Genomic DNA, 128,974 nt, shown 5'->3' on the forward strand with positions numbered 1-128,974 from the left:
TGCAGGGGAGGCTCAGGCTGGGATGTGTTGCAGGGGAGGCTCAGGCTTGAATGTGTTGCAGGGGAGGCTCAGGCTGGGATGTGTTGCAGTGGAGGGTCAGGCTGGGATGTGTTGCAGGGGAGGCTCAGGCTTGAATGTGTTGCAGGGGAGGCTCAGGCTGGGATGTGTTGCAGGGGAGGCTCAGGCTGGGATGTGTTGCAGGGGAGGCTCAGGCTGGGATGTGTTGCAGGGGAGGCTCAGGCTGGGATGTGTTGCAGGGGAGGCTCAGGCTGGGATGTGTTGCAGGGGAGGCTCAGGCTGGGATGTGTTGCAGGGGAGGCTCAGGCTGGGATGTGTTGCAGGGGAGGCTCAGGCTGGGATGTGTTGCAGGGGAGGCTTGAATGCCTGTTCCGTTTAGGGAATGTAGTATTTTATATTGATGTATGTGTTTGTATTGTGCAGGGCTCATTTGAAAAAGAGACTTGAGCTGTGTTTGAATTCCCATACAAACCGCACTAAGCGTACTATTTGTGACGTAAATTGAGTGTATAGTACGCTTATTGGTCATAGTATGGATATAGTATGGATGGACATAGTATAGTATGGATATAGTATGGATATAGTATGGATATAGTATGGATATAGTATGGATGGACATGCCAAAAGATCACAGATGTTGTACTACACGTACATTTGCCAAAATACGAAGTATAAAAGCAGTGGACACTATTTCTGTACTTTTAGGGCCCATAAAGCAAATCTTCAGGAAATGGTCATAGCTTCACAACGCATTGATATTTTTTAAAATATTTGTTTTATTTTATTTCACCTTTATTTAACCAGGTAGGCTAGTTGAGAACACCTTTATTTAACCAGGTAGGCTAGTTGAGAACAAGTTCTCATTTACAACTGCGACCTGGCCAAGATAAAGCATAGCAGTGTGAACAGACAACACAGAGTTACACATGGAGTAAACAATTAACAAGTCAATAACACAGTAGGAAAAAAATGGGCAGTCTATATACAATGTGTGCAAAAGGCATGAGGAGGTAGGCGAATACCATTTTGCAGATTAACACTGGAGTGATAAATGATCAGATGGTCATGTACAGGTAGAGATATTGGTGTGCAAAAGAGCAGAAAAGTAAATAAATAAAAGACAGTATAAAAACACTAGACTACCCTGCCGCCCCGTTATGTTGGCTGACAAATTGTTAGCTTAGCTTTCCTTATGAACCACATAGCGTATCATTACAGCAATATGTACCGGTATGTTAGCTAGCTAACGTTAGTTGGCTACTTATACATCAAACTTGCCAGTATATTAACTATAGGCTAACTAACTACCCAAGGTTTAATGACTTGATTATTCCTGTCATTCTTAGCTCAGGTAAATGGTATAGGCGTTGTGCGTACTCAATGGACAATCGAGTGCTTTCGTAAATTTGCTCTGGCTATCTACTCCGAGTTACCAGAGCACAGAATGGGGCGGCAGGGTAGCCTAGTAGTTAGAGCGTTGAACTAGTAACCGAAAGGTTGCAAGTTCGAATCCCCGAGCTGACAAGGTACAAATTTGTCGTTCTGCCCCTGAACACGCAGTTAACCCACTGTTCCTAGGCCGTCATTGAAAATAAGAATTTGTTCTTAACTGACTTGTCTAGTAAAATAAAATAAAAAAATTAAAAGAATAACTGATGAATTTACAAGCGTTGAACATGGCTGGTGTCAGCGAACTTTGCAAAAAAGTGTAATTAAATTGTTGCCAACAGCACAGTTACAGTCACCACCACTCTTGATAACATTAAAACTGCCTAACCAGCTCTGCTAGGGCGAGTAAAATGGTCAGAGTGGTCTCATTTGTGTGTGGAAGTAGCTAGCAAACTAGCCAATGTTATCTTGGGTCCTTGACTGCCGTTGTAAGGCCAGAACGCTCAAATCAACCCTACTCCTGTCCAGAGTCTGAATTTACTAACGGACAATCTGACAACACTTTGAACGAGTGCATTCTGGCACTCCAGATTGAATTTAAGAACACGCCCGAAGTTGTAAAATGTATAACTACTGATTTGTTTTGCTAACTACCTAGCAAGAGGATGCATAACAACAGTATCAACTTCCGGTAGACAGGCGAAGAGCTATATGCTCAAATGAAACAATACCATTTGTTTCCAGTATGCTAAAATGAACTAGAAGTATATAGTATGTAGTATACAGTATGTTAGTATGGGTATTGGAACACAGCTCTAGTCTCTAGACCTATAGACTAATAGTATATAGTATATAGTATGTAGTATACAGTGTGTTAGTATGGGTATTGGAACACAGCTCTAGTCTCTAGACCTATAGACTAATAGTATATAGTATATAGTATACAGTATGTTAGTATGGGTATTGGAACACAGCTCTAGACCTATAGACTAATAGTATATAGTATATAGTATGTAGCATACAGTATGTAGTATGGGTATTGGAACACAGCTCTAGTCTCTAGACCTATAGACTAATAGTATATAGTATATAGTATGTAGTACACAGTGTGTTAGTATGGGTATTGGAACACAGCTCTAGACCTATAGACTAATAGTATATAGTATGTAGTATATAGTATGTAGTACACAGTGTGTTAGTATAGGTATTGGAACACAGACTAGACCTATAGACTAATAGTATATAGTATGTAGTATATAGTATACAGTATGTTAGTATGGGTATTGGAACACAGACTAGACCTATAGACTAATAGTATATAGTATGTAGTATATAGTATACAGTATGTTAGTATAGGTATTGGAACACAGCTCTAGTCTCTAGACCTACAGACCAGTGGTTCTTAACCTTGTTGGAGGTACTGAACCCCACCAGTTTCATATGCCCATTCACCGAACACTACTTAATTGGAAAAATAAAATATACATATGTATATATTTTACTGGTGCACAACATGAACCGTTTATCAACATCACTGTGTTCAAAGAACAAAATCATCAAAACATGATTTTCACTCAAAAACAAAAACATAATAATGAATATTTACTGCAAATCGGTGTAACTTCTGCTGTTTCCTTTCAGAGACCAGTTCAGAAATGCGCGGCTTCACCTTGGCAAGTGCCACTCTCATGTCATTTTCATAAACAAAGTCTGTTCCTTTTCTTCATTTTTATGTCCAGCATCCTCGAAAAGGATTGCTCGCAAAGATATGTTGTAACAAACGGTATGAAAATCTCCAGAGCTTTCTTAGCAATAACAGTACGTTACCATTTGTTGACACAAAAACGTTGAAAGCGTTGTTGTTCTGAAGAGTTGTATATAGTATATAGTATATAGTATACATTATGTTGGTATGGGTATTGGAACACAGCTCTAGTCTCTAGACCTATAGACTAATAGTATATAGTATATAGTATATAGTATGTAGTATACAGTGTGTTAGTATGGGTATTGGAACACAGCTCTAGTCTCTAGACCTATAGACTAATAGTATATAGTATATAGTATGTAGTATACAGTATGTTAGTATGGGTATTGGAACACAGCTCTAGTCTCTAGACCTATAGACTAATAGTATATAGTATATAGTATATAGTATGTAGTATACAGTGTGTTAGTATGGGTATTGGAACACAGCTCTAGTCTCTAGACCTATAGACTAATAGTATATAGTATGTAGTATATAGTATACAGTATGTTAGTATGGGTATTGGAACACAGCTCTAGACCTATAGACTAATAGTATATAGTATATAGTATGTAGTATACAGTCTGTTAGTATGGGTATTGGAACACAGCTCTAGACCTACAGACTAATAGTATATAGTATACAGTATGTAGTATACAGTCTGTTAGTATGGGTATTGGAACACAGCTCTAGACCTATAGACTAATAGTATATAGTATATAGTATGTAGTATACAGTCTGTTAGTATGGGTATTGGAACACAGCTCTAGACCTACAGACTAATAGTATATAGTATACAGTATGTAGTATACAGTCTGTTAGTATGGGTATTCGAATGCAGCTTTGGTTTCAATATGACACCTTGTTAAAATAAAGGTTAATAACATCAACAGTTTATGTGAGTGTTAAATAATGACCATCTTTATCAGTGGTAAAGCACAGCAAATACAGACATACTGTATCTCTCATAGTCAAGGTGGGTCTGTTGATATGAATTTGATGCAGCCTCCATTACATACAACGTACACTAGATGGGGCCCTTACACTGCATGTCATTTTGCAGTGGTGTTTTTGTTGTTGTTGTCCTGTGTAGTCCGGAAGTACAGAGTACCTCGCCCCGGTTGCAGTTGCAAGGCGCCCGCCAGTATCCCAAGATTCCGCTGTTTCTGCAATGACCTCGCCGATAACGGAGTCGGTAGTGTAAGCAGTGTTGTGTGCTCTCCTTGCATGGTGGATGATGGCCGCTTCAAAGCCCGTTGAGCCGCAGTCCGGGAGCAGTCTCCCTCGCTGGCAGCTGGCCCTCCTGATCGGAACCCCCATAGTGCTGGGTGTAGGAGCTGTTTACCTGTGGAACCGCAGCAAGACGAAGGACTCACCGGGGAAACGGAATGGGGAACGGACAACTCCAGAAGGCAGCGCGAGCCCCGTCCAGGGCCAAGACGGCGCAGCTAACCGAACCAGTCGCGAGCTGGAGGACATGGTATGAATCTCAGGCTCTCCTAGATATAACTCTGCTTTACTTCATTTTTCCTGCCCAGCCCGGTACTAGCTATAACACTAAATCCGTGTTCCTTGAGCAGAATTTGTTCAGTACCGAAATACATTCAAGGACAGACTGTCAATGAATCCCACCTACATGTAGCAGATGGCCGCTAACGAGCTAGGTAGCTAGTTAGAATGGTTAAAAAAAAGCACGCTAAATAACGTTAACTAGGCGCCTAAATAACCATTTCAATGAAGGAAACTAATGTAGTTACACTATGTCATATTTAGCGTGGTATGAGCGAAACATGTCGCTAACTAGCTAGTTGAACTGAGAGCCAAGCACATGTTTGACTAATTCTATAGAGCCATCAAGACGGATTCATACCCCTTGACTTTTTCAATTGAACCTTAACCGGGAGGCAAGTCAGTTAAGAACAAATTCGTATTTACAATGACGGCCTAGGAACAGTGGGTTAACTGTCTGTTCAGGGGCAGAACGACAGATTTTTACCCTGTCAGCTCGGGGGTTTGATCTAACAACCTCCCGGTCCTACTCTCTAACCACTAGGTTACCTGTCTCCCGGTCCAACTCTCTAACCACTAGGTTACCTGCCTCCCGGTCCAACACTCTGACCACTAGGCTTCCTGCCTCCCGGTCCAACTCTCTAACCACTAGGCTACCTGCCTCCCGGTCCAACTGGTCCTACTCTCTAACCACTAGGCTACCTGCCTCCCGGTCCAACTCTCTAACCACTAGGCTTCCTGCCTCCCGGTCCAACTGGTCCTACTCTCTAACCACTAGGCTACCTGCCTCCCGGTCCAACTCTCTAACCACTAGGCTTCCTGCCTCCCGGTCCAACTCTCTAACCACTAGGCTACCTGCCTCCCGGTCCAACTCTCTAACCACTAGGCTTCCTGCCTCCCGGTCCAAATCTCTAACCACTAGGCTACCTGCCTCCCGGTCCAAATCTCTGACCACTAGGCTACCTGCCTCCCGGTCCAACTCTCTAACCACTAGGCTTCCTGCCTCCCGGTCCAAATCTTTAACCACTAGGCTACCTGTCTCCCGGTCCAACTCTCTGACCACTAGGCTACCTGCCTCCCGGTCCTACTCTCTAACCACTAGGCTTCCTGCCTCCCGGTCCTACTGTCTAACCACTAGGCTACCTGCCTCCCGGTCCAACTCTCTAACCACTAGGCTACCTGTCTCCCGGTCCAACTCTCTAACCACTAAGCTACCTGCCTCCCGGTCCAACTCTCTGACCACTAGGCTACCTGTCTCCCGGTCCAACTCTCTAACCACTAAGCTACCTGCCTCCCGGTCCTACTCTCTAACCACTAGGCTACCTGTCTCCCGGTCCAACTCTCTAACCACTAGGCTACCTGCCTCCCGGTCCAACTCTCTAACCACTAGGCTACCTGCCTCCCGGTCCAACTCTCTAACCACTAGGCTACCTGCCGCCCCAAAATAGATCTTGTCCAGTACGGGTATCAAACCGGCAACCTTTGCGTGAGCTGAAGCTAACCAGACTTTTTTTGTTTTTTATTTTTTTATTTAACCAGGTAGGCCATTTGAGAACACCTTTATTTAACCAGGTAGGCCATTTGAGAACACCTTTATTTAACCAGGTAGGCCAGTTGAGAACACCTTTATTTAACCAGGTGGGCCATTTGAGAACACCATTATTTAACCAGGTAGGCCAGTTGAGAACACCTTTATTTAACCAGGTGGGCCAGTTGAGAACACCATTATTTAACCAGGTAGGCCAGTTGAGAACACCTTTATTTAACCATGTCGGCCAGTTGAGAACAAGTTCTCATTTTACAACTTCAAAAAGTGTATTACTTTGCCAAGTCTTTTACAGTATTACTTTAGTCCCTTGTTGCAAACAGGGTACATGTTTTGGAGTATTAGTATTCTGTACAGGCTTCCTTCTTTTCACTCTCAATTAGTTTAGTATTGTGGAGTAACTACAATGTTGTTGATCCATCCTCAGTTCTCTCCTATCACAGCCATTAAACTATGTAACTGTTTTAAAGTCACCATTGGCCTCATGGTGAGCAGTTTCCTTCTTCTCCGGCAACTGAGTTAGGAAGGACGCCTGTATCTTTGTAGTGATTGGGTGTATTGATACACCATCCAAACTGTAATAACTTCACCATGATCAAAGGGATATTCAAGGTGTGCTTTTTTAAACATTTTACCCATCAGGCTTTGGAAAACATCCCTGGTCTTTGGTTGAATCTGTTTTGAAGTTCAGTGCTGGACTGAGGGACCTTACAGATGTAGTCATTCAAAATCATGTTAAACAACTTATTTAGCGGTTGAATACTTATTGACTCAAGACATACACATTTTTCATTTATTTATTAATTTGTAACCATTTCAATAAACATAATTCCACTTTGACATTATGGGGTATTGTGTGTGTTTTGGCCAGTGACCAAAACAATCTCAATTGTATCCCTTTTATAAATTCAGGCTGTGTAACAACAAAATGTGGAAAAAGGGGTGTGAATATTTTCTGACGGCATTGAGTCACCTTGCTTTTCCTTTCATTTACTCGTTAGCTAACAAGTCACCAAATACTACGGATGGTCAGAACTCCTGCTCATTGGTTGGTCTCTGTGATTAGTAGTTGGTAAGGGGGGACAGATCTTAATTGGTTCAGACAGGGAAGGGCTTGCCAGTCGAACAAAAAGTCTGATCCTGAATCTGCATTTTAAAGGTAGCTACATAGTTCTGACATCTTGTTGTGTTACTTGCTTGTACACATTCACACAACCCAATCAATGTGACAAGTCCACAGTCAGTGTTGTATAGAAACCTTCCACTGCACTGCCTCACTCCATTCTGAGTTCAGTTGTAACCTGCTAGCTACACCCAACATGAGTCCACAGTTCAAAGTCTCTCCTCATTTGAATGAATTCACCCACAGAAGTGATCTGTCTGTGATGAGCCTAACGTCGAGCTATGCAGGTGAGCTGCCAATGAGTAAGGCATACCATTATTGTGGACTGTCAGATTAATATAATAGTTTGAATAAAACATTTGCAAGAACGATTTCCCTAATAATCCTGTTTACATGGACTGAAATCAGGCTACCTGTTGGGACGTCAATCAATATAAACGTTCTAATACAGCGACCATGTTCTTTTTGGGAAGTGTATTTGATTTGATAAAATGTGTATGTTTACTAAAATGCATATTCCCCTCACTCGCCCTAAAGAGGGAGGCCCACTCGCCCTAAAGAGGGAGGCCCACTCGCCCTAAAGAGGGAGGCCCACTCGCCCTAAAGAGGGAGGCCCACTCGCCCTAAAGAGGGAGGCCCACTCGCCCCAAAGAGGGAGGCCCACTCGCCCCAAAGAGGGAGGCCCACTCGCCCCAAAGAGGGAGGCCCACTCGCCCCAAAGAGGAGGCCCACTCGCCCCAAAGAGGCAGGCCCACTCGCCCCAAAGAGGGAGGCCCACTCGCCCCAAAGAGGGAGGCCCACTCGCCCCAAAGAGGGAGGCCCACTCGCCCCAAAGAGGGAGGCCCACTCGCCCCAAAGAGGGAGGCCCACTCGCCCCAAAGAGGAGGCCCACTCGCCCCAAAGAGGGAGGCCCACTCGCCCCAAAGAGGGAGGCCCACTCGCCCCAAAGAGGGAGGCCCACTCGCCCCAAAGAGGGAGGCCCACTTGGCTGGTGCTGGCACGTGCGTGGATCAAATGCACCACTGGAACGCCCATTAAGGTGTCTACTTGTCCGAATCATTCAAAACAGAAAACCAGGTGTTTTAATCAGCGTATGTTTACTTGTATTATTAACTTATGCTGATTTTAAGAGAAGGTGTTTCAATTACTACTGCCATAATGTTTAATATTCAATTATTAGTGTGCATGTAAACTTACTCAATGTCAGGGCTGCAGGTTTGCAGGGGCCTCCGTTTGCACAAGTCGGCACCATGAAGCCCACTCCTCCCAAGTGTCTTTAGGCGCCAACAAGAACCACTCAGCCTGTCTGTCCAGCCCCTCCCTTTCTTGGACATGGTCGATTACACCATCTGAGTGGGATCCCTTCTCACTCCCTGGCGTAGGGGGACAGTCAGGATGGATGGATGGTTAGGATGGAGTAGGGGGACAGTCAGGATGGATGGATGGTTAGGATGGAGTAGGGGGACAGTCAGGCTGGATGGATGGTTAGGATGGAGTAGGGGGACAGTCAGGATGGATGGATGGTTAGGATGGAGTAGTGGGACAGTCAGGATGGATGGATGGTTAGGATGGAGTAGGGGGACAGTCAGGATGGATGGATGGTTAGGGATGGAGTAGGGGGACAGTCAGGATGGATGGATGGTTAGGGATGGAGTAGGGGGACAGTCAGGCTGGATGGATGGTTAGGGATGGAGTAGGGGGACAGTCAGGCTGGATGGATGGAGTGGGGGACAGTCAGGCTGGATGGATGGAGTAGGGGGACAGTCAGGCTGGATGGATGGAGTAGGGGGACAGTCAGGCTGGATGGATGGAGTAGGGGGAAAGTCAGGCTGGATGGATGGTTAGGATGGAGTAGGGGGACAGTCAGGATGGATGGATGGTTAGGATGGAGTAGGGGGACAGTCAGGATGGATGGATGGTTAGGATGGAGTAGGGGGACAGTGAGGATGGATGGATGGTTAGGATGGAGTAGGGGGACAGTCAGGATGGATGGATGGTTAGGGATGGAGTAGGGGGACAGTCAGGATGGATGGATGGTTAGGGATGGAGTAGGGGGACAGTCAGGATGGATGGATGGTTAGGGATGGAGTAGGGGGACAGTCAGGCTGGATGGATGGAGTGGGGGGACAGTCAGGCTGGATGGATGGAGTGGGGGACAGTCAGGCTGGATGGATGGAGTAGGGGGACAGTCAGGCTGGATGGATGGTTAGGATGGAGTAGGGGGACAGTCGGGCTGGATGGATGGAGAAGGGGGACAGTCAGGCTGGATGGATGGAGAAGGGGGACAGTCAGGCTGGATGGATGGTTAGGATGGAGTAGGGGGACAGCCAGGATGGATGGTTAGGATGGAGTAGGGGGACAGTCAGGCTGGATGGCTGGAATAGGGGGACAGTCAGGCTGGATGGATGGTTAGGATGTAGTAGGGGGACAGCCAGGATGGATGGTTAGGATGGAGTAGGGGGACAGTCAGGCTGGATGGTTAGGATGGAGTAGGGGGACAGTCAGGATGGATGGATGGTTAGGATGGAGTAGGGGGACAGTCAGGATGGATGGATGGTTAGGGATGGAGTAGGGGGACAGTCTGGCTGGATGGATGGTTAGGGATGGAGTAGGGGGACAGTCAGGCTGGATGGTTAGGATGGAGTAGGGGGACAGTCAGGCTGGATGGAGTAGGGGGACAGCCAGGATGGATGGTTAGGATGGAGTAGGGGGACAGTCAGGCTGGATGGTTAGGATGGAGTAGGGGGACAGTCTGGCTGGATGGATGGTTAGGGATGGAGTAGGGGGACAGTCAGGGTGGATGGATGGTTAGGATGTAGTAGGGGGACAGTCAGGCTGGATGGATGGTTAGGATGGAGTAGGGTGACAGTCTGGCTGGACGGATGGTTAGGGATGGAGTAGGGGGACAGTCAGGCTGGATGGTTAGGATGTAGTAGGGGGACAGTCAGGCTGGATGGTTAGGATGGAGTAGGGGGACAGTCTGGCTGGATGGATGGTTAGGGATGGAGTAGGGGGACAGTCAGGCTGGATGGAGTAGGGGGACAGTCTGGCTGGATGGATGGTTAGGATGGAGTAGGGGGACAGTCAGGCTGGATGGAGTAGGGGGACAGTCTGGCTGGATGGATGGTTAGGATGGAGTAGGGGGACAGTCAGGATGGATGGATGGTTAGGATGGAGTAGGGGACAGTCAGGATGGATGGATGGAGTAGGGGGATAGTCTGGCTGGATGGATGGTTAGGATGGAGTAGGGGGACAGTCAGGCTGGATGGATGGTTAGGATGGAGTAGGGGGACAGTCTGGCTGGATGGATGGTTAGGATGGAGTAGGGGGACAGTCAGGATGGATGGATGGTTAGGATGGAGTAGGGGGACAGTCAGGATGGATGGATGGAGTAGGGGGACAGTCAGGATGGATGAATGGAGTAGGGGGACAGTCTGGCTGGATGGATGGTTAGGATGGAGTAAGGGGACAGTCTGGCTGGATGGATGGTTAGGATGGAGTAGGGGGACAGTCGGGATGGATGGATGGTAAGGATGGAGTAGGGGGACAGTCTGGCTGGATGGATGGTTAGGATGGAGTAGGGGGACAGTCTGGCTGGATGGATGGTTAGGATGGATGGTTAGGATGGAGTAGGGGGACAGTCTGGCTGGATGGATGGTTAGGATGGAGTAGGGGGACAGTCTGGCTGGATGGATGTGTCATGACGTTGGCCTGGGGGATAGGTTTATGACAGTCATAAATACCTCTTTCCCCCTTTTTCCTCTCTCTACCCAACTGAGGTTACATTTGCAAACCCCTTGGTTAACATAGAGATTCTGGGAACAGAAGGTGGGGGGGAAATGAACTATATTCTTGTAATCCGACCAATGGAACATATGCGGTGGTACTTAATGAATATGATGTCAGTTCGGTTGTCATCTGAGACATTCTCATCAATGACAAGATGACATAAACTCTACAGTGGAAAGTCTACACATCAGAGTTATCGGATTCACGTGGAATTGTTGTTCAATTTAAATGTAAAATTATTTGTGATGGGATGAAATGTGATTTTAGCTTCTAAAAAGTGAGATTTGGGTTTTCATAAGAGAGGGCTCTGCTCAATCAGTGGCCTGCCACTGTGAAGGGACAAGGGCTATACACCCTCCTCTCCCTTCCTATATTAGCCCTTGACGACAATATAACTTCCTGTTCCGAGGATGTAGGACGACGGTCCGATGTCAGAATGGTTCAGATAATAACTACAGAACGAAGCCAACATCAGCGTGAGCTTTGGTTGCGAATGGTATAAACTTTGAACTCTTATTCACTACAGAAGTGATACCTCCTAGCCGTTGAGTTAGCAACAGCAGATGCAACGAGGGTTAGGAAGGAACAGACAGAGTATTCCGTCTATCACACAATGACGTTACTACATCGCATCCAATTGACAACCAGAGACATTCTTCAAAGGACTCCGTTAGGCAACATGGCCTTCCATCTACCATCAACCTACCGAAGTGCAACTCAGAGTAAATATTTATTCCATTTTCCTTTTCCAAATGGGCGGTAATTTAGAATGCAGCAGATACTGTATTTACGATAACACAGCTTCTCCCTGTGTCCCTCAGTCTTCCCGCTCTTTCACTCAAACCCAGCCCTTTTCCTTTGTGTAACAAGCTGTCATATCTGTTCCGCCCACAAGGGACGTTTTCCTTTATGATATAATTTGTAATCAAGTTATGATTTAATTATGTGTATGTGTAATTCTGTGTGATTAGTTAGGTATTTAGTAAATCAATAATTAAACCCAATTTTGTATTGCTGATTTCAAATTGTTAGCCAGGGTTCGTGCAGATAACCAAGAATTTACAACTTTCAGATGAGCCTGAATTAAGATGACGATTGATATTGACTGCTATTGATGTAAAATATTACTAGGTCTTTAAGAGTTTATTCGGAAGATAACAGCTCTAAATATTCTTTTGTGGTGCCCGACTCTCTAGTTAATTACATTTACATGATTAGCTCAATCAGGTGATATTAATTACGGATAAATTATTTTATAGAATAGCATGTCATATCACTTATCACCGGCATAGCCAAAGACACAACATAATTGGAGCCCCCTGATAGGAATCTAAAATAGAATGACGCTTTCATTTTGATTCAGCCTGTATAAAATTGAATGGCAGATTACATAATATACCACGTTTATCGTACACATTTTTGGAGTGGTAGACGAGCATTATTGTGTGTGTGCGCTGAGGATTCCCCACCTCCGTGTTGTTCTCTGATGTAGTCAGTGGGTAATGTAAGCGAATACATTTCTGTATGAGGGCCGAGAAAGCTAATTATAGAAATCTGAGAAATAGAGCGTTTGGCCAAACGTGTTTCAGACGCGGGTAGGCTCGGTAATTATTCATTTCTCAAGCGAGGACAAAGAGCCAGCCGATCGGGAGATGTAAGCTTGACCAGCGATATATATATCCCGGCGAGCTCTCTCGTGAGTAGACCAAGGCGCATTTCGTTGTTGCCGCGTTTTCCGGTTAAAACATTGTCAAAAAACGCAGAAAAGGGTTTGAACATAATACGTTATAAGTAAAACCTTTCCGTTGCCAAGGGAATCGTATGTGCTGCATTTTCAGGCACAAAGGAGGGTTTAGCTTGCATGCTAAGGCTAACAAGGGAATCCTATGTGCTGCATTTTCAGGCACAAAGGAGGGTTTAGCTTGCATGCTAAGGCTAACAAGGGAATCCTATGTGCTGCATTTTCAGGCACAAAGGAGGGTTTAGCTTGCATGCTAAGGCTAACAAGGGAATCCTATGTGCTGCTTTTTCAGGCACAAAGGAGGGTTTAGCTTGCATGCTAAGGCTAACAAGGGAATCCTATGTGCTGCATTTTCAGGCACAAAGGAGGGTTTAGCTTGCATGCTAAGGCTAACAAGGGAATCCTATGTGCTGCATTTTCAGGCACAAAGGAGGGTTTAGCTTGCATGCTAAGGCTAACAAGGGAATCCTATGTGCTGCATTTTCAGGCACAAAGGAGGGTTTAGCTTGCATGCTAAGGCTAACAAGGGAATCCTATGTGCTGCTTTTTCAGGCACAAAGGAGGGTTTAGCTTGCATGCTAAGGCTAACAAGGGAATCCTATGTGCTGCATTTTCAGGCACAAAGGAGGGTTTAGCTTGCATGCTAAGGCTAACAAGGGAATCCTATGTGCTGCTTTTTCAGGCACAAAGGAGGGTTTAGCTTGCATGCTAAGGCTAACAAGGGAATCCTATGTGCTGCATTTTCAGGCACAAAGGAGGGTTTAGCTTGCATGCTAAGGCTAACAAGGGAATCCTATGTGCTGCATTTTCAGGCACAAAGGAGGGTTTAGCTTGCATGCTAAGGCTAACAAGGGAATCCTATGTGCTGCTTTTTCAGGCACAAAGGAGGGTTTAGCTTGCATGCTAAGGCTAACAAGGGAATCCTATGTGCTGCATTTTCAGGCACAAAGGAGGGTTTAGCTTGCATGCTAAGGCTAACAAGGGAATCCTATGTGCTGCATTTTCAGGCACAAAGGAGGGTTTAGCTTGCATGCTAAGGCTAACAAGGGAATCCTATGTGCTGCATTTTCAGGCACAAAGGAGGGTTTAGCTTGCATGCTAAGGCTAACAAGGGAATCCTATGTGCTGCTTTTTCAGGCACAAAGGAGGGTTTAGCTTGCATGCTAAGGCTAACAAGGGAATCCTATGTGCTGCATTTTCAGGCACAAAGGAGGGTTTAGCTTGCATGCTAAGGCTAACAAGGGAATCCTATGTGCTGCTTTTTCAGGCACAAAGGAGGGTTTAGCTTGCATGCTAAGGCTAACAAGGGAATCCTATGTGCTGCATTTTCAGGCACAAAGGAGGGTTTAGCTTGCATGCTAAGGCTAACAAGGGAATCCTATGTGCTGCATTTTCAGGCACAAAGGAGGGTTTAGCTTGCATGCTAAGGCTAACAAGGGAATCCTATGTGCTGCATTTTCAGGCACAAAGGAGGGTTTAGCTTGCATGCTAAGGCTAACAAGGGAATCCTATGTGCTGCATTTTCAGGCACAAAGGAGGGTTTAGCTTGCATGCTAAGGCTAACAAGGGAATCCTATGTGCTGCTTTTTCAGGCACAAAGGAGGGTTTAGCTTGCATGCTAAAGCTAACAAGGGAAAATGCCATTTGGTTTTCTTGTGCTACGTTGAAACTCCTCCGCCTTGCGGAACGGAAGTTCCGCCCCAGGTAGTTCCGCCCCGGGTAGTTCCGCCCCGGGTAGTTCCGCCCCGGGTAGTTCCGCCCCGGGTAGTTCCGCCCCATGTAGTTCCGCCCCATGTAGTTCAATCACCACCTTCCGGAGACACCTGAAACCCCACCTCTTTAAGGAATACCTAGGATAGGATAAGTAATCCTCCTCACCCCCCCCTTTAAGATTTAGATGCACTATTGTAAAGTGACTATTCTACTGGATGCCATAAGGTGAATGCACCAATTTGTAAGTCGCTCTGGATAAGAGCGTCTGCTAAATGACTTAAATGTAAAATGTAATGTAATGTTCCGCCCCGGGTAGTTCCGCCCCGGGTAGTTCCGCCCCGGGTAGTTTCGCCCCGGGTAGTTTCGCCCCGGGTAGTTTCGCCCCGGGTAGTTTCGCCCCGGGTAGTTTCGCCCCGGGTAGTTTCGCCCCGGGTAGTTGCGTGTGAAATCATTGACCGCTGACTGGTGCCTACTATATTCGTTCATGAAGAGTTATTCAGGTCACACTCAAGTCATTACTTATGATATCCAGACGGATATCAATGTCTTATCCAATTGAACTAATAACTGTAAACCTGGCAATTTACATTCTGAAATAGATATTTTAAATAATATCCAAATTGATGAGTTTTCTAAATAAGACACTTTTTCCAAACTAACCTAGATGAAGCAACTCCTCAGGTTAATTCAAGTTTAATTCCCAAATAGCCTATACAGGTCTGATTTATCATTAAATTGATCAATCGGTAAAATGTGTTTTTTTGCAAAACCATTCAGTAATCCAGTACTGCCAGAAGCCCCGCCCCAACGGGAATCCCACGTGGCTTCGGCCTTAGGGAGAAGTGCATCGCAGTGTTGAATGGTCCCAACATTTGATCTACAGTTTAAACGTATGATATCCAATCAATGGAGATGGTATGGATTATCGTCTCATTCAATTTAATAAGTTAAATAACTTAATGTTCTTCCAATCAAATGAGACACTTTTAAACTTCTCATATTAACCTGGATGAAGCAACTTCTCAGGTTAATTAAAGTTTAATACCCAGATAGCCTACCCAGGTAGGATTCATCATTGGCAATGATTAACTAAGTCAATTTGCTTTTGCAAATTCATTCACGTCCAACTTCCACATTACTGGTACGGTACTGATAGTTCGTCAACATCTATAAATAGATTAAACGTGTCTTTGCAGCTTCCAATGAATTCCAAACCCAAACTTTGAAAGAAAATAGGCAAAAATGTTCCTCTAAATGTTTCTAATAATGTGCAAGCCATCAAAGGTGGTCACCACTCCTCCGCTAATTAGTGAACCTCCACCCATAAAAGGATTGATCTCTGACCTCAGCAGTGATACCAACCCTAATTATGCCATTAGCGAAAAAACAGCAGAAATTGCGAACGCTCTCCAAAATCAACCATCAAACACAGGCTTTGTGACGGTTCTCCCCACTTTTGCACTGATGTATCGCCATAAAAATGTGGCATCGGCCACTTCTCTACAATTCTCACCACAGTTGATCACTACCCAACTGACAGTTCCATTCCCCCCAATATAAAACAAAACCTGGAGGGGTACTCCCTGTCCTATCTCACCAGAGTTATAGCTGGGTTGGTTCAAACATAGGTTAAGGACCCTCTTTGTTTTCGTTAGGCACACAAATGCATTCCTCTCTTCCCCCACTCCAACCTAGTTGGAGCTGTGTTTATTATTTTTAGTTACTCCTTGTTCACCTTTGACCCAGGGTGCCACTAACTCTGTCTCCCTCCCTTCCATCCTGTAGAGTCCCCTGGACCGGGCCCAGGGTGCTACTAACTCTCCCTTCCATCCTGTAGAGTCCTCTGGACCGGGCCCAGGGTGCTACTAACTCTGTCTCCCTCCCTTCCATCCTGTAGAGTCCTCTGGACCGGGCCCAGGGTGCTACTAACTCTCCCTTCCATCCTGTAGAGTCCTCTGGACCGGGCCCAGGGTGCTACTAACTCTGTCTCCCTCCCTTCCATCCTGTAGAGTCCTCTGGACCGGGCCCAGGGTGCTACTAACTCTCCCTTCCATCCTGTAGAGTCCTCTGGACCGGGCCCAGGGTGCTACTAACTCTGTCTCCCTCCCTTCCATCCTGTAGAGTCCTCTGGACCGGGCCCAGGGTGCTACTACATTTACATTACATTTAAGTCATTTAGCAGACGCTCTTATCCAGAGCGACTTACAAATTGGTGCATTCACCTTATGACATCCAGTGGAACAGCCACTTTACAATAGTGCATCTAAATCTTTTAGGGGGGGTGAGAAGGATTACTTATCCTATCCTGGGTATTCCTTAAAGAGGTGGGGTTTCAGGTGTCTCCGGAAGGTGGTGATTGACTCCGCTATCCTGGCGTCGTGAGGGAGTTTGTTCCACCATTGGGGGGCCAGAGCAGCGAACAGTTTTTACTAACTCTGTCTCCCTCCCTTCCATCCTGCAGAGTCCTCTGGACCGGGCCCAGGGTGCTACTAACTCTGTCTCTCTCCCTTCCATCCTGTAGAATCCTCTGGACCGGGCCCAGGGTGCTACTAACTCTGTCTCCCTCCCTTCCATCCTGTAGAGTCCACTGGACCGGGCCCAGGGTGCTACTAACTCTCGCTTCCATCCTGTAAAGTCCTCTGGACCGGGCCCAGGGTGCTACTAACTCTGTCTCCCTCCCTTCCATCCTGTAGAGTCCTCTGGACCGGGCCCAGGGTGCTACTAACTCTGTCTCTCTCCCTTCCATCCTGTAGAGTCCTCTGGACCGGGCCCAGGGTGCTACTAACTCTGTCTCCCTCCCTTCCATCCTGTAGAGTCCTCTGGACCGGGCCCAGGGTGCTACTAACTCTGTCTCCCTCCCTTCCATCCTGTAGAGTCCTCTGGACCGGGCCCAGGGTGCTACTAACTCTGTCTCCCTCCCTTCCATCCTGTAGAGTCCTCTGGACCGGGCCCAGGGTGCTACTAACTCTGTCTCCCTCCCTTCCATCCTGTAGAGTCCTCTGGACCGGGCCCAGGGTGCTACTAACTCTGTCTCTCTCCCTTCCATCCTGTAGAGTCCTCTGGACCGGGCCCAGGGTGCTAAGAACAAGGGCAACAAGTACTTCAAGGCTGGGAAGTATGAGCAGGCCATCCAGTGTTACACAGAGGCCATCGGCCTGTGTCCTAGAGACAACCAGACAGACCTGTCCACCTTCTACCAGAATAGAGCTGCTGCCTACGAACAGCAGGTTAGTGACAACTATCACCATGGAAACCATTATGTTGCTCTGTATGTTTTCATGTGGGTTTATAGCAGTGGAGGCTGGTGAGGGGAGGACAGCTCATAATACTAGCTGGAATGGAATGCTGTTTCATTAATTCCATACCAGCCATTACAATGAGCCCATCTTCTGGACAACTAGTGTATCCTCGTGTTAACATTAACAACATTGGTTGTCACCTCTAGGTGAAGTGGACAGAGGTGGTGCCGGACTACCCAGGGTTTGGATTTCATGTTTTGCTGTACCCAGGATTTGGGTTTCATGTTGTGCTGTACCCAGGGTTTGGGTTTCATGTTGTGCTGTACCCAGGGTTTGGGTTTCATGTTGTGCTGTACCCAGGGTTCGGGTTTCATGTTGTGCTGTACCCAGGGTTTGGGTTTCATGTGGTGCTGTACCCAGGGTTTGGGTTTCATGTGGTGCTGTACCCAGGGTTTGGGTTTCATGTTGTGCTGACATAAACTGTCTGTGTTTGCAGATGATGTGGACAGAGGTGGTGCAGGACTGTACCCAGGCTGTAGAGATGAACCCACGCTACATCAAGGCCCTGTTCAGGAGGGCCAAGGCCCTGGAGAGACTGGACAACAAGAAGGAGTGCCTGGAAGGTACGCACACGCACACACACACACACACACACACACACACACACACACACACACACACACACACACACACACACACACACACACTGGATAACAAGAACTACATGGAAGGTACACACACACACTGGATAACGAGATCTACATGGTAGACATACAGACACAAACAGACAGACACACACACACTAGGCAACAAGAACTACATGGTAGACATACAGACACAAACAGACACACACACACACACACAATGGACAACAAGAACTACATTGAAGGTAGACTCACACACACACTGGACAACAAGGAGGAAGGCCTGGAGGATAGGTATATCCTATACCCCCCCTCCTGTTCCTGTAGATAACAAGGGAACCCCCATATATCCCCCCCTCCTGTTCCTGTAGATAACAAGGGAGCCCCCATATATCCCCCCCCTCCTGTTCCTGTAGATAACAAGGGAACCCCCATATACCTCCCCCTCCTGTTCCTGTAGATAACAAGGGAACCCCCATATACCCCCCTCCTGTTCCTGTAGATGTGACGGCGGTGTGTATCCTGGAGGCCTTCCAGAACCAGCAGAGTATGCTGCTAGCAGACAAAGTCCTCAAACTGCTGGGGAAGGAGAAGGCCAAAGACAAATACAAGGTGAGAGGATGTCCCAGCTCTCCTGCTTCTCCTTACTGAACTTGGATGCTGTTTGATTACAACTAAACTCAGCAAAAAAAAGAAACCTCCTCTCACTGTCAACTGTGTTTATTTTCAGCAAACTTAACATATGTAAATATTTGTATGAACATAACAACATTCAACAACTGAGACATAAACTGAACAAGTTCCACAGACATGTGACTAACAGAAATTGAATAATGTGTCCCTGAACAAAGGGGGGTCAAAATCAAAAGTAACAGTCAGTATCTGGTGTGGCCACCAGCTGCATTAAGTACTGCAGTGCATCTCCTCCTGCACCATATTTGCCAGTTCGTTCTGTGAGATGTTACCCCACTCTTCCACCAAGGTACCTGCAAGTTCCTGGACATTTCTGCGTGGAACGACCCTAGCCCTCAACCTCCGATCCAACAGGTCCTAGACATACTAAATGGGATTGAGATCCGGGCTCAACGCTAGCCATGGCAGAACACTGACATTCCTGTCTTGCAGGAAATCACGCTCAGAACGAGCAGTATGGCTGGTGACATTGTCATGCTGGAGGGTCATGTCAGGATGAGCCTGCAGGAAGGGTACCACATGAGGGAGGAGGTTGTCTTCCCTGTAAAGCACAGCGTTGAGATTGCCTGCAATGACAACAAGCTCAGTCCGATGATGCTGTGACACACCGCCCCAGACCATGACGGACCCTCCACCTCCAAATCTATCCTGCTCCAGAGTACAGGCCTCGGTGTAACGCTCATTCCCTCGATGATAAATGCAAATCTGACCATCACCCCATGTGAGACAACCGCAACTCGTCAGTGAAGAGCACTTTTTGCCAGTCCTGTACCTGTCCCGCTGGTGTGATGTTCGGATGTACCGATCCTGTGCAGGAGTTGTTACACATGGTCTGCCACTGAGGACGATCAGCTGTCCGTCCTGTCTCCCTGTAGCGCTGTCTTAGGCGTCTCACAGTACGGACATTGGCCACATCTGCAGTCCTCATGCCTCCATGCAGCATGCCTAAGGCACGTTCGCGCAGATGAGCAGGGACCCTGGGCGAGAGAAAGGCCTCTTTAGTGTACTAAGTTTTCATTACTGTGACCTTAATTGCCTACCGTCTGTAAGCTGTTAGTGCCTTAGCGACCGTTCCACAGGTGCATGTTCATTAATTGTTATGGTTCATTGAACAAGCATGGGAAACAGTGTTTAAACCCTTCACAATGAAGGTCTGTGAAGTTTTTTGGATTTTTACAAATTATGGGTCCTGGAAAAGGGTCCTGGAAAAGGGACATTTCTTTTTTTTGCGGAGTTTAATTGAATTTTGGTGCATTATCACTGTCAGGCTTAGTGTTTGGTATGGTGCATTACCACTGTCAGGCTAAGTGGTAATGCACCAATACCAAACACTAAGCCTGGCAGTGATAATGCACCATACCAAACACTAAGCCTGACAGTGATAATGCACCATACCAAACACTAAGCCTGACAGTGATAATGCACCATACCAAACACTAAGCCTGGCAGTGATAATGCACCATACCAAACACAAAGCCTGGCAGTGATAATGCACCATACCAAACACAAAGCCTGGCAGTGATAATGCACCATACCAAACACTAAGCCTGGCAGTGATAATGCACCATACCAAACACTAAGCCTGGCAGTGATAATGCACCATACCAAACACTAAGCCTGGCAGTGGTAATGCACAGATGAATCACAGGTTCAACTGTACTGAGTAGATCTACTCCCTACCGGTCACTTAGTAGCCTAGACCTACTCCCTACCGGTCACTTAGTAGCCTAGACCTACTCCCTACCGGTCACTTAGTAGCCTAGACCTACTCCCTACCGGTCACTTAGTAGCCTAGACCTACTCCCTACCGGTCACTTAGTAGCCTAGACCTACTCCCTACCGGTCACTTAGTAGCCTAGACCTACTCCCTACCGGTCACTTAGTAGCCCAGGCCTACTCCCTACCGGTCACTTAGTAGCCCAGGCCTACTCCCTACCGGTCACTTAGTAGCCTAGACCTACTCCCTACCGGTCACTTAGTAGCCTAGACCTACTCCCTACCGGTCACTTAGTAGCCTAGACCTACTCCCTACCGGTCACTTAGTAGCCTAGACCTACTCCCTACCGGTCCTTAGTAGCCTAGGTCACTTAGTAGCCTAGACCTACTCCCTACCGGTCACTTAGTAGCCTAGACCTACTCCCTACCGGTCACTTAGTAGCCTAGACCTACTCCCTACCGGTCACTTAGTAGCCTAGATCTACTCCCTAGCCCGGTCACGGTTAGTAGCCCAGGCCTACTCCCCCCTACCGGTCACTTAGTAGCCTAGACCTACTCCCTACCGGTCACTAGTAGTAGTCACTTAGTAGCCTAGGTCCTACTCCCCCTACCGGTCACTTAGTAGCCTAGACCTACTCCCTACCGGTCACTTAGTAGCCTAGACCTACTCCCTACCGGTCACTTAGTAGCCTAGTAGCCTAGTAGCCTACTCCCTACCGGTCACTTAGTAGCCTAGACCTACTCCCTACCGGTCACTTAGTAGCCTAGACCTACTCCCTACCGGTCACTTAGTAGCCTAGACCTACTCCCTACCGGTCACTTAGTAGCCTAGACCTACTCCCTACCGGTCACTTAGTAGCCTAGACCTACTCCCTACCGGTCACTTAGTAGCCCAGCCTACTCCCTAGCCTAGACCTACTCCCTACCGGTCACTTAGTAGCCTAGACCTACTCCCTACCGGTCCTAGCCTAGACCTACTCCCTACCGGTCACTTAGTAGCCTAGACCTCACTTAGTAGCCTAGACCTACCGGTCACTTAGTAGCCTAGACCTACTCCCTACCGGTCACTTAGTAGCCTAGTAGCCTAGACCCTACCGGTCACTTAGTAGCCCAGACCTACTCCCTACCGGTCACTTAGTAGCCCAGGCCTACTCCCTACCGGTCACTTAGTAGCCCAGGCCTACTCCCTACCGGTCACTTAGTAGCCCAGGCCTACTCCCTACCGGTCACTTAGTAGCCTAGACCTACTCCCTACCGGTCACTTAGTAGCCTAGACCTACTCCCTACCGGTCACTTAGTAGCCTAGACCTACTCCCTACCGGTCACTTAGTAGCCTAGACCTACTCCCTACCGGTCACTTAGTAGCCTAGACCTACTCCCTACCGGTCACTTAGTAGCCTAGACCTACTCCCTACCGGTCACTTAGTAGCCTAGACCTACTCCCTACCGGTCACTTAGTAGCCTAGACCTACTCCCTACCACAAGCCTCTGACTTTTTTGGATTTTGCTTCACTGAATCTCTGTCTGTATAGGCCATTTGGTTAATTGGTTTCTGTCTGGGCAAATAAGAGACAATGTTGCCCAAATAAGTGTAGGTGGAATAGCTAATCTAGTACTGATCAGAAACAATGTTGCCCAAATCAAGTGTAGATGGAATAGCTAATCTAGTACTGATCAGAGACAATGTTGCCCAAATCAAGTGTAGATGGAATAGCTAATCTAGTACTGATCAGAGACAATGTTGCCCAAATCAAGTGTAGATGGAATAGCTAATCTAGTACTGATCAGAAACAATGTTGCCCAAATCAAGTGTAGGTGGAATAGCTAATCTAGTACTGATCAGAAACAATGTTGCCCAAATAAGTGTAGGTGGAATAGCTAATCTAGTACTGATCAGAAACAATGTTGCCCAAATAAGTGTAGGTGGAATAGCTAATCTAGTACTGATCAGAAACAATGTTGCCCAAATAAGTGTAGGTGGAATAGCTAATCTAGTACTGATCAGAAACAATGTTGCCCAAATCAAGTGTAGGTGGAATAGCTAATCTAGTACTGATCAGAAACAATGTTGCCCAAATAAGTGTAGGGCCATTATTATTATACGACTATTCTGCTAGATCCTGTAAAGGCAACTCCAAAAGCCCACGGAGGTTTGAAATATGAACGAGACATGCTTTTGAAAATAGGATTAATATTTTCTATTTGTATCATGAAGGTAAGGCCTGTTCCCTAACACCGCAGAGTGGGGGTAGGAAAGATGTGGAACGCGGATAACACCACAGAGTGGGGGTAGGAAAGAGGTGTAACGTGGATAACGAAGCAGAGTGGGGGTAGGAAAGAGGTGTAACGCGGATAACGAAGCAGAGTGGAGGTAGGAAAGAGGTGGAACATGGATAACACCGCAGAGTGGGGGTAGGAAAGAGGTGTAACGCGGATAACGAAGCAGAGTGGGGGTAGGAAAGAGGTGTAACGCGGATAACGAAGCAGAGTGGGGGTAGGAAAGAGGTGTAACGCGGATAACGAAGCAGAGTGGGGGTAGGAAAGAGGTGGAACGCGGATAACACCGCAGAGTGGGGGTAGGAAAGAGGTGGAACGTGGATAACGAAGCAGAGTGGGGGTAGGAAAGAGGTGGAACGTGGATAACACCGCAGAGTGGGGGTAGGAAAGAGATGGAACGCGGGTAACGAAGCAGAGTGGGGGTAGGAAAGAGATGGAACGCGGATAACGAAGCAGTGTGGGGGTAGGAAAGGGGTGTAACGCGGATAACGAAGCAGAGTGGGGGTAGGAAAGAGATGGAACGCGGATAACGAAGCAGAGTGGGGGTAGGAAAGAGGTGGAACGCGGATAACACCGCAGAGTGGGGGTAGGAAAGAGATGGAACATGGATAACACCGCAGAGTGGGGGTAGGAAAGAGATGGAACGCGGATAACACCGCAGAGTGGGGGTAGGAAAGAGATGGAACGCGGATAACGAAGCAGAGTTGGGGTAGGAAAGAGATGGAACGCGGATAACACCGCAGAGTGGGGGTAGGAAAGAGATGGAACGCGGATAACGAAGCAGAGTGGGGGTAGGAAAGAGATGGAACGCGGATAACGAAGCAGAGTGGGGGTAGGAAAGAGGTGGAACGCGGATAACGAAGCAGAGTGGGGGTAGGAAAGAGATGGAACGCGGATAACGAAGCAGAGTTGGGGTAGGAAAGAGATGGAACGCGGATAACACCGCAGAGTGGGGGTAGGAAAGAGATGGAACGCGGATAACGAAGCAGAGTGGGGGTAGGAAAGAGATGGAACGCGGATAACGAAGCAGAGTGGGGGTAGGAAAGAGGTGGAACGCGGATAACACCGCAGAGTGGGGGTAGGAAAGAGATGGAACATGGATAACACCGCAGAGTGGGGGTAGGAAAGAGATGGAACGCGGATAACACCGCAGAGTGGGGGTAGGAAAGAGATGGAACGCGGGTAACGAAGCAGAGTGGGGGTAGGAAAGAGATGGAACGCGGATAACGAAGCAGTGTGGGGGTAGGAAAGGGGTGTAACGCGGATAACACCGCAGAGTGGGGGTAGGAAAGAGGTGGAACGCGGATAACACCGCAGAGTGGGGGTAGGAAAGAGATGGAACGCGGATAACGAAGCAGAGTGGGGGTAGGAAAGAGATGGAACGCGGATAACGAAGCAGTGTGGGGGTAGGAAAGGGGTGTAACGCGGATAACGAAGCAGAGTGGGGGTAGGAAATAGATGGAACGCGGATAACGAAGCAGAGTGGGGGTAGGAAAGAGATGGAACGCGGATAACGAAGCAGAGTGGGGGTAGGAAAGAGATGGAACGCGGGTAACGAAGCAGAGTGGGGGTAGGAAAGAGATGGAACGCGGGTAACGAAGCAGAGTGGGGGTAGGAAAGAGATGGAACGCGGATAACGAAGCAGAGTGGGGGTAGGAAAGAGATGGAACGCGGATAACGAAGCAGAGTGGGGGTAGGAAAGAGATGGAACGCGGATAACGAAGCAGAGTGGGGGTAGGAAAGAGATGGAACGCGGATAACGAAGCAGAGTGGGGGTAGGAAAGAGATGGAACGCGGATAACGAAGCAGAGTGGGGGTAGGAAAGAGATGGAACGCGGATAACGAAGCAGAGTGGGGGTAGGAAAGAGGTGGAACGCAGATAACACCGCAGAGTGGGGGTAGGAAAGAGATGGAACGCGGATAACGAAGCAGAGTGGGGGTAGGAAAGAGATGGAACGCGGATAACGAAGCAGAGTGGGGGTAGGAAAGAGATGGAACGCGGATAACGAAGCAGAGTGGGGGTAGGAAAGAGGTGGAACGCGGATAACGAAGCAGAGTGGGGGTAGGAAAGAGGTGAAACGCGGATAACGAAGCAGAGTGGGGGTAGGAAAGAGATGGAACGCGGATAACGAAGCAGAGTGGGGGTAGGAAAGAGGTGTAACGCGGATAACGAAGCAGAGTGGGGGTAGGAAAGAGATGGAACGCGGATAACGAAGCAGAGTGGGGGTAGGAAAGAGGTGGAACGCGGATAACGAAGCAGAGTGGGGGTAGGAAAGAGATGGAACGCGGATAACGAAGCAGAGTGGGGGTAGGAAAGAGATGGAACGCGGATAACGAAGCAGAGTGGGGGTAGGAGCAGAGTGGGGGTAGGAAAGAGATGGAACGCGGATAACGAAGCAGAGTGGGGGTAGGAAAGAGGTGGAACGCGGATAACGAAGCAGAGTGGGGGTAGGAAAGAGGTGTAACGCGGATAACGAAGCAGAGTGGAGGTAGGAAAGAGGTGGAACGCGGATAACGAAGCAGAGTGGGGGTAGGAAAGAGGTGGAACGCGGATAACGAAGCAGAGTGGGGTAGGAAAGAGATGGAACGCGGATAACGAAGCTTGGGCTTGGGCTCTGTTTCTAAATATCACTTTTTTATATGACAGCGGCTCCATACGTTCCCGTGACACAAGTTGTGTGGAAAGAATATTTGATGTATTTGATTCTGTTATGTTCCATTATATTCTTACTATACAATATATGCACGTTGACTGTGATCGGGTTGGTGTGTCGTGTCCGTTTCATGAACCAGGTAACTAACTATTGATTTCATTTGGATGGCGTAGCGGTGGCCGCACAGACCCGTAACATCGGCCCAATTCAACAAAAAATATTCTGTTCTGGTCTTTTGAATATACAGCAAAAAAAAATATCATTCTTGCCTAAATGAATTAATAATGGATTCATTTTTGATGGTGTATTTTCTCAATGGATTTATTAAAATAAGACAGCCAACCACATCCACATCCACACACCACTACTACCACTCATCCCCGGCATGCGCACCAGATGGAAAAAGATGGGCCTGTTCGTAAGGGGGTCATATAAACAATGGCCTCTATATATATATATATATATGTTTTTCAAGCAAAATACCGTAAATACTTTGAAAGCAGTACAAGTCTCTCCCTCTTTCCATCTCTCTCTCCAGAACCGTGACCCCCTGATGCCTTCTCCTCAGTTCATCAAGTCCTACTTCAGCTCCTTCACCGATGACATTATCTCCCAACCGCTCCAGAAGGGCGAGAAGAAGGACGAGGACAAGGACAACGAGGGCGAGGCCGCAGAGGTCACAGAAAGGTCAGAAGTCACTGTGTGATGTCACTTTCCGTATGTTGGCTCTGGATGAAAAGGCCTGCCTAACTACTAGTCCCTCCCCTCAGGCCTTGTTGTCCAATGGGTTTTGAGAAGGTGAGGACCGAGGATTGATAGGAATTGAGGAAAGATACATTTTGAAAGATCCTAATATGTCAACCCTGTCCTTAACCTCTGACCTCTGACCTGTCCATAGTTCTGGTTACCTGAAGTCCAACCAGTACATTAACCCTGTCCTTAACCTCTGACCTCTGTCCTGTCCATAGGTCTGGTTACCTGAAGTCCAACCAGTACATTAACCCTGTCCTTAACCTCTGACCTCTGTCCTGTCATAGATCTGGTTACCTGAAGTCCAACCAGTACATTAACCCTGTCCTTAACCTCTGACCTCTAACCTGTCCATAGATCTGGTTACCTGAAGGCCAAGCAGTACATTAACCCTGTCCTTAACCTCTGACCTCTTTCCTGTCCATAGTTCTGGTTATCTGAAGGCCAAGCAGTACATGGAGGAGGAGAACTATGATAAGATCATCAGTGAGTGCACTAAGGAGGTGGAGTCTGGTGGCCGGTACACTGCTGAGGCCCTGTTGCTACGGGCAACATTCTACCTCCTGATTGGCAACGCCACCGGCGCCCAGCCCGACCTGGACCGGGTCATCAACATGGAGGACGCCAACATCAAGGTAGGGTTTTTCAGGTTTTAATGACTCACAGTTCATAGAAGGAAATCAGTCAAATGAAATGCATTCATTAGGTCCTAATCTATGGAGGTCACATGACTGGGAATACATTCATTAGGTCCTAATCTATGGAGGTCACATGACTGGGAATACATTCATTAGGTCCTAATCTATGGAGGTCACATGACTGGGAATACATTCATTAGGTCCTAATCTATGGATGTCACATGACTGGGAATACATTCATTAGGTCCTAATCTATGGAGGTCACATGACTGGGAATACATTCATTAGGCCCTAATCTATGGATGTCACATGACTGGGAATACATTCATTAGGTCCTAATCTATGGAGGTCACATGACTGGGAATACATTCATTAGGCCCTAATCTATGGATGTCACATGACTGGGAATACATTCATTAGGTCCTAATCTATGGAGGTCACATGACTGGGAATCCAGATAAAAACAAAGGTGGGGGGGTGGATCAGAAAACCAGTCAGTATCTGACCAGCATTCACATCATGCAGCAGATACATCTCCTTCACATAGAGTTGATCAGGCTGTTGATTGTGGCTTGTGGAATGTTGTCCCACTCCTCTTCAATGGCTGTACGAAGTTGCTGGATATTGGCGAGAACTGGAACACGCTATGCAGGGTAACACTTTAAACACAAAAACAAATTTGTTGGAGCATGTTAACGCTTTTCGATACAGATGGCAACGCACCTGTGAGTTTGAGGCTCAAACTAAAATCTATGTTTGTTACAAACGAAAAGCCCAATCGGTACGAACGGAAAGCCCAATCGGTACGAAGGGAAAGCCCAATCGGTACGAAGGGAAAGCCCAATCGCTACGAAGGGAAAGCCCAATCGCTACGAAGGGAAAGCCCAATCGCTACGAAGGGAAAGCCCAATCGCTACGAAGGGAAAGCCCAATCGCTACGAAGGGAAAGCCCAATCGCTACGAAGGGAAAGCCCAATCGCTACGAAGGGAAAGCCCAATCGCTACGAAGGGAAAGCCCAATCGCTACGAAGGGAAAGCCCAATCGCTACGAAGGGAAAGCCCAATCGGTACGAAGGGAAAGCCCAATCGGTACGAAGGGAAAGCCCAATCGGTACGAAGGGAAAGCCCAATCGGTACGAAGGGAAAGCCCAATCGGTACGAAGGGAAAGCCCAATCGGTACTTTTGATGTGGGTGACCAAGTTTTTGTTTTGTTGCCTGTTCTGAGCTCACTGTTGCAAGGATTACATTATCGCCACACCGGAGCGCAGGAAGAAAACGGCATGTCAACATGTTGAAACCGTACTTCACCCGCTACGATCGGGGTGGCGAAGTCGGTGGAAACTGGCAGTGACGTTCTGCCTGTGGCCACTACTGTCACCGTTGACTATAGTCTTCCTCGACAGCACGACAAAGGTCCAATACACCCTGTGTTTGTCCTGTCTCTGTCCTGGTACTGCAGCTGAGGGCCAATGCTCTGACAGAAACCCTGTGTTTGTCCTGTCTCTGTTCTGGTACTGCAGCTCAGGGTCAATGCTCTAACTGAAACCCTGTGTTTGTCCTGTCTCTGTCCTGGTACTGCAGCTGAGGGCCAATGCTCTGACAGAAACCCTGTCTCTGTCCTGGTACTGCAGCTGAGGGCCAATGCTCTAACTGAAACCCTGTGTGTTTGTCCTGGTACTGCAGCTGAGGGCCAATGCTCTGACAGAAACCCTGTCTCTGTTCTGGTACTGCAGCTCAGGGCCAATGCTCACCCTGAAACCCTGTGTTTGTCCTGTCTCTGTCCTGGTACTGCAGCTGAGGGCCAATGCTCACCCTGAAACCCTGTGTTTGTCCTGTCTCTGTCCTGGTACTGCAGCTGAGGGCCAATGCTCACCCTGAAACCCTGTGTTTGTCCTGTCTCTGTCCTGGTACTGCAGCTCAGGGCCAATGCTCACCCTGAAACCCTGTGTTTGTCCTGTCTCTGTTCTGGTACTGCAGCTCAGGGCCAATGCTCTGACAGAAACCCTGTGTTTGTCCTGTCTCTGTTCTGGTACTGCAGCTGAGGGCCAATGCTCTGACAGAAACCCTGTGTTTGTCCTGTCTCTGTCCTGGTACTGCAGCTCAGGGTCAATGCTCTAACTGAAACCCTGTGTTTGTCCTGTCTCTGTCCTGGTACTGCAGCTGAGGGCCAATGCTCTGACAGAAACCCTGTCTCTGTCCTGGTACTGCAGCTGAGGGCCAATGCTCTAACTGAAACCCTGTGTTTGTCCTGTCTCTGTCCTGGTACTGCAGCTGAGGGCCAATGCTCTGACAGAAACCCTGTCTCTGTCCTGGTACTGCAGCTGAGGGCCAATGCTCTAACTGAAACCCTGTGTGTTTGTCCTGGTACTGCAGCTGAGGGCCAATGCTCTGACAGAAACCCTGTCTCTGTTCTGGTACTGCAGCTCAGGGCCAATGCTCACCCTGAAACCCTGTGTTTGTCCTGTCTCTGTCCTGGTACTGCAGCTGAGGGCCAATGCTCACCCTGAAACCCTGTGTTTGTCCTGTCTCTGTCCTGGTACTGCAGCTCAGGGCCAATGCTCACCCTGAAACCCTGTGTTTGTCCTGTCTCTGTTCTGGTACTGCAGCTCAGGGCCAATGCTCTGACAGAAACCCTGTGTTTGTCCTGTCTCTGTTCTGGTACTGCAGCTGAGGGCCAATGCTCTGACAGAAACCCTGTGTTTGTCCTGTCTCTGTCCTGGTACTGCAGCTCAGGGTCAATGCTCTAACTGAAACCCTGTGTTTGTCCTGTCTCTGTCCTGGTACTGCAGCTGAGGGCCAATGCTCTGACAGAAACCCTGTCTCTGTCCTGGTACTGCAGCTGAGGGCCAATGCTCTAACTGAAACCCTGTGTGTTTGTCCTGGTACTGCAGCTGAGGGCCAATGCTCTGACAGAAACCCTGTCTCTGTTCTGGTACTGCAGCTCAGGGCCAATGCTCACCCTGAAACCCTGTGTTTGTCCTGTCTCTGTCCTGGTACTGCAGCTGAGGGCCAATGCTCACCCTGAAACCCTGTGTTTGTCCTGTCTCTGTCCTGGTACTGCAGCTCAGGGCCAATGCTCACCCTGAAACCCTGTGTTTGTCCTGTCTCTGTTCTGGTACTGCAGCTCAGGGCCAATGCTCTGACAGAAACCCTGTGTTTGTCCTGTCTCTGTTCTGGTACTGCAGCTGAGGGCCAATGCTCTGACTGAAACCCTGTGTTTGTCCTGTCTCTGTCCTGGTACTGCAGCTGAGGGCCAATGCTCTGACTGAAACCCTGTGTTTGTCCTGTCTCTGTCCTGGTACTGCAGCTGAGGGCCAATGCTCTGACAGAAACCCTGTGTTTGTCCTGTCTCTGTCCTGGTACTGCAGTTCAGGGCCAATGCTCTGACAGAAACCCTGTGTTTGTCCTGTCTCTGTCCTGGTACTGCAGCTCAGGGCCAATGCTCTAACTGAAACCCTGTGTTTGTCCTGGTACTGCAGCTGAGGGCCAATGCTCTAACTGAAACCCTGTCTCTGTCCTGGTACTGCAGCTGAGGGCCAATGCTCTAACTGAAACCCTGTGTTTGTCCTGTCTCTGTCCTGGTACTGCAGCTCAGGGCCAATGCTCTAACTGAAACCCTGTCTCTGTCCTGGTACTGCAGCTGAGGGCCAATGCTCTAACTGAAACCCTGTGTGTTTGTCCTGGTACTGCAGCTGAGGGCCAATGCTCTGACTGAAACCCTGTGTTTGTCCTGTCTCTGTTCTGGTACTGCAGCTCAGGGCCAATGCTCACCCTGAAACCCTGTGTTTGTCCTGTCTCTGTCCTGGTACTGCAGCTGAGGGCCAATGCTCTGACAGAAACCCTGTGTTTGTCCTGTCTCTGTTCTGGTACTGCAGCTGAGGGCCAATGCTCTGACAGAAACCCTGTGTTTGTCCTGTCTCTGTTCTGGTACTGCAGCTGAGGGCCAATGCTCTGACAGAAACCCTGTGTTTGTCCTGTCTCTGTTCTGGTACTGCAGCTCAGGGCCAATGCTCTGACAGAAACCCTGTGTTTGTCCTGTCTCTGTTCTGGTACTGCAGCTGAGGGCCAATGCTCTGACAGAAACCCTGTGTTTGTCCTGTCTCTGTCCTGGTACTGCAGTTCAGGGCCAATGCTCACCCTGAACCCCTGTGCTTGTCCTGTCTCTGTCCTGGTACTGCAGCTCAGGGCCAATGCTCTAACTGAAACCCTGTCTCTGTCCTGGTACTGCAGCTGAGGGCCAATGCTCTAACTGAAACCCTGTGTTTGTCCTGGTACTGCAGCTGAGGGCCAATGCTCTGACTGAAACCCTGTGTTTGTCCTGTCTCTGTTCTGGTACTGCAGCTCAGGGCCAATGCTCACCCTGAAACCCTGTGTTTGTCCTGTCTCTGTCCTGGTACTGCAGCTGAGGGCCAATGCTCACCCTGAAACCCTGTGTTTGTCCTGGTACTGCAGCTGAGGGCCAATGCTCACCCTGAAACCCTGTGTTTGTCCTGTCTCTGTCCTGGTACTGCAGCTGAGGGCCAATGCTCTGACAGAAACCCTGTGTTTGTCCTGTCTCTGTTCTGGTACTGCAGCTGAGGGCCAATGCTCTGACAGAAACCCTGTGTTTGTCCTGTCTCTGTCCTGGTACTGCAGCTGAGGGCCAATGCTCACCCTGAACCCCTGTGCTTGTCCTGTCTCTGTCCTGGTACTGCAGCTGAGGGCCAATGCTCTGATCAAGCGTGGCAGTATGTACATGCAGCAGCAGCAGCCTATGATGTCAACACAGGACTTCAACATGGCCGCTGAGATCGACACGCGCAACGCAGACGTCTACCACCACCGGGGACAGGTAGGGCTGTCTCTATCACTATCCCTTATGGCCCAAATGGCACCCTATTTAGTTCCCTACCCATAGGGCTCTGGTCAAAAGTATGTCCCTACCCATAGGGCTCTGGTCAAAGGTAGTGCACTACCCATAGGGCTCTGGTCAAAAGGATGTCCCTACCCATAGGGCTCTGGTCAAAGGTAGTGCACTACCCATAGGGCTCTGGTCAAAAGTATGTCCCTACCCATAGGGCTCTGGTCAAAAGTATGTCCCTACCCATAGGGCTCTGGTCAAAAGTATGTCCCTACCCATAGGGCTCTGGTCAAAGGTATGTCCCTACCCATAGGGCTCTGGTCAAAAGTAGTGCACTACCCATAGGGCTCTGGTCAAAAGTAGTGCACTACCCATAGGGCTCTGGTCAAAAGTAGTGCACTACCCATAGGGCTCTGGTCAAAGGTAGTGCACTACCCATAGGACTCTGGTCAAAGGTAGTGCACTACCCATAGGGCTCTGGTCAAAGGTAGTGCACTACCCATAGGGCTCTGGTCAAAGGTAGTGCACTACCCATAGGGCTCTGGTCAAAGGTAGTGCACTACCCATAGGGCTCTGGTCAAAGGTAGTGCACTACCCATAGGGCTCTGGTCAAAGGTAGTGCACTACCCATAGGGCTCTGGTCAAAGGTAGTGCACTACCCATAGGGCTCTGGTCAAAGGTAGTGCACTACCCATAGGGCTCTGGTCAAAGGTAGTGCACTACCCATAGGGCTCTGGTCAAAGGTAGTGCACTACCCATAGGGCTCTGGTCAAAGGTAGTGCACTACCCATAGGGCTCTGGTCAAAGGTAGGGCACTACCCATAGGACTCTGGTCAAAAGTAGTGCACTACCCATAGGGCTCTGGTCAAAGGTAGTGCACTACCCATAGGGCTCTGGTCAAAGGTAGTGCACTACCCATAGGGCTCTGGTCAAAGGTAGCGCACTACCCATAGGGCTCTGGTCAAAGGTAGTGCACTACCCATAGGGCTCTGGTCAAAGGTAGTGCACTACCCATAGGGCTCTGGTCAAAGGTAGTGCACTACCCATAGGGCTCTGGTCAAAGGTAGTGCACTACCCATAGGGCTCTGGTCAAAGGTAGTGCACTACCCATAGGGCTCTGGTCAAAGGTAGGGCACTACCCATAGGACTCTGGTCAAAAGTAGTGCACTACCCATAGGGCTCTGGTCAAAGGTAGTGCACTACCCATAGGGCTCTGGTCAAAGGTAGTGCACTACCCATAGGGCTCTGGTCAAAGGTAGCGCACTACCCATAGGGCTCTGGTCAAAGGTAGTGCACTACCCATAGGGCTCTGGTCAAAGGTAGTGCACTACCCATAGGGCTCTGGTCAAAGGTAGTGCACTACCCATAGGGCTCTGGTCAAAGGTATGTCCCTACCCATAGGGCTCTGATCAAAGGTAGTGCACTACCCATAGGGCTCTGATCAAAGGTAGTGCACTACCCATAGGGCTCTGGTCAAAGGTAGTGCACTACCCATAGGGCTCTGGTCAAAGGTAGTGCACTACCCATAGGGCTCTGGTCAAAGGTAGTGCACTACCCATAGGGCTCTGGTCAAAGGTAGTGCACTAAATGGAGAAAAAGGTTCCATTTGTGACTATATCGATGTTGCAATCAGAACGTTCCATTAAGTCACGTCAGGCTTGTTGCCATTGGTTGACCCTAACACGCCAACCTGTTTCCCCTTCAGTTGAAGATCCTTCTGGACCAGGTGGAGGAGGCTGTCGGAGACTTTGATGAGTGCATCCTGCTCAGACCTGACTCTGCTCTGGCACAGGCTCAGAAATGTTTCGCCCTGGTGAGTGGACACCAGGACCACCACTGTACAGTACACACTACACAGTGTTAGGCAGTGTGGGGTATAGCTCTCCAGGGTTGGTGCAGTATGGAGTATAGCTCTCAAAGGTTGGTGCAGTATGGAGTATAGCTCTCAAAGGTTGGTGCAGTATGGAGTATAGCTCTCTGGGGTTGGTGCAGTATGGAGTTTAGCTCTAGGGTTGGTGCAGTATGGAGTATAGCTCTCCAGGGTTGGTGCAGTATGGAGTATAGCTCTAGGGTTGGTGCAGTATGGAGTATAGCTCTCCAGGGTTGGTGCAGTATGGAGTATAGCTCTCAAAGGTTGGTGCAGTATGGAGTATAGCTCTCAAAGGTTGGTGCAGTATGGAGTATAGCTCTCTGGGGTTGGTGCAGTATGGAGTTTAGCTCTCTAGGGTTGGTGCAGTATGGAGTATAGCTCTCTAGGGTTGGTGCAGTATGGAGTATAGCTCTAGGGTTGGTGCAGTATGGAGTTTAGCTCTCTGGGGTTGGTGCAGTATGGAGTTTAGCTCTCTAGGGTTGGTGCAGTATGGAGTATAGCTCTCTGGGGTTGGTGCAGTATGGAGTTTAGCTCTCTGGGGTTGGTGCAGTATGGAGTTTAGCTCTCTAGGGTTGGTGCAGTATGGCATATAGCTCTCTAGGGTTGGTGCAGTATGGAGTATAGCTCTAGGGTTGGTGCAGTATGGAGTTTAGCTCTCTGGGGTTGGTGCAGTATGGAGTATAGCTCTCTAGGGTTGGTGCAGTATGGAGTATAGCTCTCTAGGGTTGGTGCAGTATGGAGTAAAGCTCTCTAGGGTTGGTGCAGTATGGAGTTTAGCTCTCTAGGGTTGGTGCAGTATGGAGTATAGCTCTCTAGGGTTGGTGCAGTATGGAGTATAGCTCTCTGGGGTTGGTGCAGTATGGAGTTTAGCTCTCTAGGGTTGGTGCAGTATGGCATATAGCTCTCTAGGGTTGGTGCAGTATGGAGTATAGCTCTCTAGGGTTGGTGCAGTATGGAGTAAAGCTCTCTAGGGTTGGTGCAGTATGGAGATAGCTCTCTAGGATTGGTGCAGTATGGAGTATAGCTCTCTAGGGTTGGTGCAGTATGGAGTATAGCTCTCTAGGGTTGGTGCAGTATGGAGTATAGCTCTAGGGTTGGTGCAGTATGGAGTATAGCTCTCAAAGGTTGGTGCAGTATGGAGTATAGCTCTCTAGGGTTGGTGCAGTATGGAGTATAGCTCTCTAGGGTTGGTGCAGTATGGAGATGGCTCTCTAGGGTTGGTGCAGTATGGCGTATAGCTCTAGGGTTGGTGCAGTATGGAGTATAGCTCTAGGGTTGGTGCAGTATGGAGTATAGCTCTCTAGGGTTGGTGCAGTAAGGAGTATAGCTCTCTAGGGTTGGTGCAGTATGGAGTATAGCTCTCTAGGGTTGGTGCAGTATGGAGTATAGCTCTCTAGGGTTGGTGCAGTATGGAGTATAGCTCTCTAGGGTTGGTGCAGTATGGAGTATAGCTCTAGGGTTGGTGCAGTATGGAGTATAGCTCTAGGGTTGGTGCAGTATGGAGTATAGCTCTAGGGTTGGTGCAGTATGGAGTATAGCTCTAGGGTTGGTGCAGTATGGAGTATAGCTCTAGGGTTGGTGCAGTATGGAGTATAGCTCTAGGGTTGGTGCAGTATGGAGTATAGCTCTAGGGTTGGTGCAGTATGGAGTATAGCTCTAGGGTTGGTGCAGTATGGAGTATAGCTCTAGGGTTGGTGCAGTATGGAGAATAGCTCTCGGGTTGGTGCAGTATGGAGTATAGCTCTCTAGGGTTGGTGCAGTATGGAGTATAGCTCTCTAGGGTTGGTGCAGTATGGAGTATAGCTCTCTAGGGTTGGTGCAGTATGGAGTATAGCTCTCTAGGGTTGGTGCAGTATGGAGTATAGCTCTCAAAGGTTGGTGCAGTATGGAGTATAGCTCTAGGGTTGGTGCAGTATGGAGTATAGCTCTAGGGTTGGTGCAGTATGGAGTATAGCTCTCTAGGGTTGGTGCAGTATGGAGTATAGCTCTCTAGGGTTGGTGCAGTATGGGGTATAGCTCTAGGGTTGGTGCAGTATGGAGTATAGCTCTAGGGTTGGTGCAGTATGGAGTATAGCTCTCTAGGGTTGGTGCAGTATGGAGTTTAGCTCTCTAGGGTTGGTGCAGTATGGAGTATAGCTCTCTAGGGTTGGTGCAGTATGGAGTATAGCTCTCTAGGGTTGGTGCAGTATGGAGTATAGCTCTCTAGGGTTGGTGCAGTATGGAGTATAGCTCTCTAGGGTTGGTGCAGTATGGAGTATAGCTCTCTAGGGTTGGTGCAGTATGGAGTATAGCTCTCTAGGGTTGGTGCAGTATGGAGTATAGCTCTCTAGGGTTGGTGCAGTATGGAGTATAGCTCTAGGGTTGGTGCAGTATGGAGTATAGCTCTCAAAGGTTGGTGCAGTATGGAGTATAGCTCTCTAGGGTTGGTGCAGTATGGAGTATAGCTCTCTAGGGTTGGTGCAGTATGGAGTATAGCTCTCTAGGGTTGGTGCAGTATGGAGTATAGCTCTCTAGGGTTGGTGCAGTGTGGAGTATAGCTCTCTAGGGTTGGTGCAGTATGGAGATAGCTCTCTAGGGTTGGTGCAGTATGGAGTATAGCTCTAGGGTTGGTGCAGTATGGAGTATAGCTCTAGGGTTGGTGCAGTATGGAGTATAGCTCTCTAGGGTTGGTGCAGTATGGAGTATAGCTCTCTAGGGTTGGTGCAGTATGGAGTATAGCTCTCTAGGGTTGGTGCAGTATGGAGTATAGCTCTCAAAGGTTGGTGCAGTATGGAGTATAGCTCTAGGGTTGGTGCAGTATGGAGTATAGCTCTAGGGTTGGTGCAGTATGGAGTATAGCTCTCTAGGGTTGGTGCAGTATGGAGTATAGCTCTCTAGGGTTGGTGCAGTATGGGGTATAGCTCTAGGGTTGGTGCAGTATGGAGTATAGCTCTAGGGTTGGTGCAGTATGGAGTATAGCTCTCTAGGGTTGGTGCAGTATGGAGTTTAGCTCTCTAGGGTTGGTGCAGTATGGAGTATAGCTCTCTAGGGTTGGTGCAGTATGGAGTATAGCTCTCTAGGGTTGGTGCAGTATGGAGTATAGCTCTCTAGGGTTGGTGCAGTATGGAGTATAGCTCTCTAGGGTTGGTGCAGTATGGAGTATAGCTCTCTAGGGTTGGTGCAGTATGGAGTATAGCTCTCTAGGGTTGGTGCAGTATGGCGTATACTAAATGTGTGTTGATTATAGTTTAACCAGCTAGTCTGTGAGCCTCTTGTGCTAATTTCCCTCCAGTACAGACAGGCGTACACTGGCAACAGCCAGTCCCAGGTGCAGACGGCCATGGACGGCTTTGAGGACGTCATCAGGAGGTTCCCTAAGTGTGCCGAGGGGTACGCTCTGTACGCTCAGGTAAACGTCTCACACACATACTGTAAGTCACTTGCAGTACATTGTGTCTGGTTGTCTCAAAACTAACTTGAGTGTGTGAATCACCCTGAACCATTTCTCCTGTGACACTGTGTTGTTCAGGCGTTGACTGACCAGCAGCAGTTTGGCAAGGCAGATCAGATGTACAACAAGTGTATTGACCTGGAGCCTGACAACGCTACAACATACGTCCACAAGGGGTGAGTTAGTCTGACAACGCTACAACATACATCCACAAGGGGTGAGTTAGTCAGACAACACTACAACATACGTCCACAAGGGGTGACAACACTACAACATACGTCCACAAGGGGTGAGTTAGTCTGACAACGCTACAACATACGTCCACAAGGGGTGAGAGACAACACTACAACATAGTCAGACAACACTACAACATACGTCCACAAGGGGGGTGACAACACTGACAACAACATACGTCCACAAGGGGTGAGTTAGTCTGACAACGCTACAACACACGTCCACAAGGGGTGACAACACTACAACATACATCCACAAGGGGTGAGTTAGTCTGACAACGCTACAACATACATCCACAAGGGGTGAGTTAGTCTGACAACGCTACAACACACGTCCACAAGGGGTGAGTTAGTCTGACAACGCTACAACATACATCCACAAGGGGTGAGTTAGTCTGACAACGCTACAACACACGTCCACAAGGGGTGAGTTAGTCTGACAACACTACAACATACGTCCACAAGGGGTGAGTTAGTCTGACAACACTACAACATACGTCCACAAGGGGTGAGTTAGTCTGACAACGCTACAACATACGTCCGTCCACAAGGGGTGAGTTAGTCTGACAACACTACAACATACATCCACAAGGGGTGAGTTAGTCTGACAACACTACAACATACATCCACAAGGGGTGAGTTAGTCAGACAACACTACAACATACGTCCACAAGGGGTGAGTTAGTCTGACAACACTACAACATACATCCACAAGGGGTGAGTTAGTCTGACAACACTACAACATACGTCCACAAGGGGTGAGTTAGTCAGACAACACTACAACATACATCCACAAGGGGTGAGTTAGTCAGACAACACTACAACATACGTCCACAAGGGGTGAGTTAGTCAGACAACACTACAACATACATCCACAAGGGGTGAGTTAGTCTGACAACACTACAACATACGTCCACAAGGGGTGACAACACTACAACATACGTCCACAAGGGGTGAGTTAGTCTGACAACACTACAACATACGTCCACAAGGGGTGAGTTAGTCAGACAACACTACAACATACGTCCACAAGGGGTGAGTTAGTCAGACAACACTACAACATACATCCACAAGGGGTGAGTTAGTCTGACAACGCTACAACACACGTCCACAAGGGGTGAGTTAGTCTGACAACACTACAACATACGTCCACAAGGGGTGAGTTAGTCAGACAACACTACAACATACATCCACAAGGGGTGAGTTAGTCTGACAACACTACAACATACATCCACAAGGGGTGAGTTAGTCTGACAACACTACAACATACATCCACAAGGGGTGAGTTAGTCAGACAACACTACAACATACGTCCACAAGGGGTGAGTTAGTCAGACAACACTACAACATACGTCCACAAGGGGTGACAACACTACAACATACGTCCACAAGGGGTGAGTTAGTCTGACAACACTACAACATACGTCCACAAGGGGTGAGTTAGTCTGACAACACTACAACATACATCCACAAGGGGTGAGTTAGTCAGACAACACTACAACATACGTCCACAAGGGGTGAGTTAGTCAGACAACACTACAACATACGTCCACAAGGGGTGAGTTAGTCTGACAACACTACAACATACGTCCACAAGGGGTGAGTTAGTCTGACAACGCTACAACATACGTCCACAAGGGGTGAGTTAGTCTGACAACACTACAACATACGTCCACAAGGGGTGAGTTAGTCTGACAACGCTACAACATACGTCCACAAGGGGTGAGTTAGTCTGACAACGCTACAACATACGTCCACAAGGGGTGAGTTAGTCAGACAACACTACAACATACGTCCACAAGGGGTGAGTTAGTCTGACAACGCTACAACATACGTCCACAAGGGGTGAGTTAGTCAGACAACACTACAACATACGTCCACAAGGGGTGAGTTAGTCTGACAACGCTACAACATACGTCCACAAGGGGTGAGTTAGTCAGACAACGCTATAACATACGTCCACAATGGGTGAGTTAGTCTGACAACACTACAACATACATCCACAAGGGGTGAGTTAGTCAGACAACACTACAACATACATCCACAAGGGGTGAGTTAGTCAGACAACACTATAACATACGTCCACAAGGGGTGAGTTAGTCTGACAACACTACAACATACGTCCACAAGGGGTGAGTTAGTCAGACAACACTATAACATACGTCCACAAGGGGTGAGTTAGTCTGACAACACTACAACATACATCCACAAGGGGTGAGTTAGTCAGACAACACTACAACATACGTCCACAAGGGGTGAGTTAGTCAGACAACACTACAACATACGTCCACAAGGGGTGACAACACTACAACATACGTCCACAAGGGGTGAGTTAGTCTGACAACACTACAACATACATCCACAAGGGGTGAGTTAGTCAGACAACACTATAACATACGTCCACAAGGGGTGAGTTAGTCAGACAACACTACAACATACGTCCACAAGGGGTGAGTTAGTCAGACAACACTATAACATACGTCCACAAGGGGTGAGTTAGTCAGACAACACTACAACATGCGTCCACAAGGGGTGAGTTAGTCAGACAACACTACAACATGCGTCCACAAGGGGTGAGTTAGTCAGACAACACTACAACATACGTCCACAAGGGGTGAGTTAGTCTGACAACGCTACAACATACGTCCACAAGGGGTGAGTTAGTCAGACAACGCTACAACATGCGTCCACAAGGGGTGAGTTAGTCAGACAACACTACAACATGCGTCCACAAGGGGTGACAACACTACAACATACGTCCACAAGGGGTGACAACACTACAACATACGTCCACAAGGGGTGACAACACTACAACATACGTCCACAAGGGGTGAGTTAGTCAGACAACACTACAACATACGTCCACAAGGGGTGAGTTAGTCCGACAACGCTACAACATACGTCCACAAGGGGTGAGTTAGTCAGACAACACTACAACATACGTCCACAAGGGGTGAGTTAGTCTGACAACACTACAACATACATCCACAAGGGGTGAGTTAGTCTGACAACACTACAACATACATCCACAAGGGGTGAGTTAGTCAGACAACACTACAACATACGTCCACAAGGGGTGACAACACTACAACATACGTCCACAAGGGGTGAGTTAGTCAGACAACACTACAACATACGTCCACAAGGGGTGAGTTAGTCAGACAACACCACAACATACGTCCACAAGGGGTGACAACACTACAACATACGTCCACAAGGGGTGAGTTAGTCTGACAACACTACAACATACGTCCACAAGGGGTGACAACACTACAACATACGTCCACAAGGGGTGAGTTAGTCAGACAACGCTACAACATACGTCCACAAGGGGTGAGTTAGTCTGACAACACTACAACATACGTCCACAAGGGGTGAGTTAGTCAGACAACACTACAACATACGTCCACAAGGGGTGACAACACTACAACATACGTCCACAAGGGGTGAGTTAGTCAGACAACGCTACAACATACGTCCACAAGGGGTGAGTTAGTCTGACAACACTACAACATACGTCCACAAGGGCTGAGTTAGTCAGACAACACTACAACATACGTCCACAAGGGGTGAGTTAGTCAGACAACACTACAACATACATCCACAAGGGGTGAGTTAGTCAGACAACACTATAACATACGTCCACAAGGGGTGACAACACTACAACATATGTCCACAAGGGGTGAGTTAGTCTGACAACGCTACAACATACGTCCACAAGGGGTGAGTTAGTCTGACAACACTACAACACACGTCCACAAGGGGTGACAACACTACAACATACGTCCACAAGGGGTGACAACACTACAACATACGTCCACAAGGGGTGAGTTAGTCAGACAACACTACAACATACGTCCACAAGGGGTGACAACACTACAACATACGTCCACAAGGGGTGAGTTAGTCTGACAACGCTACAACATACGTCCACAAGGGGTGAGTTAGTCCGACAACGCTACAACATACGTCCACAAGGGGTGAGTTAGTCAGACAACACTACAACATACGTCCACAAGGGGTGAGTTAGTCTGACAACACTACAACATACGTCCACAAGGGGTGAGTTAGTCAGACAACACTACAACATACGTCCACAAGGGGTGAGTTAGTCCGACAACGCTACAACATACGTCCACAAGGGGTGAGTTAGTCAGACAACACTACAACATACGTCCACAAGGGGTGAGTTAGTCTGACAACACTACAACATACGTCCACAAGGGGTGACAACACTACAACATACGTCCACAAGGGGTGAGTTAGTCAGACAACACTACAACATACGTCCACAAGGGGTGAGTTAGTCAGACAACACCACAACATACGTCCACAAGGGGTGACAACACTACAACATACGTCCACAAGGGGTGAGTTAGTCAGACAACGCTACAACATACATCCACAAGGGGTGAGTTAGTCTGACAACGCTACAACACACGTCCACAAGGGGTGAGTTAGTCTGACAACACTACAACATACATCCACAAGGGGTGAGTTAGTCAGACAACACTACAACATACGTCCACAAGGGGTGAGTTAGTCAGACAACACTATAACATACGTCCACAAGGGGTGACAACACTACAACATACGTCCACAAGGGGTGAGTTAGTCAGACAACGCTACAACATACGTCCACAAGGGGTGAGTTAGTCTGACAACACTACAACATACGTCCACAAGGGGTGAGTTAGTCTGACAACGCTACAACATACGTCCACAAGGGGTGAGTTAGTCTGACAACACTACAACATACATCCACAAGGGGTGAGTTAGTCTGACAACACTACAACATACATCCACAAGGGGTGAGTTAGTCAGACAACACTACAACATACGTCCACAAGGGGTGAGTTAGTCAGACAACGCTACAACATACGTCCACAAGGGGTGAGTTAGTCTGACAACGCTACAACATATGTCCACAAGGGGTGAGTTAGTCTGACAACGCTACAACACACGTCCACAAGGGGTGAGTTAGTCTGACAACACTACAACATACGTCCACAAGGGGTGAGTTAGTCTGACAACACTACAACATACGTCCACAAGGGGTGAGTTAGTCTGACAACGCTACAACATACGTCCACAAGGGGTGAGTTAGTCAGACAACACTATAACATACGTCCACAAGGGGTGAGTTAGTCTGACAACACTACAACATACATCCACAAGGGGTGAGTTAGTCAGACAACACTACAACATACGTCCACAAGGGGTGACAACACTACAACATACGTCCACAAGGGGTGAGTTAGTCTGACAACACTACAACATACATCCACAAGGGGTGAGTTAGTCAGACAACACTATAACATACGTCCACAAGGGGTGAGTTAGTCAGACAACACTACAACATACGTCCACAAGGGGTGAGTTAGTCAGACAACACTATAACATACGTCCACAAGGGGTGACAACACTACAACATATGTCCACAAGGGGTGAGTTAGTCTGACAACGCTACAACACACGTCCACAAGGGGTGAGTTAGTCTGACAACACTACAACACACGTCCACAAGGGGTGACAACACTACAACATACGTCCACAAGGGGTGACAACACTACAACATACGTCCACAAGGGGTGAGTTAGTCCGACAACGCTACAACATACGTCCACAAGGGGTGAGTTAGTCAGACAACACTACAACATACGTCCACAAGGGGTGAGTTAGTCTGACAACACTACAACATACGTCCACAAGGGGTGACAACACTACAACATACGTCCACAAGGGGTGAGTTAGTCAGACAACACTACAACATACGTCCACAAGGGGTGAGTTAGTCAGACAACACCACAACATACGTCCACAAGGGGTGACAACACTACAACATACGTCCACAAGGGGTGAGTTAGTCTGACAACGCTACAACATACGTCCACAAGGGGTGAGTTAGTCAGACAACACTACAACATACGTCCACAAGGGGTGACAACACTACAACATACATCCACAAGGGGTGAGTTAGTCAGACAACACTATAACATACGTCCACAAGGGGTGAGTTAGTCTGACAACGCTACAACACACGTCCACAAGGGGTGAGTTAGTCTGACAACACTACAACATACATCCACAAGGGGTGAGTTAGTCTGACAACACTACAACATACATCCACAAGGGGTGAGTTAGTCTGACAACACTACAACATACATCCACAAGGGGTGAGTTAGTCAGACAACACTACAACATACGTCCACAAGGGGTGACAACACTACAACATACGTCCACAAGGGGTGAGTTAGTCAGACAACGCTACAACATACGTCCACAAGGGGTGAGTTAGTCTGACAACGCTACAACATACGTCCACAAGGGGTGAGTTAGTCAGACAACGCTACAACATACGTCCACAAGGGGTGAGTTAGTCTGACAACACTACAACATACGTCCACAAGGGGTGAGTTAGTCAGACAACACTACAACATACGTCCACAAGGGGTGAGTTAGTCTGACAACACTACAACATACGTCCACAAGGGGTGAGTTAGTCTGACAACACTACAACATACGTCCACAAGGGGTGAGTTAGTCAGACAACACTACAACATACGTCCACAAGGGGTGAGTTAGTCAGACAACACTACAACATACATCCACAAGGGGTGACAACACTACAACATACGTCCACAAGGGGTGAGTTAGTCAGACAACACTACAACATACGTCCACAAGGGGTGACAACACTACAACATACGTCCACAAGGGGTGAGTTAGTCTGACAACGCTACAACATACGTCCACAAGGGGTGAGTTAGTCAGACAACACTACAACATACGTCCACAAGGGGTGAGTTAGTCAGACAACACTACAACATACGTCCACAAGGGCTGAGTTAGTCAGACAACACTACAACATACGTCCACAAGGGGTGAGTTAGTCAGACAACACTACAACATACGTCCACAAGGGGTGAGTTAGCCTGACAACACTACAACATACGTCCACAAGGGGTGAGTTAGTCAGACAACACTACAACATACGTCCACAAGGGGTGACAACACTACAACATACGTCCACAAGGGGTGAGTTAGTCAGACAACACTACAACATACATCCACAAGGGGTGAGTTAGTCAGACAACACTACAACATACGTCCACAAGGGGTGAGTTAGTCTGACAACACTACAACATACGTCCACAAGGGGTGAGTTAGTCAGACAACACTACAACATACGTCCACAAGGGGTGAGTTAGTCAGACAACACTACAACATACGTCCACAAGGGGTGAGTTAGTCTGACAACACTACAACATACATCCACAAGGGGTTAGTTAGTCTGACAACACTACAACATACATCCACAAGGGGTGAGTTAGTCTGACAACGCTACAACACACGTCCACAAGGGGTGACAACACTACAACATACGTCCACAAGGGGTGACAACACTACAACATACGTCCACAAGGGGTGAGTTAGTCAGACAACGCTACAACATACGTCCACAAGGGGTGAGTTAGTCTGACAACGCTACAACATATGTCCACAAGGGGTGAGTTAGTCTGACAACGCTACAACACACGTCCACAAGGGGTGAGTTAGTCTGACAACACTACAACATACGTCCACAAGGGGTGAGTTAGTCAGACAACACTACAACATACGTCCACAAGGGGTGAGTTAGTCTGACAACACTACAACATACGTCCACAAGGGGTGACAACACTACAACATACGTCCACAAGGGGTGAGTTAGTCTGACAACACTACAACATACATCCACAAGGGGTGAGTTAGTCAGACAACACTATAACATACGTCCACAAGGGGTGAGTTAGTCAGACAACACTATAACATACGTCCACAAGGGGTGAGTTAGTCAGACAACACTATAACATACGTCCACAAGGGGTGACAACACTACAACATATGTCCACAAGGGGTGAGTTAGTCTGACAACGCTACAACACACGTCCACAAGGGGTGAGTTAGTCTGACAACACTACAACACACGTCCACAAGGGGTGACAACACTACAACATACGTCCACAAGGGGTGACAACACTACAACATACGTCCACAAGGGGTGAGTTAGTCTGACAACGCTACAACATACGTCCACAAGGGGTGAGTTAGTCAGACAACACTACAACATACGTCCACAAGGGGTGACAACACTACAACATACGTCCACAAGGGGTGAGTTAGTCTGACAACACTACAACATACGTCCACAAGGGGTGACAACACTACAACATACGTCCACAAGGGGTGAGTTAGTCAGACAACACTACAACATACGTCCACAAGGGGTGAGTTAGTCAGACAACACTACAACATACGTCCACAAGGGGTGAGTTAGTCAGACAACACCACAACATACGTCCACAAGGGGTGAGTTAGTCTGACAACACTACAACATACGTCCACAAGGGGTGAGTTAGTCTGACAACACTACAACATACGTCCACAAGGGGTGACAACACTACAACATACGTCCACAAGGGGTGAGTTAGTCTGACAACACTACAACATACGTCCACAAGGGGTGAGTTAGTCTGACAACGCTACAACATACGTCCACAAGGGGTGAGTTAGTCAGACAACACTACAACATACGTCCACAAGGGGTGACAACACTACAACATACATCCACAAGGGGTGAGTTAGTCAGACAACACTATAACATACGTCCACAAGGGGTGAGTTAGTCTGACAACGCTACAACACACGTCCACAAGGGGTGAGTTAGTCTGACAACACTACAACATACATCCACAAGGGGTGAGTTAGTCTGACAACACTACAACATACGTCCACAAGGGGTGAGTTAGTCTGACAACACTACAACATACGTCCACAAGGGGTGAGTTAGTCTGACAACGCTACAACATACGTCCACAAGGGGTGAGTTAGTCTGACAACACTACAACATACATCCACAAGGGGTGAGTTAGTCTGACAACACTACAACATACATCCACAAGGGGTGAGTTAGTCAGACAACACTACAACATACGTCCACAAGGGGTGACAACACTACAACATACGTCCACAAGGGGTGAGTTAGTCAGACAACGCTACAACATACGTCCACAAGGGGTGAGTTAGTCTGACAACGCTACAACATACGTCCACAAGGGGTGAGTTAGTCAGACAACGCTACAACATACGTCCACAAGGGGTGAGTTAGTCTGACAACACTACAACATACGTCCACAAGGGGTGAGTTAGTCAGACAACACTACAACATACGTCCACAAGGGGTGAGTTAGTCTGACAACACTACAACATACGTCCACAAGGGGTGAGTTAGTCAGACAACACTACAACATACGTCCACAAGGGGTGAGTTAGTCAGACAACACTACAACATACATCCACAAGGGGTGACAACACTACAACATACGTCCACAAGGGGTGAGTTAGTCAGACAACACTACAACATACGTCCACAAGGGGTGACAACACTACAACATACGTCCACAAGGGGTGAGTTAGTCTGACAACGCTACAACATACGTCCACAAGGGGTGAGTTAGTCAGACAACACTACAACATACGTCCACAAGGGCTGAGTTAGTCAGACAACACTACAACATACGTCCACAAGGGGTGAGTTAGTCAGACAACACTACAACATACGTCCACAAGGGGTGACAACACTACAACATACGTCCACAAGGGGTGAGTTAGCCTGACAACACTACAACATACGTCCACAAGGGGTGAGTTAGTCAGACAACACTACAACATACGTCCACAAGGGGTGAGTTAGTCAGACAACACTACAACATACGTCCACAAGGGGTGAGTTAGTCTGACAACACTACAACATACGTCCACAAGGGGTGAGTTAGTCAGACAACACTACAACATACGTCCACAAGGGGTGAGTTAGTCTGACAACACTACAACATACGTCCACAAGGGGTGAGTTAGTCAGACAACACTACAACATACGTCCACAAGGGGTGAGTTAGTCTGACAACACTACAACATACATCCACAAGGGGTGAGTTAGTCTGACAACGCTACAACATACGTCCACAAGGGGTGAGTTAGTCTGACAACGCTACAACATACGTCCACAAGGGGTGAGTTAGTCTGACAACACTACACCAGACGTTCTGTGTGCCCAGCCAGTTGCCAATGCCTCTCGGTGTATTCAGGTTGTTGCAGCTCCAGTGGAAGCAGGACTTGGACCTCGGCCTGGACCTCATCAGCAAGGCCATCGAGATTGACAACAAATGTGACTTTGCCTACGAAACCATGGGAACTATCGAAGTTCAAAGGTTAGTTGAATACTTTTAAAATATTGTCCAGTAATAAACACTTAACACACTTTGGAGTTTGGTTTAAAAGGCATGAAATAACTGATGTTTCGGTTTATATGCTGATACACATTAAATGTGAAGTCATACAATATACACTGGGTGGACAAAACATTACACTGACCAGGTGAAAGCTATGATCCCTTATTGATGTAACTTATTAAATCCACTTCAATCAGTGTAGATGAAGGGGAGGAGACATGTAGATGAAGGGGAGGAGACATGTAGATGAAGGGGAGGAGGCATGTAGATGAAGGGGAGGAGGCATGTAGATGAAGGGGAGGAGACATGTAGAGGAAGGGGAGGAGACATGTAGAGGAAGGGGAGGAGACATGTAGAGGAAGGGGAGGAGACATGTAGAGGAAGGGGAGGAGACATGTAGAGGAAGGGGAGGAGACATGTAGATGAAGGGGAGGAGACATGTAGACGAAGGGGAGGGGACATGTAGACGAAGGGGAGGAGACATGTAGACGAAGGGGAGGAGACATGTAGACGAAGGGGAGGAGACATGTAGACGAAGGGGAGGAGACATGTAGACGAAGGGGAGGAGGGACGAAGGGGAGGAGACATGTAGACGAAGGGGAGGAGACATGTAGACGAAGGGGAGGAGACATGTAGACGAAGGGGAGGAGACATGTAGACGAAGGGGAGGAGACATGTAGACGAAGGGGAGGAGACATGTAGATGAAGGGGAGGAGACATGTAGATGAAGGGGAGGAGACATGTAGATGAAGGGGAGGAGACATGTAGATGAAGGGGAGGAGACATGTAGATGAAGGGGAGGAGACATGTAGATGAAGGGGAGGAGACATGTAGATGAAGGGGAGGAGACATGTAGATGAAGGGGAGGAGACATGTAGATGAAGGGGAGGAGACATGTAGATGAAGGGGAGGGGACATGTAGATGAAGGGGAGGGGACATGTAGATGAAGGGGAGGGGACATGTAGATGAAGGGGAGGAGACGGGTTAAAGAAGGATTTTTAAGCCTTGAGACATAGATTGTGTATGTGTGTCATTCAGATGGTGAATGGGCAAAGCATAAGTGCCTTTGAATGGGGTATTTTAGTAGGTGCCAGGCGCACCGGTTTGTGTCAAGAACTGCAACGCTGCTGGGTTTTTCACGCAAAACAGTTTCCTGTGTGTTGCAACAATGGTCCACCACCCAAAGGACATCCAGCCAACTTGACACAACTGTGGGAAGCATTGGAGTCGACATGTTCCCAGCATCTCTGTGGAACGTTTTCACCTTGTAGAGTCCATGGCCCTGATGAATGGAGGCTGTTCTGAGGGCAGAGGGGGGTGCAAATCATTTAGAAAGGTGTTCTTAATGTTTTGTCCACAGTGTACAAAACACGTTAAAATAATAATTTATTAACATCCCTCTCTCCCTCCCAGGGGCAACCTGGACAAGGCAATAGACATGTTCAACAAGGCCATCAACCTGGCCAAGTCCGAGATGGAGATGGCCCACCTCTACTCACTGTGTGACGCAGCATATGCCCAGACTGAGGTAGCCAGGAAGTATGGGCTGAAGCCACCCACACTGTAACTACCCTGTCACATGACCCAAGACCCTCCCACTCTCCACTGCTGAACCTGATTGTATTATAACTGCAGATGTTTCGGTCATTTGGTTTTGTAGACATACTGGATAAATAAAAAAGAGAAACTTGATCTGTGACCAAATATCAGCATTTCCCAAACTCTGTCCGGGGGGGGGGGCAGCAGAGTTTGGGAAACGCTGCACTACATGATCATGTTTACATCACTTTGAATCGAGCTTGTAACAAATGAGAGGCTTTACTGTTCACAACCAAGGCCAGAACCCAAACATCTGGTAATTAATGGTCTTAACCCACACACCCCTCTTCCTCAAGGCCCTTGGTTTGACCCACACACCCCTCTGTTTCTTGGTACTTAGTTTAGCCCAGATCACCAACCCTTATGATCCTTCCTGTACCTCACTGTCTGGTCTGTTATCAGAAACATGTGAATGGCCATGTGAAAACAGGTATCTACCCAGAAATGATTCAACCTTCTAAAATCAAAAGGGAGATTCTTTCAATAGACTTCTCATTGACTAATCCATATTTGGAAGTATTTAAGATGATTAACGTTGTATGTTGCCTGCACACTGAGAACGGAATAGAGTTCCAATGGACTGTTCATGTGTTTGTTACTGTTCTCTTCCACGTTTCTGTCCAGACACTTCCATGTCCTCAAGATGATGTAACATTATCGAATGGAAAATTAAATTAATGATTAAAATGTTAGTCAAATGTGTGTGTATAATGATGGATGTCTGTGTTTGGTGTAATGCTGGAGTTGACGATGTGTGGGATAAAGGTCCTAAAGTAGTGTGGGATAAGGGTCCTAAAGTAGTGTGGGATAAGGGTCCTAAAGTAGTGTGGGATAAGGGTCCTAAAGTAGTGTGGGATAAGGGTCCTAAAGTAGTGTGGGATAAGGGTCCTAAAGTAGTGTGGGATAAGGGTGGAGTTGGGGTCCTAAAGTAGTGTTTAATTTGAGGGGATTGCCTGTTTTTTTTCTATATTCCGTACAGCATGTGATATTTCTCTAAGTAAATGTTGATGCTGAAGTCATCTGGCCATGTTGGAAATGCTGACGTGAACATTTAGACCTGAAATTATTCATGTCCTGATTCAGATTCTCAATGTACCGCTTTTATTTTTATGTGGTTGTTTCCCCAACTTATAGATTCAGAAAATGTCAGAAGGGACAATTATTTTAAATATGTTTTCATGCTGTCGTAATTTGCAGAGGGCAGGTATGCCACATCATATGTAGTGGATCTGTGGATGTTTGAGGCAGTGCTACAGAATAAAACATGTGACTATGTTGGGAAACAATACTGACATTCTTCCCACACAGAGATGTAATCATGACCAAAGTCAGAGAGAGGACATGGGAAAATAAAGATGGAACTTGAATCCTTGGTAACATATCATTCTTATATAGTTGTTTATTTTCCTTTTCCCCTTTTTGAATAAAGGGTGAATTTAAAATCTACCGAAACAATGTGAATATATACACTGGGTATATAAAACATGAACACCTGCTCTTTCCACAACACAGACTGACCAGGTGAATCCAGGTGAAAGCTAGGATCCCTTATTGAAGTCACTTTGTTAAATCCACTTCAATCAGTGTAGATGAAGGGGAGGAGACGGGTTAAAGAAGGATTTTTAAACCTTGAGAGGGTTGAAATATGGGTTACCTTAACCCTAACCATCTCCCTTAATTTAACCGTTAAAATGTTCAACTTCAATGGGTTGACATCAGAGTTAGGATGAATGGGTTGACATCAGAGTTAGGACGAATGGGTTGACATCAGAGTTAGGACGAATGGGTTGACATCAGAGTTAGGATGAATGGGTTGACATCAGAGTTAGGATGAATGGGTTGACATCAGAGTTAGGATGAATGGGTTGACATCAGAGTTAGGATGAATGGGTTGACATCAGAGTTAGGATGAATGGGTTGACATCAGAGTTAGGATGAATGGGTTGACATCAGAGTTAGGATGAATGGGTTGACATCAGAGTTAGGATGACACAAGGATCCCGTTGAGACTTTTACCTGAGGACACGCCCCTTTTGGGTTTCAAATTAAAAGCATTACTGATTTTCACCAACTGTTTATAGGTACTTACCGTGTATTAATAAAATAATAGAATTGATTGTAAATGCAAAACAAACGTACATGTCAGAGTGCCAGCTACATTCAAACTGTGTACATGAACTCCCGGCGCCGACAGAGATGGCCGTCTCGCTTCGCGTTCCTAGGAAACTGTGTACATGAACTCCCGGCGCCGACAGAGATGGCCGCCTCGCTTCGCGTTCCTAGGAAACTGTGTACATGAACTCCCGGCGCCGACAGAGATGGCTGCCTCGCTTCGCGTTCCTAGGAAACTGTGTACATGAACTCCCGGCGCCGAGAGAGATGGCCGCCTCGCTTCGCGTTCCTAGGAAACTGTGTACATGAACTCCCGGCGCCGACAGAGATGGCCGCCTCGCTTCGCGTTCCTAGGAAACTGTGTACATGAACTCCCGGCGCCGACAGAGATGGCCGCCTCGCTTCGCGTTCCTAGGAAACTGTACATGAACTCCCGGCACCAAGAGAGATGGCCGCCTCGCTTCGCGTTCCTAGGAAACTGTACATGAACTCCCGGCGCCGACAGAGATGGCCGCCTCGCTTCGCGTTCCTAGGAAACCAGAGATGGCCGCCTCGCTTCGCGTTCCTAGGAAACCAGAGATGGCCGCCTCGCTTCGCGTTCCTAGGAAACCAGAGATGGCCGCCTCGCTTCGCGTTCTTAGGAAACCAGAGATGGCCGCCTCGCTTCGCGTTCTTAGGAAGCAAGAGATGGCCGCCTCGCTTCGCGTTCTTAGGAAACCAGAGATGGCCGCCTCGCTTCGCGTTCTTAGGAAACCAGAGATGGCCGCCTCGCTTCGCGTTCCTAGGAAACCAGAGATGGCCGCCTCGCTTCGCGTTCCTAGGAAACCAGAGATGGCCGCCTCGCTTCGCGTTCCTAGGAAACCAGAAATGGCCGCCTCGCTTCGCGTTCCTAGGAAACCAGAGATGGCCGCCTCGCTTCGCGTTCCTAGGAAACCAGAGATGGCCGCCTCGCTTCGCGTTCCTAGGAAACCAGAGATGGCCGCCTCGCTTCGCGTTCTTAGGAAACCAGAGATGGCCGCCTCGCATTGCGTTCTTAGGAAACCAGAGATGGCCGCCTCGCTTCGCGTTCTTAGGAAACCAGAGATGGCCGCCTCGCTTCGCGTTCTTAGGAAACCAGAGATGGCCGCCTCGCTTCGCGTTCCTAGGAAACCAGAGATGGCCGCCTCGCTTCGCGTTCCTAGGAAACCAGAGATGGCCGCCTCGCTTCGCGTTCCTAGGAAACCAGAGATGGCCGCCTCGCTTCGCGTTCTTAGGAAACCAGAGATGGCCGCCTCGCTTCGCGTTCCTAGGAAACCAGAGATGGCCGCCTCGCTTCGCGTTCCTAGGAAACCAGAGATGGCCGCCTCGCTTCGCGTTCTTAGGAAACCAGAGATGGCCACCTCGCTTCGCGTTCCTAGGAAACCAGAGATGGCCGCCTCGCTTCGCGTTCCTAGGAAACCAGAGATGGCCGCCTCGCTTCGCGTTTTAGGAAACCAGATTTGGCCGCCTCGCTTCGCCTTCCTAGGAAACCAGAGATGGCCTCCTCGCTTCGCGTTCCTAGGAAACCAGAGATGGCCGCCTCGCTTCGCGTTCCTAGGAAACCAGAGATGGCCGCCTCGCTTCGCGTTCTTAGGAAACCAGAGATGGCTGCCTCGCTTCGCGTTCTTAGGAAACCAGAGATGGCCGCCTTGCTTCGCGTTCCTAGGAAACCAGAGATGGCCGCCTCGCTTCACGTTCTTAGGAAACCAGAGATGGCCGCCTCGCTTCGCGTTCCTAGGAAACCAGAGATGGCCGCCTCGCTTCGCGTTCCTAGGAAACCAGAGATGGCCGCCTCGCTTCGCGTTCTTAGGAAACCAGAGATGGCCGCCTCGCTTCGCGTTCCTAGGAAACCAGAGATGGCCGCCTCGCTTCGCGTTCTTAGGAAACCAGAGATGGCCGCCTCGCTTCGCGTTCCTAGGAAACTGTGCCGGTTTTTGTTGTTATTTCTAACAAATTCTTAGGTTAGATTACTTGTTAGTTTGATTACTTGTTAGTTTGATTACTTGTTAGTTTGATTACTTGTTAGTTAGATTACTTGTTAGTTAGATTACTTGTTAGCTAGATTACTTGTTAGTTAGATTACTTGTTAGTTTGATTACTTGTTAGTTTGATTACCCTCCAATCTGCATTAGTTTGATCACCTTGTTAGTTTGATTCACCTTGTTAGTTCTGATTACTACCAGTTTGTTGAGATCCACTCTGTTAGCTACACTACCAGTCACCTTGTTGACCCCTTAGATCACCTTGTTGAGTTTGATTACTTGTTAGTTTGATTACTTGTTAGTTTGATTACTTGTTAGTTTGATTACTTGTTGGATATTACTGCAATGGTCGGAACTAGAAGCACAAGCATTTTGCTACACTCACATTAACATCTGCTAACCATGTGTATGTGACAAATAAAATGTTATTTAATTTGAGAAGGTGGTAGCTGCCCTAACCCGTTCAGATGCTAACTATCCGTCTGCATAAAATGATTACAGACCTGTCACTCTGACCTCTCTTAATTAAATCCCTTGAAAAGATCAAGGCATACATCAACACTACCAGTCACCTTGTTGACCCCCTCCAATCTGCATACATCATCAACACTACCAGTCACCTTGTTGACCCCTTCCAATCTGCATACATCATCAACACTACCAGTCACCTTGTTGACCCCCTCCAATCTGCATACATCCTCAACACCACCCGTCACCTTGTTGACCCCCTCCAATCTGCATACATCATCAACACTACCAGTCACCTTGTTGACCCCCTCCAATCTGCATACATCATCAACACTACCAGTCACCTTGTTGACCCCCTCCAATCTGCATACATCATCAACACCACCAGTCACCTTGTTGACCCCCTCCAATCTGCATACATCATCAACACCACCAGTCACCTTGTTGACCCCCTCCAATCTGCATACATCATCAACACCACCAGTCACCTTGTTGACCCCCTCCAATCTGCATACATCAACACTACCAGTCACCTTGTTGACCCCCTCCAATCTGCATACATCCTCAACACTACCAGTCACCTTGTTGACCCCCTCCAATCTGCATACATCCTCAACACTACCAGTCACCTTGTTGACCCCCTCCAATCTGCATACATCATCAACACCACCAGTCACCTTGTTGACCCCCTCCAATCTGCATACATCATCAACACCACCAGTCACCTTGTTGACCCCCTCCAATCTGCATACATCATCAACACTAGTCACCTTGTTGACCCCCTCCAATCTGCATACCGGTCAGAGAGAGAGAGACAGATGATGCCATCCTTTCGCTCTTACATCTGGTGTACATGCATTTGTAGGGCAGTAAAACCCACGTGTGTATCATGTTTGCAGATTTCTCCTCGGCTTCTAACACAATCAATCCATTGGTCCTCGTGGACAGACTGAGGAGACACGGATCACCAACTTCCTAACTGATAGGCCTCAGTAGTTAGGAGTTGGCAACACACTCTCTGAGGTGGGCACTGCTTCAGTTGGAACCCCACAGGGCAGTGTTCTTTCACCAATACTATACTTACTGTATACAGATAGCTGCCAGAGCCGGTTCCCAGGGAATATATGTAATATTAGATGGGATGACTCACACCAGACAGTAAAATCATTCAGAGCTGGTCCGTGCTCCACCTGATCAAATATGCTGACCATACTGCTTTGGTCAGTCTTCTCGAAGGGGATGAGATGGAGCACGGACCGGCTCTGAATGATTTTACTGGTGTGAGTCATACATCAAAAACAAAGGGCATGGTGTTTGACTTTGGAAGGAACACTACCGTGCACACACCATCACTTACAAAAGGTGAGCCCATTGACATAGTGGAGGAGTACAAATACCTTGGGCCAGTTATCGACAAGCAGCTGTCCTTGTACTGACGCTATTTTTAAGAAAGGCCAACGGAGACTGTATTTCCTATGGAAACTGCACTTTGTTTTAATGTTGATCTAACCATCATAGTTCTCTTGTATAAATAATTAATTGAGAGCATTCGGTCCTACTGCTTGACCTGCTGGTTTGGGAACATCAAGGTTACACAGAAAAAGAGGTTGGGCAAGATGGTCAGGACATGTGGGGAAATCATGGAGCAGCAACAGCTAGAACTGTCATCTCTCTACCTGGGCAGAGCCCCTCCATCTCTCTACCTGGGCAGAGCCCTCCATCTCTCTACCTGGGCAGAGCCCTCCATCTCTCTACCTGGGCAGAGCCCTCCATCTCTCTACCTGGGCAGATCCCTCCATCTCTCTACCTGGGCAGAACCCTCCATCTCTCTACCTGGGCAGAGCCCTCCATCTCTACCTGGGCAGAGCCCTACCCATCAGAGCCCTCCATCTCTACCTGGGCAGAGCCCTCCATCTCTCTACCTGGGCAGAGCCCTCCATCATCTCTACCTGGGCAGAGCCCTCCATCTCTCTACCTGGGCAGAGCCCTCCATCCCCTCTACCTGGGCAGAGCCCTCCATCTCTCTACCTGGGCAGAGCCCTCCATCTCTCTACCTGGGCAGAGCCCCCTCCATCTCATCTACCTGGGCAGAGCCCTCCATCCCTCTACCTGGGCAGAGCCCTCCATCTCTCTACCTGGGCAGAGCCCTCCAGAGCCCTCCTCTCTACCTGGGCAGAGCCCTCCATCTCTCTACCTGGGCAGAGCCCTCCATCTCTCTACCCTCCATCCATCTCTACCTGGGCAGAGCCCTCCACAGAGCCCATCTCCACCTGGGCAGAGCCCTCCATCTCTACCTGGGCAGAGCCCTACCCATCCCCTCTACCTGGGCAGAGCCCTCCATCTCTACCTGGGCAGAGCCCTCCATCTCTACCTGGGCAGGCCCTCCAGAGCCCTCCATCCCCTCTACCTGGGCAGAGCCCTCCATCTCTACCTGGGCAGAGCCCTCCATCTCTACCTGGGCAGAGCCCTACCCAGCCCTCCTCTCTACCTGCAGGCAGAGCCCTCCCCTCCATCTCTCTACCTGGGCAGAGCCCTCCATCTCTCTACCTGGGCAGAGCCCTCCATCTCTACCTGGGCAGAGCCCTCCATCTCTCTACCTGGGCAGAGCCCTCCCCTCCAGCCCTCCATCTCTACCTGGGCAGAGCCCTCCATCTCTCTACCTGGGCAGAGCCCTCCATCTCTGGGCAGAGCCCTACCTGGGCAGAGCCCTCCAGAGCCCTCCATCTCTACCTGGGCAGAGCCCTCCATCATCTCTACCTGGGCAGAGCCTCCATCCCCTACCTGGGCAGAGCCCCTCCATCTCTCTACCTGGGCAGAGCCCTCCATCTCTACCTGGGCAGAGCCCTCCATCTCTACCTGGGCAGAGCCCTCCATCTCTACCTGGGCAGAGCCCTCCATCTCCCTACCTGGGCAGAGCCCTCCATCCCTCTACCTGGGCAGAGCCCTCCATCTCTACCTGGGCAGAGCCCTCCAGGTGGCTAATAGAATAGCGGTTGACTCTTCCTATCCACTCCACCCTGAATTCCAACTTCTTCCCTCTGGACACAGGTACAGGCTACCTAAGTCTAAAAAAAAGGGCCAAGTTCTCTTTTATTCCGAATGCAATTCTGCAACTTAACAAATGTAATAATTGCACTTAGCACTTACACTATGAAATTGCACTTACCCTGCCTATTTGTTTGTAAATATCCTTTGCTATTTATTTAACATTTTTAGATATTTGTTTTATGACTGCTGCAAGATGAATTGCCTCTGAGGACACTAAAGTTTTCTGAATCCTTTATTCATAAAGGTTCTAGAGAGGAGTCTGGTATCCTGAGAGATGTTCTAGAGAGGAGTCTGGTATCCTGAGAAATGTTCTAGAGAGGAGTCTGGTATCCTGAGAGATGTTGAGGATACTAGTGATGTTCTAGAGAGGAGTCTGGTATCCTGAGAGATGTTCTAGAGAGGAGTCTGGTATCCTGAGAGATGTTGAGGATACTGGTGATGTTCTAGAGAGGAGTCTGGTATCCTGAGAGATGTTCTAGAGAGGAGGCTGGTATCCTGAGAGATGTTGAGGATACTAGTGCAGTTCTAGAGAGGAGTATGGTATCCTGAAAGATGTTGAGGATACTAGTGATATTCTAGAGAGGAGTCTGGTATCATGAGAGATGTTGAGGATACCAGTGATGTTCTAGAGAGGAGTCTGGTATCCTGAGAGATGTTGAGGATACTAGTGATGTTCTAGAGAGGAGTCTGGTATCCTGAGAGATGTTGAGGATACTAGTGAAGTTCTAGAGAGGAGTATGGTATCCTGAAAGATGTTGAGGATACTAGTGATATTCTATAGAGGAGTCTGGTATCCTGAGAGATGTTGAGGATACTAGTGCAGTTCTAGAGAGGAGTCTGGTATCCTGAGAGATGTTGAGGATACTAGTGAAGTTCTAGAGAGGAGTCTGGTATCCTGAGAGATGTTCTAGAGAGGAGTCTGGTATCCTGAGAGATGTTGAGGATACTAGTGAAGTTCTAGAGAGGAGTATGGTATCCTGAAAGATGTTGAGGATACTAGTGATATTCTAGAGAGGAGTCTGGTATCCTGAGAGATGTTGAGGATACTAGTGCAGTTCTAGAGAGGAGTCTGGTATCCTGAGAGATGTTGAGGATACTAGTGAAGTTCTAGAGAGGAGTCTGGTATCCTGAGAGATGTTCTAGAGAGGAGTCTGGTATCCTGAGAGATGTTGAGGATATTAGTGAAGTTCTAGAGAGGAGTCTGGTATCCTGAGAGATGTTCTAGAGAGGAGTCTGGTATCCTGAGAGATGTTGAGGATACTAGTGAAGTTCTAGAGAGGAGTCTGGTATCCTGAGAGATGTTGAGGATACTAGTGAAGTTCTAGAGAGGAGTCTGGTATCCTGAGAAATGTTCTAGAGAGGAGTCTGGTATCCTGAGAGATGTTGAGGATACTAGTGAAGTTCTAGAGAGGGGCGCTGACAGTCCGGACTGTACCCTCAGGGGGCGGGCTGTGTCATTGTTCAGCCAATGAACAGGAGCTCAGGGAACACTCCTCTAGAGTGACATAGGAAGTGGGTCTCATCTCCCTCTGTGCTCCTGCCCTAACCCTACCAGTGTTTTTTCACCAGTACTACCCTACCTGCTGTCCTGGGGAACACTTACTTGACTCCTCTTAGCAGGGGGGTCGACTTGGGACAGCTCAAAGGAGAAGTTTCCCTTCTGTTGCGCATCGGCAAACACTGTTTTTTCTGTACAACCAGTTCCATGTTTCTACGGTCCCCTTTCCCCACACTGACCCAGAAGAGGCTGGTGGGAGGAGCTATAGGAGGACGGGCTCATTGTAATGGCTGGATTGAAATGGAACGGAATTCAAACGTGGTTTCCATATGTTTGATGTGTTCCATTTCAGCCATTTACAATGAGCCCGTCCTCCTATAGCTCCTCCCACCAGCCTCCACTGTCCCGCCACCATTTAATGGAAGCATTCAGTGAGGTCAGGTCTGCTGCTCCATCATATATTCAGGAGGGCTGGGTGGGTGCTTCTGAAATACACTCTTAGAACAAAGGGTTCCAAAATAGTTATTCAGTTGTACCCATAGGAGAACCCTTTTTGGGTCCAGGTAGAACCCTTTTTTTGGTTGCAGGCAGAACTATTTTGGGTTCCATGAAGAACCCTCTGTGAAAAAGGAAACACAATTCTCATGCTAGAGTGGATAAATGGTAGTACCGGATGTTGCGTATCGTGTTCAGCCAATCAGGTAGCACAAGTGTGTTTACCCTTGATGTGAACGCTGTACCCAATGTCAGGAAGTAGCATTAGCCACCATAGCATGGTGGTGGAGAAAGGCGTTTCGTAAAGAAAGTACGCATATTTTCCCAGTTTTTTTTCCATCTGCCATTAAATCGAGTTAAGGAGGAAATCGAACCCGTTGCAGCCTGAATGGAGAAGGTTGTATGTATGAACCGGTCCACGGGGTTTAGGAGTGCATAGCCGGCTCCATTCATTGCCTTTGGACGGTAAGAAAAGATGACTGAATATCGCCATCTGCCAGCCTTCAGGCGATGTGCGACCGTGACACCCAACGCCAAATCAAATTACATTTTATTGGTCACATACACATATTTAGCAGACGTTATTGCCTGGTGTAGCAAAATGCTTGTAAATGAACTAACTGTCAGGCAGTGATCATGTTCCAACTTGTCTGACTTTCATCTTGTAAATGCAAATGTATTTGTGCAACTTTGTTCAAATGAACGACACTAGCTAGATTTCCATCCATTTGGCGACAGATTTGCATGTGACTATTCAAAAAATCTCATTAAGTGGTGTTCCCACCAAACAGACTTGTTGCAGATAAAAACCCGTGTGTGATGACGAGGGTGCACACAGAACCTCAATATTTATTGGAAAGGAGCATCAAGATCAACGTGCACGTTCACCACCTTGTGAAGTTCGTCACTAGTTTCATTTGTAGCCTAATAAACTGTAAACTAGTTGTAGTGAGAAGACCGTTTTTTGAGCTGAAATAAAAGATCCCAGAAATATACACAAAAAGCTTTTTTTCCACTAATTTATTTACGTCCCTGTTTAGTGAGCATTTCTCCTTTGCCAGGATCATCCATCCACCTGACAGGTGTGGCATATCAAGAAGCTGATTAAACAGCATGATCATCACACAGGTACACCTTGGGCTGGGGACATTAAATAAAATATGTAGATTTGTTGCACAACACAATGCCACAGATGTCTCAAGGGTTAAGGGAGTGTGCAATTGGCATGCTGACAGCAGCAATGTCCACCAGAGCTGTTACCAGAAAATGTTATGTTAATTTCTCTACCATAAACCGCCTCCAACAACATTTTAGAGAATTTGACAGTACGTCCAACCGGCCTCACAACTGCAGACCATGTGTAAGTAACCATGCCAACCCAGCTCAGGACCTCCACATCCAGCTTCTTCACCTCAGACCATGTGTAAGTAACCATGCCAACCCAGACCATGTGTAAGTAACCATGCCAACCCAGCTCAGGACCTCCACATACAGCTTCTTCACCTGTGGAATTGTCTGAGACCGGCCACCCAGACAGCTGATGAAACGGAGGAGTATTTCTGTCTGTAATAAACCCCTTTTGTGGGGAAAAATGAATTTAATACAAGACTAGTAAAGACCCAGTACACTACTTTAATACAGGACTAGTAAAGACCCAGTACACTACTTTAATACAGGACTAGTAAAGAACTAGTAAAGACCCAGTACACTACTTTAATACAGGACTAGTAAAGACCCAGTACACTACTTTAATACAGGACTAGTAAAGAACTAGTAAAGACCCAGTACACTACTTTAATACAGGACTAGTAAAGAACTAGTAAAGACCCAGTACACTACTTTAATACAGGACTAGTAAAGAACTAGTAAAGACCCAGTACACTACTTTAATACAGGACTAGTAAAGACCCAGTACACTACTTTAATACAGGACTAGTAAAGACCCAGTACACTACTTTAATACAGGACTAGTAAAGGACTAGTAAAGACCCAGTACACTACTTTAACACAGGACTAGTAAAGGACTAGTAAAGACCCAGCACACTACTTTAATACAGGACTAGTAAAGAACTAGTAAAGACCCAGTACACTACTTTAACACAGGACTAGTAAAGGACTAGTAAAGACCCAGCACACTACTTTAATACAGGACTAGTAAAGAACTAGTAAAGACCCAGTACACTACTTTAACACAGGACTAGTAAAGACCCAGTACACTACTTTAATACAGGACTAGTAAAGACCCAGTACACTACTTTAATACAGGACTAGTAAAGACCCAGTACACTACTTTAATACAGGACTAGTAAAGACCCAGTACACTACTTTAATACAGGACTAGTAAAGACCCAGTACACTACTTTAACACAGGACTAGTAAAGACCCAGCACACTACTTTAACACAGGACTAGTAAAGACCCAGTACACTACTTTAATACAGGACTAGTAAAGACCCAGTACACTACTTTAATACAGGACTAGTAAAGACCCAGTACACTACTTTAATACAGGACTAGTAAAGACCCAGTACACTACTTTAATACAGGACTAGTAAAGACCCAGTACACTACTTTAATACAGGACTAGTAAAGAACTAGTAAAGACCCAGTACACTACTTTAATACAGGACTAGTAAAGAACTAGTAAAGACCCAGTACACTACTTTAACACAGGACTAGTAAAGGACTAGTAAAGACCCAGCACACTACTTTAATACAGGACTAGTAAAGACCCAGTACACTACTTTAATACAGGACTAGTAAAGACCCAGTACACTACTTTAATACAGAACTAGTAAAGACCCAGCACACTACTTTAATACAGGACTAGTAAAGGACTAGTAAAGACCCAGCACACTACTTTAACACAGGACTAGTAAAGAACTAGTAAAGACCCAGTACACTACTTTAATACAGGACTAGTAAAGACCCAGTACACTACTTTAATACAGGACTAGTAAAGACCCAGTACACTACTTTAATACAGGACTAGTAAAGACCCAGTACACTACTTTAATACAGGACTAGTAAAGACCCAGTACACTACTTTAACACAGGACTAGTAAAGACCCAGTACACTACTTTAATACAGGACTAGTAAAGACCCAGTACACTACTTTAATACAGGACTAGTAAAGACCCAGTACACTACTTTAACACAGGACTAGTAAAGACCCAGTACACTACTTTAATACAGGACTAGTAAAGAACTAGTAAAGACCCAGTACACTACTTTAAAACAGGACCAGTAAAGACCCAGTACACTACTTTAATACAGGACTAGTAAAGAACTAGTAAAGACCCAGTACACTACTTTAACACAGGACTAGTAAAGACCCAGCACACTACTTTAACACAGGACTAGTAAAGAACTAGTAAAGACCCAGTACACTACTTTAATACAGGACTAGTAAAGACCCAGTACACTACTTTAATACAGGACTAGTAAAGACCCAGTACACTACTTTAATACAGGACTAGTAAAGACCCAGTACACTACTTTAATACAGGACTAGTAAAGACCCAGTACACTACTTTAATACAGGACTAGTAAAGACCCAGTACACTACTTTAATACAGGACTAGTAAAGACCCAGTACACTACTTTAATACAGGACTAGTAAAGACCCAGTACACTACTTTAATACAGGACTAGTAAAGACCCAGTACACTACTTTAACACAGGACTAGTAAAGACCCAGTACACTACTTTAATACAGGACTAGTAAAGAACTAGTAAAGACCCAGTACACTACTTTAATACAGGACTAGTAAAGAACTAGTAAAGACCCAGTACACTACTTTAACACAGGACTAGTAAAGACCCAGCACACTACTTTAATACAGGACTAGTAAAGGACTAGTAAAGACCCAGCACACTACTTTAACACAGGACTAGTAAAGAACTAGTAAAGACCCAGTACACTACTTTAATACAGGACTAGTAAAGACCCAGTACACTACTTTAATACAGGACTAGTAAAGACCCAGTACACTACTTTAATACAGGACTAGTAAAGACCCAGTACACTACTTTAATACAGGACTAGTAAAGACCCAGTACACTACTTTAATACAAGACTAGTAAAGGACTAGTAAAGACCCAGTACACTACTTTAACACAGGACTAGTAAAGACCCAGTACACTACTTTAATACAGGACTAGTAAAGAACTAGTAAAGACCCAGTACACTACTTTAAAACAGGACCAGTAAAGACCCAGTACACTACTTTAATACAGGACTAGTAAAGAACTAGTAAAGACCCAGTACACTACTTTAACACAGGACTAGTAAAGACCCAGTACACTACTTTAATACAGGACTAGTAAAGACCCAGTACACTACTTTAACACAGGACTAGTAAAGACCCAGTACACTACTTTAATACAGGACTAGTAAAGAACTAGTAAAGACCCAGTACACTACTTTAACACAGGACTAGTAAAGAACTAGTAAAGACCCAGTACACTACTTTAATACAGGACTAGTAAAGACCCAGTACACTACTTTAATACAGGACTAGTAAAGAACTAGTAAAGACCCAGTACACTACTTTAATACAGGACTAGTAAAGACCCAGTACACTACTTTAATACAGGACTAGTAAAGAACTAGTAAAGACCCAGTACACTACTTTAATACAGGACTAGTAAAGACCCAGTACACTACTTTAATACAGGACTAGTAAAGACCCAGTACACTACTTTAATACAGGACTAGTAAAGACCCAGTACACTACTTTAATACAGGACTAGTAAAGACCCAGTACACTACTTTAATACAGGACTAGTAAAGACCCAGTACACTACTTTAATACAGGACTAGTAAAGACCCAGTACACTACTTTAATACAGGACTAGTAAAGACCCTACTTTAATACAGGACTAGTAAAGACCCAGTACACTACTTTAACACAGGACTAGTAAAGACCCAGTACACTACTTTAATACAGGACTAGTAAAGAACTAGTAAAGACCCAGTACACTACTTTAATACAGGACTAGTAAAGAACTAGTAAAGACCCAGTACACTACTTTAATACAGGACTAGTAAAGACCCAGTACACTACTTTAATACAGGACTAGTAAAGACCCAGTACACTACTTTAATACAAGACTAGTAAAGACCCAGTACACTACTTTAATACAGGACTAGTAAAGACCCAGTACACTACTTTAATACAGGACTAGTAAAGACCCAGTACACTACTTTAATACAGGACTAGTAAAGAACTAGTAAAGACCCAGTACACTACTTTAATACAGGACTAGTAAAGAACTAGTAAAGACCCAGTACACTACTTTAATACAGGACTAGTAAAGACCCAGTACACTACTTTAATACAGGACTAGTAAAGACCCAGTACACTACTTTAATACAAGACTAGTAAAGACCCAGTACACTACTTTAATACAGGACTAGTAAAGACCCAGTACACTACTTTAATACAGGACTAGTAAAGACCCAGTACACTACTTTAACACAGGACTAGTAAAGACCCAGTACACTACTTTAATACAGGACTAGTAAAGACCCAGTACACTACTTTAATACAGGACTAGTAAAGACCCAGTACACTACTTTAATACAGGACTAGTAAAGACCCAGTACACTACTTTAACACAGGACTAGTAAAGACCCAGTACACTACTTTAATACAGGACTAGTAAAGAACTAGTAAAGACCCAGTACACTACTTTAAAACAGGACCAGTAAAGACCCAGTACACTACTTTAATACAGGACTAGTAAAGAACTAGTAAAGACCCAGTACACTACTTTAACACATGACTAGTAAAGACCCAGCACACTACTTTAATACAGGACTAGTAAAGACCCAGTACACTACTTTAATACAAGACTAGTAAAGGACTAGTAAAGACCCAGTACACTACTTTAATACAGGACTAGTAAAGAACTAGTAAAGACCCAGTACACTACTTTAATACAGGACTAGTAAAGACCCAGTACACTACTTTAATACAGGACTAGTAAAGACCCAGTACACTACTTTAATACAGGACTAGTAAAGACCCAGTACACTACTTTAACACAGGACTAGTAAAGACCCAGCACACTACTTTAATACAGGACTAGTAAAGACCCAGTACACTACTTTAATACAGGACTAGTAAAGACCCAGCACACTACTTTAACACAGGACTAGTAAAGACCCAGTACACTACTTTAATACAGGACTAGTAAAGACCCAGTACACTACTTTAATACAGGACTAGTAAAGACCCAGTACACTACTTTAACACAGGACTAGTAAAGACCCAGTACACTACTTTAATACAGGACTAGTAAAGACCCAGTACACTACTTTAATACAGGACTAGTAAAGACCCAGTACACTACTTTAATACAGGACTAGTAAAGACCCAGTACACTACTTTAACACAGGACTAGTAAAGACCCAGTACACTACTTTAATACAGGACTAGTAAAGACCCAGTACACTACTTTACTGAAGACATTTATCATTAAATATGAATGATTTTACAGTGGGTGCTGCAGCACTGTCAGCACCCCTACTTCCTACGGCTATGATCACATCTGTCATGATCCTTTTTAATAGAGGATGACTTTACTCACATACAAACTGTGGATGGAAACGTGGTTTATGTGACAATCTAGAGTGGCCTACATAGGAATGAAATAATCATGGAAGCTTCTTATATTAGAACGACTGTTTTTTATCATTTTACCAGGAAGCACTTCAGTCGGTGTGATGCAAATAACATGGCTAACACCCTGGTTTTAATGTCTGTGGTTGGCTGAGGTATTGCGCCTTCTCTGCCACACTTTGTCCACCAGGAGACGCTGTCTGCTTTCAGAAACATAAAGCATGTGATACCGGAAATGTCTAGTCGACATGTGCAGCTTCAAAACAACACCAGCACATTATTTTAGACCTTTTCCATAAGTCGCTTCTGTTATCAGAATGGATTGCATTTTCAGCACTGATTCAATATTGCGAAAAGGTTTTGTAGCTAATTTCCTAGAACTGTAGTAATAATGCGTTGTTTTGGTCTCACTCACTTCCCAGTGACATTGTTAGCTGGCTAGTTCGCTACATAGCTAGGCTACTAGCCAACGTTAGGAAACCGTTATCATGTCAACCATAAGGTATTGTACGTTAGGTAACAATGTAGTTACACGTTTATTCCCCAAAAGGACCTATTCACGGTGTGTACAGTTGAAGCATCAGCAGTTTTACTGCGCAGAGAACTGGCTTAAGTTACCAACAAGTGAAACATGCCATAAGAGATCACAGCATGTCAATCAATCATCATATCAGTACATCTCACAATATGGGCTCCAACGTCACAGAGCTACAACAGTGTCACGGCAGACATCTATCCCCTTACAGCACAGACGCTTTTCACTGTCAACATACCAGCTGAAAATTAGGGATGACGACCATACCCCAGGACATGAAAGCCTGGGCAGGGAGGAGGACGATTATATAGATGACCGTGAGATAGATGAGCTGTTTCAGCACCAGATCCCTATGGTAGGAGAGGGAGACCACCGCATCTTCATCGTCCATCCTGATGTGAAATGGGGAAGCAGGAAGCAGTACCTTACCACAGGTTAGTGGAAACTCAGGAGCTGGCCATTAAACCATGTAAGGCAGTTATGTCATTAGGGTGGGTATAATTTGTGGAATGTTCCAACAGGAATCTGTTCAAAAAACTTCGTAAACTACAAGGTTTGCCAACAAACAACGCATACAGAGTGGCATGATCAATTCAACTAGTTGACGAATAGGCATCAACTCACCACGTAGCTTGTTCTTAATGTTTGTCCATCGGCTACCAGAGTGAGTACAGACATTTTCTGGAATAAACGTGGTTTGTGAAAAACTTAATAAAATAGCCCACTCCCTACCCGGTACCTTATTCTGCCGCTATACAACTTTCTATACGTTGTTTGTTGACAACCTTGTTATTTACAAAGTTTTTGGAACAGATTCCTGTTGGAATGTTCCACAAATTATACCCACCCTGATGTCATAATGGGTTCCAAATGACACCCTGTTGTCCGGGGTCCTCCTATGGACCTTAGTCAAAAATAGAACATTGTACAGGGTGTAGGAGGCCATTTGGGACGAAGCACTTCTGTCACGTGTCTCTTTCACAGCCAATCTGATGATGGCGGAGGCAGTGGGTTTGGTCAACACTCTACACAACTGGAGTGTCATCGACAAGATCATCCTCTCCACCAAGACACCAGAGAAAAAGATGATCTTTGGCAAAGGCAACTTCCAGACGCTCACAGGTCTGCCTGTTTTAACCCCATAACTTACCCTCGCCCTGTTTCATGAAGTCTGTTGTCTCTCCCTGACACAATTTGACAGGCAATGTTTGGTGATATGTAATGTGAGTCACTATTTAGCATTACTGTATTGAGTCCAGAATCCTATTGTGATTTTTTTTATTCTCAGAGAGAATCAGAAGAACTCCGGGAGTAACTGCTGTGTTTGTCAACGTGGAGCGTCTGTCCCCTGCCTCAGAGGTGAGAGTGGGAGACGTGAGCTTTACCCATGCACTACAGTGTAGATTGAGTCTTTATTGTCCCGATAGACCTGTCACAATATGGCATATGGCTGCATAGACTTGACTCTGATAGTATGTTTTCCTTTCAGAAAGAGTTTGAGGAGGCGTGGGGGGTGAAGGTGTTTGACAGATACTCTGTGGTTCTCCATATCTTCCGCTGTAATGCCAGAACCAAGGAGGCCAAGCTACAGGTCTCCCTGGCTGAGATTCCACTGCTCAGGTAGCGTCCTAGTATTTTACCTATATATCACCCAAGTATTCATACTAATGTAATACAATGTATAAAGTCAGAAAGGTAGAGGCGAAGCGAGAGGGATTACTGAGCCCAAAATCTGTCTTATCCAGCAGGTAGTGTTTTCGCGCACCAATCTAGGAGATTTTGTATGGATTTGGTAAACAGAAATTGGAATGGCTTATTTGCTACGAGTGGCTTATTTGATCGAATAGAAGTTCCGTAATGATTAGGTTGTTATGAGTGTACTGATATAAGTAGGACACAAAACATCCTGGTAGGGCTGTCCCCGAAAGAAGAAGGAAAAAAATCTTGGTTGACCGAAAGTCGTCTATTCTTTCGACCAATCGATTGCTTAACATTTTTAAACATGTATTTTACCATATATAGACACAACCAATTTGTTTTAATATGATCAACGATGTGCATTGAGTTTGTCTGATGCTTTAAGCTTACTGTTTGATGCCTCGAGGGCGCCAGAGTTCGCGATACCCAGAAGAATAAAACCTTAACCTAACCCAACTATTCTCCTCCTGCTCCTGCTGCCTCTCCGATTCTGCCATTACTCTCCTGAAGTTGACGCTAATAGTCTACACGAGGAGTCGGCAACCTTTCTCATGTGGAATGACAATATATCTGACCATTTCTACCGATCTGCGTGCCAGTTATGGTTTTCATATACACATTTTTGTGAAACAGTTTCATTTAATTTATAATACACTTGGTATCTTCAAATCATTGTCATGTGGTTTTAAATTATATCCAAATGAATTACTTAAAAATCATACAATGTGATTTTCTGGATTTTTGTTTTAGATTCCGTCTCTCACAGTTGAAGTGCACCTATGATAAAAATTACAGACCTATCTTCAAAAAAAACTCTTAAAGACTTAGTAATATTGTACATCAATAGCAGTCAATATTAATCGTCATCTTAATTCAGGCTCATCTGAAAGTTGTAAATTCTTGGTTATCTGCACGAACCCTGGCTAACAAGTTGAATCAGCAATACAAAATTGGGTTTAATTATTTATTTACTAAATACCTAACTAATCACACAGAATTACATATACACAGAATGAATCATGATTACAAATTATGTCATAAAGGAAAACGTCCCTGGCGGACGGAACAGATATGACTACGCAAAGAAAGTGGGTTGGGTTTGATTGAAAGAGCGGGAAGAATGAAGAACAAAGAGAGAAGCGATGTCTCTATCGGGCCGTAGGCAACTACTCTATCGTAAATACAGAATCTTATGCATTCTAAATTACCGCCCATTTGGGAAAGGAAAATATATTTACTCTGAACTGCGCTTCAATAGGTTGGTGGTAGATGGAAGGCCGTGTTGCCCAACAGAGTCCTCTGTCCTTTGAAGAGTGTCTCTGAACGGGAACGGAATACGTTGTAGTGTCGTCGTTGGGTGGTAGACGGGATACTCTGTCTTTCCTCTCCTAGCCCACGTTTATAGCGGCTGATAACTAGAATCTGAATCTGATAACTATAATGTGTAGACTTTCCATTGTACCGTTTATGTCATCCTATCATTGATGAGAATGTCTCAGATGACAACCGAACTGACATCATACTCATTAAGTACCAACGCATACGTTCAACTGGTTGGATTTAACAATGTTCAGCACTATATACACTGCTCAAAAAATAAAGGGAACACTTAAACAACACAATGTAACTCCAAGTCAATCACACTTCTGTGAAATCATACTGTCCACTTAGGAAGCAACACTGATTGACAATCAATTTCACATGCTGTTGTGCAAATGGAATAGACAACCGGTGGAAATTATAGGCAATTAGCAAGACACCCCCAATAAAGGCGTGGTTTTGCAGGTGATGACCACAGACCACTTCTCATTTCCTATGCCTCCTGGCTGATGTTTTGGTCGCTTTTGAATGCTGGCGGTGCTTTCACTCTAGTGGTAGCATGAGACGGAGTCTACAACCCACACAAGTGGCTCAGGTAGTGCAGCTCATCCAGGATGGCACATCAATGCGAGCTGTGGCAAGAAGGTTTGCTATGGCTGTCCCATTGTTTAAAAGACATAAGGACCCAGGTTTATGGACGGTTCCCTTCCAGATACCCCCTGACTGTCCCATTGTTTAAAAGACATAAGGACCCAGGTTTATGGACGGTTCCCTTCCAGATACCCCCTGACTGTCCCATTGTTTAAAAGACATGTAATGTGGCAGAGTATATTGACTCCTTTCTCAACCCCTTATCTCAGAAGCATCCCAGTTATGTAAAGGATACTATGAATGTGTCAATAAGGAACATCTCGTCTATGCAAAGGATACTATGAATGTGTCAATAAGAAGCATCCCATCTATGTAAAGGATACTATGAATGTGTCAATAAGGAGCATCCCATCTATATAAAGGATACTGTGAATGTGTCAATAAGGAGCATCTCGTCTATGCAAAGGATACTATGAATGTGTCAATAAGGAGCATCCCATCTATATAAAGGATACTATGAATGTGTCAATAAGAAGCATCCCATCTATGTAAAGGATACTATGAATGTGTCAATAAGAAGCATCCCATCTATGTAAAGGATACTATGAATGTGTCAATAAGGAGCATCCCCTCTATATAAAGGATACTATGAATGTGTCAATAAGAAGCATCCCATCTATGTAAAGGATACTATGAATGTGTCAATAAGGAGCATCCCATCTATGTAAAGGATACTATGAATGTGTCAATAAGAAGCATCCCATCTATATAAAGGATACTATGAATGTGTTAATAAGGAGAATCCCAGTTACAGGGGACTGCCCTTTCTGGGACCACCTCACCTATTGGTAAAAATGGTATCTTGGTTTGAACTAGAGGGTCATAAAATGAGTAAGCTAATTGTCTATGTGCCTGTCCACTCTGTACTCCTTGTGGGTAACAGCTTATTTTCCCCTTACCTAACCTTATGCCTAACCTCAACCCTAACCTTATGCCTAACCTCAACCCTAACCTTATGCCTAACCTCAACCCTAACCTCAACCCTAACCTCAACCCTAACCTTATGCCTAACCTCAACCCTAACCTCAACCCTAACCTTATGCCTAACCTCAACCCTAACCTTATGCCTAACCTCAACCCTAACCTTATGCCTAACCTGTGCCTAACCTCAACCCTAACCTCAACCCTAACCTTATGCCTAACCTCAATGCCTAACCTCAACCCTAACCCTCAACCCTAACCCCTAACCTCAACCCTAACCTTATGCCTAACCTCAACCTCAACCCTAACCTTATGCCTAACCTCAACCTCAGCCTAACCTTATGCCTAACCTGCCTAAATGCCTAACCTCAACCCTAACCTCAACCCCTAACCTTATGCCTAACCTCAACCCTAACCTCAACCCTAACCTTATGCCTAACCTCAACCCTAACCTTATGCCTAACCTCAACCCTAACCTTAACCCTAACCCCTAACCTCAACCCTAACCTCAACCCTAACCTCAACCCTAACCTCATGCCTAACCTCAACCCTAACCTTATGCCTAACCTCAACCCTAACCTTATGCCTAACCTCAACCCTAACCTCAACCCTAACCTCAACCCTAACCTTATGCCTAACCTCAACCCTAACCTCAACCCTAACCTTATGCCTAACCTCAACCCTAACCTTATGCCTAACCTCAACCCCTAACCTTATGCCTAACCTCAACCCTAACCTCAACCCTAACCTTATGCCTAACCTCAACCCTAACCTCAACCCTAACCTTATGCCTAACCTCAACCCTAACCTTATGCCTAACCTCAACCCTAACCTCAACCCTAACCTTATGCCTAACCTCAACCCTAACCTCAACCCTAACCTTATGCCTAACCTCAACCCTAACCTCAACCCTAACCTTATGCCTAACCTCAACCCTAACCTTATGCCTAACCTCAACCCTAACCTCAACCCTAACCTTATGCCTAACCTCAACCCTAACCTCAACCCTAACCTTATGCCTAACCTCAACCCTAACCTTATGCCTAACCTCAACCCTAACCTTATGCCTAACCTCAACCCTAACCTCAACCCTAACCTCAACCCTAACCTTATGCCTAACCTCAACCCTAACCTCAACCCTAACCTTATGCCTAACCTCAACCCTAACCTTATGCCTAACCTCAACCCTAACCTTATGCTAACCTCAGCCTCAACCCTAACCTTATGCCTAACCTCAACCCTTATGCCTAACCTCACCCTAACCTCAAGTATCTAACCTTATGGTAACCTATAACCCTAACCTTATGCCTAACCTCAACCCTAACCTCAAGTAACCTTATGCCTAACCTCAACCCTAACCTCAACCCTAACCTTATGCCTAACCTCAACCCTAACCTCAACCCTAACCTTATGCCTAACCTCAACCCTAACCTTATGCCTAACCTCAACCTCAACCCTAACCTTATGCCTAACCTCAACCCTAACCTCAACCCTAACCTCTAACCTCAACCCTTCCTCAACCCTAAACCCTCAACCCTAACCTCAACCCTAACCTCAACCTAACCTCAACCTAACCTAACCCTAACCTCAACCCTAACCTTATGCCTAACCTCAACCCTAACCTTATGCCTAACCTCAACCCTAACCTTATGCCTAACCTCAACCCTAACCTTAACATGGTAACCTTATGCCTAACCTCAACCCTAACCTTATGCCTAACCTCAACTCTAACCTTATGCCTAACCTCAACCCTAACCTTATGCCTAACCTCAACCCTAACCTCAACCCTAACCTTATACCTAACCTCAACCCTAACCTTATGCCTAACCTCAACCCTAACCTTATGCCTAACCTCAACCCTAACCTTATGCCTAACCTCAACCCTAACCTTATGCCTAACCTCAACCCTAACCTTAAATTAAGACCAAAAAGCAAATATTTATCAATGTGCATTTTGACTTTGTAGCTGTGGTAACTAGTGAAACCCGTTGTGCCTGTTGTTCACACACACAGCATGGTTTTTCCTGATCTGAGCCTCCTCCCGACTGCCTTCCAAGACATTTCTTTTCATTGTTAAAGCGGCTGTTAAGAGTATCTGGTAAATATAATGGATAATATGTGGTAAAGTAGATTTTTCCAGTATGTGATCCACAGCACCAACTAGTGTAATTTTAATGCACCTCCATTGAAACTGATTCTTAACTGTTTTGAACACTGAAATACTATTGAACATGGTGTTTTCCAACATGTACACAATGTGTTCTTCTGACAGATCCCGTTTGAGAAATGAAGTGGCCAACTTGGACCAGCAGGGTGGGGGCTCCAGATACATTATGGGTTCAGGTAAGCCTACAGAGTAACCTGTGGATGTCTCTGCTTCCTCACTTACTGTACTGTAAGTTAGTCTGTATAAGAGCACCAGTTAAATTCCTTTGTCTAGGTGACTAACCCCTCCCTCCCTGTTGTCGAGGCGACTAACCCCTCCCTCCCTGTCATTAGGTGACTAACCCCTCCTTCCCTGTTGTCTGGGCGACTAACCCCTCCCTCCCTGTCTCTAGGTAACTAACCCCTCCCTCCCTCTAGGTAACTAACCCCTCCCTCCCTGTCATTAGGTGACTAACCCCTCCTTCCCTGTCATTAGGCGACTAACCCCTCCCTTCCTGTCATTCGGCGACTAACCCCTCCCTTCCTGTCATTAGGCGACTAACCCCTCCCTTCCTGTCATTAGGCGACTAACCCCTCCCTTCCTGTCATTAGGCGACTAACCCCTCCCTTCCTGTCATTCGGCGACTAACCCCTCCCTTCCTGTCATTAGGCGACTAACCCCTCCTTCCCCGTTGTCTAGGCGACTAACCCCTCCCTTCCTGTCATTTGGCGACTAACCCCTCCTTCCCCGTTGTCTAGGTGACTAACCCCTCCCTTCCTGTCATTAGGCGACTAACCCCTCCCTCCCTGTCATTAGGCGACTAACCCCTCCTTCCCCGTTGTCTAGGCGACTAACCCCTCCCTCCCTGTCATTAGGCGACTAACCCCTCCCTTCCTGTCATTAGGCGACTAACCCCTCCCTTCCTGTCATTAGGCGACTAACCCCTCCCTTCCTGTCATTAGGCGACTAACCCCTCCTTTCCCGTTGTCTAGGCGACTAACCCCTCCCTCCCTGTCATTAGGTGACTAACCCCTCCCTCCCTGTCTCTAGGTGACTAACCCCTCCCTCCCTGTCTCTAGGTGACTAACCCCTCCCTCCCTGTCTCCAGGTAACTAACCCCTCCCTCCCTGTCTCTAGTTAACTAACCCCTCCCTCCCTGTCTCTAGGTGACTAACCCCTCCCTCCCTGTCTCTAGGTGACTAACCCCTCCCTCTCTGTCTCTAGGTGACTAACCCCTCCCTCCCTGTCATTAGGTGACTAACCCCTCCTTCCCCGTTGTCTAGGCGACTAACCCCTCCCTCCCTGTCTCTAGGTAACTAACCCCTCCCTCCCTGTCTCCAGGTAACTAAACCTTCCCTCCCTGTCTCTAGTTAACTAACCCCTCCCTCTCTGTCTCTAGGTGACTAACCCCTCCCTGTCTCTAGGTGACTAACCCCTCCGTCCCTGTCTCTAGGTGACTAACCCCTCCCTCTCTGTCTCTAGGTGACTAACCCCTCCCTCCCTGTCTATAGGTGACTAACCCCTCCGTCCCTGTCTCTAGGTGACTAACCCCTCCGTCCCTGTCTCTAGGTAACTAACCCCTCCCTCCCTGTCTCCAGGTAACTAACCCCTCCCTCCCTGTCTCTAGTTAACTAACCCCTCCGTCCCTGTCTCTAGGTGACTAACCCCTCCCTCTCTGTCTCTAGGTGACTAACCCCTCCCCCCTGTCTCTAGGTGACTAACCCCTCCCTCCCTGTCTATAGGTGACTAACCCCTCCGTCCCTGTTTCTAGGTGACTAACCCCTCTGTCCCTGTCTCTAGGTGACTAACCCCTCCCTCTCTGTCTCTAGGTGACTAACCCCTCCCTCTCTGTCTCTAGGTGACTAACCCCTCCCTCTCTGTCTCTAGGTGACTAACCCCTCCCTCCCTGTCTCTAGGTTACTAACCCCTCCGTCCCTGTCTCTAGGTGACTAACCCCTCCGTCCCTGTCTCTAGGTGACTAACCCCTCCCTCCCTGTCTCTAGGTGACTAACCCCTCCCTCCCTGTCTCTAGGTGACTAACCCCTCCCTCCCTGTCTCTAGGTGACTAACCCCTCCCTGTCTCTAGGTGACTAACCCCTCCCTGTCTCTAGGTTACTAACCCCTCCCTCCCTGTCTCTAGGTGACTAACCCCTCCCTCCTTGTCTCCAGGTGACTAACCCCTCCCTCTCTGTCTCTAGGTGACTAACCCCTCCCTGTCTCTAGGTTACTAACCCCTCCCTCCCTGTCTCTAGGTGACTAACCCCTCCCTCCCTGTCTCCAGGTGACTAACCCCTCCCTGTCTCTAGGTTACTAACCCCTCCCTCCCTCTGTCTCTAGGTGACTAACCCCTCCCTCTCTGTCTCTAGGTGACTAACCCCTCCCTGTCTCTAGGTTACTAACCCCTCCCTCCCTGTCTCTAGGTGACTAACCCCTCCCTCCCTGTCTCTAGGTTACTAACCCCTCCCTCCCTGTCTCCAGGTGACTAACCCCCCTCCCTGTCTCTAGGTGACTAACCCCTCCCTGTCTCTAGGTTACTAACCCCTCCCTCCCTGTCTCTAGGTGACTAACCCCTCCCTGTCTCTAGGTTACTAACCCCTCCCTCCCTGTCTCCAGGTGACTAACCCCTCCCTGTCTCTAGGTTACTAACCCCTCCCTCCCTGTCTCCAGGTGACTAACCCCTCCCTGTCTCTAGGTTACTAACCCCTCCCTCCCTGTCTCTAGGTTACTAACCCCTCCCTCCCTGTCTCCAGGTGACTAACCCCTCCCTGTCTCTAGGTGACTAACCCCTCCCTCTCTGTCTCTAGGTGACTAACCCCTCCCTGTCTCTAGGTTACTAAGCCCTCCCTCACTGTCTCTAGGTGACTAACCCCTCCCTCCCTGTCTCTAGGTTACTAACCCCTCCCTCCCTGTCTCCAGGTGACTAACCCCTCCCTGTCTCTAGGTGACTAACCCCTCCCTCTCTGTCTCTCGGTGACTAATCCCTCCCTCTCTGTCTTTAGGTGACTAACCCCTCCCTGTCTCTAGGTTACTAACCCCTCCCTCCCTGTCTCTAGGTTACTAACCCCTCCCTCCCTGTCTCTAGGTGACTAACCCCTCCCTCCCTGTCTCTAGGTGAGACGCTGATGGAGGTACAGCAGAGAGTTTTGCAGGAGAGAGAGCTGAAGATCTGCTCTGCTCTGCAACATCTGAGGAGGAAGAGACACCTGCTCCGCTCCCAACGCAAAAACAGAGACTTCCCCATCATCTCTGTTATGGGCTATACCAACTGTGGTGAGAGGCGGGGTTATGGACTATACCAACTGTGGTGAGAGGCGGGGTAATGGACTATAACAACTGTGGTGAGAGACAGGGGTTATGGGCATTAACAACTGTGGTGAGAGACAGGGTTATGGGCTATACCAACTGTGGTGAGAGACAGGGTTATGGGCTATACCAACTGTGGTGAGAGATGGGGTTATGGGCTATACCAACTGTGGTGAGAGACTGGGTTATGGGCTATCCCCATTAGTTCCTGTCAAGGCAGCAGCTACTCTTCCTGGGGTTTATTATGGATCCCCATTATTTCCTGTCAAGGCAGCAGCTACTCTTCCTGGGGTTTATTATGGATCCCCATTAGTTCCTGCCAAGGCAGCAGCTACTCTTCCTGGGGTTTATTATGGATCCCCATTAGTTCAGGCAGCAGCTACTCTTCCTGGGGTTTATTATGGATCCCCATTAGTTCCTGCCAAGGCAGCAGCTACTCTTCCTGGGGTTTATTAGGGATCCCCATTAGTTCCTGCCAAGGCAGCAGCTACTCTTCCTGGGGTTTATTATGGATCCCCATTAGTTCCTGCCAAGGCAGCAGCTACTCTTCCTGGGGTTTATTATGGATCCCCATTAGTTCCTGCCAAGGCAGCAGCTACTCTTCCTGGGGTTTATTATGGATCCCCATTAGTTCCTGCCAAGGCCACTACTCTTACAATACATTTATTGTTCCCTCAGACCACTACATTTACATTACATTTAAGTCATTTAGCAGACTCTTCCAGAGGGTTAAATTGGATCCCCATACAGTTTATGACAACCAGTGGAACAGCCACTGCATCTTCTTGGGGAGAAGGATTACCTCATTAGTTCCTATCCTAGGTATTCCTTGAAGAGTGGGGTTTCAGGTGTCTCCGGGGTTGATTGACTCCGCTGTCCCTCGTGAGGGAGTTTGTTCATTGGGGGCCAGAGCAGCTAACAGTTTTCCTGGGCTTAGCGGGAACTGTACTTCCCCAGTGGTAGGGAGGCGAGCAGGCCAGAGGTGGATGAAGCAGTGCCCTTGTTTGGGTTTATTATGGAGCCCCATTGAGGTTCCTCCCCACAGGCAGCAGCTAGCACTTCATGGTCTTTAGCGGATGGATCCCCATTAGTTCGGGTGACTGGATGAGTTGTAGGGGTGGCACAGGCAGGAGCCCAGCCAACAACTTGGCAGCAGTTACTCTTCCTGGGGTTTATTATGAATCCCCAGAGTTCCTGCCAAGGCAGCAGCTACTCTTCCTGGGGTTAATTATGGATCCCCATAAGTTCCTGTCAAGGCAGCAGCTACTCTTCCTGGGGTTAATTATGGATCCCCATTAGTTCCTGTCAAGGCAGCAACATTAAGGAAGTTATAAACCATTTTAAAAACATTATAATACATTTCACAACAGATTTCACAATACATTTATATTATTATAGTATTCCCTCAGACCACTACTCTACAATACATTAAGTGTGTTCCCTCAGACCACTACTCTACAATACATTTAGTGTGTTCCCTCAGACCACTACTCTACAATACATTAAGTGTGTTCCCTCAGACCACTACTCTACTACCACATATCTACAATACATTAAGTGTGTTCCCTCAGACCACTACTCTACAATACATTAAGTGTTCCCTCAGACCACTACTCTACAATACATTAAGTGTGTTCCCTCAGACCACTACTACTACAATACATTAAGCGTGTTCCCTCAGACCACTACTCTACTACCACATATCTACAATACATTAAGTGTGTTACCTCAGACCACTACCACTCTACAATACATTAAGTGTGTTCCCTCAGACCACTACTCTTACAATACATTAAGTGTTACCTCAGACCACTACTCTACTACCACATATCTACAATACATTAAGTGTGTTCCCTCAGACCACTACTCTACAATACATTAAGTGTGTTACCTCAGACCACTACTCTACTACCACAATACATTAAGTGTGTTCCCTCAGACCACTACTCTACAATACATTTAGTGTGTTCCCTCAGACCACTACTCTACAATACATTAAGTGTATTCCCTCAGACCACTACTCTACAATACATTAAGTGTGTTCCCTCAGACCACTACTCTACTACATTACTCAGACCACTATCTACAATACATTAAGTGTGTTCCCTCAGACCACTACTCTACAATACATTAAGTGTGTTCCCTCAGACCACTACTCTACTACCACATATCTACAATACATTAAGTGTGTTCCCTCAGACCACTACTCTACTACCACATATCTACAATACATTAAGTGTGTTCCCTCAGACCACTACTCCACTACCACATATCTACAATGCAATACTGTTATTGTGTGTTTGTAGGTTACGTGTGTATGCAGTCTGTTCTGGATGTGGGACTGTGTAGTCATGTCTCTATGTAGTACTGTTCTCCTCCCGTAGTCTGTTCTGGACTTGGGGACTGTGTAGTCATGGCTCTATGTAGTACTGTGCTCCTCCCATAGTCTGTTCTGGATGTGGGACTGTGTAGTCATGGCTCTACGTAGTCATGGCTCTATGTAGTCATGTCTCTATGTAGTACTGTGCTCCTCCCATAGTCTGTTCTGGACTTGGGGACTGTGTAGTCATGGCTCTATGTATTACTGTGCTCCTCCCGTAGTCAGTTCTGGACTTGGGGACTATGTAGTCATGGCTCTATGTAGTACTGTTCTCCTCCCGTAGTCAGTTCTGGACTTGGGGACTATGTAGTCATGGCTCTATGTAGTACTGTGCTCCTCCCGTAGTCAGTTCTGGACTTGGGGACTGTGTAGTCATGGCTCTATGTAGTCATGGCTCTCCCATAGTCGTGGGACTGTGTAGTCATGGCTCTATGTAGTCATGGCTCTATGTAGTACTGTGCTCCTCCCGTAGTCTGTTCTGGACTTGGGGACTGTGTAGTCATGGCTCTATGTAGTACTGTGCTCCTCCTGTAGTCAGTTCTGGACTTGGGGACTGTGTAGTCATGGCTCTATGTAGTACTGTGCTCCTCCCGTAGTCAGTTCTGGACTTGGACTGTGTAGTCATGGCTCTATGTAGTCATGGCTCTATGTAGTACTGTGCTCCTCCCGTAGTCTGTTCTGGACTTGGGGACTGTGTAGTCATGGCTCTATGTAGTCATGCCTCTATGTAGTACTGTGCTCCTCCCGTAGTCTGTTTCCAGGTGTTTGATGCCATTCCATTTGCTCCGTTCCGGACATTATTATGAGCCGTTTTTGATTTTGCACAAGTGTTTACCCACCTGTTGTTGCTAAATATGATATATAATATAAATGGCTTCATTCACCGAACGGTGATCAGCATTTACCCACTTATTTACTGACTATTACACCTCCAGAAGCACTTATTTAATATCTAATTAAAATATTGTCTCTTCTGCCTGTTCATTACTGTTAAACTCCTATCTCTCCTCCAGGTAAGACGACTCTGATCAAGGCGTTGACTGGTGACGCTGCGCTGCAGCCTAGAGATCAGCTGTTTGCCACGCTGGACGTCACGGTGCACGCCGGCACGCTGCCTAGTCACATGACTGTGCTTTACGTGGACACCATCGGCTTCCTGTCCCAGCTTCCCCACCGGCTCATAGACTCCTTCTCCGCCACGCTGGATGATGTCACTCACTCTGTATGTTACAACGGTTTCAAAATGTTTACAATTCATCCCAAAGGTGTTCCATGGTGTTAACCATAACCATGAAAAACAGCCCCAGACCAGTATTCCTCCTCCACTGTGGGACAGGTAGCGTTCTCCTGGCATCTGCCAAACCCAGATTAGTCCGTCGGACTGCCAGATGGTGAAGTGATTCATCACTCCAGAGAAGGTGTTTCCGCTGCTCCAGAGTCCAATGGCGGCGAGCTTATCACCATTCCAGCTGATGCTTGGTATTGCACATGGAGATCTTAGGCTTGTGTGCGGCTGCTCTGCCATGGAAACCCATTTCATGAAGGTCCCGACGAAAGGTTCTTGTGCTGACGTTGCTTCCAGAGGCAGTTTGGAACTCGGTCGTGTTGCAACCGAGGACAGACTATTATTAAAGGTTCTACATGGGTTCAGCCCAACCGAGGACAGACTATTATTAAAGGTTCTAAATGGGTTCAGCCCAACCGAGGACAGACTATTATTAAAGGTTCTAAATGGGTTCAGCCCAACCGAGGACAGACTATTATTAAAGGTTCTAAATGGGTTCAGCCCAACCGAGGACAGACTATTATTAAAGGTTCTAAATGGGTTCAGCCCAACCGAGGACAGACTATTATTAAAGGTTCTAAATGGGTTCAGCCCAACCGAGGACAGACTATTATTAAAGGTTCTAAATGGGTTCAGCCCAACCGAGGACAGACTATTATTAAAGGTTCTAAATGGGTTCAGCCCAACCGAGGACAGACTATTATTAAAGGTTCTAAATGGGTTCAGCCCAACCGAGGACAGACTATTATTAAAGGTTCTAAATGGGTTCAGCCCAACCGAGGACAGACTATTATTAAAGGTTCTAAATGGGTTCAGCCCAACCGAGGACAGACTATTATTAAAGGTTCTAAATGGGTTCAGCCCAACTGAGGACAGACTATTATTAAAGGTTCTAAATGGGTTCAGCCCAACCGAGGACAGACTATTATTAAAGGTTCTAAATGGGTTCAGCCCAACCGAGGACAGACTATTATTAAAGGTTCTAAATGGGTTCAGCCCAACCGAGGACAGACTATTATTAAAGGTTCTAAATGGGTTCAGCCCAACCGAGGACAGACTATTATTAAAGGTTCTAAATGGGTTCAGCCCAACCGAGGACAGACTATTATTAAAGGTTCTAAATGGGTTCAGCCCAACCGAGGACAGACTATTATTAAAGGTTCTAAATGGGTTCAGCCCAACCGAGGACAGACTATTATTAAAGGTTCTAAATGGGTTCAGCCCAACCGAGGACAGACTATTATTAAAGGTTCTAAATGGGTTCAGCCCAACCGAGGACAGACTATTATTAAAGGTTCTAAATGGGTTCAGCCCAACCGAGGACAGACTATTATTAAAGGTTCTAAATGGGTTCAGCCCAACCGAGGACAGACTATTATTAAAGGTTCTACATGGGTTCAGCCCAACCGAGGACAGACTATTATTAAAGGTTCTAAATGGGTTCAGCCCAACCGAGGACAGACTATTATTAAAGGTTCTACATGGGTTCAGCCCAACCGAGGACAGACTATTATTAAAGGTTCTAAATGGGTTCAGCCCAACCGAGGACAGACTATTATTAAAGGTTCTAAATGGGTTCAGCCCAACCGAGGACATACTATTATTCCGCTCTACGAGCTTCAGGACTCGTCGGTCCAGTTCTGTGAGCTTGTGTGGTCTACCACTTTGTGGCTGAGCCGTTGTTGCTCCTAGACATTTCTACTTCACATTAACACCACTTACAGTTGACTGGGCAGCTCTAGCAGGGCAGAAATTTGCTTAACTGACTTGTTGGAAAGGTGGCATCCTGTGACGATGCCACGTTGAAAGTCACTGAGCTTTTCAGTAAGGCCAAGATACTGCCAATGTTTATCTATGGAGTTCGCTTGGCTGTGTGCTCGATTTTACACACCAGTCAGCAACAGGCGTGGCTGAAATAGCAGAATCCAATCATTTGAAGGGGTGTCCACATACTGCTGTATAGATAGTGTTCTTTCTCCTCGTTCTGTCCCCAGGACCTGATAGTCCATGTGAGAGACATCAGCCACCCAGAGACTGTGAACCAGAAGGAGAATGTGTTGAATGTCCTGAGGAACCTTCAGATCCCAGACAGACTGCTGAGCTCCATCGTAGAAGTCCATAATAAGATAGATCTAGTGGACAGGTGAGGAGAATAACATTCACATACAGTCTTGTACAGCTAACCTTGTGGGGACACACAATTCAGACCCATTCAAAATCCTATTTTCCCTGAACATAACCCGTACCCTAATCCTAACCTTAACCTGAAAGTCTAACCTTAAACCCAACCCTAGCTCCTAACCCTAAAACTAACCCTAGCGCCTAACCCTAAAACTAACCCTAGATCCTAACCCTAAAACTAACCTTAGGTCCTAACCCTAAACCCAACCTTAGGTCCTAACCCTAAACCCAACCCTAGCTCCTAACCCTAAACCCAACCCTAGCTCCTAACCCTTAAACTAACCCTAGCTCCTAACCCTAGCTCCTAACCCTGAACTTAATTCTAATTCTAACCTTGACCCTAAACCCTACTATTCTTGTGGGGACTTTTGGTCCACAAGTAGTTAGAACAGTTAGAACACACTCAAACACTTCAGTGAGATGTAAAATAAAGTCTGTTGAGGGGAGGAACTAAAGCATGTTGAGGGGAGGAACTAAAGTCTGTTGAGGGGAGGAACTAAAGCCTGTTGAGGGGAGGAACTGAGGGAGGAACTAAAGCCTGTTGAGGGGAGGAACTCTGTGAGGGGAGGAACTAAAGTCTGTTGGGAGGAACTAAAGCCTGTTGAACTAAAGTCTGGTGGGGAGGAACTAAAGCCTGTTGAGGGGAGGAACTAAAGCCTGTTGGAGGAACTAAAGCCTGTTGAACTAAAGCCTGTTGGGGAGGAACTAAAGCCTGTTGAGGGGAGGAACTAAAGCCTGTTGGGAGGAACTAAAGCCTGTTGAGTCTGTTGGGAGGAACTAAAGTCTGTTGTGGGGAGGAACTAAAGTCTGTTGTGGGGAGGAACTAAAGCCTGTTGAGGGGAAAACCTGTTGAGGGGAGGAACTAAAGTCTGTTGAGGGGAGGAACTAAAGCCTGTTGAGGGGAGGAACTAAAGCCTGTTGAGGGGAGGAACTAAAGCCTGTTGAGGGGAGGAACTAAAGCCTGTTGAGGGGAGGAACTAAAGCCTGTTGAGGGGAGGAACTAAAGCCTGTTGAGGGGAGGAACTAAAGTCTGTTGAGGGGAGGAACTAAAGTCTGTTGAGGGGAGGAACTAAAGCCTGTTGAGGGGAGGAACTAAAGCCTGTTGAGGGGAGGAACTAAAGCCTGTTGAGGGGAGGAACTAAAGCCTGTTGAGGGGAGGAACTAAAGCCTGTTGAGGGGAGGAACTAAAGCCTGTTGAGGGGAGGAACTAAAGTCTGTTGAGGGGAGGAACTAAAGTCTGTTGTGGGGAGGAACTAAAGTCTGTTGTGGGGAGGAACTAAAGTCTGTTGAGGGGAGGAACTAAAGTCTGTTGTGGGGAGGAACTAAAGCCTGTTGAGGGGAGGAACTAAAGTCTGTTTGGGGAGGAACTAAAGTCTGAGTGGAGGAACTAAAGTCTGTTGGGGAGGAACTAAAGTCTGTCTGTGGGGAGGAACTAAAGTCTGAACTAAAGCCTTGAACTAAAGTCTGTTGTGGGGAGGAACTAAAGTCTGTTGAGGTTGAGAAACTAAAGTCTGTTGTGGGGAGGAACTAAAGCCTGTTGAGGGGAGAAACTAAAGTCTGCCAGATGTATATGTGACTATGCTGTTTATCCATATATAAGTTCTTATCATTCATTACATGGATATGTTGTCCTCCTCAGCTATGAGCCCTCTGAGCCCAACAGCCTGCCTATCTCTGCTCTGAGAGGACAGGGTCTGGAGGAGCTGAAGATAGTTGTAGAAGACGCTATAATGAGATCTACAGGGAAACAGGTCCTGACTCTCCCTGTGGACCTCAGCAGCTCCCAGTTAAGGTAAGGTTAAAACTATTGGAATCAAGCCACATACTGTGAGTGACTGCTACAGTATAGTAGCAGTCACTTTGAACAACCTTATTCATATGACATTACATGTCCACTTCTTCTGATTTTTCTTCTGCTTCTTCTTCTTCTTCAGTATATACAGTAAGTACGGTGAATTCAGAAAGTATTCAGACCCCTTGACTTTTTCCACATCGTTACGCTACAGCCTTATTCTAAAATGGATTTTATTTAAAGTAAAATTCTCAGCAATCCACACACAGTACCCCATAATGATGAAGTGAAAACAGGTTATTAGATTTTTTTGCAAATGTATTCAAAACGTAAAACAGAAATACCTTATTTACATAAGTATGCATAAGTAGAATGAATTGTCCGTAGAGCTCCGAGACAGGATGTGTAGAGGCACAGATCTGGGGAAGGGTACCAAAACATTTCTGCAGCATTGAAGATCCAAAAGACCACAGGGCCTCCATCATTATTAAATGGAAGAAGTTTGTAACCACCAAGACTCTTCCTAGAGCTGGCCGCCCGGCCAAACGGAGCAATCAGGGGAGAAGGGCCTTGGTCAGGGAGGTGACAGAGCTCCAGAGTTCCTCTGTGGAGATGGGAGAACCTTCCAGAAGGACAGCCATCTCTGCAGCACTCCACCAATCAGGCCTTTATGGTAAAGTGGCCAGTTGGAAGCCACTCCTCAGTAAAATGCACATGACAGCCCACTTGGAGTTTGCCATAAGGCTCTAAAAGACACTCAGTCCATGAGAAACAGGGGGTGGGGGGGGCTTTGGATCACTACTGGCTGTAAGCGAACGGGTGATGCGCGTTTGGAGCAAGGCTCAGCCATTCAATCACATAACAACAGAATGCAGCGCAGCACGCGACTGAAGAAACACGAGACAATCAATTTGGTAGTTCCAGTATCAACGCGCTCTGGAAAGAGCGGGAGAGAGGAGAGCCAGTTTGCCAGTTACAGCAGCGCGTCCCCTGAACGGTAACGAACAGGTAGATGAGAAGCTTGACCACGGAGACCGGGGGTTGAGAATGTGACGAAGCTCACTTCATGAGCTGGTACTGAAAAACAACTGGCATTTGGAAAGTTTGAGGTGAGGAAGAAAGTGGTGGACAAGTATTGTTAGCATTGTTAAGTATCTTGCTAGCTGGATCGAATTCTCAGTTAGCTAGCCAGAAAAATGTTGCGCAACATTAGCCAATTTAACTGATCAAATAATTTAGTTTATGGTGTGGAATTATTATACAGGCTGTCATGGTAACAAGCGTTCTATTATAAATGCTGTCGTGGTAACAAGCGTTCTATTATAAATGCTGTCGTGGTAACAAGCGTTCTATTATAAAGGCTGTCGTGGTAACAAGGGTTCTGTTATATTTTGGGGCGGCAGGGTAGCCTAGTAGTTAGAGCGTTGGACTAGTAATCGGAAGGTTGCGAGTTCAAACCACCGAGCTGACAAGGTACAAATCTGTCGTTCTGCCCCTGAACAGACAGTTAACCCAGGCCGTCATTGAAAATACCGACTTGCCTGGTTAAATAAAGGTAAAATAATAATTCATTTTTAAAAAGGCTGTCACGGTAACAAGCGTTCTATTATAAAGGCTGTCATGGTAACACGCGTTCTATTATAAAGGCTGTCATGGTAACAAGCTTTCTATTATAAAGGCTGTCATGGTAACAAGTGTTCTATTATAAAGACTGTCGTGGTAACAAGCGTTCTATTATAAAGACTGTCGTGGTAACAAGCGTTCCATTATAAAGGCTGTCGTGGTAACAAGCGTTCTATTATAAAGGCTGTCGTGGTAACAAGCATTCTATTATAAAGGCTGGTAACAAGCGTTCTATTATAAAGGCTGTCATGGTAACAAGCGTTCTATTATAAAGGCTGTCGTGGTAACAAGCGTTCTATTATAAAGGCTGGTAACAAGCGTTCTATTATAAAGGCTGTCATGGTAACAAGCGTTCTATTATAAAGGCTGTCATGGTTAACTGCATTATTAATATATATAAGAATTGAGTGTCATTTTCAGTAAAGTCTAGGCAACAAATAACATTGGATTGCTTTCTTTACATGTTTTAGCTGTGTGTTAGGTTCACATTAACCACTTTTTATTTTACACACAGAGACTGATCATGTAGATTATATTATTTGTTGTCTAATTAGTTCAAACCTGGCATGAGAGCTCATGTGAGTCCAGTTCGGGTATTGCATGGTCTGGCCAGCTATGGGTGGTAGCTAGTCCAGTTCAGGTATTGCATGGTCTGGCCAGCTATGGGTGGTAGCTAGTCCAGTTCAGGTATTGCATGGTCTGGCCAGCTATGGGTGGTAGCTAGTCCAGTTCAGGTATTGCATGGTCTGGCCAGCTATGGGTGGTAGCTAGTCCAGTTCAGGTATTGCATGGTCTGGCCAGCTATGGGTGGTAGCTAGTCCAGTTCAGGTATTGCATGGTCTGGCCAGCTATGGGTGGTAGCTAGTCCAGTTCAGGTATTGCATGGTCTGGCCAGCTATGGGTGGTAGCTAGTCCAGTTCAGGTATTGCATGGTCTGGCCAGCTATGGGTGGTAGCTAGTCCAGTTCAGGTATTGCATGGTCTGGCCAGCTATGGGTGGTAGCTAGTCCAGTTCAGGTATTGCATGGTCTGGCCAGCTATAGGTGGTAGCTAGTCCAGTTCAGATGAAACATGGTCTGGCCAGCTATGGGTGGTAGCTAGTCTATTTCAGATGAAACATGGTCTGGCCAGCTATGGGTGGTAGCTAGTCCAGTTCAGATGAAACATGGTCTGGCCAGCTATGGGTGGTAGCAAAATAGGTACAGATGAGGACAATGCACTCCAGCACTTTACAGATGGCATTTCGACTGTTGAATGGCCTCCTGTTGAATGGCCTCCTGTTGAATGGCCTCCTGACACGTGGCAGTGCAGTTCCATGACTCTGTCATTATTAACTGCCAGAGGGGAGGGCTCATGGTGAAGTGTGCCTATCGAAGATAGTTCTGGGAGATTCAGGATGGCTTTGACGTTGAGGAGGTGCAATTCTTATCATATGTGAAGGCCCAGTAAGTTGATGGCATTTCTTGTCAATGAGTGTTGTGTTGGTTGATTGTTATGAAGGGAGAGGGTGTCAGGGTTGTCTATAGAGCCTCCCAGTTGTAGAGCTAGGGGGAGGGTGTCAGGGTTGTCTATAGAGCCTCCCAGTTGTAGAGCTAGGGGGAGGGTGTCAGGGTTGTCTATAGAGCCTCCCAGTTGTAGAGCTAGGGGGAGGGTGTCAGGGTTGTCTATAGAGCCTCCCAGTTGTAGAGCTAGGGGGAGGGTGTCAGGGTTGTCTATAGAGCCTCCCAGTTGTAGAGCTAGGGGGAGGGTGTCAGAGTTGTCTATAGAGCCTCCCAGTTGTAGAGCTAGGGGGAGGGTGTCAGGGTTGTCTATAGAGCCTCCCAGTTGTAGAGCTAGGGGGAGGGTGTCAGAGTTGTCTATATTAGAGTGCCCAGTTTCTCATTGATCCTGGAAGAGGCTGGTGACTTGCTATAGTTGGAGTTGCAGTGCTGCTGTTTGCTTTTTCCAAAGGTGTCTGAGTGGTAGGCATACTGGAAGCTTAACATAGCTGAAGTACACACAAATAGTACATACATACAGTCAGTTTAACTATACATTCATGTACATACTACCTCAATTGGGCCGACCAACCAGTGCTCCCGCACATTGGCTAACCGGGCTATCTGCATTGTGTCCCACCACCCACCAACCCCTCTTTTACACTACTGCTACTCTCTGTTCATCATATATGCATAGTCACTTTAACCATATCTACATGTACATACTACCTCAATCAGCCTGACTAACAGGTGTCTGTATATAGCCTCTCTACTGTATACAGCCTCACTACTGTATATAGCCTCTCTACTGTATATAGCCTCTCTACTGTATATAGCCTGTCTTTTTACTGTTGTTTTACTTCTTTAGTTAACTATTGTTCACCTAACACCGTGTTTGTATTATTGGTTTGAGCCTGTAAGTCTACACCTGTTGTATTCGGCGCACGTGACAAATCAACTTTGATTTGATTTACAACATGTACAGTGCCTTTGGAAAGCATTCAGACCCCTTCACTCTTTCCACATTGTGTTACGTTACAGCCTTATTCTAAAATGGATTACATAAATAAAAAATCCTCAATCTACACACACTGCCCCATAATCACAAGGAGAAAACAGGTTTTTAGAAATGTTTGCAAATTTGTTAAAAATACATTTAAAAAAACAGATTCCTTATTTACACAAGTATTCAGACCCTTTGTTTTGAGACTCGAAATTGATCTCAGGTGCATCCTGTTTCCATTGATCATCCTTGAGATGTTTCTATTACTTGATTGGAGTCCACCTGTGGTAAATTCAATTGGTTGGACATGATTTGGAAAGGCACACACCTGTCTATATAATGTCCCACAGTTGACAGTGCATGTCAGAGGAAAAACCAAGACATGAGGTCGAAGGAATTGTCCGTAGAGCGCCGAGACAGGATTGTGTTGAGGCACAGATCTGGGGAAGGGTACCAAAACATTTCTGCAGCATTGAAGGTCCACAAGAACACAGGGGCCTCCATCATTATTAAATGGAAGAAGTTTAGAACCACCAAGAGTCTTTCTCAAACAATCGGGGGAGAAGGGAGGTGACAAAGAACCCGATGGTCACTCTGACAGAGCTCCAGAGTTTCTCTGTGGAGATGGGAGAACCTTCCAGAAGGACAACCATCTCTGCAGCACTCCACCAATCAGGCCTTTATGGTAGAGTGGCCAGACAGAAGCCTCTCCTCTGTAAAAGGCACATGACAGCCCGCTTGGAGTTTGCCAAAATTCACCTAATCCTGATTGGCCTTTATGAGAAACAAGATTCTCTGGTCTGATGAAACCAAAGATTGAACTCTTTGGCCTGAATGCCAAGCATCACGTCTGGAGGAAATCTGGGACCAACCCGATATAACATCTCTGGAGACCTGAAAATAGCTGTGCAGCGACGCTCCCCATCGAACCTGACAGAGCTTGAGAGGATCTGCAGAGAAGAATAGGAGAACCTCCCCAAATACAGGTGTGCCAAGCTTGTAGCGTCATACCCGAGAAAACTAAAGGCTGTAATCTCTTCCAGAGGTGCTTCAACAAAGTACTAAGTAAAGAGTCTGACTACTTATGTGAATATGATATTTAAAAAATTATAATAACCAGTGTTTGCTTTGTCATTATGGGGTATTGTGTCATTTGATGAGGGGGAAAAAAACGATTTAATTCATTTTAGAATAAGGCTGTAACGTAATTTTTTTTTGAAAATGTCAAAGGGTCTGAATACTTTTCAAATGCACTGTATGACTGGTTTCCAATTTGTCTCCAGCTATTGTAAGGTCAAATATATCTAAAACAAGTGTCATTTATATTTACAATCCCCTTCTCCAAACGGATTACTCATTTACCTAGCTCTTATCAATAGCTCTTATCAATAGCTCTTATCAATAGCTCTTATGAAGTTGTAAATAACGGTGCATTAAGCGGCATATCAGTAGACACACCTCCATTAATACAGTGTATCAGTAGACACACCTCCATTAATACAGTGTATCAGTAGACACACCTCCATTAATACAGTGTATCAGTAGACACACCTCCATTAATACAGTGTATCTGTAGACACACCTCCATTAATACAGTGTAGCTATAGACACACCTCCATTAATACAGTGTATCTGTAGACACACCTCCATTAATACAGTGTATCTGTAGACACGCCTCCATTAATACAGTGTATCAGTAGACACACCTCCATTAATACAGTGTATCTGTAGACACACCTCCTCCACATCTCCATTAATACAGTGTATCTGTAGACACACCTCCTCCACACCTCCATTAATACAGTGTATCTGTAGACACGCCTCCACCACACGTAATTTATTTGATCTCCACCCCCAAATGATTAGCAGGTGAATAGCAGTTGAGTAGTGGGTGGATAGCGGGTGAATAGCAGGTGAGTAGTGGGTGAATAGCGGTTGAGGAGTGGGTGAGTAGCAGGTGAATAGCGGTTGAGTAGTGGGTGAATAGCAGGTGAATAGCGGTTGAGGAGTGGGTGAGTAGCGGTTGAGTAGTGGGTGAATAGCAGGTGAATAGCGGTTGAGTAGTGGGTGAATAGCGGTTGAGTAGTGGGTGAATAGCGGTTGAGTAGTGGGTGAATAGCAGGTGAGTAGTGGGTGAATAGCAGGTGAATAGCGGTTGAGTAGTGGGTGAATAGCGATTGAGTAGTGGGTGAATAGCGGTTGAGTAGTGGCTGAATAGCGGTTGAGGAGTGGGTGAATAGCAGGTGAATAGCGGTTGAGTAGTGGGTGAATAGCGGTTGAGTAGTGGGTGAATAGCGGGTGAATAGCGGTTGAGTAGTGGGTGAATAGCAGGTGAATAGAGGTTGAGTAGTGGGTGAATAGCAGGTGAATAGCGGTTGAGAGTGGGTGAATAGCAGGTGAATAGCGGTTGAGTAGTGGGTGAATAGCGATTGAGTAGTGGGTGAATAGCGGTTGAGTAGTGGGTGAATAGCAGGTGAATAGCGGTTGAGTGGGTGAGTAGCAGGTGAATAGCGGTTGAGTAGTGGGTGAATAGCAGGTGAATAGCGGTTGAGTAGTGGGTGAGCGGTTGAGTCGTGGGTGAATAGCAGGTGAATAGCGGTTGAGTAGTGGGTGAATAGCAGGTGAATAGCGGTTGAGTAGTGGGTGAATAGCAGGTGAATAGCGGTTGAGTAGTGGGTGAATAGCGGTTGAGTAGTGGGTGAATAGCGGTTGAGTAGTGGGTGAATAGCGGTTGAGTAGTGGGTGAATAGCAGGTGAATAGCGGTTGAGTAGTGGGTGAATAGCGGTTGAGTCGTGGGTGAATAGCAGGTGAATAGCGGTTGAGTAGTGGGTGAATAGCGGTTGAGTAGCGGGTGAATAGCGGTTGAGTAGTGGGTGAATAGCGGTTGAGTAGTGGGTGAATAGCAGGTGAATAGCGGTTGAGTAGTGGGTGAATAGCAGGTGAATAGCGATTGAGTAGTGGGTGAATAGCGGTTGAGTAGTGGGTGAATAGCAGGTGAATAGCGGTTGAGTAGTGGGTGAATAGCAGGTGAATAGCGGTTGAGTAGTGGGTGAATAGCGGTTGAGTAGTGGGTGAATAGCGGTTGAGTAGTGGGTGAATAGCAGGTGAATAGCGGTTGAGTAGTGGGTGAATAGCGATTGAGTAGTGGGTGAATAGCGGTTGAGTAGTGGCTGAATAGCGGTTGAGGAGTGGGTGAATAGCAGGTGAATAGCGGTTGAGTAGTGGGTGAATAGCGGTTGAGTAGTGGGTGAATAGCGGTTGAGTAGTGGGTGAATAGCAGGTGAATAGCGATTGAGTAGTGGGTGAATAGCGGTTGAGTAGTGGGTGAATAGCGGTTGAGTAGTGGGTGAATAGCAGGTGAATAGCGGTTGAGTAGTGGGTGAATAGCGGTTGAGTAGTGGGTGAATAGCAGGTGAGTAGTGGGTGAATAGCGGTTGAGTAGTGGGTGAATAGCGATTGAGTAGTGGGTGAATAGCGGTTGAGTAGTGGGTGAATAGCGGTTGAGTAGTGGGTGAATAGCGGTTGAGTAGTGGGTGAATAGCAGGTGAATAGCGGTTGAGTAGTGGGTGAATAGCAGGTGAATAGCGGTTGAGTAGTGGGTGAATAGCGGTTGAGTAGTGGGTGAATAGCAGGTGAATAGCGGTTGAGTAGTGGGTGAATAGCAGGTGAATAGCGGTTGAGTAGTGGGTGAATAGCGGTTGAGTAGTGGGTGAATAGCGGTTGAGTCGTGTGTGAATAGCAGGTGAGTAGTGGGTGAATAGAGGTTGAGTAGTGGGTGAATAGCAGGTGAATAGCGGTTGAGTAGTGGGTGAATAGCGGTTGAGTAGTGGGTGAATAGCGGTTGAGTCGTGTGTGAATAGCAGGTGAGTAGTGGGTGAATAGAGGTTGAGTAGTGGGTGAATAGCAGGTGAATAGCGGTTGAGTAGTAGGTGAATAGCGGTTGAGTAGTGGGTGAATAGCAGTGGGTGAGCGGTTAGTCGTGGGTGAATAGCAGGTGAGTAGTGGGTGAATAGAGGTTGAGTAGTGGGTGAATAGCAGGTGAATAGCGGTTGAGTAGTGGGTGAATAGCAGGTGAATAGCAGTTGAGTAGTGGGTGAATAGCGGTTGAGTCGTGGGTGAATAGCAGGTGAATAGCGGTTGAGTAGTGGGTGAATAGCAGGTGAATAGCGGTTGAGTAGTGGGTGAATAGCGGTTGAGTAGTGGGTGAATAGCGGTTGAGTCGTGTGTGAATAGCAGGTGAGTAGTGGGTGAATAGAGGTTGAGTAGTGGGTGAATTACATGCTGTTCTCGTGCTTTAGTTCAACTTCAGAATACGCAGAGAGAAAAGTGCATATAAAGGAAATGACGTTCCATTTACGCTTAACTCAGGTCGGAATGAGGGCCTTATAGAATAGGTTTTACAATTATATTTATCATGTTTAAGGCTTGATTTACCCCCATTCTATATCTCTAACCATTCATCTCCCAACGAGCCAGGACACAGCCTGCCTGAGATCCTCTGGCAGGCCACTGTTGACCATTTTAAAGTCTGATTTTTAATTAGCTATCCGTTTCATTCTCCTTCCTCATGTCTGTTTCTTTGTTAGTACTTTTATTTTATGTGAATCACTTTGTTACTTGTATTGAAAAGCGTGATATAAATAAAGTTATTAACTTCTTCTTCGTGTGTTTCCAGCTGGCTGTACAAGGAGGCAACAGTTCAGGAAGTGGACGTTAACCCAGATGAAGGTTCCGCTGTCGTCAAGGTGATCATCAGTGCTGCTGCGTACGGACGCTACAGGAAGATGTTCTTAGGTAGTTAGAAACACTGCAGGTCTAAACCCTGGATGATTGACAGGAGGCTTTATTGAAGCCACCGCGCAGCAATAGAAATGCATTTATTACATTACAGACACCTTAATGCAGACTTCAAAAATGTTTTGTTAGCTTAACATACAAATAAAATAAAAATACTCCATAAAGTATTTATTTTTTGAGTATTGTTACTGTCCCCACCTCAACAAAAAAATACTTGTATAATGGCTACGGTGTCTCAAAATGGACAAACGGTACTACCAGTATAGCCAATTTCTTTTCTTGTTTACTCCATGTGTGTAACTCTGTGTTGTCTGTTCACACTGCTATGCTTTATCTTGTCCAGGTCGCAGTTGCAAATGAGAACTTGTTCTCAACTAGCCTACCTGGTTAAATAAAGGTGAAATAAACAAATAAAATAAAAAAGCAAAGGTCTTTTTAAGGGAGTATGGTGCACACTTGTTCGGTTCAGTGAGGCGAGTTTGGCCGAACTGAACCATGCTGAAGCCTTTTACCAATAATCACTGTCACTGAGAGTTCCTGTTATATATAACATCCTTTTATTAGGGAACACACAAAAAGCCGTTTCATCAGAAAACCAAACAACTCTTGGTTGTATGAATGATAAAATGCATTTAAATGTAAATATGTTAACAGGAAAGTGTCAAGGTATGACAGTATATTGATTAATTATTAACTGTCTATCATGTTTCACATCTCACCTGGGCTGGATCTGCTTGTTTCAGTGGAGAAACAATGCATGTGTAACATGTGATCTCTTAAATTGAATATATCATCACTGTAAAAAAGTAGAATATTCCTGTACATATTTGAATATCCATTGCATAGAAAAAGGGAAAACGGACGTATGAATAAGAGGTAGCCTATTTAGTGGTTCTTTTGGAATGACTTTTTGTGGGCTTAATGACCCTCTAAAACTAAATATTGACCTGTACTATAAGATTCATGTAACAGTTTTTCTGTTGAAAAACCCGTAGCATTGAAAGGGGAATACGGAGTGTAAGTATGAGGTTCAGGGGCTTCAGTGTAAGTATGAGGTTCAGGGGCTTCAGTGTAAGTATGAGGTTCAGGGGCTTCAGTGTAAGTATGAGGTTCAGGGGCTTCAGGGAGAATTCACACCCCTCGCCTTATTCCACATGTTGTTGCAGCCTGAATAAAACTGTTATTCATTGTTTTTACCATCTACACACAATACCCCAGAATGACAAACTGAATACATGTTGTTACCCCTCTACACACAATACCCCAGAATGACAAACTGAAAACATGTTTTACCATCTACACACAATACCCCAGAATGACAAACTGAATACATGTTTTACCATCTACACACAATACCCCAGAATGACAAACTGAAAACATGTTTTACCATCTACACACAATACCCCAGAATGACAAACTGAATACATGTTTTACCATCTACACACAATACCCCAGAATGACAAACTGAATACATGTTTTACCATCTACACACAATACCCCAGAATGACAAACTGAAAACATGTTAGAATCACCTTTGGCAGCGATTACAGCTGTGAGTCTTTCTGGGTAAGTCTCTTAAGAGCTTTGCATACCTGGGTTGTACAATATTTGCACATGATTTTTATTATTTTATTCTTCAAGCTCTGTCATGTTGGTTGTTGATCATGGCTAGACAGACATTTCAGTCTTGCCGTAGATTTTCCAGCTGATTTAAGTCCAAACTGTAACTGGGCCACTCAGGAACATGCAATGTTGTCTTGGTAAACAACTCCAGTCTATATTTGGCCCTGTGTTTTAGGTTATTCTGCTGAAAGGTGAATTCATCTCCCAGTGTCTGGTGGAAAGCAGACTGAACCAGGGTTTCCTCTAGGATTTTGCCTGTGCTTAGCTCTATTCCCGTTTCTTTTCATCATAAAAAACTCCCTAGTCCTTGCCGATGGTAAGCACACCGATAACATGATGCAGCCAACACCATGCTTGACAATATGAAGAGTCGTACTCAGTGATGTGTTGGATTGGCCCAAAATATAACACCTTGTAGTCAGGACATAAAGATCATTTCTTTGCCTATTTTTTTTGCAGTTTTACTTTAGTGCCTTCTTTCAAACAGGATGCATGTTTTGGAATATAGTTTATTCTGTAAAGGTTTCCTTCTTTTCACTCTCAATTAGTTTAGTATTGTGGAGTAACTACGATGTTGTTGATCCCTCCTCAGTTTTCTCCTATCACAGCCATTAAACTCTGTACCTGTTTTAAAGTCACCATTGGCCTCATGGTGAGCAGTTTCCTTCTTCTCTGGCAACTGAGTTAGGAGGGACACCTGTATCTTTGTAGTGACTGGGCTTATTGATACACCATCCAAAGTGTAACTAATAACTTCACCATGATCAAAGGGATATTCAATGTCTGCTTTTTTTTTTTTAACCATCTACCAATAGGTGCTTTTCTTTGCGAGGAGTTGGAAAACCTCCCTGGTCTTTGTGGTTGAATCTGTGTTTGAAATTCCCTGCTGGACTGAGGGACCTTACAGATAATTGTATGTGTGGGGTATAGAGATGAGGGACCTTACAGATAATTGTATGTGTGGAGTACAGAGATGAGGGACCTTACAGATAATTGTATGTGTGGAGTACAGAGATGAGGGACCTTACAGATAATTGTATGTGTGGGGTACAGAGATGAGGGACCTTACAGATAATTGTATGTGTGGGGTACAGAGATGAGGGACCTTACAGATAATTGTATGTGTGGGGTACAGAGATGAGGGACCTTACAGATAATTGTATGTGTGGGGTACAGAGATGAGGGACCTTACAGATAATTGTATGTGTGGGGTACAGAGATGAGGGACCTTACAGATAATTGTATGTGTGGGGTACAGAGATGAGGGACCTTACAGATAATTGTATGTGTGGGGTACAGAGATGAGGGACCTTACAGATAATTGTATGTGTGGGGTACAGAGATGAGGGACCTTACAGATAATTGTATGTGTGGGGTACAGAGATGAGGGACCTTACAGATAATTGTATGTGTGGGGTACAGAGATGAGGGACCTTACAGATAATTGTATGTGTGGGGTACAGAGATGGGGACCTTACAGATAATTGTATGTGTGGGGTACAGAGATGAGGGACCTTACAGATAATTGTATGTGTGGGGTACAGAGATGAGGGACCTTACAGATAATTGTATGTGTGGGGTACAGAGATGAGGGACCTTACAGATAATTGTATGTGTGGGGTACAGAGATGAGGGACCTTACAGATAATTGTATGTGTGGGGTACAGAGATGAGGGACCTTACAGATAATTGTATGTGTGGGGTACAGAGATGAGGGACCTTACAGATAATTGTATGTGTGGGGTACAGAGATGAGGGACCTTACAGATAATTGTATGTGTGGGGTACAGAGATGAGGGACCTTACAGATAATTGTATGTGTGGGGTACAGAGATGAGGGACCTTACAGATAATTGTATGTGTGGGGTACAGAGATGAGGGACCTTACAGATAATTGTATGTGTGGGGTACAGAGATGAGGGACCTTACAGATAATTGTATGTGTGGGGTACAGAGATGAGGGACCTTACAGATAATTGTATGTGTGGGGTACAGAGATGAGGGACCTTACAGATAATTGTATGTGTGGGGTACAGAGATGAGGGACCTTACAGATAATTGTATGTGTGGGGTACAGAGATGAGGGACCTTACAGATAATTGTATGTGTGGGGTACAGAGATGAGGGACCTTACAGATAATTGTATGTGTGGGGTACAGAGATGAGGGACCTTACAGATAATTGTATGTGTGGGGTACAGAGATGAGGGACCTTACAGATAATTGTATGTGTGGGGTACAGAGATGAGGGACCTTACAGATAATTGTATGTGTGGGGTACAGAGATGAGGGACCTTACAGATAATTGTATGTGTGGGGTACAGAGATGAGGGACCTTACAGATAATTGTATGTGTGGGGTACAGAGATGAGGGACCTTACAGATAATTGTATGTGTGGGGTACAGAGATGAGGGACCTTACAGATAATTGTATGTGTGGGGTACAGAGATGAGGGACCTTACAGATAATTGTATGTGTGGGGTACAGAGATGAGGGACCTTACAGATAATTGTATGTGTGGGGTACAGAGATGAGGGACCTTACAGATAATTGTATGTGTGGGGTACAGAGATGAGGGACCTTACAGATAATTGTATGTGTGGGGTACAGAGATGAGGGACCTTACAGATAATTGTATGTGTGGGGTACAGAGATGAGGGACCTTACAGATAATTGTATGTGTGGGGTACAGAGATGAGGGACCTTACAGATAATTGTATGTGTGGGGTACAGAGATGAGGGACCTTACAGATAATTGTATGTGTGGGGTACAGAGATGAGGGACCTTACAGATAATTGTATGTGTGGGGTACAGAGATGAGGGACCTTACAGATAATTGTATGTGTGGGGTACAGAGATGAGGGACCTTACAGATAATTGTATGTGTGGGGTACAGAGATGAGGGACCTCACAGATAATTGTATGTGTGGGGTACAGAGATGAGGGACCTTACAGATAATTGTATGTGTGGGGTACAGAGATGAGGTAGTCATTCAAAAATATTGTTAAACTATTATTGCACACAGAGTGAGTCCATGACACTAATTATGTGACTTGTTAAGCACATTTTACTCCTGACATAACAAAAGGGGTGAATACTTATAGACTTAAGACATTTCAGCTTTTCATTTTTAAATCATTTCTAAAAACATAATACCACATGTCAAAGTGGAGGCCAGTGACACATCTCAATTTAATCCTTTTTAAATTCAGGCTGTAACAAAATGTGTAAAAAGTCAAGGGGTGTGAACCATTTCTGAAGTATCTAGGGCTTCTATTGGAATGACTTCCTATGGTCTGTATGATTCCCAGTGAAACTAAATAATGACTGGTTGTCCTCAGTCGTAACTTTGCTGATGTAGCAGTTTTCTGTTCTTTTTGAATTACGTATTTTTGATGGAATTACTCCCTAAACCAGGTATTTTATTTCTCATCTGTAGGTTGGTCAGTCCTCCTCTCCTTTAAGACTCCTCTCATCCATCCTCTCCTCTAAGACTCCTCATCCATCCTCTCCTTTCATCCATCCTCTCCTCTAAGAGTCCTCTCATCCATCCTCTCCTTTCATCCATCCTCTCCTCTAAGAGTCCTTTCATCCATCCTCTCCTCTAAGACTCCTCTCATCCATCCTCTCCTCTAAGACTCCTCTCATCCATCCTCTCCTCTAAGACTCCTCTCATCCATCCTCTCCTCTAAGAGTCCTCTCATCCATCCTCTGCTGCCGTAACAGTTTTCTATTGAGGTTGATGACCAGAGGACAGAAGGGGACAGGTCCTATAAAGTCTCCTGCTATGATGTTGAGGTTGTTAGAGTGTGGTCCAGGGACCTGTTCCTCCAGCCACGGCCTCAGCTCCTTCCAGTTAGCCAGAGTTAGGGTCTGCAGGGACTGACGGGGGTGCAGCGCGATGTAGGAGCGGTCAGCCGTCAGGTTCAGACCAGACACGAAGAAACCATCTGAACAAAACAAAACGTGGATTAAAGTTTAAAGGCTCTATTCAATCCGTATCGCGGAAGTTCAGCATTACAGCGTGATTGAAATGTAAAGATTAATGTTGTGTTAGTGGAGAACACACCAGCGACACAGATTGAGCCCTACAGGACATCTCTGAACACACTGACTTCACATCAAATGGATTTTATAAAGCCCTTTTCACAGAGGCAGTTCACAACAGTATCACTAGACCATTGTCATGGTCCTCTTGATATGTTGCTATCTGAAGAGTAATAACATGCAGTGTCATGTGAAAGTCTACACACCCCTTGCACAGTCGTAAGGCCTAGATTGAATCAGATCAAGCATTAACCGACGGTAGCAGACACCTCACGAAGCCACACCGTCCTACTCTCCTTAGAAGTTCAAAAGGAGGAAGTGTACGCTATATAGAAAGAATTAGGCTCAAATGTAAAAAACAATATTGAAATAAGGATTTCTAGAATCCTAATGGAGGTGTAGATTACATCTAACATTCCAGCGTTCTAACTTGTCAACAAGGCTACATGGAATTTCTCTCCACGAAACTCTGTGCAGCCAATGGCAATGTCCGCTTTAGGTATAATCAAATCGTATTTGTCACACACGCCTTACAACAATGCAGTTTTAAGAAAGAAAAAAAGAAAAAAGGAATTGGCTTTTGGGGTGACCAGTGAGATATACCTGCTGGAGTGCGTGCTACGAGTGGGTGCTGCTATGGTGACCAGTGAGCTGAGATAAGGCAGGGCTTTACCTAGCAGAGACTTGTAGATAACCTGTAGCCAGTGGGTTTGGCGACGAGTATGAAGCGAGGGCCAACCAACTAGAGCGTACAGGTCGCAGTATAGACTGGGTGTTACGGTACAGAGTCAATGTGGAGGCTATATACAGGGTGTTACGGTACAGAGTCAATGTGGAGGCTATATACAGGGTGTTACGGTACAGAGTCAATGTGGAGGCTATATACAGGGTGTTACGGTACAGAGTCAATGTGGAGGCTATATACAGGGTGTTACGGTACAGAGTCAATGTGGAGGCTATATACAGGGTATTACGGTACAGAGTCAATGTGGAGGCTATATACAGGGTGTTACGGTACAGAGTCAATGTGGAGGCTAGACAGAGGAGGCTGCATGATAAACAGAGTCCAGTCTCTGTTAGACAGAGGAGGCTGCATGATAAACAGAGTCCAGTCTCTGTTAGACAGAGGAGGCTGCATGATAAACAGAGTCCAGTCTCTGTTAGACAGAGGAGGCTGCATGATAAACAGAGTCCAGTCTCTGTCAGACAGAGGAGGCTGCATGATAAACATACAGCCTCCTCTGTTTATCATAGAGCCTCCTCTGTCTGACAGAGACTGGACTCTGTTTATCATAGAGCCTCCTCTGTCTGACAGAGACTGGACTCTGTTTATCATAGAGCCTCCTCTGTCTGACAGAGACTGGACTCTGTTTATCATAGAGCCTCCTCTGTCTGACAGAGACTGGACTCTGTTTATCATGCAGCCTCCTCTGTCTGACAGAGACTGGACTCTGTTTATCATGCATCCTCCTCTGTCTGACAGAGACTGGACTCTGTTTATCATGCATCCTCCTCTGTTTATCATAGAGCCTCCTCTGTCTGACAGAGACTGGACTCTGTTTATCATGCATCCTCCTCTGTTTATCATAGAGCCTCCTCTGTCTGACAGAGACTGGGCTCTGTTTATCATAGAGCCTCCTCTGTCTGACAGAGACTGTAAAAGTTACTGAGGGTTTTCGGTGACAAGCCACATTTTTTCAGCCTCCTGAGGTTAAAGAGGCACTGTTGTGCCTTCTTCACCACACTGTGTGCGTGGACCATTTCAGTTTGTCAGTGATATGTACACAGAGGAACTTAACTTTCCACCTTCTCCAATACTGTCCCGTCGATGTGGATGGGGGGGTGCTCCCTCTGCTGTTTCCTGATGTCCACAATCATCTCCTTAGTTTTGTTGACGTTGAGTGTGAGGTTATTTTCCTGACACCACACTCCGACGGCCCTCACCTCCTCCCTGTAGGCTGTCTCGTCATTGTTGGTAATCAAGCCTACCACTGTAGTGTCGTCTGCAAACTTGATGATTGAGTTGGAGGCGTGCATGGCCACGCAGTCGTGGGTGAACAGGGAGTACAGGAGAGGTCTGAGAACACACCCTTGTGGGGCCCCAGTGTTGAGGATCAGAGGAGTGGAGATGTTGTTTCCTACCTTCACCACCTGGGGGGCGGCCCGTCAGGAAGTCCAGGACCCAGTTGCACAGGGTGGGGTTAAGACACAGGGTCTGAAGCTTAATGATGACTTTGAAGGGTACTATGGTGTTGAATGCTGAGCTGTAGTCAATGAACAGCATTCTTACATAGGTATTTATCTTGTCCAGATGGGATTGTACAGTGTGATGGTGATTGCATCGTCTGTGGACCTATTGGTGTGGCCAACAAATGGAATTGGGTCTAGGATGTCAGGTAGGGTGGAGGTGATATGATCCTTAACTTCTCTCTCAAAGCACTTCATGATGTCAGAAATGCTACGGGGCAATAGTAATTTAGTTTGGTTACCTTTGCTTTCTTGGGTAGAGGAACAATGGTGGCCATCTTGAAGCATGTGGGGACAGCAGATTGGGATAGGGATTGATTGAATATGTCCGTAAACACACCAGCCATCTGGTCTGCGCATGCTCTGAGGACGCGGCTTGGGATGTCGTCTGGGCCATCAGTCTTGCGAGGATTAACACGCTTAAATGACTTACTCACGTCGCCCACGGAGAAGGAGAGCCCACAGTCTTTGGTAGCGGGCCGTGTTGGTGGCACTGTTTTGTCCTCAAGCACGCAAAGAAGTTGTTTAATTTGTCTGGGAGCAAGACTTCGATGTCCGCGATAGTTAGTAGTTCATGTACGTTTCTTTTTTTTTGGTTACTTGACTAACATTAATCTGAGGACTGATATTTATCTAATTAACTAAAATATGTTTAATTGTAAAATTCATCATGTAACAATTAACTCATTAGGATCTGGGGCACCACGAGAGCGGTTCTTTAAAGAGTTACCATCTCCCGAATTTACCTAATTAAATGGGAACATAGGATAAACACACATACTACACCGATATTAACTGGAGACATAATACGCTGAAAAAGGGTCCCTAGCGGAATGACAACATGGATGCTTGTTAAAGAAGAGATGGAGAGAGGGGGACAGACACTTAACATTGCCACATTCACTAACCATATACTTTGCACATGAACCACCGCCCGCTTTGAGCAAGAAATCATGCATGTATTTATGTGAAATGCCTGGTTTTGCCAGAGATCTCTCGGTGAACGGGGCAGCCTTAGAAAAGGGATTTGGGCCTTTTCGCGGCACGCTTGTAAGGTTATGATTATCCAAAATAGTTCCAACAACTGTTGTCCTTTGTTGTTGTCCGGTATCTGGTGACTTGTTGTGTAGTCCTGAACAGAACTACAGAGTCGATTTCTCTTCCATTTTCTGGTCCAATGTGTTTTTTTCTAAACCCATCATTTATACCTTTTGCTTCGAAAGGGGTGGTTCCGGCAGGCTGACACGCTCTCTGACCTCACTCAGGGCGGTGATTAGTCATTGTGCAAAGTTCTGGAAAACAATTATCTTAAAACTTCTCAAATCACATCCCTCTCTTAACAAAAACAAAATAAATACAAACAAAAAGGACATTAGTGTTCTATAGATCTCCTCTGACCTTTCCCCCCGTTCTACGTTACAAATGTTCCACTATTCGCTTGAGCGTGTTAAGAGTTTTAGCAGAGAAAAGGTCTGTTGAGACAAAGCATATTCCTTTGGTGAATTTGGATAGTACAGGCTTGGATCTTGTCCCCTGATTTACACCAGGAAGTGGTTGTTAATCCCTCTAGTTATTTCCTTCCCCCTCTACGGGTGAGAGGGGCCTTTCCTTCCCCCTCTACGGGTGAGAGGGGGCCTTTCCTTCCCCCTCTACGGGTGAGAGGGGGCCTTTCCTTCCCCCTCTACGGGTGAGAGGGGGCCTTTCCTTCCCCCTCTACGGGTGAGGGGGCCTTTCCTTCCCCCTCTACGGGTGAGGGGGCCTTTCCTTCCCCCTCTACGGGTGAGGGGGCCTTTCCTTCCCCCTCTACGGGTGAGGGGGGCCTTTCCTTCCCCCTCTACGGGTGAGGGGGGCCTTTCCTTCCCCCTCTACGGGTGAGGGGGGCCTTTCCTTCCCCCTCTACGGGTGAGGGGGGCCTTTCCTTCCCCCTCTACGGGTGAGGGGGGCCTTTCCTTCCCCCTCTACGGGTGAGGGGGGCCTTTCCTTCCCCCTCTACGGGTGAGGGGGGCCTTTCCTCCCCCCTCTACGGGTGAGGGGGGTTCTGATTGAAGTTATTCATTGCAAACCTGACCGGATTCTCGTGGACAGTCATGTGACACCTGGTTGGTGTTTTTCTAACCTCAGAGTGTGATAACCAGTTCTAACATATGGGTTTGTGCTCTATGGAAGTGCCCGTACTCTATTTGCTATGCAAATGTCAGCTAAAGCATATCTGATTGAATACAGCCCTAAATGTAAAATAAAATCATACTGATCTACACAACCTAAAAAAATAAATGAAGATGTGTTGTTTGCGTACGTCTTCCCACCCCAGAGCTAAGATTGATGGAAGCGTCTTTGTCAACCATTACAGATGTGAATCATGTTAAATAAGATTCTACCAATAACTCTTAGGGCAACATATTGTACATCCATTGTTTTTTTTCTCAGTAAATTTGGTCAGGAGTTATTGGTGGACAGCAATATTCATATCATTCAGAAACACATCTTGAAAATAACATTCTGGTGTCTTCGTCATACATTTTTTCGTAATTGTCCCACTGAAAAATACAACACTATTGCAGGGTTAGGTTTACAGAAGACTACGGCGGGTTTTCATTTAGGTTTTTACCTGGGCTTTGCTCCTATATTCATTCTAAATCGTGACAAACTCGCCAGTCCCAGTCAGTGAAAAGCATACCCATAACATGATGCTGCCACCACAATAAATACCCATAACATGATGCTGAAACCACAATAAATACCCATAACATGATGCTGCCACCACAATAAATACCCATAACATGATGCTGCCACCACAATAAATACCCATAACATGATGCTGCCACCACAATAAATACCCATAACATGATGCTGCCACCACAATAAATACCCATAACATGATGCTGCCACCAATAAATACATGATGAAACCACAATAAATACCCATAAATGATACCACAATAAATAACATGATGCTGCCACCACAATAAATACCCATAACATGATGCTGCCACCACAATAAATACCCATAACATGATGCTGCCACCACAATAAATACCCATAACATGATGCTGCCAACACAATAAATACCCATAACATGATGCTGCCACCACAATACCCATAACATGATGCTGCCACCACAATAAATACCCATAACATGATGCTGCCACCACAATAAATACCCATAACATGATGCTGAAACCACAATAAATACCCATAACATGATGCTGCCACCACAATAAATACCCATAACATGATGCTGCCACCACAATAAATACCCATAACATGATGCTGCCACCACAATAAATACCCATAACATGATGCTGCCACCACAATAAATACCCATAACATGATGCTGCCACCACAATAAATACCCATAACATGATGCTGAAACCACAATAAATACCCATAACATGATGCTGCCACCACAATAAATACCCATAACATGATGCTGCCACCACAATAAATACCCATAACATGATGCTGCCACCACAATAAATACCCATAACATGATGCTGCCACCACAATAAATACCCATAACATGATGCTGCCACCACAATAAATACCCATAACATGATGCTGCCACCACAATAAATACCCATAACATGATGCTGCCACCACAATAAATACCCATAACATGATGCTGCCACCACAATAAATATGCTGCCACCACAATAAATACCCATAACATGATGCTGCCACCACAATAAATACCCATAACATGATGCTGCCACCACAATAAATACCCATAACATGATGCTGCCACCACAATAAATACCCATAACATGATGCTGCCACCACAATAAATACCCATAACATGATGCTGCCACCACAATAAATACCCATAACATGATGCTGCCACCACAATAAATACCCATAACATGATGCTGCCACCACAATAAATACCCATAACATGATGCTGAAACCACAATAAATACCCATAACATGATGCTGCCACCACAATAAATACCCATAACATGATGCTGCCACCACAATAAATACCCATAACATGATGCTGCCACCACAATAAATACCCATAACATGATGCTGCCACCACAATAAATACCCATAACATGATGCTGCCACCACAATAAATACCCATAACATGATGCTGAAACCACAATAAATACCCATAACATGATGCTGCCACCACAATAAATACCCATAACATGATGCTGCCACCACAATAAATACCCATAACATGATGCTGAAACCACAATAAATACCCATAACATGATGCTGCCACCACAATACCCATAACATGATGCTGCCACCACAATACCCATAACATGATGCCGAAACCACAAAACTTGAGTTGTGCAAAGTTGGTCGATTCTTATTCAAACCAGGTTCACAGCTGTAATGGCTGCTAAAGGCTGCTCCCCCAAGTATTATCTCTTGGGGTGTGAAGACATACCCTAACCCTACACAATTAAGACATCTTCATTTTTTATTCATTTGGAAAACATTCAAATTCGGAAATGTGGAGTAGGTTGTGTAGATGTGTAGGAAAAATATACAATTTAATCCCCAAAAAAGTATTAAATTAGAAGACGGCAAAATGTGAAGACTGTGCAAGGGGTGTGTAGACTAGGCACTGAAACATGTCTGAACATCTAAGTTATTTATAACTTTTAGTCCAGGGCTTTTCACATACCTGGGCGTCCCATGTCTTTCTGCCAGTCCAGATAGCTGACCACCCCACTGGCCGTGTATTGGTTGGCCCACCAGTACGGTATACCTGGCCACAGAGCCTGGTGTCGTGCTGCTGACTGGTCATCATACGACAGCAGTACCTGGTAACCCAATGCCCACAGACCACGCAGGGTCACCACTGTCTCCTGGAGGGAAAGACAGAACAAGTAGCCTCTGTTATCGGCTGTCCACATGACACCCAATTCCCTGTATAGTGCACTACTTCAGCCCTGGGCAGAGAAAGGAAAGCATCCTAGTGATTTGTGTAGGTAGCATTGGGCAGCTGGTGATTTGTGTAGGTAGCATTGGGCAGCTGGTGATTTGTGTAGGTAGCATTGGGCAGCTGGTGATTTGTGTAGGTAGCATTGGGCAGCTGGTGATTTGTGTAGGTAGCATTGGGCAGCTGGTGATTTGTGTAGGTAGCATTGGGCAGCTGGTGATTTGTGTAGGTAGCATTGGGCAGCTGGTGATTTGTGTAGGTAGCATTGGGCAGCTGGTGATTTGTGTAGGTAGCATTGGGCAGCTGGTGATTTGTGTAGGTAGCATTGGGCAGCTGGTGATTTGTGTAGGTAGCATTGGGCAGCTGGTGATTTGTGTAGGTAGCATTGGGCAGCTGGTGATTTGTGTAGGTAGCATTGGGCAGCTGGTGATTTGTGTAGGTAGCATTGGGCAGCTGGTGATTTGTGTAGGTAGCATTGGGCAGCTGGTGATTTGTGTAGGTAGCATTGGGCAGCTGGTGATTTGTGTAGGTAGCATTGGGCAGCTGGTGATTTGTGTAGGTAGCATTGGGCAGCTGGTGATTTGTGTAGGTAGCATTGGGCAGCTGGTGATTTGTGTAGGTAGCATTGGGCAGCTGGTGATTTGTGTAGGTAGCATTGGGCAGCTGGTGATTTGTGTAGGTAGCATTGGGCAGCTGGTGATTTGTGTAGGTAGCATTGGGCAGCTGGTGATTTGTGTAGGTAGCATTGGGCAGCTGGTGATTTGTGTAGGTAGCATTGGGCAGCTGGTGATTTGTGTAGGTAGCATTGGGCAGCTGGTGATTTGTGTAGGTAGCATTGGGCAGCTGGTGATTTGTGTAGGTAGTATTGGGCAGCTGGTGATTTGTGTAGGTAGCATTGGGCAGCTGGTGAAGCATTCTCTCATGCTGAACATTAACTAAACATCTAATTTCATTTACTGAAGAAATACAGTATTTTCAGTAAAGCAATCCAATTCGATAGAGACCGACTGGTAATGCTTAGCAAAAATGTTGTAATTGACTACAGTTATAGAAATAACAAAGCTTACCTTGCGAGGACAGAGTTTAGACCCAAAGATTTTCTTCAGTGAGAAAATGAAATGTTCATGTATTTTGTCGTCGAGTCCTTCAAAGTGACTGCATGCTAGGATAACAACCTCCCTGGAGTGAGACTCCAACCACGAGGCTACGGCCCTCAGAGTTTCCTGTACCAGTCAGGAAATATTAAATATATGAGAAATGATCCTCCCAATATTGCGTATTCTTTTTAGAGAGCTCTTCTTGGTCATTGTGCTCTCTCTCTCCAGTTTCTACTTGGTCTTTGGGGTTTAGGCTGGGTAACTATAAAGCTCTTTGTAACAACTGATGATGTAGTAAAAAAAATGTCTAATGAATAGTTAGGTATAGTATTCCTTCTACTCACCACCACTGTCAGATGAGTGTAAATGACATGTGTAAAATACAGTTCGTTGGACGGGTCGTACGGTTTGTGGGCGATTCGGAGGTCGAAGTATCGAATCCCCTCCGATAGCTGCTCCACAATACCTTTTTCCTGTTAGAAGGCAAAAACAAACAAACATTATTTAAATTAATAACTATCCTGAATTAAGTTCTCGGTTTTATTTTTCTTTGTTTATGATTGGTTTCTGTTTTTTACTCTCAATATTACAATTATTGATATAAAAACAGGAAAGTTCAGACTCCTTGACTTTTTCCACATTTTGTTACATTACAGTCTTATTCTAAAATAGATTACATTTTTTCTTCTTCAGCAATCTACACACAATACCCCATAATGACAAAGTGAAAAAGGTTAAGAAATTGAAGTAAATGTGTATTAAAATTTTTAAAAACATAAATACCTTATTTACATAAGTATTCAGACTCCTTGCTATGAGACTCAATATTGAGCTCAGGTGCATCCTGTTTCCATTGATCATCCTTGAGATGTTTCTAAAACTTGATTGGAGTCCATCTGTGGTAAATTCAATTAATTGGACATGATTTGGGAAGGCACACACCTGTCTATAAAAGGTCCCACAGTTGACAGTGCATGTCAGAGCAAAAACAAAGCCATGAGGTCGAAGGAATTGTCTGAAGAGCTCTGAGACAGGATTGTGTCGAGGTACAGATCTGGGGAAGGGTACCAAAACATTTATGCAGCATTGAAGGTCCCCAAGAACACAGTGGCCTCCATCATTCTTAAATGGAAGAAGTTTAGAACCACCAAGACTCTTCCTAGAGCTGGCTGCCTGGCCAAACTGAGCAATCAGGGGAGAAGGGCCTTGGTCAGGGAGGTGACCAAGAACCCGATGGTCACACTGACAGAACTCTAGAGTTTCTCTGTGGAGATGGGAGAACCTTCCAGAAGGACAACCATCTCTGCAGCACTCCACCAATCAGGCCTTAATGGTAGAGTAGCCAGACAGAAGCCGCCACTCAGTAAAAAGGCACATGACAGCCCGCTTGGAGTTTACCTAAAGACTCTGATCATGAGAAACAAGATTCTCTGGTCTAATAAAAACTTGTTGGCCTGAATGCCAAGTGTCACGTACAGAGAAAACCTGGCAACATCCCTACGGTGAAGCATGGTGGTGTCAGCATCATGATGTGGGGATGTTTTTCAGCGCCAGGACTGGGAGATGTGTTAGCCCCCGCAAGGCTGCCGGCCCAGCATCCCTAGCCACAGAGCTGGCTGCAGTGTTTACGGACATATACTTATGTAAATGTGATATTTCAGTTTATTTTTAATACATTTGCTACAATTTCTAAAAACAGTTTTTGCTTTGTCATTATGAAGTACTGTGTGAAGATTGATGAGGGAAAAAAAACGATTGAATCCATTTTAGAATAAGGCTGTAACAAACTGTGGAAGAAGTCAAGGGGTCTGAATACTTTCCGAATGCACTGAACATCACACCAGAAGACAATTATTTAGGTCTGGGGGAAAAAATATTTAATGTTTTTGTGTAATTCCCCTTTAATTTTGCATTTAGCAAGAGAGGAGAGCATGTCGGTCTAGCAATGTTTCTGCTGTTAAAGCTCAGACTACTGTCGTCTGGCGAACGTTTGACAATTAGCGCCTGTGGGCAGTCAATCTCTTTCGTGTTCACACAGCAAAGACCTCGTCAGCCACACAGTTAAAATACTCCAAACCAGAAGGTGGCAGTAATGTTGTTTGACAATATCTGTGTCTATTACTTATGGTCTAGATTCCCAGCTATCTGTTGTTATTTTGTTGATGCAAGCCTAGGGCTGTTGCATGACCGTATTACCGCCACACCGGCAGTCATGACCGTTTAGTCACGGTAATTAGGCTTTTCCAAGCTCTGATGCTACTGATGGTCATTAGTAACATACCAAATTTGTTAACTGCCTGGTACTCAGCACTTTATTGTCCCTCTAGTCACTCTGACATCAATGCAAATGTAATGGAAAATCTATTCAAACACTTCATGAGAGCCCATGAGCTCATGTTGCTCAACATTTCTATAGGCTATGCATAAGAAAAAGAATGATGGCCTCTATTAAAAAGAGGAGGATCCTACCAGCTTTCTATAGGCTAGGCCTACTAGATTTATTTCTCAACTTTCCTAATATTAAGCACATTGCTTATATTTACAACAGGAGTATAGCCTACTTGGCTGGCATGAAAATAAACCACGGGGAAAAGAGTCTTCCATTTGCTATTTAAGTGCATAGATGACATTTTTCCCGCTACCCGTTTCAATACAGGTGCATGATAATGGTCCAATCTAAATCAAAACAAATTTCACACATAATATTTAGTGTAAGAATAATAATAATAATAATATTTAGTGTATGTAAAGAATAATAATAATAATATTTAGTGTATGTAAAGAATAATAATAATAATATTTAGTGTATGTAAAGACCAGATTAAATCAAGAATAGTCTGATGAGTGACAACAGAAGCCTATAACTTGTAAATGAAGCCCAGCATAAGAAATAAATGTATTTTTTTGCAACTTTTTCTAATCATAGTATCATACCTCATGTAGTCTAGCCCATAGGCCTATAAGGTTAGTTAGTATCACACCTCATGTAGTCTAGTCCATAGTCCTATAAGGTTAGTATCACACCTCATGTAGTCTAGCCCATAGTCCTATAAGGTTAGTATCACACCTCATGTAGTCTAGCCCATAGTCCTATAAGGTTAGTATCACACCTCATGTAGTCTAGTCCATAGGCCTATATGTCTTAATAAGGTTTGTATTACAACTACAGTGGCCAAATAACTTTTTAAAATAAAGCACATTAATCCGCTTTACAAGGAGTGTAGGGCCTAACTGGCATACATACACAGAGGTTCCAGTTTGGGGAAGATCATTGTCACCATAAAAATCCACCTTTATAATAAAAGCATTACATGCATAATTGCATTCGTGGTCATTTTTGATAATGGTGTTTTCCGCTAATTGGTGCTAATAGCCTACTACCATGTGCGCATTGTTGCGCTTATAATGTGAAGAAGTACCATAATAGTTCAACATTTTAAGCTAAATCTTCTGATCTGTTGCGTCAGACATTGCGTAAAACATGTTTTTTGATGGTAGTGGTTGTATTAATTTGGGATCTATCCCTCAACTGTCCTAGACTATGTTTATTTGATTATGATTTGATTATGATTATTTATTTCTCGCACAGAATGTCAACTTTTATACTATGGGGGATAGTAGATTGACATAGGCTAGTGCTTTTGCTGTACGTTAGGCCTACTCATCTTGTTGGCTGACGAAAAGTAATTGTGGACAGTTCTTCCAATATCTTCAATATGCACCTCGGAATTGGATAAAGACACGTGCAGTTGCATCCCCGATGTGAGAAGGACACAACGGCCACTGGCCGACAAACAGCATGGATTTTTTTAGGGCACATTACGACCACACAAAGGGGATGCCGCCTTGAAATTCTAGGCATTATCAAGTGCTTGTCTCATTGTGAATGAGAGACTGATGAAGTGTGAACAGCCGGCGCAGAAAACTAAGCAGAGCTCATGCCTTTCAAGTGACTTTTTTCAAATCATCATTAGAGTCTCATCATGCAGCCTTAGAATGTATTAAACATCAAAACGTTTATAGCCCAATGTTTGTAGAACAACTAAAGTTACATTAATAACTCTACATGAAGCTTATAGGGGGACCTGTTCCTTTGTTAACCACTCAGAGTGGCCGCAGCTGCACACTCCCAAATCTTTTGGAGAAAATATCCTTTCAATTTTATTCAGCTTTGTTCAGTTCAATTCTTCATACTATAAAATAATATCAAATAATGCCAAGGAATTCTAAGCAAATCATGTCTGCTAAATTAACTAGTGTCGCCCACAGCCATTTGGCATAACCAGATCAGGACAACTCAGAGTATGCTATTCTGTTCTTCTGAAAGACAACATTTTCTTCATCTCATGTTTCTTTAGACCTGTCTAAAATAAATCATGTATTTATTGTGACGGTGTAGACAGACTACATTACATGTATTTATTGTGACGGTGTAGACAGACTACATTACATGTATTTATTGTGACGGTGTAGGTAGACTATATTACATGTATTTATTGTGACGGTGTAGGTAGACTATATTACATGGATTTATTGTGACGGTGTAGGTAGACTATATTACATGGATTTATTGTGACGGTGTAGGTAGACTATATTACATGGATTTATTGTGATGGTGTAGGTAGACTATATTACATGGATTTATTAGACTTTTTAAAATGTAGATGTTCCACATCTCTATACATGTCAGATGGCCACAGCTCTATACGTGTCAGATGGCCACAGCTCTATACGTGTCAGATGGCCACAGCTCTATACATGTCAGATGGCCACAGCTCTATACGTGTCAGATGGCCACAGCTCTATACGTGTCAGATGGCCACAGCTCTATACATGTCAGATGGCCACAGCTCTATACATGTCAGATGGCCACAGCTCTATACATGTCAGATGGCCACAGCTCTATACATGTCAGATGGCCACAGCTCGATACATGTCAGGTGGCCACAGCTCTATACATGTCAGATGGCCACAGCTCTATACATGTCAGATGGCCACAGCTCTATACATGTCAGATGACCACAGCTCTATACGTGTCAGATGGCCACAGCTCTATACATGTCAGATGACCACAGCTCTCTACGTGTCAGATGGCCACAGCTCTCTACATGTCAGATGGCCACAGCTCTATACATGTCAGATGGCCACAGCTCTATACATGTCAGATGACCACAGCTCTATACGTGTCAGATGGCCACAGCTCTATACATGTCAGATGGCCACAGCTCTATACATGTCAGATGGCCACAGCTAGGTAACTACCAAGCAAGATGACGAAGAAACCATTGAATTTGCTTATTGCCAATGCCAGATCTTAGCCAAATGTTTAACTAGCTAGCATAACATATCTAACTAGCTAAGTACACTGCACTAACTTGGCAGCTAACACAGACAGCTGTTTCATGGAAACTAGTTAACGTCATCTGACGGAGATGTGGACATATATTTATAGAAAGTTAGCAAAAATAGATAAGATCTTGCTACCACGGAAAGGAAAATACCTGTCTCTTTGTGGAAAAATCCCCCTGATTAACTCTTTAGTCACATGACAGTTGACCCTGATTAACTCTTTAGTCACATGACAGTTGACCCTGAAGAACTCTTTAGTCACATGACAGTTGACCCTGATGAACTCTTTAGTCACATGACAGTTGACCCTGATGAACTCTTTAGTCACATGACAGTTGACCCATTTGCTTATGGTTTTGCCTGCACCTTTTGATTTGCTTTTTAAATTATATGAACAAAAAAATATTCAAGTTAATTTGGAACGGCAAACCAGACAAAATTAAAACGGGCCTATTCATATAATGAATATGAATTCGGAGGGCAGAAATTATTAAATATTAAAGCATTAGAATTCTCACTAGAGGCTTCAGTCATACAAAAGTTATACTTAACTCCAAACTGGTTCTCTAGTAGATAGGATGAGACATTCGTACCAATGTTCAAGAAGGGCCTTTTCCCCTTTATTCAGATTACACCTGCTGTCACACATGCAGCTAACACAGACATATGGGAAGTGTCTGCTCTACCCAAAATTACAACCAACTAATTGCAGCATTACCACAGAAATGGAAGAGGCAAGTAGAAGGGGGAAAAAGTAAGGAACTTGCATGTCGGCCCTGCACTAAAGGTTAAAGAAGGGTGTGATAAACAAAAACATAAACCAATTTCATTTAAGGACCAAAAACTGGCAGCTGTGCCATATAAATTGCAAAACAGTTGGGAAGAGATTTCCGATGTACCCATTCGTTATGCCAAACAACACCTGAATCAAAACATCTAATTTTTCTAGTTAAATTACTATACAAAATTCTTGCAACCAATAGAATGTTATATATATATGGGGGATACAATCTTCCCAGCTCTGCAGATTCTGCTGTGAGGAGGCAGAGTCATTTGATCATTTATTTTGGTACTGTCCATATGTAGCTCGTTTTTTGGTCACAGGTCCAGGAATGGCTGAAGAATTGCAACATTTGCCTAGAAATAACGCTGCAGACAGCAATACTGGGTGATTTGAAAAGCCATAGGCAATCAATCAATAATATAATTATTTTAGCAGAAAATATATATTTTTAATGTACAATCTGTAGAACCTATGAGAATAGAAAGGTTCAGTACTTTGTGAAGCATCACAGCACAGTTGAAAAATATATGGAAAATAGAAATCCAAAATGGATGATGTTGAGAGAGAGATGGGAGGGGTTGAATGGAGCTGAAGGGACTGGATGATGTTGAGAGATAGATGGGAGGGGTTGAATGGAGCTGAAGGGTGGGACTGGATGGTGTTGAGCGATAGATGGGAGGGGTTGAATGGAGCTGAAGGGACTGGATGATGTTGAGAGATAGATGGGAGGGGTTGAATGGAGCTGAAGGGACTGGATGATGTTGAGAGATAGATGGGAGGGGTTGAATGGAGCTGAAGGGACTGGATGATGTTGAGAGATAGATGGGAGGGGTTGAATGGAGCTGAAGGGTGGGACTGGATGGTGTTGAGAGATAGATGGGAGGGGTTGAATGGAGCTGAAGGGTGGGACTGGATGGTGTTGAGAGATAGATGGGATGGGTTGAATGGAGCTGAAGGGACTGGATGATGTTGAGAGATAGATGGGAGGGGTTGAATGGAGCTGAAGGGACTGGATGATGTTGAGAGATAGATGGGAGGGGTTGAATGGAGCTGAAGGGTGGGACTGGATGGTGTTGAGCGATAGATGGGAGGGGTTGAATGGAGCTGAAGGGTGGGACTGGATGGTGTTGAGAGATAGATGGGAGGGGTTGAATGGAGCTGAAGGGTGGGACTGGATGGTGTTGAGAGATAGATGGGAGGGGTTGAATGGAGCTGAAGGGTGGGACTGGATGGTGTTGAGAGATAGATGGGAGGGGTTGAATGGAGCTGAAGGGTGGGACTGGATGGTGTTGAGAGATAGATGGGAGGGGTTGAATGGAGCTGAAGGGTGGGACTGGATGGTGTTGAGAGATAGATGGGAGGGGTTGAATGGAGCTGAAGGGTGGGACTGGATGGTGTTGAGAGATAGATGGGAGGGGTTGAATGGAGCTGGAGGGACTGGATGGTGTTGAGAGATAGATGGGAGGGGTTGAATGGAGCTGGAGGGACTGGATGGTGTTGAGAGATAGATGGGAGGGGTTGAATGGAGCTGAAGGGACTGGATGATGTTGAGAGATAGATGGGAGGGGTTGAATGGAGCTGAAGGGACTGGATGGTGTTGAGAGAAAGATGGGAGGGGCTGAATGGAGCTGAAGGGACTGGATGGTGTTGAGAGATAGATGGGAGGGGCTGAATGGAGCTGAAGGGACTGGATGGTGTTGAGAGATAGATGGGAGGGGCTGAATGGAGCTGAAGGGAGGGACTGGATGGTGTTGAGAGATAGATGGGAGGGGTTGAATGGAGCTGAAGGGACTGGATGGTGTTGAGAGAAAGATGGGAGGGGCTGAATGGAGCTGAAGGGACTGGATGGTGTTGAGAGATAGATGGGAGGGGCTGAATGGAGCTGAAGGGTGGGACTGGATGGTGTTGAGAGACAGATGGGAGGGGCTGAGTGGAGCTGGAGGGTGGGACTGGATGGTGTTGAGAGAAAGATGGGAGGGGTTGAATGGAGCTGAAGGGACTGGATGGTGTTGAGAGATAGATGGGAGGGGTTGAATGGAGCTGAAGGGACTGGATGGTGTTGAGAGATAGATGGGAGGGGCTGAATGGAGCTGAAGGGTGGGACTGGATGGTGTTGAGAGATAGATGGGAGGGGTTGAATGGAGCTGAAGGGTGGGACTGGATGGTGTTGAGAGATAGATGGGAGGGGTTGAATGGAGCTGAAGGGTGGGACTGGATGGTGTTGAGAGATAGATGGGAGGGGCTGAGTGGAGCTGGAGGGTGGGACTGGATGGTGTTGAGAGATAGATGGGAGGGGTTAAATGGAGCTGAAGGGACTGGATGGTGTTGAGAGATAGATGGGAGGGGTTAAATGGAGCTGAAGGGTGGGACTAATAACAACAAGATACCCCATATGTTTTACATTGGTTCTGTCAAATGTATATAGGTTCAGAACTTTTGTGAAATAGCACAGTTACAAATAGAAATCAAACTGGATGGACATCAGAAATAGAGGAAGGACTAAAAACAAACAAAATATAACTATTGTAAAATAGATTGTGTCTGTAAAATGTGTATAGTATGTATAAACTGAAGGTAGAAGCCTAAGTGTCATTGTTAATTACTTTGGGGGAGGGGTGGAAGGGTTTGGGGAATAATAAAGGTATATTCTAAAAACAAGTATGTATATAATGGTGTATGCATGGTTTACTGGAATCCTAGTCTTCATAATGATGTATGCATGGTTTACTGGAATCCTAGTCTTCATAATGATGTATGCATGGTTTACTGGAATCCTAGTCTTCATAATGATGTATGCATGGTTTACTGGAATCCTAGTCTTCATAATGATATATGCATGGTTTACTGGAATCCTAGTCTTCATAATGATGTATGCATGGTTTACCGGAATCCTAGTCTTCATAATGATGTATGCATGGTTTACCGGAATCCTAGTCTTCATAATGATGTATGCATGGTTTACCGGAATCCTAGTCTTCATAATGATGTATGCATGGTTTACCGGAATCCTAGTCTTCATAATGATGGTTTACCGGAATCCTAGTCTTCATAATGATGTATGCATGGTTTACTGGAATCCTAGTCTTCATAATGATGTATGCATGGTTTACTGGAATCCTAGTCTTCATAATGATGTATGCATGGTTTACTGGAATCCTAGTCTTCATAATGATGTATGCATGGTTTACTGGAATCCTAGTCTTCATAATGATGTATGCATGGTTTACTGGAATCCTAGTCTTCATAATGATGTATGCATGGTTTACTGGAATCCTAGTCTTCATAATGATGTATGCATGGTTTACTGGAATCCTAGTCTTCATAATGATGTATGCATGGTTTACTGGAATCCTAGTCTTCATAATGATGTATGCATGGTTTACTGGAATCCTAGTCTTCATAATGATGTATGCATGGTTTACTGGAATCCTAGTCTTCATAATGATGTATGCATGGTTTACTGGAATCCTAGTCTTCATAATGATGTATGCATGGTTTACTGGAATCCTAGTCTTCATAATGATAATGATGTATGCATGGTTTACTGGAATCCTAGTCTTCATAATGATGTATGCATGGTTTACTGGAATCCTAGTCTTCATAATGATGTATGCATGGTTTACTGGAATCCTAGTCTTCATAATGATGTATGCATGGTTTACTGGAATCCTAGTCTTCATAATGATGTATGCATGGTTTACTGGAATCCTAGTCTTCATAATGATGTATGCATGGTTTACTGGAATCCTAGTCTTCATAATGATGTATGCATGGTTTACTGGAATCCTAGTCTTCATAATGATGTATGCATGGTTTACTGGAATCCTAGTCTTCATAATGATGTATGCATGGTTTACTGGAATCCTAGTCTTCATAATGATGTATGCATGGTTTACTGGAATCCTAGTCTTCATAATGATGTATGCATGGTTTACTGGAATCCTAGTCTTCATAATGATGTATGCATGGTTTACTGGAATCCTAGTCTTCATAATGATGTATGCATGGTTTACTGGAATCCTAGTCTTCATAATGATGTATGCATGGTTTACTGGAATCCTAGTCTTCATAATGATGTATGCATGGTTTACCGGAATCCTAGTCTTCATAATGATGTATGCATGGTTTACTGGAATCCTAGTCTTCATAATGATGTATGCATGGTTTACTGGAATCCTAGTCTTCATAATGACGTATGCATGGTTTACTGGAATCCTAGTCTTCATAATGATGTATGCATGGTTTACCGGAATCCTAGTCTTCATAATGATATATGCATGGTTTACTGGAATCCTAGTCTTCATAATGATATATGCATGGTTTACTGGAATCCTAGTCTTCATGGTTTACTGGAATCCTAGTCTTCATAATGATGTATGCATGGTTTACTGGAATCCTAGTCTTCATAATGATGTATGCATGGTTTACTGGAATCCTAGTCTTCATAATGATGTATGCATGGTTTACTGGAATCCTAGTCTTCATGGTTTACTGGAATCCTAGTCTTCATAATGATGTATGCATGGTTTACTGGAATCCTAGTCTTCATGGTTTACTGGAATCCTAGTCTTCATGGTTTACTGGAATCCTAGTCTTCATAATGATGTATGCATGGTTTACTGGAATCCTAGTCTTCATGGTTTACTGGAATCCTAGTCTTCATGGTTTACTGGAATCCTAGTCTTCATAATGATGTATGCATGGTTTACTGGAATCCTAGTCTTCATGGTTTACTGGAATCCTAGTCTTGAGAAGACAGACAGGCAGTCTGTGTCACAGATACTTTAAGTGATGAACCAGATGAACCACCATCGCGTGAGAAGTTTGGCTGAGAGAGGAAGTGAGAAGACTGCCACCACAACTCTGTGGCAACCTACTGCCTAACAACCGGTCTGTCTCCACTATTGTTGCTCAAGCTAATGCTATTCACAACACAACCGTCCATTTTGGTCTCAGACAAGAAGATGGCTATAGCGTTCATACTATGCTCACCCTACCTAGCCATTTGTCGTCTATTCAAAGCCTCCGGGCAAACCAGTTTTTTTTTTTTAACAACAGATGTCACGGTATTAGCAGGCCCTGTACCTGCGTGGTAGACCACCTGTAGATAGCAGGTCTGGTGAGGCAGTAGAAGAGACCATCCAGGAGTCTAAAGGTGTCAGACTCAGAGCGGATCAGAGGAGAGTTGATGTCCAGGGAGTAGCTCATAGCATCATGACTTCCTAAATAGGGATGAAGGAAAGATTGTAATTTGTTTACCGAGGTAAAGAGTTTCAGGTTGGATATTCAATCGATATTCGCGCTTTCAAACCTCAATAGCTTTCAAACCACTTGAGCCACAGACTCCAAATAAGTGTCATGATGTTGGGGAAACTGTGCACAATATTGCACAGGTCTTATTTTCACAATTTGGACATTCATTCGCTTTGAAAAAGCTGATAAACATGTGGAAATGTGAGCAGCATGTTGTATTCCTCGTTGAATTAGTTAGGGAGCGTAAACAAAGTACAAACTTTTTTTTTTATATTTGAATTTAATTTATTTCCTTGGTCATGTGACCTATTGATCTCACACAAAGTTCAGAATGTTCAATCACTGGGCCGACACAATGCACACCCTTTAGTTAAGTCAATTTTTATCTCACAAATGTTACATTACTTTTTCAAACATTCACATTTCATTAGCTCCTTGGTCATGTGACCTACTGACCACAAACTACTTTCAGAATGTCCACGGACTGGCGGAGACGGGTGCCGCAAAGGCTTCTAGTGTGGTAACGCGACCGATCTCAGAGAAGCTGGCAGGAGCCGCGGGGAGAGTTCTCTTTTCTTTGTGAAGGGCGCCCTGGAATGGGTTCGCCCCGAGGAACCCAAGCCCTGGAAAGCTTTGCGGTTTCGGCGGTGTCTGGTGAGCTCTCGCTGGCCCTTAAATCCGGGGGAGAGGTTGTAAATCTTGCGCCGGGCCGTACCCATATCTGCAGCAGGTCTCCAAGGTGAACAGCCTCTGGCAGGTGGGGAGTTTGACTGGGGCGGTACACCTGTCAAACGGTAACGCAGGTGTCCTAAGGCGAGCTCAGGGAGGACAGAAACCTCCCATGGAGCAGAAGGGCAAAAGCTCGCTTGATCTTGATTTTCAGTATGAATACAAACCGTGAAAGCGGAGCCTCATTATGAACCTTGTTTGAGTCCAGTAGGTCACATGACCAAATAGCTATTGAAATTAGAATGTTTACTAAATTAATGTAAAATTGTGTGAGTTTAAAATGGGGAAACTAAAGGGTGTGCAATGTAGAAGGGTAGTCAGTGGGCATTCTGAACCTTGTTTGAGGTCTTTAGGTCACATGACCAAGGAGCTATTGAAATTAGAAACATTGAAAAACAGAAAATGAATGTAAAATTGTGAGATGAAAATGGACAAACTAAAGGGTGTGCAACGTGTAGGGCCACTGAGTGAACATTCTGAACCTTGTTTGAAGTCAGTAGGTCACATGACCAAGGTGCAAAATAAATAAATAATTAAAAATAGTGTGAGATGTGAATCGACCAAAAAAAGTGTGTGCAATGTGTGTCTATCCCATCGGATTAGCTAGAACCAGTTTTGAAAGTTGTAGGAGTAATGGTTAAAGAACTATTGCAATTGGAAGAATTTGATTTGTCACTATGTTGATGGTCCCTAACTGCTGTTGGTGGATTTAAGGAAAATTACAGGCAATATCCAACCTGAATCTGTCTTTACCTCGGTAATTTGTTTTGTAAAGAAATTGTAATTGTAATGATGGTTATATACTTGTAAGAATGGTTATATAATTGTACAATTGTAGGGATGGTTGTATAATCATGATTAGGCTACAGAATGAAAATATTGTCTCTTTAGGCAAATTAGTTTGGCTACTGAAGATTAGAAAGCCTATCGCAATTGGCCACCTGTCAACGTGAAGAAGAGAGGATTGTGGACGTTTAATGAATTAATTTAAACATGTACAGTTTGCATGCAGTTGAATAAAGTTACCTGGTATGGCGAGACTTGAAAGAGGCACATCCCACAGCTCCTCGGGCAAACTTGACATCCAGTCCTCATAATTATGGTTATCCTCATCAGAATACATTGCAACTTCCGTGGACATTCATTCGTGTCAGTGCTCTGTCTCCCGAAGTTTCCACTGACATGCACAAGTCAAACCCCAGTAGTTTCTACTCATGACACCACTTCATTGCAAATAACTCCCCTCGGTTCCTCTATCAGTTCCAGGCGGAAACTCTCAAACCGAAATAGTGACACCTCTATAAAAGCGAACAACAATGTGGGAATATCACCCAAGGTTGCATTTCCTGGTTTCGCTATTGTGTTTGCGCTCGACCGTTTAAAAAAATAAATGCCTTTACTTATTATGACTGACTCTGGATCAACTGTTGCAAGCATTGCTTTAAAACCGAGCGTTGATCCAAACAACAACTGGCTCTAGATCAGTTACTAAGAGGTCGTCAGTACTCATATCGCTCCGCCTCTGTCACCCCAGAGAGTGTCTAAAAAGTTATTTCCCACAAAATGGCGAAAAAATTGTAATTTCAAATCATCAACAAACATAGGGATTGATTTATGCGAGTATTGATAATTTCACTTTTTCATTCTACAGTATTGTGGGTACAAATATTCCTGTAGTAGCTTCCTTTTTATCACACAATACATTTAGGTCTATAAAATGTGGGATCCATAAATTGGTCTGATACAATCACGCTCAAGTTCAGTTAATGTCATCAGTCATATATGTTATTTACACAGACAGTAATACTATCCCAAGAGAACAACATTACCTTAAGAATTAGAATACTGTAGCAATCCTTGCTATGAGTCACGTCCACCAAGTGGGTTGGTCTCACTGGCGCAGGATGTTAGGATGTTTTCCATTCACACCAGCAACCCAGGTTCTCATCCGCTCCATTCATAATGTTGGAACATGTCAGAAAAGCTCAAATCAAGTATAAACTTAAGTTGCAATTAGATGCATTATTTGCTTTGAACCTCTGAGGTGTGCTGAAAGTGTTTCGGCTGTTCAGAGGAGGAAAAGCAGTCCCAGTAGAAAGAATGTTAAGATGTGAAGAATGCGGATGTATACAGTGCCTTCAGAACGTATTTCACACCCCTGAACTTCTTCCACATGTTGTTGTTACAGCCTCAATTTAAATGGAGATTTTGTGTCACTGGTCTACACATAATACCCCAAAATGTCAAAGTGGAATTATGTTTTTGGACATTTTTACAAATGTATAAAAAATAAAAAGCTGTAAGTATTCAATCCCTTTGTTATTTCAAGCCTAAATATAAGAAGTAAAACTGTGCTTAACAAGTCACATAATAAGTTGCATGGACTGTGTGCAACAGTCTGTACTTCACACATACAATTATCTGTAAGATCCCTAAGTCGAGCAGTGAATTTCAAACACAGATTCAACCACAAAGACCAGGGAGGTTTTCCAATGCTTCACAGAGATGGTGGTGGCTGCATCATGTTATGGGTATGCTTGTCATCGGCAAAGACCAGGGAGGTTTTCCAATGTTTCACAGAGATGGTGGTGGCTGCATCATGTTATGGGTATGCTTGTCATCGGCAAAGACCAGGGAGGTTTTCCAATGTTTCACAGAGATGGTGGTGGCTGCATCATGTTATGGGTATGCTTGTCATCGGCAAAGACCAGGGAGGTTTTCCAATGCTTCACAGAGATGGTGGTGGCTGCATCATGTTATGGGTATGCTTGTCATCGGCAAAGACCAGGGAGGTTTTCCAATGCTTCACAGAGATGGTGGTGGCTGCATCATGTTATGGGTATGCTTGTCATCGGCAAAGACCAGGGAGGTTTTCCAATGCTTCACAGAGATGGTGGTGGCTGCATCATGTTATGGGTATGCTTGTCATCGGCAAAGACCAGGGAGGTTTTCCAATGCTTCACAGAGATGGTGGTGGCTGCATCATGTTATGGGTATGCTTGTCATCGCCAAAGACCAGGGAGGTTTTCCAATGCTTCACAGAGATGGTGGTGGCTGCATCATGTTATGGGTATGCTTGTCATCGCCAAAGACCAGGAGGTTTTCCAATGCTTCACAGAGATGGTGGTGGCTGCATCATGTTATGGGTATGCTTGTCATCGGCAAAGACCAGGGAGGTTTTCCAATGCTTCACAGAGATGGTGGTGGCTGCATCATGTTATGGGTATGCTTGTCATCGGCAAAGACCAGGGAGGTTTTCCAATGCTTCACAGAGATGGTGGTGGCTGCATCATGTTATGGGTATGCTTGTCATCGGCAAAGACCAGGGAGGTTTTCCAATGCTTCACAGAGATGGTGGTGGCTGCATCATGTTATGGGTATGCTTGTCATCGGCAAAGACCAGGGAGGTTTTCCAATGCTTCACAGAGATGGTGGTGGCTGCATCATGTTATGGGTATGCTTGTCATCGGCAAAGACCAGGAGGTTTTCCAATGCTTCACAGAGATGGTGGTGGCTGCATCATGTTATGGGTATGCTTGTCATCGGCAAAGACCAGGAGGTTTTCCAATGCTTCACAGAGATGGTGGTGGCTGCATCATGTTATGGGTATGCTTGTCATCGGCAAAGACCAGGGAGGTTTTCCAATGCTTCACAGAGATGGTGGTGGCTGCATCATGTTATGGGTATGCTTGTCATCGGCAAAGACCAGGGAGGTTTTCCAATGTTTCACAGAGATGGTGGTGGCTGCATCATGTTATGGGTATGCTTGTCATCGGCAAAGACCAGTGGGAGGTTTTCCAATGCTTCACAGAGATGGTGGTGGCTGCATCATGTTATGGGTATGCTTGTCATCGGCAAAGACCAGGGAGGTTTTCCAATGCTTCACAGAGATGGTGGTGGCTGCATCATGTTATGGGTATGCTTGTCATCGGCAAAGACCAGGGAGGTTTTCCAATGCTTCACAGAGATGGTGGTGGCTGCATCATGTTATGGGTATGCTTGTCATCGGCAAAGACCAGGAGGTTTTCCAATGCTTCACAGAGATGGTGGTGGCTGCATCATGTTATGGGTATGCTTGTCATCGGCAAAGACCAGGGAGGTTTTCCAATGCTTCACAGAGATGGTGGTGGCTGCATCATGTTATGGGTATGCTTGTCATCGGCAAAGACCAGGGAGGTTTTCCAATGCTTCACAGAGATGGTGGTGGCTGCATCATGTTATGGGTATGCTTGTCATCGGCAAAGACCAGGGAGGTTTTCCAATGCTTCACAGAGATGGTGGTGGCTGCATCATGTTATGGGTATGCTTGTCATCGCCAAAGACCAGGGAGGTTTTCCAATGCTTCACAGAGATGGTGGTGGCTGCATCATGTTATGGGTATGCTTGTCATCGGCAAAGACCAGGGAGGTTTTCCAATGCTTCACAGAGATGGTGGTGGCTGCATCATGTTATGGGTATGCTTGTCATCGGCAAAGACCAGGAGGTTTTCCAATGCTTCACAGAGATGGTGGTGGCTGCATCATGTTATGGGTATGCTTGTCATCGCCAAAGACCAGGGAGGTTTTCCAATGCTTCACAGAGATGGTGGTGGCTGCATCATGTTATGGGTATGCTTGTCATCGCCAAAGACCAGGGAGGTTTTCCAATGCTTCACAGAGATGGTGGTGGCTGCATCATGTTATGGGTATGCTTGTCATCGGCAAAGACTAGGGAGTTTTTAGGAACGGAATGGAGCTTAAGTACAGGCAAAATCCTAGAGGAAACCCTGGTTCAGTCTGCTTTCCACCAGACACTGGGAGATTAATTCACCTTTCAGCAGGACAATAACCTAAAACGCAAGGACAAATATAGACTGGAGTTGCTTACCAAGATGACATTGAATGCTCCTGAGTGGCCTAGTAACAGTTTTAACTTAAAGTTGGCTTGAAAATCTATGGCAAGACTTGAAAATGTCGGTCAAGCATTGATCAACAACCAACTTGACAAAGCTTGAAGAATTTAAAAAAGAATCATGTGCAAATATTGTACAACCCAGGTATGCAAAGCTCTTAGAGACTTACCCAGAAAGACTCCCAGCTGTAATCGCTGCCAAAGGTGATTCTAACATGTATTGACAGAGGGGTGTGAAAACATCTCTAAATTAGATATTTCTGTATTTCATTTTCAATACATTTGTAAAAAACCAAAAACATGTTTTCAGTTTGTCATTCTGGGGTATTGTGTGTAGATGGGTAAAACAACATGTTTTCAGTTTGTCATTCTGGGGTATTGTGTGTAGATGGTAAAACAACATGTATTCAGTTTGTCATTCTGGGGTATTGTGTGTAGATGGTAAAAACAATGAATAACTGTTTTATTCAGGCTGCAACAACATGTGGAATAAGGGGAGTGAAACCACACCCTCCTCCAAACTGAAACCACACCCTCCTCCAAACTGAAACCACACCCTCCTCCAAACTGAAACCACACCCTCCTCCAAACTGAAACCACACCCTCCTCCAAACTGAAACCACACCCTCCTCCAAACTGAAACCACACCCTCCTCCAAACTGAAACCACACCCTCCTCCAAACTGAAACCACACCCTCCTCCAAACTGAAACCACACCCTCCTCCAAACTGAAACCACACCCTCCTCCAAACTGAAACCACACCCTCCTCCAAACTGAAACCACACCCTCCTCCAAACTGAAACCACACCCTTCTCCAAACTGAAACCACACCCTCCTCCAAACTGAAACCACACCCTCCTCCAAACTGAAACCACACCCTCCTCCAAACTGAAACCACACCCTCCTCCAAACTGAAACCACACCCTCCTCCAAACTGAAACCACACCCTCCTCCAAACTGAAACCACACCCTCCTCCAAACTGAAACCACACCCTCCTCCAAACTGAAACCACACCCTCCTCCAAACTGAAACCACACCCTCCTCCAAACTGAATCCACACCCTCCTCCAAACTGAAACCACACCCTCCTCCAAACATTTGGAACCTTGCCAATGAACCATTTTCACCGATCAATATTTGGGATGACGTGTCACTAGTCACAGAGACTTGTTTGAGTGTTAGTAGCATGTTGTTTAAAGGTCTGAGTGACTTGACCTGTCATTGACCTATGGTTCCATTGTTCTAATAGCCAGACCTCTGACTTGCTATATTGAGAACTCCATTCCTCTCCGTGATCTCTAAACTGGAATCAACTTTAGAAGGTTGTAAGCAGTAATTACTAGAATAGTGTGAACAATACCCAAAAACACAAGCAGAAATCCAAAGAATGTTTTAAGTAAAAACATTTTTGATGTTGAAGCCTATAAGGTAAACCATTCTGTAGATTCTCTGTTGTATGAACGGGCTCTCATCTTGTCTACAGACTCAGAGGTGCAGGTCTTTCAGTAATAATGAAGGCATGCATCCACTGTCCCCTATTAAAGGGCACATACAGTGGGGAGAACAAGTATTTGATACACTGCCGATTTTGCAGGTTTTCCTACTTACAAAGCATGGAGATCCAGAAAATCACATTGTATGATTTTTAAGGTATTCATTTGCATTTTATTGCATGACATAAGTATTTGATACTTCAGAAAAGCAGAACTTAATATTTGGTACAGAAACCTTTGTTTGCAATTACAGAGATCATACATTTCCTGTAGTTCTTGACCAGGTTTGCACACACTGCAGCAGGGATTTTGGCCCACTCCTCCATACAGACCTTCTCCAGATCCTTCAGGTTTCGGGGCTGTCGCTGGGCAATACGGACTTTCAGCTCCCTCCAAAGATGTTCTATTGGGTTCAGGTCTGGAGACTGGCTAGGCCACTCCAGGACCTTGAGATGCTTCTTACGGAGCCACTCCTTAGTTGCCCTGACTGTGTGTTTCGGGTCGTTGTCATGCTGGAAGACCCAGCCACGACCCATCTTCAATGCTCTTACTGAGGGAAGGAGGTTGTTGGCCAAAATCTCGCTATACATGGCCCCATCCATCCTCCCCTCAGGGGCAGTCATCCTGTCCCCTTTGCAGAAAAACATCCCCAAAGAATGATGTTTCCACCTCCATGCTTCACGGTTGGGATGGTGTTCTTGGGGTTGTACTCAAAAAGCTCTATTTTTGTCTCATCAGACCACATGACCTTCTACCATTCCTCCTCTGGATCATCCAGATGGTCATTGGCAAACTTCAGACGGTCCTGGACATGAGCTGGCTTGAGCAGGGGGAACTTGCGTGCGCTGCAGGATTTTAATCCATGACGGCATAGTGTGTTACTGATGGTTTTCTTTGAGACTGTGGTCCCAGCTCTCTTCAGGTCATTGACCAGGTCCTGCCGTGTAGTTCTGGGCTGATCCCTCACCTTCCTCATGATCATTGATGCCCCAGGAGGTGAGATCTTGCATGGAGCCCCAGACCGAGGGTGATTGACCGTCATCTTGAACTCCTTACATTTCCAATAATTGCGCCAACAGTTGTTGCCCTCTCACCAAGCTGCTTGCCTATTATCCTGTAGCCCATCCCAGCCTTGTGCAGGTCTACAATTTTATCCCTGATGTCCTTACAGAGCTCTCTGGTCTTGGCCATTGTGGAGAGGTTGGAGTTTGTTTGTTTGAGTGTGTGGACAGGTGTCTTTTATACAGGTAACGAGTTCAAACAGGTGCAGTTAATACAGGTAATGAGTGGTGAACAGGAGGGCTTCTTAAAGAAAAACTAACAGGTCTGTGAGAGCCAGAATTCTTACTGGTTGGTAGGTGATCAAATACTTATGTCATGCAATAAAATGCTTATTAATTACTTAAAAATCATACAATGTGATTTTCTGGATTTTTGTTTTAGATTCCGTCTCTCACAGTTGAAGTGTACCTATGATAAAAATGACAGACCTCTACATGCTTTGTAAGTAGGAAAACCTGCAGTGTATCAAATACTTGTTCTCCCCACTGTAGGTCATACCCAGTCTCGTGAAGGGTAAACACATGTCAATGCCGTATACTAACCTTTTTTTATGTTGTACGTTTAACCTTTTGCAGAAAAATGCAATGAAAGTATAGAGGGTTACTTTACTCCTCGAGAACAGCAATCAGCATTTACCCACCTAGGCCTAGATTCATCCAGTTTACCCACCTAGGCCTAGATTCACCTAGTTTACCCACCTAGGCCTAGATTCATCCAGTTTACCCACCTAGGCCTAGATTCACCTAGTTTACCCACCTAGGCCTAGATTCAACCAGTTTACCCACCTAGGCCTAGATTCAATCAGTTTACCCACCTAGGCCTAGATTCATCCAGTTTACCCACCTAGGCCTAGATTCAACCAGTTTACCCACCTAGGCCTAGATTCATCCAGTTTACCCACCTAGGCCTAGATTCAACCAGTTTACCCACCTAGGCCTAGATTCAACCAGTTTACCCACCTAGGCCTAGATTCAACCAGTTTACCCACCTAGGCCTAGATTCATCCAGTTTACCCACCTAGGCCTAGATTCAACCAGTTTACCCACCTAGGCCTAGATTCAACCAGTTTACCCACCTAGGCCTAGATTCATCCAGTTTACCCACCTAGGCCTAGATTCAATCAGTTTACCCACCTAGGCCTAGATTCAACCAGTTTACCCACCTAGGCCTAGATTCAATCAGTTTACCCACCTAGGCCTAGATTCAACCAGTTTACCCACCTAGGCCTAGATTCATCCAGTTTACCCACCTAGGCCTAGATTCAATCAGCATTTACCCACCTAGGCCTAGATTCAACCAGTTTACCCACCTAGGCCTAGATTCAACCAGTTTACCCACCTAGGCCTAGATTCATCCAGTTTACCCACCTAGGCCTAGATTCAATCAGTTTACCCACCTAGGCCTAGATTCAACCAGTTTACCCACCTAGGCCTAGATTCAACCAGTTTACCCACCTAGGCCTAGATTCAATCAGTTTACCCACCTAGGCCTAGATTCAACCAGTTTACCCACCTAGGCCTAGATTCATCCAGTTTACCCACCTAGGCCTAGATTCAATCAGCATTTACCCACCTAGGCCTAGATTCAACCAGTTTACCCACCTAGGCCTAGATTCAACCAGTTTACCCACCTAGGCCTAGATTCATCCAGTTTACCCACCTAGGCCTAGATTCAATCAGTTTACCCACCTAGGCCTAGATTCAACCAGTTTACCCACCTAGGCCTAGATTCAACCAGTTTACCCACCTAGGCCTAGATTCATCCAGTTTACCCACCTAGGCCTAGATTCATCCAGTTTACCCACCAAGGCCTAGATTCAACCAGTTTACCCACCTAGGCCTAGATTCAATCAGTTTACCCACCTAGGCCTAGATTCAATCAGTTTACCCACCTAGGCCTAGATTCATCCAGTTTACCCACCTAGGCCTAGATTTAACCAGTTTACCCACCGAGGCCTAGATTCAACCAGATCAAGCATTAACCGGCGATAGCGACACATATCTGATGTTTTGGCGGTGTTGGAGGAGTAGCTTCCTTGGAGCTGTCAAATCTCCCACTCGCGTTAGAAGTTCAGAACCATAACCAGTAGGCTGTATAAAAATAATTAGGCTCAAATTGAAAAATATTCAACTAAATAATAAGTATTTCTTGCATCCTCATCGAGGTGTGGATTACATCTCACATGACAGTGTTGGAACAGTGTAAACAAGGCTGCATGAGATTTCTGTTAATACGACTCCATGCAGCCAATGGCAATGTCCGCTTTAGGTGTAATGCCGGGAGCTGCTTGTGGATTTGACAGCTCTAAGGCAGTTCCACCTCCGACACAGTCAGAACAACCAATATGCGGACATCGACTAAAGTGGATCTCATTGAATAGAGACCCTATTTTTTTTATTTTTACCACTACATCACTGGTTATACCTCAACTGTTTTTATTACTACATCACTGGTTATACCTCAACTGTTTTTACCACTACATCACTGGTCATACCTCAGCTGTTTTTACCACTACATCACTGGTCATACCTCAGCTGTTTTTACCACTACATCACTGGTTATACCTCAGCTGTTTTTACCACTACATCACTGGTTATACCTCAACTGTTTTTATTACTACATCACTGGTCATACCTCAGCTGTTTTTACCACTACATCACTGGTCATACCTCAACTGTTTTTACCACTACATCACTGGTCATACCTC

General features: G+C 45.7%; 3 protein-coding genes and 1 long non-coding RNA gene across 31 annotated transcripts; 2 read left to right on the forward strand and 2 right to left on the reverse strand.

Annotated features, from left to right (window-relative positions):
• The first annotated feature begins 4,304 nt into the window (after window positions 1-4,304).
• LOC118378571 (mitochondrial import receptor subunit TOM70-like) lies at window positions 4,305-50,801 on the forward strand. Its single transcript, XM_052467510.1, has 12 exons — window positions 4,305-4,634; window positions 17,629-17,802; window positions 18,311-18,437; window positions 18,961-19,070; window positions 26,337-26,485; window positions 26,976-27,183; window positions 31,884-32,018; window positions 33,733-33,840; window positions 37,169-37,285; window positions 37,406-37,503; window positions 47,691-47,813; window positions 49,249-50,801. Exons 1-12 carry the CDS (start codon window positions 4,389-4,391, stop codon window positions 49,400-49,402), a joined length of 1,749 nt encoding a protein of 582 aa, XP_052323470.1. The 5' UTR covers window positions 4,305-4,388; the 3' UTR covers window positions 49,403-50,801.
• An 8,544-nt stretch (window positions 50,802-59,345) lies between these two features.
• On the forward strand, window positions 59,346-92,964 carry gtpbp6 (GTP binding protein 6 (putative)). Of its 2 annotated transcripts, XM_052467515.1 has the most exons (12): window positions 59,346-59,520; window positions 60,117-60,478; window positions 66,431-66,653; window positions 67,204-67,341; window positions 67,508-67,578; window positions 67,709-67,839; window positions 73,082-73,152; window positions 76,067-76,225; window positions 79,652-79,860; window positions 81,918-82,066; window positions 83,744-83,896; window positions 92,676-92,964. In XM_052467515.1, exons 2-12 carry the CDS (start codon window positions 60,239-60,241, stop codon window positions 92,800-92,802), a joined length of 1,671 nt encoding a protein of 556 aa, XP_052323475.1. In that variant the 5' UTR covers window positions 59,346-59,520; window positions 60,117-60,238; the 3' UTR covers window positions 92,803-92,964. The 2 variants fall into 2 exon arrangements, with proteins under 2 accessions (XP_052323475.1, XP_052323474.1); XM_052467514.1 differs by lacking the exons at window positions 59,346-59,520; window positions 60,117-60,478 and having other exon boundaries at window positions 65,830-66,653.
• LOC127908677 (uncharacterized) lies at window positions 67,849-73,072 on the reverse strand. Of its 12 annotated transcripts, none has more exons than XR_008067987.1 (4): window positions 72,145-72,252; window positions 71,546-71,977; window positions 71,413-71,484; window positions 67,849-70,960 (listed from the first exon to the last, which is right to left on the reverse strand). It is a non-coding gene; the product is annotated as an uncharacterized LOC127908677 (long non-coding RNA). The 12 variants fall into 12 exon arrangements; XR_008067980.1 differs by having other exon boundaries at window positions 67,849-70,900; window positions 71,353-71,484; XR_008067988.1 differs by having other exon boundaries at window positions 67,849-70,936; window positions 71,353-71,484.
• A 367-nt stretch (window positions 92,965-93,331) lies between the features above and the next one.
• Window positions 93,332-120,268, reverse strand: si:dkey-66a8.7 (PI-PLC X domain-containing protein 1). Of its 16 annotated transcripts, none has more exons than XM_052467526.1 (7): window positions 119,848-120,268; window positions 117,925-118,061; window positions 107,051-107,179; window positions 106,677-106,832; window positions 105,352-105,535; window positions 97,247-98,372; window positions 93,332-95,320 (listed from the first exon to the last, which is right to left on the reverse strand). In XM_052467526.1, the coding sequence occupies exons 1-6, from the start codon at window positions 119,960-119,962 to the stop codon at window positions 98,095-98,097; spliced, it is 999 nt and encodes a 332-aa protein (XP_052323486.1). In that variant the 5' UTR covers window positions 119,963-120,268; the 3' UTR covers window positions 93,332-95,320; window positions 97,247-98,094. The 16 variants fall into 16 exon arrangements, 4 of the variants coding, with proteins under 4 accessions (XP_052323486.1, XP_052323490.1, XP_052323487.1 ...); XM_052467530.1 differs by having other exon boundaries at window positions 97,206-98,372; XM_052467527.1 differs by having other exon boundaries at window positions 97,165-98,372.
• Between the last annotated feature and the right edge of the window lie 8,706 nt (window positions 120,269-128,974).

Source organism: Oncorhynchus keta, chromosome 1 (genome assembly GCF_023373465.1).
Source record: "Oncorhynchus keta strain PuntledgeMale-10-30-2019 chromosome 1, Oket_V2, whole genome shotgun sequence".
In the NCBI taxonomy this organism is placed as follows: domain Eukaryota; kingdom Metazoa; phylum Chordata; class Actinopteri; order Salmoniformes; family Salmonidae; genus Oncorhynchus; species Oncorhynchus keta.

Coding starts and splice junctions, on each gene's coding strand:
- si:dkey-66a8.7 (XM_052467526.1), bottom strand. CDS start 119,962: ATGTCCACGGAAGTTGCAATGTATTCTGATGAGGATAACCATAATTAT. Junction 107,180..117,924: donor ACAGGTGGTCTACCACGCAG/GTACAGGGCCTG, acceptor GCCTTCTAACAG/GAAAAAGGTATTGTGGAGCA. Junction 98,373..105,351: donor GAAAGACATGGGACGCCCAG/GTATGTGAAAAG, acceptor TGTTTTGTTCAG/ATGGTTTCTTCGTGTCTGGT.
- LOC118378571 (XM_052467510.1), top strand. CDS start 4,389: ATGATGGCCGCTTCAAAGCCCGTTGAGCCGCAGTCCGGGAGCAGTCTC. Junction 27,184..31,883: donor TGGAGGACGCCAACATCAAG/GTAGGGTTTTTC, acceptor CTGGTACTGCAG/CTGAGGGCCAATGCTCTGAT. Junction 37,286..37,405: donor GGTACGCTCTGTACGCTCAG/GTAAACGTCTCA, acceptor TGTGTTGTTCAG/GCGTTGACTGACCAGCAGCA.
- gtpbp6 (XM_052467514.1), top strand. CDS start 66,173: ATGTCAACCATAAGGTATTGTACGTTAGGTAACAATGTAGTTACACGT. Junction 66,654..67,203: donor GAAGCAGTACCTTACCACAG/GTTAGTGGAAAC, acceptor TCTCTTTCACAG/CCAATCTGATGATGGCGGAG. Junction 67,579..67,708: donor GTCTGTCCCCTGCCTCAGAG/GTGAGAGTGGGA, acceptor TTTTCCTTTCAG/AAAGAGTTTGAGGAGGCGTG.